Here is a 144,179-nt window from a genome sequence, read left to right as displayed (position 1 = left end):
CTGACTGCATGGTGCATGCACTAGCCCACCAGGTGCCCCTGCAGACTGTATGGTGCATTTACTAGCCCACCAGGTGCATGCACTAGCCCACCAGGTGCCCCTGCTGACTGCATGGTGCATGCGCTAGCCCACCAGGTGCCCCTGCAGACTGTATGGTGCATTTACTAGCCCACCAGGTGCATGTACTAGCCCACCAGGTGCCCCTGCTGACTGCATGGTGCATGCGCTAGCCCGCCAGGTGCCCCTGCTGACTGCATGGTGCATGCGCTAGCCCGCCAGGTGCCCCTGCAGACTGCATGGGCTAGCCCGCGAGGTGCCCCTGCAGACTGCATGGTGCATGCACCAGCCCACCAGGTGCCCCTGCTGACTGCATGGTGCATGCACCAGCCCACATGCAGCAGTCTGGTGCATGCACCAGCCCACCAGGTGCCCCTGCTGACTGCATGGTGCATGCGCTAGCCCACCCACCAGGTGCCCCTGCAGACTGCATGGTGCATGCGCTAGCCCACCCACCAGGTGCCCCTGCAGACTGCATGTTGCATGCGCTAGCCCACCTGCATGGTGCATGCACTAGCCCACCAGGTTCCCCTGCAGACTGTATGGTGCATTTACTAGCCCACCAGGTGCATGTACTAGCCCGCCAGGTGCCCCTGTAGACTGCATGGTGCATGCACTAGCCTGCCAGGTGCCCCTGCTGACTGCATGGTGCATGCACCAGCCCACCAGGTGCCCCTGCTGATTGCATGGTGCATGCACCAGCCCACCAGGTGCCCCTGCTGACTGCATGCTGCATGCACCAGCCCACATGCAGCAGTCTGGTGCATGCACCAGCCCACCAGGTGCCCCTGCTGACTGCATGGTGCATGCGCTAGCCCACCCACCAGGTGCCCCTGCAGACTGCATGGTGCATGCGCTAGCCCACCTGCATGGTGCATGCACTAGCCCACCAGGTGCCCCTGCTGACTGCATGGTGCATGCACTAGCCCACCAGGTGCCCCTGCAGACTGTATGGTGCATGCACTAGCCCACCAGGTGCATGCACTAGCCCACCAGGTGCATGCACTAGCCCTCCAGGTGCCCCTGCTGACTGCATGGTGCATGTACTAGCCCACCAGGTGCCCCTGCAGACTGTATGGTGCATTTACTAGCCCACCAGGTGCATGTACTAGACCACCAGGTGCCCCTGCAGACTGCATGGTGCATGCACTATCCCACCAGGTGCCCCTGCAGACTGCATGGTGCATGCACTAGCCCACCAGGTGCCCCTGCAGACTGCATGGTGCATGCACTAGCCCACCAGGTGCCCCTGCAGACTGCATGGTGCATGCACTAGCCCACCAGGTGCCCCTGCAGACTGCATGGTGCATGCACTAGCCCACCAGGTGCTCCAGCAGACTGTATGGTGCATGTACTAGCCCACCAGGTGCCCCTGCTGACTGCATGGTGCATGCGCTAGCCCGCCAGGTGCACCTGCTGTGTCTGCATGGTGCATGCGCTAGCCCAACTGGTGCCCCTGCCGACTGCATAGTGCATGCACTAGCCCGCCAGGTGCCCCTGCCGACTGCTTGGTGCATGCGCTAGCCCGCCAGGTGCCCCAGCAGACTGCATGGTGCATGCGCTAGCCTGCCAGGTGCCCCTGCCGACTGCATGGTGCATGCGCTAGCCCGCCAAGTGCCCCTGCTGACTGCTTGGTGCATGCACCAGCCCACCAGGTGCCCCTGCAGACTGTATGGTGCATTTACTAGCCCACCAGGTGCCCCTGCTGACTGCTTGGTGCATGCACCAGCCCACCAGGTGCCACTGAAGACTGTATGGTGCATGTACTAGCCCACCAGGTGCATGCACTAGCCCACCAGGTGCCCCTGCAGACTGCATGGTGCATGCACTAGCCCAACAGGTACCCTGCAGACTGTATGGTTAATTTACTAGCCCACCAGGTGCATGTACTAGCCTGCCAGGTGCCCCTGCCGACTGCATGGTGCATGCGCTAGCCCGCCAGGTGCCCCTGCCGACTGCTTGGTACATGCACCAGCCCGCCAGGTGCCCCTGCCGACTGTATGGTGCATGCACCAGCCCACCAGGTGCCCCTGCTGACTGCATGGTGCATGCGCTAGCCCACCCACCAGGTGCCCCTGCTGACTGCATGGTGCATGCACTAGCCCACCAGGTGCCCCTGCTGACTGCATGGTGCATCCACTAGCCCACCTGCATGGTGCATGCACTAGCCCACCAGGTGCCCCTGCTGACTGCATGGTGCATCCACTAGCCCACCTGCATGGTGCATGCACTAGCCCACCAGGTGCCCCTGCTGACTGCATGGTGCATGCACTAGCCCACCAGGTGCCCCTGCAGACTGCATGGTGCATGCACTAGCCTACCAGGTGCCCCTGCTGACTGCATGGTGCATCCACTAGCCCACCTGCATGGTGCATGCACTAGCCCACCAGGTGCCCCTGCTGACTGCATGGTGCATGCACTAGCCCACCAGGTGCCCCTGCAGACTGCATGGTGCATGCACTAGCCCACCAGGTGCCCCTGCAGACTGTATGGTGCATGTACTAGCCAACCAGGTGCATGTACTAGCCCACCAGGTGCCCCTGCAGACTGTATGGTGCATGTACTAGCCCACCAGGTGCCCCTGCCGACTGCATGGTGCATGCGCTAGCCCGCCAGGTGCCCCTGCCGACTGCTTGGTACATGCACCAGCCCGCCAGGTGCCCCTGCCGACTGTATGGTGCATGCACCAGCCCACCAGGTGCCCCTGCTGACTGCATGGTGCATGCGCTAGCCCGCCAGGTGCCCCTGCTGACTGCATGGTCTATGCACCAGCCCACCAGGTGCCCCTGCTGACTGCATGGTCTATGCACCAGCCCACCAGGTGCCCCTGCTGACTGCATGGTCTATGCACCAGCCCACCAGGTGCCCCTGCTGACTGCATGGTGCATGCACTAGCCCACCTGGTCCCCCTGCTGAATGCATGGTGCATGCACTAGCCCACCAGGTGCCCCTGCTGACTGCATGGTGCATGCACTAGCCCACCAGGTCCCCCTGCTGACTGCATGGTGCATGCACTAGCCCACCAGGTGCCCCTGCTCACTGCATGGTGCATGTTCTAGCCCACCTGGTGCCTCTGCAGACTGCATGGTGCATGCACCAGCCCACCTGGTGCCTCTGCAGACTGCACGGTCTATGCACCAGCCCACCAGGTGCCCCTGCTGACTGCATGGTGCATGCACTAGCCCACCAGGTGCCCCTGCTGACTGCATGGTGCATGCGCTAGCCCACCAGGTGCCCCTGCAGACTGCATGGTGCATGCGCTAGCCCACCAGGTGCATGTGCTAGCCCACCAAGTGCCCCTGCTGACTGCATGGTGCATGTGCTAGCCCACCTGGTGCCCTTGCAGACTGCATGGTGCATGCGCTAGCCCACCTGGTGCCCTTGCAGACTGCATGGTGCATGCACTAGCCCACCAGGTGCCCCTGCAGACTGCATGGTGCATGTACTAGCCCACCTGCATGGTGCATGTACTAGCCCAACAGGTGCCCCTGCAGACTGTATGGTGCACTACTAGCCCACCAGGTGCATGTACTAGCCCACCAGGTGCCCCTGCTGACTGCATGGTGCATGTACTAGCCCACTGCTGACTTTATGGTGCATGTTCTAGCCCACCAGGAGGCCCACCAGGTGCCCCTGCAGACTGCATGTACTAGCCCACCTGCATGGTGCATGTACTAGCCCACCAGGTGCCCCTGCTGACTGCATGGTGCATGCACTAGCCCACCAGGTCCCCCTGCAGACTGCATGGTGCATGTACTAGCCCACCTGCATGGTGCATGTACTAGCCCACCAGGTGCCCCTGCAGACTGCATGGTGCATGCACTAGCTCACCAGGCCCCCTGCAGACTGCATGGTGCATGTACTAGCCCACCTGCATGGTGCATGTACTAGCCCACCAGGTGCCCCTGCAGACTGCATGGTGCCTCATAACCAGGTATTGCTTTTTGTTACTTCTCATCCTGCTTTATTTAAATTCCTGGGCTGCAGTGACTGATTAGTAAAGTTGGGAAGATTTCGAGAGAACTGCATCTGCACGCCAATGCAATACAGCATTACAGTTTGCGGTGGGCAAAGTAAAACCTCTTTAGTTGACTTGTATTGTTAACAGGATAAGGATTGCCATGCACTGTATCATTACAGCTTCTCTGCCCCTTTGGAACTGGCTCTTCTCTGTTTCCACACACCGTCTCTCATTTGCTCACCGTCTCTCATTTGCTCACAGTTTTGATCTCTCACATTTTGTTTTTTACTATGTGGGTCATTTTTAAGAAAATGCAAATTGCATGTTATTTGAAACATTTAAAAAGCGTTGTGCTAATATGAATCGTAAAACCAGGTGAAATGTCCATTCCTCTTCAGTTTTACTCTCTGCTTTGTGAGAATGTAAACACTGCCTGCAAATTCTACTTTGCACGCAATGTTTAATGTTGGATTCTTATGCTCGTTACCAGGTGCTAATCGGAGGCAGAATCCTTTGGTTTTATGCATGTATCGAAATCTTATGCAGGCGTAAAATACTATTCTCTTCCAAGAGGTGAGGGGTAGGCACAGTGAAGCCTCCTGTGCTTTGGAAGAGCACACATATGAGCTGGAGAACAAAATCAAAACATAAAAGCATCCGGTCTTGCAAAAGGAGCCCAACTCTCCTTGTCCATGGCATTCCCCATCTCCTTTTATTTCTCTTTCAATCCAGCTCTGTCGTTAGATCTCATCTCTGACATGAGTACCATTGTGCAACAAACAATTGATATGTCAGTCCATAAAATCACATACGTTCAAGTGTTGTTGCCTTTTATTGGACTTACTGGAAATACGCAGATATGAAATAATCCTTCTTCTTCACCCGGTGATAAAAAGCAAAATGAGGAGAAACCAGTAATGCGTGTTTTACAGCCACTGTTTGCATGCAACGGTATGATGGACTAGTCTAACAGCTGTACATTTCCACAGCAGGATACTTGCAGCGTGGACCTAGGCTGGAAGCCAGAAGCGAAAGCCACTTGGAATGATCTCCCCCTGGAGTGCGTGCAAGCACCCAGCATGCCTAGCGCTGCCCTGCCAAGAAGGATGCTCTTTTTATTGTATGGTATGGTAAAAGATGGTTATAAGGCATAGACCATCGCCTTGAAAAGACAAAAAAAAAAGCAACAAACCAATTTGGAGAGGAAATTGATATTAAAGTCGTAACAAGGATTTTTTTAGTTTCCGCCTGATCTCCAGATGGTTTCCCATGAGGCGGGGGATGGAGAGGCAAAGCGCTCCAGAGTCTGACACCAAGAAATTGAATGTTTTTCATAACGAGCTGAAGTGCAACGGAGGGTGCATTCATTCACCAAGTGAGATGCTATGGCATATACAAACCCATCCCTGAGAAATTGATCTTTTTTTCAATCGGCAACCAGTGTAGTGACCAAAAAGCGGCAGGAATGTGCCCTCCATCCCAAACGGAAAACCAGTCTGACCTCAACATTCTGCACCACCTGCAGCTTCGGTACCAGATGAGCTGCACTGCAGAAATCAAGGCGACTGGCTGTGGATGCGTTTTCCTGGTGCATTTTATGTGGTAAGAGAAGTGGTCTGAAAACAAGTACTAGAAATGGGATCAAGGGAAAGGGAGCTCCATGAAATGTTAAGAGATGCAAACCCTGCCAACAGATCTACAGTGGATCTACTGTAACCAAGCAGTACAGATTCAGGCGACTTGCATTGTGTACCTCTGACCTTGCAAGACACTCCTGGAAAACCAGGGGGGGGCTGACGAAACAGCAAATCCACCCATGCAGCAGGAAAGCCACGGGGGCGCCACCTCATGCAGTGTGGGCACACACAAAAGGACCGCTTGATTTTGGTATTGAAAACAGAGCTCCCATATACAAGCCACAGACTATCGTGGGACACTCGACCTGAAGAACAGTGGTTTCAACAGATGTGGCTTCCTGGCTCACTATGTTGGCCTTTCGAGTCTAGCCCATCAAGCAACATACCATATGAACCCCGGTAAAGCGCCCCCGGGCTCATGCATGCGTTGGGACAGATTCCTCTTTACTGCACCATTCCCTTTTTTTGTAACTGACCTTTTCTTTTTATAGTGCAGTGTCAATATACTTTTTTCTCCTATATTGTGCATTTGGTTGTGCAACTTTTACACATAAACAAATTCCAGACATAATAAGACCTTAAAAACATTGTCGAAGTTAAAAACACTACCTGAAGTAGACCCATACTGGTGGATCCAATGTCTGTCGATCGAGCGCCAAGTACATTAAAGGATTTAATCAGTCTCTTGATTCAGTACAACCTATCTTTGATCATGTTTCATAAGTAGAAGGCTGCAGCTGTGATCACCAGGGATTCTGCACAATAGTTAGCACTGCAAGATTGGTCCGAACCATGGTCCTGAAATTCAGCATATGCTTTCTGTTGGGGAGAATTTTCATTTCTGTGCTAAAATCCTCCCACCTAAGAGACCAACTGCTCTTTTGCTGAACTTGGGACTTTTTTCATTTTAACTCCTGAGTGAGCGGGACCTTTTTCTCACACTTTCACGTGTTTTTCCCTGATTTGGATTTTGTTTTCACTGTTTTTGGAGTCTTGACAAACTCCATAAGCATCACCTTTGGGTGTAGTGACGCGCAGCACCTTCAGTGCAGTGTCCCCATTCCTAAGAATAGTAAGGTGGATTTGATCTTTCTTACCTTTTTCCTTGTGTAGGTCCAGCACACACCATCTTATGTGGAGTGCTGGGGGGAGGGCGTGGGGCGGTTACTTTCTCATGTAACATTTTCTGTTACCCTCACTACTTTAAATGGCTGGTGGTAGTGGTTTAATTTTTACTACCATTGTGCTTTTCTACTGCAGGCTGAACCCTTAGCTGCAGTACAGCACCCATGGGTGTCCATTTTGTCAGAATGGCCCCATCTTAATTTTTCACCAATTTTCTATTTTTGAGGTCTATCTTGGCTTTTACTCTGCGCGTTGAGATGGGTTTGAGCCCTTTGTGAGTACTTGGTAGACTGGAAAGGGTATGGTCCAGAAGAAACATCTTGGGTAGCAAAGAAAGACGTACATCCGCCAATATTGGTTAGAAGATTTAATCTACGCAGACCAGAAAAACCAGGCCCTGGGACAGGGCGTTACGGGGGGGGGGGGTAATGTCAGCTCCCCAGGTAGCAGGAGGTTATGCTTGGGTACTCCTTGGTGGTAATGGCTGCCAGTGGGGGTGGGTTGGCAGTCAATGCATTTTTCCTTAACAATACTATCGGCCAACTACAATTGTCCCAGTTCAAGATGGAGAGTTTCCTGTACAGCAGTGATTGGTCCAGAGACTATTGTGATGCAGTTTGGAACCTCAGGAGAGGTTCTAAACAGCCTTTCGTTCAAGATAGAACCAGAGAAAATACCCATTTTCAAGACAACCTTTAGGAACTGCCAGAGAACCTCAATTCAGATAAATGACAGAAGCTTAAAAATGAAGTAATTTTCAAGGAAATGTACTTTAAAGCAAATAATGAAATGGAAGTTTCATGTGAAGTATGTAAACAGTTTTAGTTAATGATCGGACTGAAGAAACGTTTAGTCGCACTAGTAAAAATGTACTTGTTATTGAAAGTGATTTTGAACTGTGAGCAGTCTCAAGGTAAAGTGTAGGGAATGAACCTGCGCGTGGTCCGGCATCAGTGTATGCGCCTACTTCAATGAGGCCTTGCGTGTGAAGTTACCTGAAACGTTTTCATTTTGTTCGTTGCAAGCTTGCCGGGCTCGTTTCATGTCGCGTTTGAGGAAAGGACCTTGCTACGTGAGCCAGCGTGAGGGAGTGCTAGTGAAGGGAAGCTGTGTCGTGTTCCTATCAATGCTGTGTTTCTCAGGAGAGAAAGATAAATGTGCTGGTCAGCTGTTAATGCGGTGCAGTTAACAGCGGTCCATGAAGTCGGCGTTATCCTGGCGCGGAGAAATTTAAAGTGAGTTTTCTCGCACGAGTCTCTTGTAAAACTGTTAAGGCTGAGCGTGGCAGTGTGGTTTCTTTTCAGATTCCTGTCGGAGGATACCGGATACAACGCTAGTAATAATGCTAGCGTTTGGACAAAAAGCATTGAGGGCACATTTTGAAATGTTTTAGGAACTCCTCACAGAGTGAATAAAGACTGTTAGTTTGTTAAATTATATTGTATATAGTTACGTTACCACAAGCAAGCTAAAGCACAAGTGTTGAAGCTGTGTGATTGACAGCCTAGGCTGTGCATGAATGGGAAATCTTGCTTAAAAGGTGAGGGTTTTGGGACTAGAGGCAGAGTCGACCACTGGAAGAAACATCCAAAGCAGAAATCGTGAAGAGAAGCCTAGCCTGCTGAAACCTCCTGTACCTCGAAGTACTGGTGAAGCCCTGCTGCTGTGCTGACCGCCTTTTTCGTATTGACAGAGAAGCTACGGAAGGGACGACTTCTTCCCTTGGGTTACTGGGACCAACTAACTCCGAGACAAACTCCAATTTGGCGCAATCCCTGACTTGCTGTGCCTCTCTGTTGCTGCAGAAGTCCAATGCCAGGGGTTGAGCGTCCATAACCGATTTGAACATCTGCCGCGGAACAAACCAATCTGGCTAAAAGCTCCAGGAGCCTCCTTAGGATACTCCAGAAGCAGGACATCCTGGACCAGAGTCCAGGACCGAGGGAGCAAGGAAAGTGAAACCAGAGTTAACCGTTCTACATCAGTGGAGTCTGCGAAGGGATGAAACTGCAAAGTGCTGCTGAATCGAAGGGGGCCCATAGCTGCCGACGACCTTCCTGAATACCGGAGCCCTGCAGACGTCTACTCTCTTGTCCCCATGACTGAGGCTCAGGAACCAGGCCTGCTTGGCTGTAGCAAGACTACAGCCAGCTGGATCACTTTTCTTCTAACCAGAGGTACTGTGTGTGCTAGGGGTACTTCCCTTCTTGCCTTAAGTCGTGCTGTCTCACTTGAGATTTGCTCTTGTTTAACTTTCTTAGTTGATTTCAACTCCCCTTTGGCTTCAGTGATTTTCTCTGAACTATCTGACTTTGTGAAAGACTTTTATCCAAGAAGTGCATCAGAACTCTTGCCTTTGTCCAAGTGACCTTAGCTGTCCTGGCTCCCTAAAGGCACCCGTCTGAATCCATTGACTTTGGCATTGCTTGTCCCTCACAGGTTGTAATTTGTTGAACGCTTTTCCTGCTGGGAAAGGCTTACCTAGATTTCATTGGAGGATCCCCACTGTTTACTTTTATAAGAAAGTGAATGTTCTCACCTTTCTGTTTTTCCTTAACCCTTCCTTTCTGAAACTCAGAGTCTACAAAGTATGTTGGTGTTATATATAAATGCAATACTATCCTTGTTATTGAAGTCACTTCAGTGTGTAGGAGAAATGTATTAGCATATCCCAAGAGTATTCACCAACTTTATTGACTTTCAAAAGTTTGCTTGACACAAACAATTGCTTTTTTAACCCTTTAAGTGCCAAGGACGAGGTATCTCGTCCTTGACAGTGCACACGCAGTGCCGAGGACGAGATGGCTCGTCCTTTTCGGCACCTTGTTTTGAGCGATCCCTGCAAAGCAGGGATCGCTCAAAACTGTAATCCAACCCCCGGGCTATGTGAGGGGGAGGACCTCCTCACTGCCAGGGGGCTGGATTACCTTCAGTTTCACGTCGGCGTGCGTAACACACGTCGGCGTGAAACTGAAAGTAAATTCCCCGCAGCAGCCATTTTCGGCTGCTGCGGGGAAGAGAGAAGGTAAGAGACCTTCTTTGTCCGCCTCGATCTCCGGCTGTATTTCAAGCCGGAGATCGAGGCGGGTATCGTTGGAAAGGGGAGATTCTCCCCTTTCCAACGATACCCATTGTGTGGCATTGCTGCCCGCGGATCGGGCGCAGGGCGCGCGATCCACGGGCAGCAATGCCACCGGATCAATACAGATCTGTTTGTGACGCAGGGGGGGGAGGGGGCTGCTTACTAGGTAAGCCCCCCCCTCCCCCATAGCCCCAAGGCATGGGGCCACAGCGGCAGAGACCCCTGGGGGCAGATGATCACTGCCCCCAAGGGTGAAATAAAAAAATAAATAAATAAATAAAAAATCGATGGAGGGAGGTGGGAGGGGTTTTGGGGCCCTGGGGCCCACTGGACCACCAGGGATGGAACAAAAGTGGTGTCCCTGGAAAGGGGACTTTCTCCCCTTTCCAAGGACACCACATATGAGGCATTGCTGCCCGCGGATCGGGCGCAGGACGCGCGATCCGCGGGCAGCAATGCCAGTGGATCAATGAAGATCCATTTGTGACGCAGGGGGAGGGTGGGCTGCTTACTAGGTAAGCGGCCCCCCTCCCCCTGTGTCCCCAAGGCATGGGGCCACAGCGCCAGAGACCCCTGGGGGCAGATAATCACTGCCCCCAGGGGTGAAAATAAAAATAAATAAAAGCAAAAAATAATCGAGGGGAGGTGGGAGGGGGTTTGGGGCCCTGGGGCCCACTGGACCACCAGGGATTGATCAAAAAGTGGTGTCCCTGGAAAGGGGACTTTCTCCCCTTTCCAAGGACACCATATATGAGGCATTGCTGGTCACGGATCGGGCGCAGGGCGCGCAATCCTAGGAAGGGGCATCTGACCCCAGGGAGGGATCCAAGAGGGGGGGCACCCAGGCAGGGTTGCATGAGGTGGCGCCCTCCATTTGGGGTGGGGGGAGGGCCCTCCCCCCCCCCACCCCAAATGGAGGTGGGGTGTACCTCACGCAGCCGTTTGGAGGAGGCCCAGGGAGGCCTGCATGAGGTGTGTCCCACAGCCATTGGGGGTGGGGGGGCACCCCAAAAGGTGGGGCAGGACCCCCAATAGATGGGGCAGTAGGGTTTGGGCACCCTGGGGGCAGATAGCCACACTAATGTGGCCATCTGCACCAAGCGAAGTTGGGTAAACAAAAAAAATATACAAAATCACAGGCTGCTTTTTAGGGGGGCTGAGGGCCACCCTAAATTCGCAGCGACTGATGTACCGCAACGGGGGGTGGCCCTCAACCCTCCCCCCCACCCCAAATGGAGGGCCCCACCTCATGCAACCCTCCCTGGGGGCAGATATCTGCTCCTAGGAAGGGGCATCTGACCCAGGGAGGGATGCATGAGGTGGGGCCCCCCTATCTGCCCCCAGGGTGGGTTGCATGAGGTGGGGCCCCCAGCCATTGGGGGTGGGAGGGAGGCACCCCAAAAGGTGGGGCAGGACCCCCAATAGATGGGGCAGTAGGGTTTGGGCACCCTGGGGGCAGATTGCCACACTAATGTTGCTATCTGCACCAAGCGAAGTTGGGTAAACAAAAAACAAAATACAAATTCATAGGCTGCTTTTTAGGGGGGGCTGAGGGGCACCCTAAATTGGCAGCGGATGATGTACTGCAACGGGGGGTGGCCCTCAGCCCCCCCACCCCAAATGGAGGGCCCCACCTCATGCAACCCTTCCTGGCAGCAGGTAGGAGGGGGCCACCTCTTGCATCCCTCCCTGGGGTCAGATGCCCCTTCCTAGGAGCAGATATCAGCCCCCAGTGAGGGTGGGGGGGGGCTTGAGGGCCACCCCCCGTTGCGGTACATCATTTGCTGCCAATTTAGGGTAGCCCTCAGCCCCCCCTAAAAAGCAGCCTATGAATTTGTATTTTGTTTTTTTGTTTACCCAACTTCGCTTGGTGCAGATGGCCACATTAGTGTGGCTATCTGCCCCCAGGGTGCCCAAACCCTACTGCCCCATCTATTGGGGGTCCTGCCCCACCTTTTGTGGTGGCCCTCTTCCCCCCCCCCACCCCAAATGGAGGTCGGGTGTTCCTCACGCAGCTGTTTGTAGGAGGCCCGGGGAGGCCTTCATGAGGTGCCTCCGCCAGCCATTTGGGGTGAGGGGGGAGAGGGCCCCCAAAAATGGTGGGACAGGCCCCCCCAGTGGGTGGGGCAGTAAGGTTTGAGCACCCCGGCGCCAGATTGGCACACCAATGTGACCCTCTGCACCAAGGGGAGTTGGGTTACCAAAGGAAAAAAATGAAAATGGTGGAACGCTTTTTAGGGGGGGGGCGGTGGGGCACCCCATGGGTCAGGGAATTTTCTAATGGAATGGGGCGTTGACCCCCTTTCCCCCCCACCCGCAATGGAGTGCAGCCCTTTCTGGGACCAGATATCTGCTCCTAGGAACGGACGCCTGAGCCCAGGGAGGAGTGCTGGACAGCCCCCCCCCCCCCCTTATCTGCCACCGGGGAGGGCTACATTTTGCTGGTGTGACCGTAGGTAACACATGTTCTTTGTTTTGTTTACAGCTTTTTCTACCCAAGCAGCTGCAACGTTATGTGAGTACTGTTTTTTATTATTCTATGGTTAGGGCCCACTGTCGGTGGGGTGGGTGAGACTGGGGCTGGATTGTTGGTGGTGTGGGTGGGAATGGCCCGTCTGGGAGATCACCTCCAACTGTCCTGGAGTTGCGGCTGGGCTGCATTACAGCTTTTCCCTTCGGGGAGGTATTGGCACACTGCCGAGACTCCTTGGTGGGGAGAAGCTGTAACGCAGGGCAGCCAGGGCTCCAGCAAAGTCGGCGGTAATATCCCTGGCCTTGCGCACCCTTCTCCCATGTGGGTCTTTGCTGGTGGTTCTGGGTATTACATTCTGGGCCGATTTGCGTAAGTCAGACCTCTGCAGATTCCCACGGGTGTCCTCTTTTCGGAAATGCATGGGGTTTCCTGTTTTCCTTGGTGGCTTGGACACCCGAGGCCCATATCTGTATGTTGTGCCGGTCGGCAGAATGGCTGAGATTCCCCTCTGCAAACAGACTGGGGGTTGCTTGCGTTTTCGGCTTGCCCCTTGCCAGCCAGGTAGGTGCACCCACACATGTGAGGTACTGTTTTCATCGGGACACCTGTGGGAACGCGTGACGGTAGGCCATGTGTTGTTGGGGGCGTGTTTCGATGGGTGCGTCGAGCGAAATGTGCGTCGAGCGAAATGTGCGGAAAAAGTGTTTTTTCCCCACATTTCGGACTTTGCAGGGGTGTCTGGGTAAAAAATTCTGGGGTGATGTGCGCAAATCATACCTCTGCGGATTCCCACAGGTGTCCTCTTTTCGGAAATGCATGGGGTTCCCTGTTTTCCTCGGTGGCTTGGACACCCGAGGCCCATATCTGTATGTTGTGCCGGGTCGGCAGAATGGCTGAGATTCCCCTCTGCAAACAGACTGGGGGTTGCTTGCGTTTTCGGCTTTCCCCTTGCCAGCCAGGTAGGTGCACCCACACATGTGAGGTACCGTTTTCATCGGGACACCTGTGGGAAGGTGTGACGGTAGGCCATGTGTTGTTGGGGGCGTGTTTCGATGGGTGCGTCGAGCGAAATGTGCAGAAAAAGCGTTTTTTTCCCCACATTTCGGACTTTGCAGGGGTGTCTGGGTAAAAAATTCTGGGGCGATGTGCGCAAATCATACCTCTGCGGATTCCCACGGGTGTCCTCTTTTCGGAAATGCATGGGGTTCCCTGTTTTCCTCGGTGGCTTGGACACCCGAGGCCCATATATGTACGTTGTGCCGGTCGGCAGAATGTCTGAGATTTCCCTCTGAAAACAGACTTGGGGTTACTTGTGTTTTAGGTTTTCCCCTTGGCGGCCAGGTAGGTGCACCCACACATGTGGGGTACCGTTTTCATCGGGACACCTGTGGGAACGCGGGACGGTAGGCCATGTGTTGTGTTTGTGTGGTTTTCATAACGTTTTGACCCATTTGCTGGTGCCCTTTGTCTCACAACCCTTTCATTTCCCAATTGTGACCTACATTTAGTCGCTGCTTTTGCCACCATACACTTTTGTAACCTGCACAAGTCACCTACCCTTGAAAAGGTCTGCCTGTGCTCTTTCAAAAAATGTATGGCTGCCGTTCCTCCCCACATTGGTTTTCCCAATTTACACATGCTAAGTGTGTCTGGTCAGGCCGTGAGCGTAAAACTCCTGTTTACCATGGCTCAGTGTTTGGCTTGTGGTATTGCTTGTTTTGTAAAAACACTACAAAAATGGTATGCTCTCCTAACTGCAAGAGTCGGGGGAATGTAGCGGAGCATTGCTTTTCTCAAAATTCATAGAAGCCATTGCCGTACCAAGCCAACCATGTCCAACACATACCTTTTTTTTCAGTCATTTTCCCGCTTTTCCCCCATTCGATGGCAGTTTCCCCTACCTAGTTGTTGCCTGACCTATGCATATGGAATTTTGTCTACCTTTCAGAAATATATGCCTTTCTGTCCTCCAATTTGGCTTTCCTGCCCTTTTCTTCCATTCCGTCCATGCACGTCCAATTGGCAAAAATGGCAAAAATCGCCTACCTCTCTCAAAACGGTTGATAACCACATCAAAATAATTTGTTTCCATTTCCACTCAACCTGTTCCTGAAATCCAACACATTGGGGAACTCAGCACAGCAAACCATTTTTTCCTAGCTCTTACAAGGAAAAAACCACAGGCTTCTTTGTACATCATTTTATTGGCATTTTTTGAAAAAAACCAACATTTTCACACTTTTTCCTTATTTTCTCTCACCCCCCTACATCAACCTGGGATTCCTGGGTGGCGTTACGACCGCCTACGTGTGGGGAAAAAAAGGAGCCAAATTTGGCCGTGATATCTCATGTAACAAAAAAGTTACAAGCCATTGAATGGCCACATACCAAAATCACCAAAAAAGGCCCTGGCACTGTGGAGAAATACCCATGGCACTTAAAGGGTTAAAGAAGCTTAACTAAAACGTGATGTATAAATATATATTTATAACTGAAACCTTGAGAGTATAAGTCTTGTATTGACTGATTTCATTTGTACAGCTCACGTTTACCCCTCTTGAGATGGGCCTGGTTGCTCGGTCACGCTCCCAACTTATGTAGTACAGACCTATACCAAAAGTGAAAGTGAGTTACTTAATACCAAGCAGATAGGTCTTGTTCAGTGTGACTGCACCAATTCTTACCTACTTTCTTCTATAGGGGAGCCAGAGACCACAATTGTCAAGAATGTGCCTGGCTGTTTCAATGTCCCTTTTACACAATCTGCATAGGCGATATTCTCTTAAAATCCCAGTCCGACCCCAATGTTGGCAAATACAGGTAGTTCAAGTCTCAAATATGCAATGAATCGTATTAACACATCAGTCACTACAAGGTTTGTCTGTAAAGCCACCTTTTTTGTGCATAGCTCCGGTACTTGGATTAACCTGAGAGGCTTTTGGGACTCTATTCTGTCCATTTCCCAAGTCTTTTTAACATGACCAGACAAATAAAAATCGCTAAGAGTTTCAGGAAGTTTGCCCACTCCAATTGCATGAAAGGGGTTTCTAACCATGCACTCTAGATCTGCAAACCAGGTGCTTCGGAGGCGCCTGGTCACGTGGGCCGTGTCTGCCTTCAGTAATGGGTTGAGTCCTTCGATAAAGATGATGTTCGCCCAAAGTCTACAGGCTGCAATTTTCCAGCTAGAGATTATTGAGGGCAGGCCCAACTCCAATCTGGTAACCTGGAAACCCTCTCAACCTTGGCTCACTCCTCAACTCCTCTCTCTGCGGCACTTTCTCCAACGTCTGTAGAGACTCTGGCTCAAATCTCCCTCGCTTTCCAACCAAACCTCATATTTCTCTTACCACGCTCTCTTCGACTCTTGTCTTGTCTCGTCTAAACGCTCCTACTACTCTAACCTTCTCCACTCCCAAGCCTCCCACCCTCGCCGTATCTTCCAAACTCTCTCTCGACTTCTCTCCCCTCCTACCCCTGATCCCTCCTCTTCTACACTTTCTCCCTCGCTAGTTTCTTCTCCTCCAAGATTGTTACCCTTTGGCAAAAAAATCAACTGCTCTTCTTCGCCTCCCCCTCATCCTGCATGTCCTACTTCTCACCTATCTCCCCCTCTGAAGTCCCACCCTCCTCTCCAAAGCCCATCCCACATCCGCCCCAACCAACCCTCTCCCATCCCTTCTTATCCCTCAGATCTATCCTCTTCTTATTCCCTACCTCACTTCCTTCTTCAGTACTTGTCTCTCCGCAGCCACCTTTCCCTCTGCTTTTAAGCACGCCACGATCATCCCTATTTTGAAGAAACCTTCTGCTGATCCCCTTCTCACCTCTAACTTCTGCCCTATCTCTCTTCTTCCATTCCTCTCTAAGCTTCTCGAGCGCCTCACCTACTCTCAGCTCTCATCCTTTGTCACCAATTTCTCTCTCCTACCCCCTCCCAATCTGGCTTCTGTCCTAAACACTCTCCTAAACTGCTCTCATCTACATCCTTAACTCCCTCCTCTCTGCTCAACACTCTAAGCAATCCTCTATCCTTGGTCTCCTCGATCTCTCCGCTGCCTTCGACACTGTCGATCATCCCCTTCTTCTCCACACTTTCTTCCTTTGGGTTCAAAGGCTCTGTTCTTAACTGGCTACCCTCTTACCTCTCTTCCCGCTCTTTTACTGTTTCCTGGGGTGGCCGGTCCTCTCCAACCCAACCTCTAGAATACGGCGTACATCAAGGATCAGTGCTTGGACCTTTCCTCTTCTCTCTATACACCTCCCTCCTAGCCCCTGTTATCTCCTCGTTTGGCATCTCCCACCATTTCTATGCTGACGACACTCAACTCTTCCTTTCTTTCTCTTCCTTCTCAACTGACCTCCACCTAAAACTTTCTTCCTGCCTTACTGCCATAAAGAACTGGATGTCTTCCCGCTTTCTCTCCCTTAACACTGACAAGACTGAAGTCGTATTCTTCCCCTCCAACTCTCTTCCCCCTCCCTGTCCTCCGCCTTTCATTCACTTTCCTCCCACTAATCTCCCTATCTCTCTCTATGCTTGTAACCTAGGCGTTCACTTTGACTCCTCTCTCGCTTTCTCCCACCAGGAGGGAGTCTGGATAGTGCCAAGTACCTGAAATGAGGGTCTGTATAACCCAAATCTGATGAGTGCTGTAACTTTTTCTGAAACCATTTTGATAATAATGGAGCAGGCCCTTCCTGTTGGCCCAGTTTGTCAACATTTCCATTAATCCGCTCGAGGAACATTTTTGATAAACTGTCCAGCACAGCAAGCAAGCGGAAATTCTTTGAAATATAGCGCGGGACAGATTCATGGACTGGCACTAAAACCGATTGGAGCCATAACCCAGGTATTGTGCCGGTTTCACAGACGTGTGAGAAGAGAAGGTGTAATATCTCTGCCCAGAGAGCAGGGTCGTCCTCTATGATCATATTGCTCATCTGTCAGGCCCAACCGCCCAGGAAGATTTCCTTTTACGCATAAGTGCCTTGTAGTCTAGGGGCCTCATTACGACCCTGGCGGAATGGGTTTAACGGCGCCGGCGCCGTTAAACCCATTCCGCCCTATTAAGAGGCTCCCTCGCGGGACCCGCTCTGGACATCTGGTTAGACCAGACGTCCTTTGCGGGTCCCGCGAGGGGACCAGCATGCTAACAACGGGCCCGTTACTAACGGGCCCGTTGTTGGCATCATCCCCATTCTCATTGAGCCCTATGGGGGCTCGAATGGGGATGGTCCGGATTCCCTGAATGGGGAAATACCGGGCCCTCCAAGGTCAGAATGGCCCGGTAATTCCCCATTCAGGGACCCCGGACCCGAGCTTGGAGGCAGCCATGCCCTTGTTAAGGGCATGGCTGCCTCCAAACTCTTAATGAGGCCCTAGATCTTTAAATTGGTGCCATACCTGTGTATCTTCCATTGGGGTGGTTTGGATAATGTCGGGGGCCTCTTTGGGGTCCCAATAGATGCTTTGTATATGGGAGGCCCAAACTCCCTCAGATATACACATGATTTCTTTCGTGGGGGCACCAGCCATAGCAAAATGAATTACATGCCAGAACTTCTTATAATCATTTGTCAGAATGAATCTGTTGATGAAGTTCCAGTTCGCATTTGTGCTGGCACGACAACGACTCCCCAGCCACAATTCAAATTGCATTCTGATGTTGCGAATTTTTTTCGTTCCTCTCAGTCGCCTCCAAACAATCTTTTCTATGACTCTGTCTCAAGGCTTTGTTTTTTTTTCCCTCCTTTTTTTGGACAATTTCCACATTGTAGATAAGACCAGGAATGTGGCCAAATCTACATTTTAAGCGACGTCTTGCGGAATCCTGCCCAAACGTTCTCCCCATACCATACCATTCAGTTGCCAGTCATTAGCCACTAGAATTTCCCTTTGGGATTTATTGGAGTTGGCCACATTGCTATTACATTTCCTGATGTTACAGTTCATCCAGTGTAGGTGATTGCCCTTTAGGTTTACCTCCGAGTTGACCCTTAGTTTGTCCTTCGGCTTAGTGCTTGAGGGCAGCCTCATGGACAAGATTGCATGGTCACTTAAATGTGTGGGAAATGCCTCCAGAGCTGGGTTGCACTGCCAGAGAATATCATTTATGAATAGGAAATCAACTCTGCTAGTGTGCAAACCGTTAGACCAGGTAGGTCTATAGCCTCCACTTACAGACCCTCCCCAAACAAGACTTTGCCAGTCTGCCTGTATCAAAGTCCCCAGCTAGAATGATTATGCATTTATTGGCATGCCACTCATACAAAAGGTCCTTCCCCAGCCTCATTAATGGGTAACTGCTATCCGGGGATCATATAGAGTTGCCAGTAATGATGTACGTTTGTCGAAAGGCGGGTTAAACTTTACCCCACAGACCAGGTGGCCGGGAAGGGCTTTAACCCATACGCTGCATTAGCACCTATGCAGAGACCACCTTTAGGGCGCCCCACAATCGGAATCTTGGATAAACTCAAAAGCAAGGTGTAGCCATCTAGCTAAAACCTGCTGGTCAGCCACGTTTCCTGCAAGAAAAATATGTTGGCATTCTTCAATATTGCCAGACCATCGCAATTTCTGAGCAAGGAGCTGTGACCACGTGCATTCCAGGATATCAGACATGTAGATCCAGATGAAGTACTCTTATGTTATCACGAGCTAGGCGAGATGTTTAGCCAAGTGCCCGCAACTCGGGCAGCATTCCTGGACAAGTCCTCTTTAGCATTGGGGACGTGGAGACCTCTCCGAGGACCATTCGGCCTCATTTCGTAGTCATAGTCCAACACTTTAAAGGGTCTGAAAGTTCCTACCTCAAAACCTAGCTCAATGAATTTGGTGGTTTGTTGGAAAATCATCTCTACTGCTTCTGCAGAGACCATTGTCATCAAGACCCAGTTAGTTAAGCTCCCGGCATGAGGCAAGTCGAGTGATATCATGTCAGTTTGGATAAGGACGGAATACGGCCAAACAATTGAAATAGCTATGATCGATTTTAAAGAGGGGCTGAAGTCCGTCAAGCCTCTTTCCACGATTTTAATGAACTAGTCCAGAGACTGTTAACCATGTGGTTGTCCTTGTCCAGTCACTTCTTTTCGATGTTGTAGCTGCTCCACAAAGTTGAGCCAGGATGGCCGGCTGTTGTTATCACTCTTTATAAAGTGGTCCGATGTTGGTGGCTGCAAGAGATGTTCTTGAGGGCGGGTCCGGTCCATCCACTCTAAGGCATGTGCTGGCTTAGTCTCTGCTCGGCGTAATCCCAATAGCCGATGTTTTTGCGCTTCCTGAATGGACTGCCCCGGACTCGATCCTTTATCTATGTACGGAACGTTGGGACCAGTGGCCGCCTTATTAGACTTCACTGGTATGATGGGTACACTGATGGTAGAATGTGGTCTGCCATTGCTGTCAATAGCCGCCTTCAATCAATGAGCGTGATTCTTTTGGGGATCTTGCTGCCTGGGACGTTCACCTAACCCATTTGCTTTGGTCCCTGCGATCCATCCGTCTAGCGGTCCATGGAGGCGCACCTGCCTCATTGTTCCTTTGCCTAGTTCATTAGTAATGGTGTATTAGCCTGAAACAGGGGAGAGATTGTGTGGTTTTGGGGTGGGGATGCTGATTGCTAACTATCTGGACGCCAGAATTTAATATTCTGTTGGATAGTTGTTGGCTGCAATCGACTTTAACTAGGGTTTTTGTTAAAGGGCTAATCAACATCAACATCTCTGCGCACATGGCCTAGCAATGGGCCATATTGTTTACAATGCCTTGTTTTTTCAGGCTATTCTGGGAGTTTTCTTAGATCAGTGGTCATTGCCACCACTGTTGGACCGTTTGCTATCTCCCTCCTGTTTCTATGCGGTTTGGCCAATGCATTCAACATTCTACTCGTTTGATTGGAGGCAGAAGTCTTTTTTTTTTTTCTTTGGTTGAGATTGCTCACCAGCAACTAATCTCTGCATTTGTTTCCAGGAGGGCGTGTGGTGTTCGATTGATTTTCAGCCAACTTAGTGACCAAAAGCAGGCGAGCCTCCAGTTTAGATTCAATGGACTGAATAGCTTGAATGGTTCCACCTTCAATTCCCCTGGGCATGGGCAGTTCATGTCTTCGCTGTAGGTAGCCACTGTTTCCGCTTCACTGGGCCTCATTACAAGTCTGGCGGTAACTGTGCCAGTAAAACTGGCAGGTTGCCGCCAGACTTGCAATATTTATCAGCGCCTGACTTCCCGGTAACACCGGGGTATTACGACCTCCGGTGTTCCGAAAAGTTAGACGCCGGTAAATGTAAATCCCCATTCCCATTTCAGTCAGAATGGCGACCACTGAAGCACATGCACTGTTAACAGCGGTGCAGGTCGTCCATGAATCTCTGCCATCGGGTGCTGTCCCGCCGCCAGGTCTGACACTGTGTCCGGTCCTGCATTCTTCGGTCCGCGGAAGCTGCTGAACCCCACAGTCTCCCAAGAAAATGTGAGCAACAACCGATCAAACTTACAGCTGAAGTCCCAACTCTCCTAAGGGAAAGGGGAAGTGGAGAAAATAACAAATGGCACAGATCACAATCTTCAAACTAGCTTCAATCTGCAGGAAAAAATAAAGAATTATTTCTCAACCCTGCTTCTTTCATCAGTGACATGTATTCAAATTCCCCACTAAGACTTCTCATACCTGTGCATCCTCTGATTCTTGTTTAGAGGATCACTGATTTCAGTTCTGAAACTCTTCAGACTTTATTTTTCTTAACTTTCAAAGGATAACTTTCATAGTTCCAAAAAGAAGAAAACTTTAGAATATCATCCGGGAAAATATTTGCATATCCTTTAATTGATCAGACTGTTCAGAATTCTCTTTTTCACCAGATTGAAATGTTCCCACGTGTCTCTAAAACTTAGTGTTCATTTTACTCCGCAGTCTTGGGAAAAATAGGAAAGTTTTTTTTTAAACACTTTAGCATGTCTCTATTTGTTCCATTCAGAATTGTAGTTCAGACATTAAATGTGTGGGTCTAATTGGTACTTCTGCAATCAGTTTAATACAGTTCCTTTAATAAGAAGACTCTGACCTTTAACTTCACTGAATTAGTGCAATTTCCTTTAACCATTGAACGTTGCAATTTATTTCATTACAGCTCCACTTTAACTCCTAAAGAATGATAATGTTCCTACGCGGTCTGAACCTAGCACCCTAGCACCCTAGCACCCTAGCACCCTAGCATCAATGATTGACATGCAACCTATCGCGCATGTGTTGCGATCTTAAACCAAGAATGCATTCTAACAACTATGAGCACGCACATGGGAATTTGAATGATGCCTGAGCCTTTGGGACTCTCTCCCATCGCGCATGCGTCTCTGATTTTCCAAAAGATGTATTCAAACTACTACGCGCACACGCGTTACTTCAATTTACCAATGTTATGTTATAGCGCAACGGTCTAAAACCTCTGCTACCTTGTGCAAGTGTGATGGCTAGAAACACGCAACTGCTCTCTCCTAGAAACACAAAAACACTATTCATCAGGCGAGTGCACTGATCATGTTAATACGGATAGTGCCACTACGCCACCACAGCTACATGTTAGAAGAGCGAAACTCGGTACATACTATAAATTAACATTCATGAATACGAATTTCATTCCCTGAAGGAGCCAGAATTCTATTTTGTCACACAGTTTAAATCTTCGTCAAAGGGATTTCTTCTAGCTAAATAACTAAACTAAATTACAGTTCCAAAAGTATTGTGTTTTGAGAGCTGACTCTGTCAATTCGAATTCCTGAAGTATTTCTCCGTAACAAATTCTGAGTAAACTGAACGCTCCCACCGGGTACAGCTGGTTGTCTTGTCCCACGCAGGAGTTGCTCAGTTTTTTTAATAACTTCTATTGGGGAAGCTTAATAAACAGGACCGTCCTGATTCAGACCGGGCGATGAAAGGCAGTTTAGAATGTTGCCAAGTCCACCAGGTGACTACCTGGACCAATCGGCTCTGTCCCTCTCCTCCATGTTGGATTGGGTTACTTTCACTCTGAACATTCTAGGTAAGGCTGAATAAAAACTCCTCCAAATAAACAGTCTCAATCATTCCAAAAGCAATCTTCCAAACGCTCTCTCACACATCACAAAGCCAGACCTAACACACTGGCTGGCGGGACGGCACCCGCCCGCAGACTCGTAGTGTGCCGGTCCGGTAATAACGGTGCTGATAGGCTTACCAGGGCTTACCAGCACTGTTACCGCAGCAGCACACTTTTAATGAGACCCACTGTCTTCATAAACGGAAACAGACATGGAAGCAAATGTATCCAGATAGCCCAGAAAGTTCCTCCTAAGGTTTTCGCATAGGTTAAGTAGGGACCCATTTTTGTCTATGGTAAATGAATTAGCTCGAAGGAGCCAGAGCCACAGGGTCCAGAAGATCCCATTCACCACTCTTTGGTACCCTAGGAGGGACAGCAACCTCTTTGTTCTTATGAGGGGAGGCTGATGCTTTATTAAAAAATCCTATGATATTTGTTTACCGAGCCATCCCCATTCCTTCCTTTTTTTTCCCCTCTTTTTGCACATGGTAAGCCAGATCTTTTGCATGCCTGAAGTGCCGGGCTACGCCCCAACTTCCCTTGCAGGGCCACCAAGCTGTGTTTTTTTTTTTCTCCTTAATTTCATTAAAATAGAATAATCAAGGTTGTGGGTCAAGAGCGCTTAAACAGATCAAATCAAAACAGAGCCTGCTATTAGTCACTAAGATGAATAGGTGCTGCTCTTGTAGAACGCTGCGCGTTCCGCCACTAGGAACCTGCACAATGATTTTAAAAGCCGCCTAGATGTATTGCGGCTCTTTCATGGGGGTGCCTCACCAGTGGTTGAGGCATCTAATCCGCACCGTTACTGACTAACATCAAATAGAACATAGGGCCCGCTATGAACCCCTTTACCACCTGCTCACCTCTGTTTCAATGCTCCTCTAAGCCTTCAATGGCCAAGCGGTTCTCTGGATCGGCCGTCCACTGTGCCCCAGGCACTCCTCCAGTCCGGTACACCAGCCCACTCACAGGAGAAACCACAGAAGGACACGCAGGATCCTGCCCACGGCGAACGCCCGCTGTCACCTGCAGCTCGCAAAGGAGACCCCCCTCCCCCAAGTATCCACTCCAAACGGCAGTTCCCGACAATGGCTACAGACGGTAGCCCCACTCCACAACAGTGGGTGCTTCCCCGCTCGTCAGTGCGAAAAAAGGGAGAGGAAAGGACCTCTCAATGCCTGCCACGTGACAAGCTGCACCCCCCCCCCCCATCCTTCCCTCCCTTACAAACACAATCACAGACACCACAGAGGGCGTTTCTGACACTGGCTTTTGCTCATCTGTAATGGGGAAACTGACTTGTCCTTCAGGCTGTCAGTACTGGGAAACATTGTTTCCCTTAGTCTTGTTACTGTGTTAATACTTTTAGTGATTTGTTATTAGTTGTAACTTTTTTTCATTGTACCCTCTTACAATGGGGTACACCTTTTATTTTACCCTAGACTAACACTCTGAGGATTTTATTGGTTACTCTAGGTATGCTAAATGGACAAACTGGTGGCAGCAGTGACTTTTTACTATTTGGTACATTTTTGTTTTTAGCTTTATTGCGTTTGGCTATTAAGGGTGGCTAGTGGTCAAACATGGTCAGGCCACAAGACTTTTCACCAGTCCTTTGGCCATCTTGTCTTTTAGCCTTCTTCCTGGCATGTGAAACCAGAAAAATCCTTATATGGACTTCCAGTGATCGGGAAAGCAGAGGCTTTTTTGTGGACTACTTAAGGGCTATGCTGCTCTTCCCTGGCTTTTAGGATAAGAGGGCCCCTGCACTCACTCTGGAGAGATCCTGGAAGAAACTGAAGGAGCCAAGACTCCTGTCCAGCTACAAGACTTGCGAGGAGACCGTGAAGCCGTCTGAAGAAGGCTTGCCAACCAACTTATTCTGCTGCTGCCCTGGTTGAGCCCTGTCCTCTGGAAGATCTCCAGCAGTCCTGCGAAGGAGCTGCGACCCTTGCAGTGTAAGGAACATCCATTCTCGACGTCGGCTCTGAGCCCTACGAAGAAGATCCTTCAGAAGTGCCCCAGGACCGCCCTGTGGCTGACCAGCTCTGAGTTTGGGATACCTTGCTGCAGATGTCGGAGTTCCGAGTTGAGGCCTGGAACTTGGGGGACCTTCAGCCTGTTCAACAAGACTTAGCTCTGTGAAATTGCGTGGTCCTAGAATTAAGGGGACCCGAGATAGGAGGGTAAGTCTGACCACAGCAAGTGCATCCCTTTGCGTCATTGTGCCTCAGTGGCCGTCATCTGAAATTGCTTACCTCTGTCCATTCCTGTCCTGAGAGGCCCTGCATCAAGTTCTTTTGCATTTCTTCACTGGAAGACCTTGCTCCAGCAATACTCCATGACCGGAGAACTGCTCAAGGCTGACGGTGGGAAAAGTGACCTTGGACCTTCTTCAACCGACCTGCCAAGTCTCATTAAAGATCGGAGTATGGGGTCGGGGGGTGAGTCATAGCGATACTGTATGGAAGGCATGGTATCAACAGTAAGAAAGACACGTGGCCACAGTTCAAGGGTGTTTATTGAACTTGAAAAAGGGGTTTGAAAAAAACCTATCTAATCTTAAATCTACAGATGGGAGCAAGCCATGACCATCAAAAAATAACGCAGTCCTAGGGGTGTCTTGTCAAAATAAAAGGGCCCATACTAATGAACCTATTGCCAATCCTTCCCTCTAAATACAGATAGTGTTGGAAACCATGGTGTGCAAAAGAAAGAAGTGTCCAAGAAATTATATGGCAAGATATTTAGGCCTTGGCCTCCCTTGCCCATTTTTTCAGCTCTGGCAAGATGGTACACTCGAGCTTAGCACAGTCTCTAGCTTCTCTAGCATGAGGGTGCAGTTCAAAACCTCAACATTAGGCCTTCTGTGCCCAAATCTCTTTGCCTTTCAAAGTCTCTTCTTTCAGAGGGCCTGATGCGACAAACAAAGTTATTTTCCTCTTTCAGATTTTCCCAAGTACTCAATTTCTCAGGCGATTCACTATTCACCTCGGAACCCCCTCATCCAGGCTCACGTTCTCTTAAAACAATGTTTGTAGAATATTGTCATGCATCCCAATTTCTCGTAGGATATACTTTCTCAGGTGACTTCCGGTTCACCCCGGATACCCCTCAGTCGGGCTCGGATCCCGTATCCCACTCATTGTCATGATGCCTACCTCCAAGGAGCCAGGTCCGACCCAGCAACCCCAGAGGCAGGCATCATTCCCCCCAGGGAAGTGCCAGCGGGCCCAAGCTGGGGCCCTTTGGACACAGTCCTGGCGCATTAGGCGCCAGGCTCATGTTGGACCCCTGTCCTGGCGCCCTAGGTGCCAGGCTCATAAAGCTAGACATGTGTTCAAGTGTTTTAATGTGCACTTACCTGATGCAGACCATGCTGCTACATCCAGGCCCTCTTGAGGCCTGAATGGAACTACTTTACCTGTGGGACTACTTTCCACCTGGGTGTGGTCAGGGAAGGATACATACCTGATCGGTGGAAGGATACATGCCTGGAACTTCTTCCAAAGCTATTTAAACCACGCCCGATCAGCAACTCACGCTTCACGTTGTTCTGCTCCTCGCAGCTGGACGCTCACCGTATCAGCTCCTGCATCTGGGCTTCAGCCACGCCTGTCAGCATCCTGGGTCGCCTGCAAAGGGAGATAAGAGAGAATTGGAGAGAAAAAAGACCTTACCTGCTAAAGCTCACGGGGACATCACACCGACGATCCTGAAAGGGAAGACATCATTTTAAAAGCATTTCGCTTCCATCGCTGCAGCGCTGCATTTCACCCACCTTTCCTGGGCGCCTCCATCTTCAGCAGCGATCATCCGGATCCGCACCCACTTCCCAGAGCCTAGAGAGAAAAGACAAGAAAACAAGGTGAGAGAAGGAAGGGAAAAAGGAAAAGCTCAGTTTCCTTCTAAGACTTACCTGTTGGGTCATTCCCATTTCATTTCGGGTCCTGCCGCTTCCTGGCATTCCGTACCCCGGCCCCAATGGGGAAAAAAGACAAAGACATCGAATGAGCGAATGCAAAGACACTACCTGAACGCTCATCCAGAACTTACACTTCCGGTCGGCACCATATCTCCGGCATTCCGAACCCCGGCCCCTAAGGGGTAAAAGACATAAGCATTAGCGCTTGCTGCAAAAAGACAATGAACATTATTATTAAGCTTGAACTTGCAACAGAACTCTTACAGCGCCTCACCTGAATAGTCCAGCTTATTTTGAACTCCCATCAAACCTCAATCCAGTGAAGTAACTGGGTTTCAACGCGCCCCTGCATCAGAAGCAGGATGGAGAACTCATCCTTCCAGACCCTAAGGTGAGACTTCACGAGGAATCGAGGAAGGGTATCGTGGAGGGTTGCAAGGGAGTGGGAGGCTTGAGCATTATTCTGTCAGTAGGTAATACTCCCTTTTCACGCACAGGGGAATATTCCTGCGAGCCAGAAAAGCCAGAGTAGAGGGGCCCTTCCTGTCCATCATCAGAGTCCTGCTCTTCACCATTGAAGAAGCATCAGCACTCGAAGCCAGACCTGCGCCTCTGTGGGAATCAGGTGAGCGTGACACTCATTCACACTCAGACCCCTTTTCACACAATGTTCAATTTGTCTCCCTCTGCCGGGCTCGGACCAACCTCATTTACTTTGTCATCAACTATCGAAGACTTTCAAATGTGCACAGGGTTCACTCTTCACATTTGCAACCTTTCAGCTGGATACCTAACAGACTTTCGAATGAGCACCCACCTGGTGCCAGACCACCCTGTCTAAGGTATCATATCTTGACTTCAGTTCAGTCACTCATCTGCTGTTTAATTCTGTTTGTGTTGCTTTCAAGATACACTTCATACACTGTTCTCTTAAGTTTTCACTATACAATGTTGCTGCTTGCAACCTTGGTTTCAACACAGACCGGTCTGGTATCAGTCTCCCCAACTCACCGGCTGTGCTGACCTCACTGATGCTGCTTTGTTGTAGGAGCCAAGGACAGTACCACCACGGAAAACTATTCTCCCTGCCTTGACTATCAACGCGGGAGAGCTCCGGGTACCTCTGGCACACAATGCAGGATTCTTCAGCCTTGATTCCTGGTCTTATGTTTCCTATTCCCGAAGGTTCATGAAAGTAAAGCCTTCCGTTGAAAAGGTCACGGGCGCTTCCCTCCTTGCAATCCTCTTCGGTATTGCTGTCTTTTGCCTTGTATTAAACTGCCATCTTGGAACTGCTGCTTCCTCGTATGCTTTGCCTTGCTCAGAGTGTTCTCTCGTGCTCCGCCTTTTATCCGTGTGGGGATGTGCAATGGAAGTCAGGTGTGTGTAATTGTCAGTAATTGCCTGACCCTTTTATTGGGACATGTCGGGTATATGGCTCGGGTATTAGTTCGTTTTCTCTTGTAGTGAGCTTTCCGTGAGGAAGTATTTGTATTGGTAAAGGAGGGGTCTGGAGGGGAGTTTGAGATCCTTAGTATCCTACCTATTAGGATGGGGGTGAAGGTGTTCCAGGGAAGGGTAAACGGCCTCTTGCCAACCAGTGTCCCTCTCCCCAAAGACCCCTCACCCAGGTGATTCTCCGCCCTGGTCCACCCCAGGAACTGGATCCAAAAGCGAAGCCGTGTCCTGGCCACCTGGATGACAGATTGCTGGGGACTAGCGGGTGAGACACCTTCTGGTTTCTGACATTACCTGCTCCCCCAACTCCATTGGCGTTGCCATTGTTTGTTCACACAAGCACTCCGAAAGTTGGATACACGGTTTTTGGATAATTTAACTCGTCCCCTGATGCTTGGAACTGTTCACTGGACCCCAGACATCCTACCTTCCTTTTTTTCCAGCTTCAAAAACTGTGAAACTTTGCTGAACTTTGGGGCACATGGCCCCATAAATCTCAGGAATGGACTTCTGAAGTTAGGATTGAATCTCTGTGGACTAGTAGTGCCAATACATGTATTGAGTTATATTACCTGTTAGAAGTCATTTCTCAATGTGTTATTTGGCCATAAGTAAAGAAGTATTTTTATACCTGTTTGTCTAAGTGTGCTCCTTGACTGCTTCACTGTATGCGCTCATTGTGGAGCCCTTACAAGCTGACCGCCTCTTGAGACTTTGCTTAGACCACTTGCCTTTCGACCTAGAACTGGTTTGGCTAGAGCTCCCAGAGTTGTCCCTGTCACAATATAGGTTGGCCGTCTACACCTGTCCACCAGGCCAGAGAGTAGAAAGTCAGTCCTAACAGCAGGTGCTAGTATAGTAATTATCCCTTGCCAATACATAGAAATCACAGTGCTTGCCCATACCTAACAAGCCGACAGCTCAATATGCTTTGTAGTGCCTTTTGCAAAGTATTGTTAAGTGTTAAAACACTGCAGTCAGTCAGTATTTGGCCCTTGAATAAGCATCTAGGATTTGAACATGTTCGTCTTTGGGGTAGATGCTTTCGCTGAGGAAATTGTGCCTGAAACAAATTCACTATCACGTGCTTCTGCCTCGTCTGCCTTTTTAAACCCTGCGCTCCAAGACATGATACCATGAACAGAAATCCATATATTGCCATTTACTAAGCCGTGCTCTAGGGGGCCTTTCCCGCAAAGACTAGACTATTTTGACTATTTAAATGCAAGTCATTTTGAAAGAGTGCAGCGTTCTTCTGTCTGCAGGCTAATGGTGCTGTTGTGTAGATGTCTAGCTGTTTGATACAGCTCTGCATTCTTTGAATGGCAGTCTTGGAGTACAATTCTAACAGTAATATATAGCAACATTTCCCTGCTTGTAATTACAGGCTATCAGATTCTGAATCCTGATACTCTTCTCCGTATTTACAAAGGGAATGCAGCGTACACACAAGATTGCAAGGATGTGGACCGAACCATCCTGGAGGATCCCATTGTGCGTAAGTTCACCTCCATAGTTTCTCTGTGGCTAGGAGGCTACATGTCCTGTTTATTTTACTGAATTTTACATACACCATACTTCCAGACATAGGCCACCATAAACTATACCTTGATTACATGGTTTGGCATCACTGCACTCTTCACATTATTGTCTTTTTTATTTATTTTATTTGCATTTGTGAAGCGCACACACTGCCGGCGGGCATCGTGGTGCTGTTATGAATACTTGCTTGGTTACATAAGTGCATAAGGTCAAAATCGGTGGCATAGAACATGAGAGCCAACCCCATCTTGAAGGGAGGCAACAACAGGTAATACATGTGGTCAGAATCGGTGGCATAAAACATGAGCACCAACCCCTTCTTGTAGGGTGGCAACAACATGTAATGCAAGGGACAGAGTCAGTAGAATAAAAACATGAAAACCAAACCCATTTTAAGGGTGGCAACAGGTAGTGCAAAACGGCGGAGTAGAGGATAAGATGTGTGTCAACCCCTGGCTATGGGCAGCAGTAGCATACAATATTTTTTAGTCTGAGGTAGGTGGCATGGGCAAGAGGGCAGCCGACTCTAAGGCGATTAATGGGGGCTGGAGGGGGGCACACATACAGCGGGCAACCGGGGGAGATGAGATGGCGGAGCACACATACAGCAGGCGGGGGGGGCACACATACAGCGTGAGACCTGGGGAAGGGGCATACATAAAGTGGGTGACCTGGGGGGGCACACATACAGTGGGTGACCTGGGGGGGCAGACATACAGCGGGAGACCAGGTGGAGCTAGGGGGGGCACACAGCAGGTGACCAGGAGGTGCTGGGGGGCACACACACAGCAGGCGACCAGGAGGTGCTGGGGGGCACACATACAGCAGGCGACCAGGGTGGGCTGGGAATGAGCACACATATAGCGGGCGGGGCTGGAGGGGCACACGTGCAGTGGGTGACCCAGGGGTGATGGGCGGCACACATACAGCAGGTGACCAGGGGGACTGGGGGATCCACATACAGTGGGTGACCAGGGGGGGATGTGGGGAGGCACACATGCAGCGGGCAACCAGGAGGGGCTGGGGGGTACACATGCAACGGGAGACCAGGGAGGCTGGGGGGGGGGGCACACAGGTAAGGGGCGACAAGGTGGGGGCTGGGGGGGACACACATCCAGCGGGTGACGGGGGGGGGGCACACATGCAGTGGGCAACTAGGGGGGCTGGGGGTGCACAAATACAGCGGGTGACTGGGGGGCAGGAAGGGGCACATACCGCAGGCGACCGGGGGGCACACATACCGCAGGAGACCCGGGGGGGCTGGGTGAGCACACATACAGCAGGCGACCCGGAGGGACTGGGGGAGCACACATAAAGCAGGCGACCAGTGCGGTGCTGGTGGAGGGTGCAGACACACAGCGGGTGACCAGGGGGGGGGCGAGGGAGCAGCATACCGTGGTGGACAGGGGTAGACAAGGCCTTAGGAACAGGGGCCTTTGGGGGAGGGCCGACCAAGCCTGCTGGCTCTGTGAGTGGCCAGTAAAACCAGGACATCATTCAATCGGGGGCCGTTATGACAACAAAGGCACCGTGCACTCCGGTGCATGTGGAAAAGAGTAAGGTGTGGGTGTCATGATGCCTACCACCAAGGAGCCAGGTCCGACCCAGCAACCCCAGAGGCAGGCATCATTTCCCCCAGGGAAGTGCCAGCGGGCCCAAGCTGGGGCCCTTTGGACACAGTCCTGGCGCCTTAGGCGCCAGGCTCATGTTAGACCCCTGTCCTGGCGCCTTAGGTGCCAGGCTCATAAAGCTAGACATGTGTTCAAGTGTTTTAAAGTGCACTTACCTGATGCAGACCATGCTGCTACATCCAGGCCCTCTTGAGGCCTGAATGGGACTACTTTACCTGTGGAACTACTTTCCACCTGGGTGTGGTCGGGGAAGGATACAAACCTGATCGGTGGAAGGATACATACCTGGAACTTCTTCCAAAGCTATTTAAACCACGCCCGATCAGCAACTCACGCTTCGCGTTGTTCTGCTCCTCGCAGCTGGACTCTCACCGTGTCAGCTCCTGCATCTGGACTTCAGCCACGCCTGTCAGCATCCTGGGTCTCCTGCTAAGAGAGAATTGGAGAGAAAGAAGACCTTACCTGCTAAAGCTGAATCACAGAGACTTCACACCGACGATCCTGAAAGGGAAGACATAATTTTAAAAGCATTTCGCTCCGATCGCTGCAGCGCTGCATTTCACTCACCTTTCCTGGGCGCCTCCATCTTCAGCAGCAATCATCCAGATCCGCAGCCACTTCCCAGAGCCTAGAGAGAAAAAGACAAGAACACAAGGTGAGAGAAGGAAGGGAATAGGAAAAGCTCAGTTTCCTTCTAAGACTTACCTGTTGGGTCATTCCCATTTCATTTCGGGTCCTGCCGCTTCCTGGCATTCCGTACCCCGGCCCCTAAGGGGTAAAAGACATAATCATTAGCGTTTGCTGCAATAAGACAATGAACATTATTATTAAGCTTGAACTTTTGAACTTGCAACAGAACTCTTACAGCGCCTCACCTGAATAGTCAAGCTTATTTTGAACTCCCATCAAACCTCAATCCAGTGAAGTAACTGGGTTTCAACGCGCCCCTGCATCAGAAGCAGGATGGAGAACTCGTCCTTCCAGACCCTAAGGTGAGATTTCACAGGGAATCGTGGAAGGGTATCGTGGAGGGTTGGAAGGGAGTGGGAGGCTTGAGCATTATTCCGTCAGTAGGTAATACTCCCCTTTCACGCACAGGGGAATATTCCAGCAAGCCAGAAAAGCCAGAGTAGAGGGGCCCTTCCTGTCCATCATCAGAGTCCTGCGCTTCACCATTGAAGAAGCATCAGCACTCGAAGCCAGACCTGTGCCTCTGTGGGAATCAGGTGAGCGTGACAGTGGGCTGCCTCCAGGCAGTACAACCTAAGAGGAGCATTATTTTAAAAAACAAATTAACGCTGTTTGGAGCGTGATGCCAGCAGCAATGAAAGTTGCACTTAGGTGTAAAAATTCAAATTTTCTTGCTCGACGGTGCCATGAGTCAAAAAGCCCCGATGGGCTTACCTTTCTCCCAGATGATGTTGGGGATCTGCATCAGTGTCTCCCGATGGGAGAGGGAGAGGGGCAGGGCCTAGGGCACCCGGCCTCTTCTTCAGAGTGCTGTCATCGCGGAGAGGTTTGTTTTATTTTGTCTCATGTGCAAGTGGTTACATGGCCTCATCCACTCTACCCTGTGGCTGGCAGCCCTAAAGCAAACTGCGCTGTCTTACTTCCACCAAAGGTAAATCCCCGACACCATGACAACAGACCGATGTAAAACCTAACCGCTGAGGATTAGAGTGTAAAAGAAGATGATTCCAGCTGCTGGGAACCAATCTAACCTAGGACTAGACCTTCTCCCACGTCTTGTGTCCTGTAAACTGTGTGTGTGCGCCATGCCCACAAACCACATATGCACATGTGATTGCGGATGTCAGTGGGTGGTGTACGCATCATATGCACGTTTGTCTCATGTGTCTGTTTACTTTTAATGAAGATATGTGGGTTTACAACTTGTAAATGTGTTCTATTTTCTGCAGGCCAAGCCATATGTGAAGAAAGGAGTGTGCTTAAATTGCATCCATGAATCCACAACATACAGTTGTAACATAGTCTCTTTCTTTGTGCAGCTTCTCATACAGCAGTCAATCCTGACATATTATTAAGGATGTCACACAGAGAAGCACCAATCTACAGAAATGAGCAAGGATCCTATGAAATGGGAGGCAGTCACCGTTCCACTGCACGTGAGTTTGTTTTCACAGTGTATGGAATGTTTGTTTGTTTTTTTTATTTTATTTGTATGGCGCTCCAAACCCGGAGGTAGAAGGGCGCTTAAGAATATGGTTACAGTGTGCATACTTCGTACAGGTTTATAATATATACATATATATATATACAGTGGTTAATAAACAGAACATATGCAGTGCGTACAATATACAATTTTCAGAATAAATGCAGTGTCTAAGCCAGTATCCGCACGGGTCTAGAGTTAGTGGTGTTATTCTTTGTTTAGCAGCCATCTGATGACCTGCTTCCTAAAGATCTGGAAGGATTCAACAGTTTTGATGTTAAGCGGTAGGGAGTTCCAGAGTTGGGGGGCCAGCACTGTGAAGCTTACCCCTCCCGCTCTTTTTAGGTGGAACCTGGGCACTAGTAGGCAAAGAGTGTTGGAGGATCTGGTGAGTCTGGTGGCAGGTTTCAGGGTGAGTTTATTAGCTAGATAAGGTGGTGCTAGGTGATTGAGGGCTTTGTACGTGAGGCAGATGATTTTTAGATCAATTTTTTGGCGTATGGAAAGCCATTTGCAGGCTTTCCTAGTGGCAGAGATATGCTCTTGTCTGGGAATGTTGAGGGCTGCGCGTAAGGCGTTATTTTGTATTACCTGCAATTCATTGAGTACGGATTGATTAGCGCCTAGGTACAGGCTGTTACAGTAATCCAGTTTGGATTGTATTAGGGCCCTGGCAAGGGTGAGGCAGCTGTTGGGTGATAGGAAGGGTCTGCTGGCCCTAATGAGCTTGCCGGTATAGGCAGTGGCTGAGGCGATCATATTGGTGTGTTTGCTGAGGTTGGAGTTTGCATCTAGATAGAAACCCAGGGTTTTTACGCTTTTGGCTATGGGAATGGGATGACCATCGATGGTGATGTTATCAAGGGTCAAGTTTAGTTAGAGTGTTGGGGGAGCTGACAATTAGGAGCTCTGTTTTCTCATCATTCAGGCAGAGACCATGGGAGGCCATCCATGCCTGAATGATGGAGAATATTTTGTTGATCCGTGCGGAGTCTTCTTGGTAATTACCAGAGATGGTGAGGAGTATCTGGGTGTCATCTGCGTAGTTTGTGTAGGTGACACCCAGATCATCCAGTTGGTCAAATAGAGGCTTTGTAAATATGTTATACACAGTGGGGGATACACAGGAACCTTGTGGGACCCCACATGTGATGGGAGTGGGGTCTGCTGCAGCTGTGGTGGAAAAGACTCGTATGGTTCTGTTAGCCAGGAAGGATTGTATCCATGTGATGGCAGAGGAGGAGAAGTGGGCTGCGGTGGCAAGATGATTACAGAGGACCTCATGGCTGACCAGGTCAAAGGCCGCTGTGAGGTCTAGGAGGAGTAGGATAGCGGCATTGCCTTTGTCTTTAATTTCATCAATCTGGCTTTTGAGATCAACAAGGGCGGTTTCAGTTCCGTGTTGAGGTCTGAAGCCAGATTGACGTATTCCTAGCAGTTGGTTGGATTCTAGGTATTCCTGAATTTGGATGTAGGCGACTCTGTCCAGGATTTTCAGTAGGAAGGGGACTGTGGTGATGGGCCTATAGTTCGTGGGTGTGGCCGGGTCGAGGGATTGTTTTTTCAGGAGGGGGAGAACCCATGATTGTTTTAAGTTGCTGGGGATGGAGCTACTGGTGAAGGATAGGTTGATGAGTTTGGTGATGAAGGGGGAGAGCTCTCTGGCTGCATCTTTTATGATTTGAGCCGGGCAGCTGTCTCCTTTACAGTTAGAGGGTTTCAGGGATGTGATGATTTTTTGAACTTCCGGTATGGTGACTTTTTTGAACGAGAAGCCTGCGCTAGTGTAGTTAGGTGTGGGTGGGCTAAGGTTGGTGACATTGTTGTTGAGTTGTTGCCGTTTGTTTTTGATTTTAGTTTGGAGTCCTAAAATTTTATTGATGAGTGCGTTCTGGATGTTGGTGCACTAGGGTTTGTCTTTCGGGCAGGTTTCCGGGGCGAAATAGGGTTTTCTAGTTCCTTCAGAATTTTGAATAATTCTTTAGTGGAGGATCCTGCCTGAGTGATCCTGGTGTTGCAATTATCTTTTTTGGTCCGGATTATCTCGCTTTTGTAAAGTGAGGATAAGTTAGTGAGGTTGGATTTGTTTACTGCAGTGGGGTTAGTCTTCCAGATGAGGTGAGCCTTAGCTTTCTTTTTTCTAAGTAGTTTGAGCTCAGGGGTGTACCATGATTTCAGATGAGCTTTGGGTTTAGCTTTGCGTATTTTCAAGGGGGCAACGGTGTCCATTGCTTTGGCCATGGAATCATTGAAGGTGTCAATCAGCAGGTTTAAGTCAGCGTTAGCTGGGAGGGCATTGAGGGTAGGTAAGACCAGTGGTAGTAGGGCTTCAGCAGTGATGTTGCGTTTATTCCTGGTGGGGTATGCTGGTGCCATGGGGTGCTTAGTGGGCAGTACCTGATTGGTGTTAACCTCAAGGGGGATCATGTGGTGATCGGTCCATGCCAGAGGTTGGGGGTCTTTGCAGGTTGTGTTGCAATTGTGGGTTGCTACCCAATCAAGGGTTCTGCCTTTTTGGCAGGTAGAGAGTACAATGAGTTGAGTGAGACCGTGATCGGTTAGGGCATTGGCCAGGGATGCAGCAGGTGCGTCGTTTGGGTCTTGGTAGCCGAGGTTGAAGTCTCCGAGGATCAGGAATTGTGCTGTTGGTTTGGAAATTTTGGTGATGAGGGATGTGGTGTCTTCTTCGAAGGTCCCAGGGGGATCTGGGGGTCTGTATATGAGGTGGATAGTTATTGTAGCTGTGGGGGAGGTTTGTAGTTTGGTTGTGAGTAACTCGCAGGAAGTGAATGCGACTGTGTCGGTTAGTCTGAGGCCTAGAGCGGTTTTGGAAATGATTGCTACGCCTTCACCTCTGGCGTTAGGTCTGTCCGCTCTGAGGATAGTGTATTTGTCTGGGATGGCAAGTGATAAATAGGGTCCGGACGCCTCATGAAGCCAAGTTTCTGTTAGGGCTAAGAAGTCAAGGTCATTGGTAAGGATGATGTCTGCAATTTCTGTGGGGTGGGCAGCCAGGGATCTGACGTTGAGAAGGGCGCCTTTTAGTGGGGGAGGAGTGGGTTTGCTTGGTGCAATGTGCTTTGTATTAGTTTTGGTGTAAGGTCTGGAGTAAGGTTTAGAGTTTGTGGTGGGGAGCCTGGAGCCTAATCTTTCGTTGCGGGTTGTGATGTTGGGAATAAGGGAGAGTGGGGTTGGTCCGGGTGGCTTAAAGCGGGTGAGAGGTTTGGTGGTCGATTTGGTTTTGTTAGACTTAGCAGTGGGACTGTGGTGGCTGTTGGTGGGTAGGCCATGGATGGCGATGGATGTGGAGGTGAGGGGGTGGTGGTAAGTGGAGGGGAAAGGGGGTGTGGAGGGTAGGAACGGAGTGGGGCAGGGAAGGGGTGGTGTCTGGGGCACCCTAGTTTAGCCAGGTGTCCTGATGGGCTATGTAGCTATTGTTGCTACAGGGTACATTGTCCTGTATTAAGCAGAAAGGGAACATGGTTAGGGCGAGCCAGAAGATCATGGTCTGTGGATAGCGGTGGAGGCTGGTGGCGCTGGAGGGGAGCAGGTCAGACTAAGATAGATGGTGGCTGGTTGGAAACGTGTAGAATCGGTCAGGTACAGCCTGTGCACTATAGTATCTAGGTTGGATACAACTAGTTGTAAGGTTGGAGCATACAACATGGCACCTAGATGTGACAATTCCTGACATTGACTAAAATGCATATATCAGAGGGTCTGTTAGCGACCATAGGGCACAACTCAGTTCTGGTGGTCTGTGTATATCTGCATTGCATCACAGTATGGTTTGAGAGAGGTGTGCAGTTGTGAGCAGTGTGTGCGGAGGATTAGTTCTGAGTACAATTGTCATAGTGGTTGGGCAGCTGCAGTGACTAAGGCAATGACCATAAGGCACAACACAGTCTGAGTGTGGTCTGCTATTGACCATAAGGCACAACACAGTCTAAAAGTTGTCTGCTATTGACCATAAGGCACAACACAGTCTAAAAGTGGTCTGCTATTGACCATAAGGCACAACACAGTCTGAATGTGGTCTGCTATTGACCATAAGGCACAACACAGTCTGAATGCGGTCTGCTAGTGACCATAAGGCACAACACAGTCTAAAAGTGGTCTGCTATTGACCATAAGGCACAACACAGTCTAAAAGTGGTCAGTTATTGACCATAAGGCACAACACAGTCTAAAAGTGGTCAGATATTGACCGTAAGGCACAACACAGTCTAAAAGTGGTCTGCTAGTGACCATAAAGCACAGCACAGACAGTGAGGTCAGTTAGTATTCATTAGCCAAGCAGGTATTAGGCTCTATAGTAAGACCAACACTTGCCACCGGAGTAAGCGGGCGAGTGCAGAGCGAGGCAGCAAAAGGAAACAGAGTAGAAGATTGAGTGATATATTGTGCGTCTTAGCAACCAAGGCCAGGTAGGCTGCAATCTATGGCTAGAACGTCTGCTAGATTCAGGGTCCCCGTGGGCCGCTATAGCACTTAAGATTACTTTACTCACATGGCCAGGTGGGTATAAGGAGGCTTGAGAACATTGGTACATCAGTGACGCCACCTTGGTCGAAAAAGCAATTAATGGAGTCCCAGGATAGTTCTGCAGACGGGGTGGCGAGTGTTCCAGAGCCTTTACTTGCCAGAACTAAGGGGCAGCATCTGTGGCCCAGGCTCACAGTGCTACGAACAGGCGCAGGAACAGGCCTTTGTATGGCCTTCGGACTGGCCGCCGGCGATTCCGCCTGCCGGCGGATCCAGCTGATGGAATCGAGGTTCAGCCTCGGTTTCGCGCAGCGCCCGGCATGGGAGAGTCAGGCGTCGTATGGGGACAGGGTCAGGCAGGCCCTGTTCCGTGTTGCTCGCTCGGAGCCTGGATCCTCTGCTGGGCTGGGGGGGCTCCTGCCCTCACCCCTCAATGAAGAAGGATGGAATGGAGGGACCTGGGGCGCAGGAACAGGCCTTTGTATGGCCTTCGGACTGGCCGCCGGCGATTCCGCCTGCCGGCAGATCCAGCTGATGGAATCGAGGTTCAGCCTCGGTTTCGCGCCGCGCAGCGCCCGGCATGGGCGAGTCAGGCGCCGTATGGGGACAGGGTCAGGCAGGCCCTGTTCCGTGTTGCTCGCTCGGAGCCTGGATCCTCTGCTGGGCTGGGGGGGCTCCTGCCCTCACCCCTCAATGAAGAAGGATGGATAAAGTCTCCACCATGCTCAGCCAGCTTACTATGCCACGCACTCTTCGCCTTTACCATCCATGAGTATGTTGGGGCATGGGCTGCATGCTGCAAGTTGCCCTCATGCCCATGTGCTGGGTTAAGGATCTGTTCCCTGCCCCAGATTGTATCGTCGTGTTTACTATGGATTATTGAAATACCCTCTATATGCCCTACAGGTTTCCCAGTCGTCACGGCAGCCTTCTCGTTAGCCACTGAAGTAGAAACCGCGCTGCATTCCAGGGCTCATCTGGACTCTCAGAGACGAGAAAGTAACCATTGCACCTCAAGTGAGTAGAAAGTGAAGTGGCGAAGCACATGGAGGCACAATTATGGGAGACTTGATCTAGGTTTTTCCCCTGTAGGCACCATACACTTGCCGGTTCCCGCCACAGGTGAGACGTGTTCATGAAGGTTTGAATACTGCGCACTCGCTCGAACAGGAATATACCTTCGTAGCCTAAGAAGAAACCTGTTGCTCCCAATAAGCTGGTAGACCATTAACCGACTACAAAAGGGTTAACATTCAGTCATTCAAATCCCAGTTTGCAGTGTAATGCAAAATGGCTGAAGTCTTATTTAGTTGGCTTCTCTTTAGTGACCCTCCCATCTTATGAGCGCTTTCCACCTATCGCTGCAATATTACATATCTGAGTTTTACACGAGTAACATTGAAGTATACACTTTATTTTGTACTATTAATTGACTAAAAGGATGATTTTTCTTGCTTTAGTGATGGGCTTGGAATAAGAATAAGGAATTGGTTATTTTTGTAGGTTTTAAATATTCATGTTTTAGATAAATAATTGCAACCTTAATGTCTAATAGTCCATGAATTAAAAGTTGGTTTCAGAAATCTTTTCCTATGCGTAAAATCTTCCAACAGTGATCCATCACTGATGTTTGCACAATGTTATGCCAAGGCCAGTGAGGGTGCTCGCTCTCATCCAAGGCCAGTAAGCACGCTCTCATGTTAAACGGGGATCCTTGTTGTAATTTATGACACTTTATATATGGCTTGGTAGTGAGAATTCTTAGAAATGTGCTAATTCCTCTCTACCGTAGAGCCCCCCAGCACTTTTGCTAGATTTTGAGGACCTGAATTTTTAACATGGAGAGAGGGAGACACTTTTTCCCACTCTCTCATGTATTTTAATGTGATTTTAATCTGTTTCTTCTGGTTGTGGAGTCTGACAAACTCCACAGGCGGCATCTTTTCATGTGTGTCACACAGCACCTTCAGTGCAGTGACATAGGGAAGTCTCTCGGATTTCCCAAAGGTTTAAATACCTTCTCTGGGATAAACTACTGTTTCCAAGAGCAGTGAATTGAAATTGACTTTGCTTACCAATTGTAACTTTCTAGACCCAGGACACACTGGGCCTCATTACGAGTTTGGAGGCAGCCATGGTGCTATTAGTGCCATGGCTGCCTCCAAAATCGTGTCCGGGACCGGGTTCTGTGAATGAGGAATTACCGGGTCATTCCAACCTTGGAGGACCCGGTAATTCCTCATAGGGCTCAATGGGAATGGGGGGATGAAGATAATAACGGGCCCGTTATTAGCTCCTTTGTCCCCTTGCGGGACCCGCTAAGGACGTCTGGTCTGACCAGATGTTCTGAGCAGGTCCCGCAAGTGAACCTCGTAATAGGGAGGAATGGGTTTACCGCCACCATTACCAGTGCCGGTAAACCCATTCCTCCAACCTCGTAATGAGGCACACTATCTTATAATAGGGTGCCGGAGGGGTTGCTTAGTATCGCCTTTATCTAGCTTCTCGTGTAACATCTTATGTTACCCTTTCCTCGATGAATGGCCGGTGGCAGTGGTTTACTTTTTACTACCATTGTGTGTTTTTACCGCGGGCTACGTTCGCACCCACGGTTAAGCACCGATGGGTGCCATTTTTGTCAAAATGGCCCCGGTCTTCTTTTGTCACCATTTCTTTGTGGAAAGGTCGTTCTTGAGATTTACTCTGCGCGCCAAACCAGGTTTGGTCCCTTTGTTCATTTTGCCTTTAGCAGGATTCACGAGTGATTGGCCGGCTGGCTGTCCGGCAAGGACAGCCACTCTGCTGGGTGACTGACAGCTGGGCTGGAATGAACCCGGAGAAACATGCAGAAAAGGCAAGGTTTTTTTGGCTTGGAAGGTAAAGTCGACCACTGGACGAAGGAATCCGAAGAAGAACTTGAAGAGGACGCCTGCTCCAAACTCCTGGACCACAGGTTTGCCTGGTGAATCCCTGCTACCGTGCTGAAACTCCAAATTCGTATCGACAGAGAAGCCCCTGCAAGGACGACTTCTCCCTTTTGAGTTGTTGGGACCAATCACTTCAAAGTAAGCCACATGGACATGCTCTCGGAGCTGGTTGAAATTCCACTGCAGTTGCTGCTAGAACTGAATAGCCAGGCAGAGGAACACCAGATCGTTTGCGTTGCTTTTAATCTGGCCAAGAGCTCCAGGAAGATCCTCCCAGGAAGCAGGACCGACCGAGCCTGAGCCCCCTCAACAGAGTGCGGGACCCCAGATGCAAGGAAAGCCTAGTTTCGGGAGGATAGCTCGGTGGCAACGTGATTGTCTTGGAAGCAAGACAACATGGAGCAACACAGGTTTGATCCCCGGGTCTGCACTTAGAAACCTCTGGGTATTAAGCACGTTATAAATAACCTATCATGTATCTCGACAGCCAGGAACCACGGTGGCGCTATTTGCGGTAGACGTGAGGAGCTGAAACACTGAAGTGCCACTTGTTTGAAGGTTGCGGTTGGTGACCGTTCCATTACAGTCCAGGAGTCCCTGACGTCCTCCGTCTTGTCACCACGACTGAAGCCCAGGAACACCAGGGTCTGCAGAGCTGTACAGGAACAGAAGACACCTGCTGCACTTTTCTTCAACCTAAAGGTACTGTAAAGTCTGAGAGAACTTGCCCCTTGTTGTCCTGCCTTGCTTGTCCTCATTGGAGACTTGTCTTGGTTGCTCTTGTAGAGTTGATTGCAGCTTCTCTACCTCTCAAGCCTAATCAGCTTGTGGCCCTACTTTTAAACTTTGTGAAAGAATTTCTACTTACCTGCAAGAAGTGCACCTTGACTTTTGCTAACTTAACATTGGCTGGCCTGGCTCCCTGAATTACTCTGATCTTACTTGCTAATGTGTTTTGCCTTCTTCCAGGAAATGGTTAACTGACTTTGCATTGGAGGGTTATTTTGAAAGTATTTACCTGATTAAGGATAACTGTGTGAATACTTGTTGTATTCTGAACTCTTTTTTTTTTCTTGAACAACCCTCTTGGATATTCTAAATGTAGCCGTGATATATTAATGTCCCCAGCACCCTAGCTATTGAAGTCGCCTGAGGGTGTAGGTTGTGACTGTGGGCCATTCCAAATGGGTATTTGCTGATTTAGAGAAACTAAGAGTGTGTATTTTTGTGTTGCTTTTATATTGCTCCTTTGCCTGAAGAATGCTTATACTAACTGACTGGTAAATAAATGAATAAGTGTTTAATCAACAAACCTTGTGTGTAAGGGTTTATTTGAATACCTGTCACTGTGAATCTCTGTGTAACTCCCCTACAGCTCACACTGACCCCTCTTGAGGTAAGCCTGGCTGCTCGGCCACACTACCAACCTGTGTAGTACAGACTTATACCAAAGGTTGAGTTCCTATTGCCAGGAGGTCAGGGTTGTTGTAGTGCACCCAAAGGGTACGGCATACAGTCTTGCCTAACATGACTCATGGGATACGTATCGGGCAGCCGCCTGGTTACCTATTTCAGTATCCTGGATTCCTGGCCCTTAATCCTGGAAACATTGCAAGTCCTGTGGCATGGATATGTGGCTTGCCATGTAATGCGAGATGTCCTAATGTTGCCCAGACACTTCATTGTGCTTGCAACACTCGCTCACCAATCCTTTGTATATAAGGTGCTTCAAGCTATGATTGTTAAGTCTCTAGATTTAAATTCCTAAGAATGGGGGCACGTTCACGTTGTCCCTGTTATGGAGCAAGTCTGCGTTTCTTTAGGAATATAAAGGTTGAAATCTATTTGGCAGCTCCCACTAGGAAATGTAAATAATTTTGAGCAATTTGCCTGAATTGTACTGACAATAATGGGACAATATCTGTAATTTCCCCCACATTGACTCACTCGCTCCTGCCCTGGCTGACTTCTGCAAGCACTCCTTCGCCACTGGGGTCTTCACATCCCCCCTGAAGCACTCCCTTGTGCACCCTCTTCTTAAAAAAAAAAACCTCTGCTGACCCTTCCTGCCCGGCCAACTATCATCCAATCTCCATCACTCCCTTCCTGGGCAAGCTCCTGGAGAAACTTGCCATCTCCCAGCTTAATCTCCACACTGAATCTGTTGGTTGTCTTCATGACCATCCGTCTGGCTTCAGATCTGCCAGAAGCCCGGAAACTGCTCTCCTGAACAACCGTGAAGACCTGCTCTTCAACCTTGACGCTAACACCCCGTGTCCTCATCCTGCTTGATCTCTCTCTTCTGCCTTCGACACTGTCAACCATGCCATCCTGCACAATAATCCTGTGGAATGTCTTGCTCCATTAACATAGTGCTGCCTTGTATTTATTGGTGGACCAGTAACTTTGTATAGTTTAGTACATTCTTGTTAAAGTAAAACTTACTTGTATATACTTATTTTTGTAAACTGCTATAACTTGTATATATGCCCTGCTAAGAACTAATATTATTTATCTTATGTAACCATGTTATCTGCTTTATGCGCCCAGTTGCCTTCGAGCTCGGATGCGCATTATAAATATAATAAACTAATCTGGGTAGCACTGGTTAGGCCCTGGCGTGGCTGACTTCTTTCCTTTCTGACTGACCCTCCCAGGTACAACTTGGGTCCTTCATCTCTGCTATCTTTTTCTCTACCTGTGGTGTTCCCCAGGGGTCTAACCTCTCTCCCTGGCTGTTCAACCAATACCCGGCACTCCTTGCCCACTGCATTGCCGCTCTCTGCTCTAACTCCCAGTGCTATGCGGATGACACCCAGCTCATTTTCAGGCTTCCTTCGGCCACCTCTTCTCCTTCTCTCATTTCTGACTGTCTGTCTGCTATTCAGGAATGGTGTGCCGCCAATGACCTCTGCCTTAACGCCAGTAAGACTGAGATTCTCCTCATTGGCACACCCGCTCCCTCCTTTCCTGTAGCTCTCTGGCCGGCCTCTCTTGGCCCCCTTCCTGCTCCCACCTGCAAGGCTAAAAATATTGGGGTCATCTTCGACTCCACACTCTCCTTCTCTCCTCACATCTCGAAGAAGTCACACTACCAGCTGCACCTCCTCAGAGGTATTCTTCCTTTCTGTCTCCAGAGATCTGGTTCTCTCTAGGCTGGATTACTGCAACAGCCTCTTTCTAAATCTGCCTCCCTCTACTCTCCGCCCTTTGCAGCTCATCCAGAACAGGACTGCGAGACTTGTCCTTGGCCTCAAGCCCAGGGATCGTATCTCTCCAGGTCTGAAATCTCTGCACTGGCTCCCAGTGGCTGCGAGGATTACGTTCAAAACCCTATGCATTGTCCACATGGCCTTCTAGGGCACAGGGCCTCAATACCTTCAACTCTCTCTTCCTAAATATCTTCCTTTGCAAGCTCTTCACTCATCCGCCTCCAACTCCCTCAGGCTTCTCCATGCAACGAGTTGGTGGTAGATCTTTCTTCGGCTGGGGCCTCCCTCTGGAACAGCCTCCCTGCCTCCCTTAAACTTGAGAAGAACCATCCCCGGTTCCGGAAACACCTCAAACCCTTTCTCTTGGCTTCTGCTTTCTCTCCTCCTCTCTCCTGCTGACCTGGCTGTAAACGGATTTGCACTGGATTACCTGGACACCATCTGATCCCGGGCCCAGATCCTTCCCCCGCCAGTCTCTCACACCTGCCTGGCAACCCCCGCACTTGGGGACTGTTTTCTGTATCCCTACGGTCCCCCTGCCAGCACTTGAAACCTGCTGTCTGCACTTCCTTGCACTTGCCACTTGCTGGCCTATACTTCCCATGTACTCCTCTGTCCCTTCCCTCCGTCCCACGCACTTGCGCGATCTAAATGACACCTGGCCTTGTAGGATCGCTGTTTGTCCTCCCTCTGTTCCTCCTCCCTTGCCCCATCGCACCTTGAAACACTTGGTATAGGCGTGTTATAAATGCCTATCATATCAACCCCTCCCCCTACAGTGCCACTGATTTTATTTTCGAGTTAGGGATTTCATCTGTGGTTTCCATACGGAGGACACCAATTTTGTTGCTTTAACACATTAATAACATGTGTTTCTTAGAGCGGACAGTCACCCCAGTGGGGTATTGTGGCACTATTGCCAGATGTTTGTTACCCAGTACTCATTTTATCAATCTCAGAAGGATGAAAGGCTGAGTTGGCCGTGCCTGGATTCAGACCTATGACACTGAGGTCCACCCCAGACGCCTGTAGTGGATGCCACCGCGCCAGATCATTAGCTTATGTGTGATGAACGCGCCGCTTGGGATTTTAGATCTGGGGCCCATTATATTACTGTGGGGTTTACAAGAGAATGTCGATGCTAGGGCTTACACGACAATAGGGGTCTTTGCCAGTAACGCCACATTGTCAGCACAAAACATGCGCATTTTCCTCTGCCAGATCTTAGGCAAGTCCCTGGACGCTGTAACGGAGAAAGGTTCAGTGTATTAATGTAAAGGTGAACGTGAAGAAGAGCCAGAATGTAACCTCTGTATACTCTTCTATTTACACTAAATGGATCCGTTCAGTGACCTGCCTGTCAATATCTATCGCAAGCTGTTAGGCAGATTTTCCTTCTTGAGTGAAATTCTCCCCACTTAGAGTCCCCCTGCATTTTTGCTGGACCATTGTATTTTTGGACTGCTTCTCCTGAGTGAGTGGGAACTTCTTTCCACACTCGCGCATTCTTTTACTCTGACTTTGGAAACCCTTGTTGCCTCTTTTTGATACTTTTTAATAGAGTTATGCTTTCCTTCTTGGGCGCTCCTTGCTTTTTATTTTTCGTGTGTTGTCACATGTTACCAGGGTATGGGAACACTTTTTGTCTCGCCTGTATTTTTTTTGTTTTGTTTTTTGTGTGGGATCAGCACACCCCACCTTGAGTGGAGTGCTGAGGGTAAACATTGTATCCCATTCCTCACTTTCCCAGTAACTTTTAGTTACTGATCCAAGTTCATCTGACAGTCTGGTGGCTCTGCAAGCCCTGTAAGCTTTTGAGAACATGTGCAGAGGTAGTCCTTAAACAGTTTCTTTATGTGCAAGGACGACTGTTGGGTACGATTTTCATATTTATGATAGATCTTCCTGACCTGTGTCAACCCCAGAACCTTTTGCTTGGATTTGGTTGATGTCTGTCCTTGTCCCTAGGTGAGTGGAAATCTTTTTCCTTTCTCGCCTAGTCTTTTACTCTTTGTATGGGTGACCTTTATATGTCTCCCCATAGTGTATGTGTAAGAGTGGAGGGGTCGGTGGGGGCACCAACGCGATGGCCTTAGAATGGCAGGACCTGGAACCTTGGGAGCGGGGTTCAGCGGTCGTAGCCCTGACGCCCTGCTACGACGGCACGGGATACTGACTCGGCACACCCGCCACATACAGCTGAGGAAGGGCCGCGCTCGCAAGCCGATGGAGTCCGGCGGCTTGTAGGACAAACCAGTGCCCCCTACACGGCCAGTCGGACTGACATCGGTGGGAGGGCGGTCATTCATGCCACAGTAAACGCTGAACCCTTACAGCCCCGACACTCGCCTGCACCGCGGACAGGCACAGTTTCAATGGCCGCCGCGGCTCCATGGGAGCAACGTCCACACGGGGCGTGGCCAGAGACGCTTCTGGTGGAGAGAGAGGGAGACTCTCGGAGACCCGCAGCGCTCTGGCGGACGAGTCTGGCGGGAGGAGGTGCAGCAGGGGCGTCATGGTGCTAGTGGCCACCAGAGGGAGGGGGAAGATACTGGCCATAGAACGGATGTAGCTGGGGAGGGGGTGGAGACGGCAGCTCCTCTTATAGGGATAGGGTCCTCATGTAAGAATCCTATTGTGAGGGGGAGTCAAGTGCGGTTTCTGATTGGTGGGGGCCCAATACATGGGATAAAAGGAGTAACCCAGACTCTCCTTTGGTTGTTACACTCAGACGACTGGAGAGGAGAGAGGAGAGAGAAAGTGACTGGTGGGCCTACCCGGCTCAAGTGAATAGGAGAAAACTCAGAAGGTGCAACCGGACCCCAAGACTTTGAGAGCAGTGAAGCAACTGCTTCCAAGAGTCAATAGTGACAGAGTCCCTGAAAATTAAGGAAATAAAGTATAATTTCAGCATAAAGACTGCCTCGTGTCATATTTTCTACAGTATGATTGGAGTTATAGTTTCCTATAACTTTGGACTGATTGTAATTTACTATGGAAGCACACAGCATTTTAAATGCAGTGTTTTCCTTCTAATTTCTCTTTAATGTACTTGGGTGAACTACTGTTCCTAAGGTCTAAAGTGGGATTTTCATCCCCTTTACATTTTATATAGTGAGCCAGCACACCCCACCTTATGTGCAGTGCTGGGGAGATACAATGTATCCCCTTTGTTACTTACCCGGTAACATTTGTGTTACAACTGCAAGTTTCCTTGAATGGCTGGTGGCAGTGAAACTACTTTTATGACTTTTAGCCATGATTACTCGCAGGCTGTCAAATCAGGCACGGTAATCTAGAGGATGGTCACCATTCTGTTAGAATGGTGGGCTCCTTCTTTTTTTTGTCATTTCTCATTTGCTTGTTGTTTCTGAGTTCTTCTTCTGTCCTTCTAGGTATGAACGACTGACAGGTCCCTGGGTAACAGAAGGTATTTGGTTAGACTTTGTCAAGTTGCCTATAGTGGCTAGGTTAGGTTAATTGTATAAAAGATATTCCTTAATCTAATCATTATATCAGCCAGCAACTATTGTCCCAGCTCAAGATGGAGGAGTACTTCCTGACCACCAGTGATTGGTTAATGACTACTGTGATGCAGTTTGGAACCTAAGGAAAGGTTCTAAACTGCCTTTCATTCAGGATCTGGTTATGGATGGTCACAGCTCATTAGAGCTCCAGAGAAATCAGAAGAAAAGACAAAGAAATCAGAGTATCAGTCATCAATTCATCAGAGGTAGCCTGAGAAGAAGAATCTCAGATAAATGACTGAAGTTATACAAAAGACAACTTGAGAGAAATTGTTTTCAAATCAAAATTTAGTTAAAGCAAGTTCAGCTTTGGAAAGTTATTTATTTACATAATAGAAGAAAAGTCAAAAGAAACTGTTAGTTAATAACAAATGTAAATAAGTTCAGAAACAGAAAAGCATTGCAATGTACTTTTAAACATTTGTTTTGATTGTGCGTGCGCCAGCATATAAGTAATTGAATTGCTACCTGCGCGCGACTCTTGAAGGCGCATCATTGTATATAGAAATGTACGTATATCATCGCGTGCCAGTCGCTTAGAGGAAAGGACCCAGATGCGTAAGGTGACGTGTCCAGGAAGTGCTAGTAGGCGTCGCGTAATTCACTTCGTCGGCTTTGAGGAGTTATTCGTTTGATTTGAGGAGACGCGTAGTTCAGATCGCGTGTGCACGCAATCGTAAGCAGCTGAAAAAGAAGAAAAACGCGATTAGCAATCATTATTAGCGCGATCCAGTGGCAGCGCGGAAAAGTGAAGATACAAGTAAGCAGCATTTGATTTTCATCTGTTAAAAGAAAAAAGCCGCGATAAGCGATCACTTAAGTAACGCATTCCAGTGGCAGTGTGAAAATGCAATTAAAGTGTGCTCACACATAAGAGACGTTCAGCTGAGAACAGCATTTAAACTATGCTAGTATTTAGAAGTTAACAATTTAACCTTTATTCAGAAATATTGTAAGGGAATAACTCGACTAATACAAGTAATGAAGTTTTAAAGAGATTCAGTAATTTATCATAAGTCAGAGGGCCTCATTACGACCCTGGCGGAACGGGTTAACGGGTGCCGCAAAAGGATGCAGACCCGTTAAACCCGTTCCGCCACATTACGAGGTCCCCTCGCGGGACCCGGTAAGCACGCCTGATTGGCTCCGCACACCCATTTCACCCAGCCAGCAGCACCGGAAGGCGAGAGCGGCCCGTCCACCCCAAGGCCCGCCATGACAAGGCTGGAGCCTGTCTCTGCCTGTCTCGCCGCGTGAGGCGCCAACCCCTGCCCATCTCCACCTCTATCGTTGAGACCATTCACCTCTCAAATGCACGCGGACCAGCCCCCACCTGGTGTTGAACACTGACATTGACCACTTCTGCTACCCTTCGCTATACCTCTTACATTGTACCCCGCCCTCCCCCTGTTCCCATAACTTGCCCATCCAATTGTGAGTTTACTACATGATAGCCAGTCCCAATATGCGTGTGCACACTCCCCACCACCCATGTGCGCTGCCCACATCTGCCACACAACCGTGCACAGCCACTGAGCTCCACATCAACGTGTACCTACTAGCATGCACACCTAGCCTTAAGTCGAATCTCCATATTTGTCACGCCACTTCTGGGGAGACCGGGGTCCAGTGCGATCGCTCTCCCTTCTCCTTCCTGGCGGATCTACCCGCGCTTTCGCGTCTGGGGAGCCGCCAGGAGGAAAGCTTCAGGAACCGCTGTTGGTGGGCTGCGGCGCATGCGCGGGAGACCGCTGTCTCTGTTCCGCGCATGCGCCGTAAATTGGGCCTGTACACTGGGAAGGGCTTGCCTTCCAAGCCTCGTTTTGGGTCCGCCGGCGCTCGGAGATGAAACGGCTTGCGTTTCAGGCCTCGCGGGTGCCGGCGGCCCATAAAAGGAAACCGCAACAGAAGCTAATCGCGTCTCAACGCGGAAGCTTCGTTCGTGTTGCTCGCTCCTGGTTTCCTGAGATTCCAGCTTCCTATTACCCTGCCTTGTCCTCTGCCTGCCTGGGCTCCCTTCCCTACCTTGGGTCCCTTGTCCTTCTTGCCCTGCCTTCAGCCTGCCTGGGTATCCTGTCCTACTTGCCCTGCATTCAGCCTGCCTGGGTATCCTGTTCTACTTACCCTGCCTTCAGTCTACCGGGGTACCCTGTTCTACCTAGGGTCCTGTTGCCTGCTTACCCTTTTGTCTGCTTGGGAGTCTAGTTAGCTTAGGGTCTTTTGGGTCCCTCTTGTTCTGATTTCAGTCTCCTTGGTTCCTTGTTCTTGCCCTGTGTTTCCCTGGTTCAAGGGTTCCCCGCTGTTTCCCCTGGGACCTATTGGGCCCTTTCCAGTCTGTTCCCTTCCAATCTGGTTCCCCTTTTTTCAGTCTGATTCCGCCTGGTGCCTGGTGTCCCATCTTCAACCAGCTATCCGAAGTTCGCCTGCAGCTTGGTGCATCGTCCTTCACCTTGGACTTCGCCTTGTTTCAACTCTTCAAACTGACTGTTGCCTCTCCTGTCTGTGCTTGCACAGTCCCACCGTCACGTTAATCAGGAGAGTGCCTTCCGTGACGCTGGGAGTCTGTCCATCCTCCACCCTGTACCATTTGGGTGGTGGAGAGGCGGGTTCCCCAAATCACACACTCATCATTCAGCTGACTGCAGTCTGGCGGCCCCAACAAGATCCACATCAAGGAAAACAGGTACGCAGTCTTCACGAACATCTCAGCTTGACAAAATTTTATGTTCTTAGCCTAAAGTCGAATCTGCATATTTTCTTGTTCTTAGCCTAAAGTCGAATCTGCATATTTTTATGTTCTTAGCCTAAAGTCGAATCTGCATATTCTTTTATTCTTAGCCTAAAGTCGATTCTGCCCACCTTGTATACACCCAGACCCAGGCAACACCCACTATAGCTAACATGGCCCCCGCCAAACCCGATAAGCTTCCATGCTCTGACTCTATCCGCCCTACTCCGTTCCTACCAGCTCTACGCTCACATGAGCGCCACACCCACCAATCTCCATCCACTAACTCTATCCCCAACCCCAAATCCACGGCCAAAAGCACACCTCACACGTTACCAGTGCACATAAGAAACGCCAGACTAGGAGCACGCACCTCCACAGCTCACACCAATACTCGGACTCATACTGCAGCCACACTCCACTCCCTCTACTATCACTCCTTTTTCTACACCCCAACACCCCACCACTAAACTCCACACCACCAAACACAACCCCAATTCTGTCAAACTGAGCATAGACAAACCTTCCCAAATCCAGCTAGCACTCATCAACGCTAGATCTCTACAAGCGCACGCCACAGAAATACACGATCTAATCTCTGACCTCAAGCTAGACGCTCTAGCCATCACAGAAACTTGGCTACATGAAGCCTCTGAACCTGCCATATGCCAGGTCCTCCCCCCTGGATACATCATCCTCCGGCAAGATAGACCAACAAACAAAGGTGGAGGTGTGGCTCTAATAGTCAAAGAACACTGAAGGCTAGACAAATTAAACCCATCACATCCGAGAACAACTTCGATGCCCTATCAGTAAAAATCTCCCTCTCTGTAACACTCACCTGGTTCCCTCGGAGGCGCAGGCCTTGATCTGGTGGGGATACCGTCTTCAGTGTTAGGCGCAGGGTTTGTTTTGCTCCCGGACAGGGCCACCTTCTCACCGAAAGTTTAAGCTGAAGAGTGAGGTGTCTGCAAGGGTAAACCAAGGTATTAGTGATTGGAAGGTTGGGAAAGTTCCTAGCCCCTCTCGCCCTTTCTTTCCCCGTGGAACTGGGTTGATAATTGCGCTTACCTTAGATAGGTAAATGCCGGGCTCTCCATCCTGCGTCTTGTGCAGGGGCGCTGGGTCCAGTTGCTTCACTGGATGCGAGCTCTGCCTCTTGATAGCAGAGGGTTAGCTGAGAGCGAAGACGCCGTTAGTGCACAAGCGTGCCTTGTAAGTATTTAAGTTCCTTTTAGATTGTTCTCTTCTCTTTCAAAAGTCTTAAGTCTTTAAAGTCTATGTCTTTTCCTTTTCAGATGCTGTGGCGGTGAAGATTATCCTTCCAATGGCACGTAAGTAGAAAGACTGCACTAGCGCTGTAGAATGCACCGTAATGTCTCTTTTGTCTTTGCAGGTGCCGAGGTGCAGCGCGAACAGATTGGAAACGAACGTAACACAGGTAAGCAGTCTTGTAACTAAGCATTACTAACCGATGTATCTTGTCTTGCAGGTGCCGGAATGCAGCGCGAGCTGAGTTGGAACGGGCGTAACACAGGTAAGCAGACTTTGTAGTTAAATATTACTGACCGATGTTCTTTCTCTTTGCAGATGTCGGATGCCGGAAGAGAAAGGCTGAAAAAGGCGCCTTGGATGCTGCCGTTGGATTAGGTAAGTAGATGCGCTGCCTTTTCTTTAGCCTAACCTGTGCCTTTGTTTTGCAGGAGCTGCTGAAGACTGAAGAAGACTGAAGGTTGGATCCCAGCAGGTGATTTCGTGTTCACAGGATCTGGAGGTGGAGGTTTCCTGGAGCTGACACGGTGAGCGTCCTGCTGCAGATGCAGAATAACGCGAAGCACGTGAAACCAATCGGGTGTGGTTTAAATAGCCTTCTGTAGTGCTTAGGCGTCTTCTTCCACGGCCTCACCCTGGTAAGAAAAAGAGTTCCAGATTTCTAGAAGAGTTCCTGTGTTCTGCTTCCAGGGAGTGGCTCCTGCTCCATCCAGACAGAAAGTAGTCCCAGGCAGAGAAGGATCAGGAGACCAGCTAGCTGGTAAATAAGCAGCATGGTCTGCTACAGGTAGGTCCACCAAGCACTCTTATCCAATATGAGCCCGGCGCTTCCTGTGCCGGGACCAGTCACCTTCATGAGCCTGGCGCTACTGGCGCCAGGACAAGATCCAAAAGGTCCCAATAGGGACTGGCTGGTTCCTGGGATCAGAGTTATGGGCCTGCTTCCAAGGTCGTGGGGCAAGTCCTGACCCCTTGGAAGCAGGGATCATGACAGCACCCCCCCTTAAGGCCCCTCCCAAGGTTGACTTCTCCGGAGGTCTTGGTTTGTTAGGAAATGTCAGATGAAATTTCTTGATTAGTCGAGGTGCGTGTACATGTTCTGCAGGTTCCCAAGATCTTTCTTGGGGGCCGTAGCCTTTCCAGTCAATCAGGTAGTGTAGTTTTGATTTGGAGATCTTGGAATCCAGGATATTTTTGATTTCAAACTCGAGTTCTCCGTCAACTAGGATAGGTTCAGGAGATTTAGTCAATCGGGTTTCTGGTTGAACAGGTTTTAGTAGTGAAACATGAAAGACTGGGTGCATTTTCATACGAGGGGGTAAATCCAACTTGACCGCTACTGGATTTATTATGGCAGTGATAGAGTAGGGTCCCAGGTATCTTGGGTTAAAGGTGCGTGATCCCTTTAAGGGTAAATGTTTGGTGGATAACCAGACTTGATCTCCTATTTGGTATTGAGGGGCTTCCTTCCGATGTTGATCTGCTCCTTTCTTGTATTGTTCCTTGGCCCTTTGAAGGTGGGTAGTAGCTTCCTCAAAGGCTTGGGTGATGGTTGAATGTAGGTGGTCAACTGCTGGTGTTCCAAGATCCTGAGGTGGATCCAGGTTAGAGCTTCGAGGATGGTTACCATACAAAAGAAAAAACGGGGTCTTTCCGGTTCCAGAGTGGACTGAGTTATTGTAAGCGTACTCGGCTATCCAAAGGATGTCCTTCCAAGTTCCTTCTGTCTGTTGCAGCATGCAGCGTAGGTACTGTTCCAAAGTCTGATTGGTCCTTTCGGTCTGACCGTTGGTTTGTGGGTGGTGACTGGTTGAAAGTCTCACATCAATTTGAGCCAACCGACAGCAACTCCGCCAGAAGTGGGAGATGAATTGACTTCCTCTGTCCGAGATTAAAATTGAAGGAAAGCCGTGCAACCGAATGATGTTTTCAAGAAATTCTCGAGCCAGGATTGCTGCTGACGGTAAACCCTTTAGTGGGATGAAATGTGCCATTTTTGAGAATAAGTCTACGATTACCAGGATTGTATTGTATCCGGAACAGGGAGGTATGTCGGTGATAAAGTCCATGGAGAGGGTATGCCAGGGACGAGGTGGGATGTCAATTGGTTGTAAGAGGCCTGCTGGTTTCTCCTTAGGACTCTTGTTTTGGGCGCACACTCCACAGGACATGACAAAGTTTCTGATGTCCTTTCTCCAAGATGGCCACCAGAAGTGACGCTTGACCTTTTCCGAGGTCTTGGCCATACCCGGGTGTCCTTCCATTAAGGAGTTGTGATAACAAGAGATGACTTGATTTTGTAAGCTAGTACAGGGTAGATAAAGTCGTTCCTTGAAGTACAATAAGTCGTTCTTTACTGTGAAGTTTTCCCCCTGAAGATGCAATTTTTGTATGTCTGCTGGAGTTACAAGTTGTTTAATCTGGGCTTCAATTTCTTTAATGGATTGCATGCCGATCAGACCCAGGATTCTTTGTTCAGGAATAATAGGTACGGGCTCAGGGTTAACCATGTGTTCATCTACTCCAATTCGAGAGAGGGCATCCGCTTTACCATTCTTATTGCCTGGTCGGTAGGTGATTATAAAATCAAATTCGGCAAAAAATAATGCCCAGCGAAGTTGTCTGGAGGATTGGGCTTTGGCTGATTTAAGATACTGTAGGTTACGATGGTCAGTAATGACGGTGACAGTGTGTCGGGCTCCTAGGAGATAATGCCGCCAAGCCTTAAAGGCGGACTTAATAGCCAAAAGTTCCTTATCAGTAATGGTGTAGTTGATTTCTGGGGCCGAGAATTTGCGAGACCAAAACGCCACGGGGTGTAACTGGTTGGATTCTGGATCTCTTTGTGAAAGCACTGCTCCCATAGCGAGGCTGGAGGCATCGGTCTCGACGATGTAAGGTAGTTCCGGGCGGGGATGTTTTAAAATCGGGGCTGAGGTAAATTTAGTCTTTAGCTCCTGAAAGGCTTGTTCTGCCTCGGTAGACCATTCAAAACGTTTGTTTTTTCTGAAGAGAGCTGTAATGGGTTGGACTACCCGAGAGAAGTCTGGAATAAACCTACGATAGAAGTTGGCAAAGCCCAACATACTTTGAACCCCTTTTACAGACGTTGGTGAGGGCCACTTGATGATTGCGTCTACTTTCCTCGAGTCCATGTGAACTCCGTCAGGCGGCAAAATAAATCCCAAAAATTCGACCTCAGTGACATGAAAGACGCACTTCTCTAATTTTGCAAAAAGTTTGTGTTTTCGGAGCCTCTCCAGTACCGCGGTGACGTGTTTTCGGTGTTCTGCCTCAGAGGACGAATAAACCAGAATATCGTCAATATAAACAACTACACACACATCAATGAGTTCACGGAGCACGTCATTCATAAAGAACTGGAACGCGGCCGGTGCGTTACACAACCCGACGGGCATCACTTGATACTCGAACAGTCCATACTTGGTATGAAAGGCCGTCTTCCATTCATCGCCCTCCTTTATTCGCACCAAATGGTAGGCTCCCCTGAGGTCCAACTTAGTGTATATACAGGCGTTTTTGGCTTGGTCAAGTAGTTCTGGGATCAATGGCAATGGATACCTGTTCTTAATTGTAATCTGGTTCAGGGCACGGTAGTCTATACACGTTCTTAAGTCTCCCTCCTTTTTTGGCACGAAGAACAGAGCTGAGGAGGTCGGGGACTTCGAAGGACGGATGAATCCATTAGCCAGGTACTGGTCCAAATATTGCCTTAGGTGGAGATTTTCAGGTTCAGTGAGGGCATAAATCCGACTGCACGGAGGAGTGGATCCGGGAATCAGGTCGATCTGACAGTCGTATGATCTGTGGGGAGGCAAATAATTAGCTTGGCCTTTCCGAAAGACATCTTGGAATTCCTGGTATTCAGGAGGCAGTTGTGGACTCTCAGAAACAGTTGCAGCTAGTTTGGTGGAGGGCTGAGGGTAACAGGTAGAAGCGCATTCTGGAAACCGGATTGTCTTTGCTCGCCAATCAATTTGAGGATTGTGTTTCTCCAACCAAGGAACTCCCAAGATGACTTGAAACTGCGGGGCCTTGATCACATCAAACACGATCTTCTCTTGATGCCCATCTTGGCTTACTAACGTTACTTCCATGGTGGTGTGAGTTACGGGTCCGGAAGCTATTTCCGTCCCATCCACGGTGGTGTTGACGTCTTTCACCGTCTTTGGACAAAGAGATAGATTCATCCTGGCGGCCAGTTCACAGTCCAAGTAATTCCCGATTGCGCCACTATCAATGTATGCTTTAATGGCATGCATACGATTAGGTTGCTCTGGACTCACGAGGACCATGGGCATGATGAAATGCGAGGTCAAAGAACTGGTTTTAACGCTCGGCAAGCGGACCTCTACACTTGCCGGGTGAGGTTGTTTCCCGGCTCAGAATTCTCGGTACCTTTATCAGACGCCCCTACTATCTTCTTCTTGGGCTTCACTGGACAATCTCGAAGAAAGTGCCCTGAGTTTCCGCAATAGAGGCATAATTGCAGTTGTCTCCTCCTTTCCCTCTCCTTTTGGGTTAAAGGTCCTTTAACAACCCCTATTTGCATGGGTTCCACAGAATCAGTTCCTTTCGTGGAACTTTGTGGCCTTGGAAAAAGTCGGGTTTCAAATCTGGATCGATCGGCTTTCCGATCCTGTAGTCGATGATCCAATTGCACTACCAGATCGATATATTCGGAACAGTCTTGTGGAGGATTTACCACTTGAGCCAGAACGTCTTTTAATTCCCCACGCAGACCTCTGTAAAACAGTGTGATCCTCTTATCCTCCGGCCATCCGGTTTCCACCACTAGTCTGTTAAATGATGCAATATAAGTCAGAAGATCTTGATTGCCCTGTCGTAGTGAAAGAAGTTCATTGTCCAAGGCCTGTCCCTGATAGTGCCTTGCGAACAGTTTCTCCATACTGGCTTGGAAGTCCTGGAAGTTATGGAGAATGGGGTCATCTTGAGACACTAAAGGAACAGACCAATCTGCGGCACTGCCACTGAGATAAGAGAGCATGAAGGCCACTTTAGCCTGGTCCGTTGGAAAAGCGGCGGGTCTGCATAAAAAGTGCAAGCGACATTGATGAACACAGCAAACCTTTTCGGATCACCTGAAAAGTGTTCGGGCGGAGCCAAAGGTATATTTCCTGGTAGATTGATTTGCACCGGATTTGAGGAAGCTGTAGGAGCGTGGCCCCCACTAGGGGTGGGTAGAGGAGTTTGTCCAGCTTGGGCTTGCAGCAATTGCCTAGCCAAATCGTCTGTTCGCTCCTTGGAGACCACTAACTCCCTCCTTAGGGCATTTGTTTCCTGACGTGCGGCGTGTACTTCCGCCCTCAACTCCCCGAGTAAATGGGCCAATTGGTCTGTGTCTGAGGTTTCCATTGCGCCTGGGTGGAAATTATGTGGTAAGGCTTCGCGTTCTGTAACGCTCACCTGGTTCCCTCGGAGGCACAGGCCTTGATCTGGTGGGGATACCGTCTTCAGTGTTAGGCGCAGGGTTTGTTTTGCTCCCGGACAGGGCCACCTTCTCACCGAAAGTTTAAGCTGAAGAGTGAGGTGTCTGCAAGGGTAAACCAAGGTATTAGTGATTGGAAGGTTGGGAAAGTTCCTAGCCCCTCTCGCCCTTTCTTTCCCCGTGGAACTGGGTTGATAATTGCGCTTACCTTAGATGGGTAAATGCCGGGCTCTCCATCCTGCGTCTTGTGCAGGGGCGCTGGGTCCAGTTGCTTCACTGGATGCGAGCTCTGCCTCTTGATAGCGGAGGGTTAGCTGAGAGCGAAGACGCCGTTAGTGCACAAGCATGCCTTGTAAGCATTTAAGTTCCTTTTAGATTGTTCTCTTCTCTTTCAAAAGTCTTAAGTCTTTAAAGTCTATGTCTTTTCCTTTTCAGATGCTGTGGCGGTGAAGATTATCCTTCCAGTGGCACGTATGTAGAAAGACTGCACTAGCGCTGTAGAATGCACCGTAATGTCTCTTTTGTCTTTGCAGGTGCCGAGGTGCAGCGCGAACAGATTGGAAGCGAACGTAACACAGGTAAGCAGTCTTGTAACTAAGCGTTACTAACCGATGTATCTTGTCTTGCAGGTGCCGGAATGCAGCGCGAGCTGAGTTGGAACGGGCGTAACACAGGTAAGCAGACTTTGTAGTTAAATATTACTGACCGATGTTCTTTCTCTTTGCAGATGTCGGATGCCGGAAGAGAGAGGCTGAAAAAGGCGCCTTGGATGCTGCCGTTGGATTAGGTAAGTAGATGCGCTGCCTTTGCTTTAGCCTAACCTGTGCCTTTGTTTTGCAGGAGCTGCTGAAGACTGAAGAAGACTGAAGGTTGGATCCCAGCAGGTGATTTTGTGTTCACAGGATCTGGAGGTGGAGGTTTCCTGGAGCTGACACGGTGAGCGTCCTGCTGCAGATGCAGAATAACGCAAAGCACGTGAAACCAATCGGGTGTGGTTTAAATAGCCTTCTGTAGTGCTTAGGCGTCTTCTTCCACGGCCTCACCCTGGTAAGAAAAAGAGTTCCAGATTTCTAGAAGAGTTCCTGTGTTCTGCTTCCAGGGAGTGGCTCCTGCTCCATCCAGACAGAAAAAGTAGTCCCAGGCAGAGAAGGATCAGGAGACCAGCTAGCTGGTAAATAAGCAGCATGGTCGGCTACAGGTAGGTCCACCAAGCACTCTTATCCAATATGAGCCCGGCGCATCCTGTGTCGGGACCAGTGACTTTCATGAGCCTGGCGCCACTGGCGCCAGGACAAGGTCCAAAAGGTCCCAATCGGGACTGGCTGGTTCCTGGGATCAGAGTTATGGGCTTGCTTCCAAGGTCGTGGGGCAAGTCCTGACCCCTTGGAAGCAGGGATCATGACAGCTTCTCCTAATTGCACCATGACAATGCACCTTATCTACCGACCGCCAGGCGCACTCTCGAACTTCCAAGCCGACATCCTACACCTTAGGGAACAACCTCAAACCTAACACTAAAGTCATACTCCTAGGAGACCTAAATCTCGGTCTCAACGACACAAAAGACAAACACAGCAAACCTCTGCCTAAAGCCCTTCTAGCCCTACAATTCACCCAGAATTTTGACTTATGATTGCAAAATCGATTTGGAAGATGGGGCTCTGATTCCTGTGGCAGAATCTTTGCATTAACTGAGAGAGAGAATGAACATTTGAAGACTTATTTACAAGAAAATCTAGAGAAAGGATTTATTCATCATTCTCAATCACCTGCGGCATCACCATTATTTTTTGTGCCAAAGAAGGATAAGAGTTTGAGAACTTGCATAGATTATAGGGCACTCAATAATATCACAATTAAGAATCGTTATCCGCTTCCATTGATCTCAGTCATGTTAGATGCCATTCAAGGGGCTAAGGTGTTCAATAAGTTAGATCTTCGTGTGGCTTATCACTTAGTAAGGATCAGAGAAGGAGATGAGTGGAAGACGGCGTTTCAGACTCTATTCGGTTTGTTTGAGTATCAAGTGATGCCGTTTGGACTTTGCAATGCACCTGCAGCGTTACAATATTTTATCAATGAGGTCTTGCATTATTATCTTGATGATTTTGTAGTTGTCTACATCGTCGATATTCTTATTCTTTCTCGGAAAGAGGATCAACGTCAGGAACATGTACAAAAAGTATTGTTGCGGGAGAATCATCTAGAGCCAATTTCACACGACCAGAGTGGCATGTTTGGGTTTTGTAAATTTACTGGCTGGATTGGAGATGGATTCCAGTAAGATTAAGGCAGTTCTAGATTGGCCAGCACCCACTTGTGTGAAGAATGTACAGAGCTTCATTGGATTTGCTAACTTCTACCGGCGGTTCATTCAAGATTTTTCATCAGTAGTGTCGCCTTTGGCTCGATTGTTAAAGAAAGGAGTACAATTTCTTTGGGATAAAGAAGCTCCGGAAGCATTCCGTTTTTTAAAGGATAAGTTTACCTCGGGCCGATATTATTGCATCCCGATGTAGAACAGCCATTTTTTGTTGAAGCTTATGCTTCTGATTCGGCCATAGGAGCAGTGCCTTCGCAGAGACATCCTAGTACAGGTCAGTGAAATCCTGTAGCATTCTTTTCTAAAAAGTTTTCAAGTGGCGAAAGAAATTACACTATCTTGACAGAGAACTCTTGGCAATAAAAGCAGCATTCGGAGAATGGAGACTTTTGCTTGGAGCTCGACATAAAGTTACTGTTCTTACAGATCGGAATTTAACTTTCTTGCATTCAGCCAAGACATTAACGCCGCGTCAATTAAGATGGTCTCTTTTCTTTGCAGATTTTGATTTTGTGACTACCTTTAAGCCCGGATGACAAAATGGTAAAGTGGATGCTTTATCCAGATGTAATCCTGGAAGTTCTAAAGAAGATTCTTTGTCTCCAGTATCATTGCTTCGAGATAATAATTTTTTGATTGCTGAGATACAAAAGGTTCTGAGTTTGGGTGAACAAGTGGCTAAGGAAATGACTGAAGAGCAAATGATTGAGTGGGCAAGGAAGGATCCGGCACGAGTGATTAACAATGGTTTACCCTTTGTGGATGCTAGGTTGTATTTGTCTGTTGAAAAGATTCAGGAGGAACCTCTTCGACAGTGTCATGATTCTGTGCTTGCTGGACATCCAGGTTTTAGAAAAAACTTTGGAGTTATTACGTAGGGAATATTGGTAGGAAGAAATGCGTAAAGACACTTCAAATTTTGTTAGAACGTGTGAAACCTGTGCACGAGTGAAGTCAGGGAATCAGAGACCAGTGGGATTGTTGAATCCTTTACCCATTCCTCCTCGTCCATGGCGCACTATCTCACTAGATTATATTGTAGAGTTACCTCTCGATCAAGGTTGTACCACAATTTTAGTAGTTGTAGATGTACTTTCTAAGGCTAGTCATTTTATCCCAATTAAGGGTTCAGCTACAGCTACTAATTTAGCACAAGCGTTCTTAGAAAATGTAGTAAGATTACATGGACTTCCCACACAAGTGATTTATGACAGGGGTTCTCAATTTGTGTCAAGATTCTGGCAGGCATTTTGCAAAGAATTGAATATAGAGATTTGTCTAACTACTAGTTTTCATCCAGAGGCAAATGGTCAAACCGAAAGGGTGAATCAAGAGTTAGAAAAATACTTGCGTTGTTACCTTAAGACAGATAAACGTTGGGTGGAGTTAATTTGGTTGGCAGAGTTTTGTTATAATAATACTGCTAAAGATTAAACGACTGTCACCATTTTATTTAAATCAGGGATTTCATCCAAGGTTTCTGAGATGTGAATTTTGATGAAGTGGAAGTTCCAGATGTTGAAGGGAGATTGAGAGCCATGGTAGAGAATGTAAAAAAGGCTATTGAGGCTTTACAAAAGAGGAAGTCTGATTATAAAAGATTTGCTGATCGTAAGCGTAGGACAGCTCCAAGTTATAAACCAGGAGATATGGTTTGGCTTTCAAGTAAGAACATAGCTCTTTAAGGTAAAGACCAGTTTAGTCCACGCTTTTTGGGGCCATTTAAAATTGATAAAGATCTTTTTCCAGTCACTATCAAACTAAAATTACAATCTAGTCTAAAGATTCACCCCACTATCCATGTTAATCTCTTGAAACCATGTATTAAAGGAACTAGATTAACTCAGGCACCAGGTCCAGTTTGTGTGGAAGATTCAGGAGAGGAGTATGAGGTTCAGGACATTCTGGATTCTAGAGTGGTTCGAGGTAGGCTACCGTATTTGATAGATTGGAAGGGGTATGGTCCCGAAGAAAGATCATGGGTGGCCAAGCAAGATGTACATTCACCAATGTTGGTTAAGAAATTTCATTTACGAAGACCAGAGAAACCAGGCCCTGTGGCAGGGCTATTTTGGGGGCGGGGGGAGGTGGGGAGGTGGGGAAGGGGGTGCATACTGTCAGGTCCCTGGGTAACAGAAGGCATTAGGTCAGACTTTGTCAAGTTGCCTATAGTGGCTAGGTTAGGTTAATTGTATGAAAGATATTGCCTTAATCTAATCATTTTATCAACCAGCAACTATTGTCCCAGCTCAAGAGGAGGTCCCCACCAGCAGTGATTGGTTAATGACTACTGTGATGCAGTTTGGAACCTAAGGAAAGGTTCTAAACTGCCTTGCATTCAAGATCTGGTTATGGATGGTCACAGCGCATTAGAGCTCCAGGGAAATCAGAAGAAAAGACAAACAAAATAGAGTATCAGTCATCAATTCATCAGAGGGAGCCTGAGAAGAAGAATCTCAGATATGTGACTGAAGTCATACAAAAACTTGAGAGAAATTGTATTCATATCACAATATAGTTAAAGCAAGTTCAGCTTTGGAAAGTTATTTATTTTCATAATATAGAAGAAAAGTCAAAAGAAACTGTTAGTTACTAACAAATGTAAATAAGTTCAGAAACAGAAAAGCGTTGCAATGTACTTTTAAACATTTGTTTTGATTGTGCGTGCGCCAGCATATAAGTTATTTGAATTGCTGCCTGCGCGCGACTCTTGAAGGCGTATCATTGTAAATGGAAAGAAATGTTCGTGTATCACCGCATGCCAGTCGCTTAGACAAAAGGCCCCAGAAGCGTAAGGCGACTTGTCCAGGAAGGGGTAGCAGACGTTGCGTAATTCGCTTCGTCGTGTTTGAGGAGTTATTTGTTTGATCTGAGGAGACGCGTAGTTCAGATCGTGTGTGCACGCAAATGAAAACACAAGTATTCGGCAATCGTAAGCAGCTGAAAAAGAAGAAAACAGTGATTAGTGATCATTATTAGCGCGATCCAGTGGCAGCGCGGAAAAGTGAAGATACAAGAAAGCGGCATTCGATTTTCATCTGTTAAAAGAAAAAAGCAGCGATCAGCGATCACTTAAATAGCGCATTCCAGTGGCAGCGCGAAAATGCAATTAATGTGTGCTCACACATGAGACGTTCAGCTGAGAACAGCATTTAAACTACAATAGTATTTAGAAGTTAACAATTTGACCTTTATTCAGAAATATTATAAGGGCGTAACTCAACTAATACAAGTAATGAAGAAGTTTTAAAGAGATTCAGTAATTTTCATGAAGCTTTGAGATATCTACAATTAAATCTGCAAAACAAGAGAAAGTTTTCATTGTTACAGAATTCAATACAAGTTTTGTGCTCAATGACTGAAAGTATTACACAATACAAAAGAAATCCAGATTAAACAGAAGAGATTGAAATCTAACTCGGAAAAGAAAAGTTAATTAAAGATAAATTCTTTCAAGAGTCTCTCTGAAAAATAACAGACACTGTCGGGTAACTAAGGGGTTGTGGAAAGGTATATTTTGGAAAAAATTAGTGAAGATTAGCAGCCTAGAGTTTAACTGTTATATCATTTGCAGCTATCCAGAGTTCCGAGGTGTAAGCAGTTAAGGACTCTAGTGTTATCCTAACCATTTGTTATTTTCTCCAATTCCCCTTTTCCCCCACTCTGGTCAATCCAATAATTGTTCAGTTGATTGTTGGGTATACTGGTTTGAGGGACTAGGTGGGTTATTCATCTGCTCCTGCAGGAGATCAGCGCTGGGACCTGAAAACGACCTTGGTTGAAGTTTATTCTTCGGGGGGAATCCTTTGTACTCCCCACCGATGCTCCAAAGTGTCTGACAAGGCGGGAAGTGAGGGAGAAGTCTAAAACTCTTCAGTCCTTTGTCTTTCACCTTGCCTGAAAGGAACTAGTTCCTACTGGGGGGGTGGCTGTCCTGATTGGATAGCCAGACCGCCCCTTTCTGTAAACTGCAGGGAGAGTTTGCAGAAGTTGTGCTGTAGTTCCTGCTAAATACTCTGATCGTGGAAGCTGCTGACAGGTCGACCGCTGGAACCAAATCCAAAGAGGAAGATGAAGAAAATATGGATGTAAGCTTTTCCGGCGACCTAAGAGCTTGCTGTGTAACCGAAGGCTGATGTAACCCTTCCTTCCAATCGACCCTGGGGTCCCGAAATGCAACGACTCCTACCCAGAGGCTGGTGAGATCCACTAGTCTTGAGGACCTGCAAAACAAGCCATTCCTCGATGCCCTTTGACCTTGCTGGGCTGTAAACTGCCACATACCCAGGGACTTCGAGCCAGTGTGCAGTGCATGGTCTTCTAAAGTCCGATTTCATCCGAAACTTTGTGGACTCCTGTTGGACCGCCAGAGACGGGTTTCGAATCCCCGAAGTCCCCTCTTCAGAGTGCAGGACCAAGAGACTGAAGAGAATCCAACCTGCGATATTCGTTCTTCACCTGTGAAAGGGTTCCAAATCCACAGAGTTACGAGAATCCGAGAAGAATCCTTTGCTGGAAGCCTCCTTCATTGATGACTGCTGCCTGTTTACCTTCAGTGTCCATTTCCTCAGTCTCCAGACCAATAACTGAGTCTTGTGCTGCTGCATCCTGAAGGTACCCACCCAGAAGATCTTCTTTTCTCCTAAGGCACTGTGTTGGCTTGGGTAATACTTGCCTTAAGTCTGGTGTTTATCCTGTGAGGCTGAGTGGGTGATTCATGTGGTTCTGAATTTGCTTATACCGTTTACCCAGGTCTAATTCTGGAACAAATACAGGAAGTCTTCTCTGAAGTCCCTAAGCACTTTTCAACTAACTCGACAGTGATACTTAATTGTCTGAAGAGAAATCCTCTGGACATCTGACTTTCCTGCAACCAAACCCTATCCTGCCTACAGCTGGCACCTAGACCGCTGAGCACTAGCGAAGGCCTTTAAAAGATGAGGCTTCTGTCTGGAAAACTATAACATGTGTGACAAGTACTTACTTACAGTTACCACAGTGACCTCTTTAGTATCTCTGTAAAAGAAGTTACAAAGTGTAATAAATTTTATACTTACGTTTGAGTTGCATTCTGCCCCTCCAAAATGTATGTTATTTTACTTGCTTTGAATGGCATTTTCTCAACTTCTAAAAAATAAGTGTTAGCACTTTTTTATCCTTTCTAAAGTGAATGAGTGTAAAACCTTATCAATAGGGTTTACCTACCTTGAATAACAGATTGATATTCTTAAAGCGTATTATTGGTTTTGCTTTCCCTGATCTGCTTCGGACATTTCCAAAATAGCCTTGGAGTTAATACTTTCCTTTGAGTTGCTTGTAGTCCCTCTAAAAGGTATGAGTTCTTACTTGCCTGTGAATTGCTGAAGGCTATTCTGAAAAGTATAGTAGGTTCCCTACGTGCCTTGAAATACATTGCGCCTTTCTTAAAGTGTATAATTGGGTTATGCTTTCCCTGAACAGCGTTAGAACACTTCTAAAATAGTCAGATAGTTCTTACTTACCGTAGAAACTGTATTCTACACTTCTGAAAAGTACACAGGCTATAACTATTAGGTAGCGAATACTCCTGTACCAATAGGTTGATTACTTACCTGGAAATACATTATGGGCCTCATTACAAGTTTGGCGGTAGCCTTTCCGGTAAAACCGGCAGGCTGCCGCCAAACTTGCAAATTTATTCCGGCCCCTGGCAATGGGGAAATGCAGGGCCATTACAACCCTGGTGGACCCTGTATTACCCCATTGCCAGGGGCAGTGTCTGCTTGCGGGTGCCGCTATGCCCGCCAGGTCAGTCCCAGCGGGCGGGAAGGCACATTCGAGCAGAACTCGTAGTTTGCCGGTCCGGTAACAACGGTACCAGCAAGCTTACCGGTACTGTTGTTACCGGAGCAGCAAACTTGTGTCTTAAACAGCAATTGGGTTTTGCTTCTCCTTTATTGCTTAGTGCATTCAAAAATAGTTTGAGTGTGCATACTTATCATTGAGTAGGTTAAGGCCCCTCCAGAAAGTATTTTAGTTACTTCACTAGCTCTGGACCGTTTTCTTAAAATTAATACTGGTGATGTAACTGTATCCATTCTGGAAAGAAGAACGTTACACATGTTGCAAGATTGACTTGTTACTGGGTTGGTTTATTAAATGGACTGACCACCACCTGATTACCTTCACTATGGTAATAGACAAACAGACACAAACAAACATGACTATAACCCCTCCTCAACCTACCAGGAATAAAAAAGATATCACAATGGACAGGCTCTTACCACACATCCTGCCTTCATTGAGCCTTCTATCATCATCTACAGACCCTAATATATTAGTTGACACTTAAAATACAACTATGTCTAAATCATCTGACTCTATCGCACCTCTCAAACTGCGTAAAAGCAAACCACAAGCACACCTAAACAGTTGGTTCACCCCACATTTAAAAGAACTTGGGCATAAAAAAAAAAAAGAAAATTGGAAGCCTTATGGCGTCACGTCCCATCAGCAGAAAATAAAACAAACCTGACTAAATTTGCCGACCATTACAAAAAAGAAATATTTAACCCTAAGAAAGACCTTTACAACAACAGGAAAGCTAAAGCCAGTTCTAACACAAAAGAGCTCTTTACCATACTACGAGAAATGGAGGCACCTATCCCTCCAGCTGATACTATAACTAAAGACAAAGCCTGGTGCACCAACATTCAGAATGCTTTAGCCAACAAAATTGTACTCCTTTAAGGAAAGATTGCGCACAAGAAATCCTCTTACCAAACACGATGCTCACTCTCAAACCACCAAAACACCAACCAATAAACCAGACCAATTTAAATTCTCAACAGCTTCCATCCTTGAAGTGGAGAAAATTATCTCTTCCCTGAAGCCATCTCGATGCCAGGGCAACAACTGCCCAGCACAATTAATCAAATATGCAGCTAGAGACTTGTCACCATTTATCACCAAACCCATCAATGCATCTTTTTCATCTAATTTTGTAGCAAGTAACTTGAAAGAATCCTGGGTCCTACCTTTGCTGAAAAAACAAACCTTGGATCCAGCCATTCCAACTAATTACAGACCTATCACAACGGTTCTCTTCCTTTTGAAGATACTTGACAGAGTAGCCTACATTCAGATACAACAATACCTGGAAACAAATCACCTCCCCGGCACCCGCCAATCAGGTTTCAGGCCGCAGCACAACACTGAAACTGCACTGATTGACTTAAAAATACAAATTGAGGCACTCGCAGACAAAGGGAAAACTGCCATGCCGCTCCTCCTTGACTTGTCAGCTGCTTTTGACTTGGTGGACCACGTAGTCCTTTGCAAACACCTTGCCTTAGCGTCTCACTTTTCTAAGGACGCAGTAGCATGGGTTCAATCATTCCTCAACAATATAGCTATGCTAGTCTTCTCCCCCTTAGACTCAGCAGATCCTATCTCCATAACCTGTGCTGTTCCACAAGGTTCATGTGTCTCACCCACTATGTAAAATATCTCCACAAAGCCATTGTTTGACAAATTGGACAATCTGGGTGTCACCTACACAAACTATGCAGAAGACACCCAGATCCTCATACCCCTTTTGGGCAATTACATCACTGAAACGGCTCTAGTGAACAAAATCGACCTCCTCATTCAGGCATGGATAGCCACACATGGCCTCTGCCTGAATGACGACAAGACCGAAACTTCTAATACTAGGTACCCCAGCCAACTTTAAACTCAATAACGAATATTCCTCCTTCAACATTAATGGCAACTCTATCAAGGTTTTAAAGGAAGTAAAAACGCTTGGATTCTACCTTGACTCCACTCTAACCATGAGCAAACAAGTCAACGCCTTAGCGTCCACATCAGCATACACATGCAAACAAATTGGCGCCTGCAGACCCTACCTATCCCCAACTAGCTGCATTACCCTCGCAAAATGCCCTTATACTTTCAAGATTGGACTATTGTAATGCTCTCTACATGGGGACTAACAAGTACATCTTAAACAAAATCCAAACGTTAAAAAATAACGAACTAAGAACGGCACTAAATATCCCAAACAAAGATCACATATCTGTGGTTAGAAGAAAAAACCACTAGCTGTCCATTAAAGACAGAATTATGCTAAAAACGACTTCCTTGACCCACAAATGCCTCAACCATGCCGCACCACGGTACCTCTCCGACCGGATAGCCAAGAAAACTATCAATCGCCTGACTAGGTCCTCTAACTCATGCTACCTTAGTGTACCGCGCTTCACCCTAGCAAAATCTGGCGGCAGAAGCTTGCCAGTCCTGGCAGCCCAAACATGGAACTCTATATCTCTTTAACTGTGCTCACCTGTAACCCGTGAACCACAACTTGGGAAATGTAAGCATCGTCACCGTTGTACCGGTAATACTAGGACTGTAATTCTATGTATCATCATCAAGCCTAAAGTTCCCTTGTACTGCTTGCGCCCACTTACCTTCGGGTTTGGTGCGTCATATAAAAACAATAAACACAATGTCTGATCTGACCAGTAGGGTCTACTACCCTTGAATTATTTATTGTAATCTAAAAGTAACTAACCTGGTCTTATTCCCCAAGAATATCAGATCGCTATCCTGAATGTATAACCTTAGGTTTGACTCATCTTGACTTGCTTTATGCTCCTCTAAATAAGGTTATACCTTGGTTTGAATACCATAGGTATTGTGTTGGTTTTTATCTATATGTTTATGACTTCTAGGAATAGTACTTCCCCAAGATTTATCTGGGCCTACTATATGTACAATACTTAGTGTATCAGTGTTTCTTTGAACCATATGTATGCTACTATTTCTTTCTACCCATCTACATCCCTCCCCTCCCCCCCCCCTAAAATAAGCCTGGCTGCTCTGTCTACGCTACCAACATTCTCAGGTGGTAGAGCCTTATACTAGAGTGGAGTCTTGTACTGCCTCAGATGAATGGTTTTATGAAGCCTTTAGTTAGACTTTAGAAAAACTGTACTAACGACTACTTTTATCAATGTTGGGGAACGGCGATGGGCTGCAGTTTTGCCCCGAATTATGGCCATTTTACATATGGCTTCGGTTGAAGAGATTTTTCTGATTGACGATCGGTTTCTACAAGCCATTTCCATGTATCGTCGTTATATTGATGATCTTTGTTTTCATGTGGTCTGCTACTTCTGATTGACTGCTTGAGTTTGTGACATGGATCCATAATCTTGATCCAGATTTACATTTTACATATGCGTTTTTTATTTAATTTCTCAACCTTAAGATTGTCCATCAGAATGGTCACCTTGAGACTGAACTTTTCCATAAATCTACAGAACGCAACACAACACTTCATTTTTGCGGTCAGCACCCACAGTCCATTGCAAAACATTCTGTATGCTATGTTTCTGCACCTTTGGCGCAAAGTTACCACATTGATGAATTTCAACAAATATGCAGGGATTCTGCCGAGAAGCCTCATCCAGAGAGGGTATCCAAAATAAATGATACACCACTGTTTTATAAGAACGCATACCACCAATCGGGAGATCCTGTTGGCACCTAATACAAGAGAGAGACATGTGGACAAATTAATCTGTGCAACCATCAATTGAGAACATTCATTGGCGGTACTATTCTAAAAAGAAATGGGAGGATTCTCTTTACCATGGTCAAGAGTTTGGTAAAACCACTGCTTTCAAGAAAGGCAAAAGCCTCAAAGTTGAATAATAGCCAGTAGAAAGATATGCGCACTTGCACCCAAACACTTTGGATGTAGATATTGGGCCTCATTACAAGTTTGCCGGTCCTGGAAACTATGGTGCGGGTAAGCTTGCTGGTACCGTAAATCCCGGACCGGCAAACTACGAGTTGTGCTCGCAGGTGCCTTTCTGCCCGCCAGGTCTGACTTGGCGGGTGGAGCGGCACCCGCGAGCACAGCATGTGGGATGCACCGGCACCCAATGGGAATGGGGAGCATTCCATTCCGGCGCCCGCGAACTGGCAATTACAGGGTTCGGCAGGGCAGTAATGACCCGGTAATTGTCCATTCGCGGGTGCTGGAATTGTTTGGAAGTTTGGCGGCAGCCTGCCGGTTTTGCCGGCAAGGCTACCGTCAAACTTATAATGAAGCCCATTGTGTAGCTTGTAAATCATCCACTAAGATCAAGTCTTTTGGAAAAAAACATGGGAATAGCGCTCTTTTACCACTTTAAAATCCACACTGGCACTTTAAATGCACCTTTGGGCTCGCATTTTGTACAGTTTGGAGGTGAGCGAGTTAAGATGTTTTTTTTCATTGAGAATGTCCAGTTATAGTACAGCGAGGACGCTAGCCTACAAAGAAAAACGTGGACATTAGAATGTAAGCTCAATTCCCTGGAGGAGTGTGACTGGGCATGCAGTCAGGCCCTGCTACTGGCTGTGATAGAGGAGGTGTTGTACTAAATCCTATTGTAATTTTGTAATGGCTTCTCTCCCTCTAGACTGGGGCTGCCATGTCTAGCAATATAGGTCTTCATTATGTGTGGACCACGTTGGTAGGGCTGTGTTTTCACAAGATGTCCTCAGGAGCCGGTGAACCCCATGATCCCTCAAAGGTGTTGCATCCTCAACCAGATAATGATACATTGGGCCTCATTACGAGGCTTGCGCTCACGGAATGAAGGGAGCCGGTACGGACCGGCCCCCTTCATTCCGTCAGTGCTGATTACAGTGTTCTCATCGCGGGACCCGGATCAGACGCCTGGTAAACCAGGCGTGCTTTCCGAGTTCCGCGAGGTGAAGAAGGAGGTAACAGGACACTTATAATGTGCCCGTTGTTACCGCCATCTCCATTCCCATTGAGCCCTGTGGGGGCTGAAATGGGAATGGGGAATGTGACCTCCTATGACGGAATGACCCGGTAAGTCCCCATTGCAGGAACCCAGAAAAGGAGCCCGGTTTGGAGGCAGCCATGGAGCTAATAGCTCCATGGCTGCCTCCAAACTCGTAATGAGGCCCATTGAGCCTGAAACATCCACAAGGGAAAGGGGAAGTGGATAAAATAACAAACTGTTCAGATTCCAGGCCTTGACTCTGACGGATATCTGCATAGGAATGAAAAAGATTTACACATTAGATAATGCATTCTTAATTTACCCAATACCCAACCCCCTTTCTTCTTCTTCCCCTTGTTAATTCCCATTGTACCTGAATTCCCACAAACTGCTTATTATTTCATGAAAAAGGCCTCTTGATTGTTTGTCCTTTTTTTAGTGTTTTGCGAAACATATTTCGAAAAAGGAAGTCTTCTCTAAATTACCTTTTGAGATTTAAACATATGTGAGCTTTCAGTCTAAAAGCTTAACAATACTTCAGCCTTCACTGTGCCCCTGCTTTTCCTGAAGTTTTCTGGTTTACTGACCTCTTTAATTTGCTTCCTGAATTTCAATTCAACTTGAACAGTTCCTTTAACCGCTTTGGTAACCAGGGTTGCTAATGGCCTTTATCCCCCATTGCAGGGGCTTGGGCTGCCGGGCTATTTGTCCCCTGTTGCGGATGAAAAATTGTGTTAAAGTGGCCATGTCCACCTGGGACCGGCTGTGTGGTAAAGTTACTCGAGCTAAGTCCTGAGGACCAAAGGGCTGAGGATATTGCTGTTTGCTGTGGCGAGTGTTACTTTCAACCAGGTAGAGAGGAGAGGAAACAGAGGTGCGTGTGCCTGTACCTTTAATTCACCAACTGACCCGGTCATCTGACCCTGGTCAAACAGGTACTTAAGGCTGCCTCTTCCGCCCTTGTGGTGCTAAGCCCTGAGGACCAAAGGGCTGAGGATATCGTTGTTTGCTGTTTGGCGAGTGGCGCAAAGCGCAAGGCCAATAATCGGACGAAATTAGTCTGCAAGAAATGGATCCATCTAATCTCATTACATCTAATGTGCTGCTAAGAACTAGAGCTCAAGTAAGACAAACAGCAAACTTAGAAGTATTGTAGGCGAAAAAATTGAAAACCAAAAAAGGGAGTCAATACTTTTCCTGTGGGTCAGTAACTGACAATATTGACTTAGCTGAAGATGCATCTGTAACGCCGTTGGAAGATGTGTTTGAACCCCTGAAAACACTGGACGTTGGTCTATCACCTATTCGTGGCACCTCCACGCCATTTACCCTACATGTGCAGGCTAATTCCAGCCTTCCCTCCCCATTGCCTCCTCCCCTTCCTTTGCAAGTAAAACAAGTAGAGGGGGATGGGGGCATGATCTCAATGTTCTCAAACCAAGTTAAGAGGACCAACAAAAAAACTAATATGAATAATATGAAGAACGCAAAGTCAAGTGGTATCGAGATTGAAGCGAGCAGTAATGCTGACCTTGATTCGCGGATTGGCCGGGCCGATCTGTCGCCGAGTGGAGCGGAGACTGCTGGCTCGATGGGTGTTGTGCCGGTGTGCGAGGAGGCTGCAGAGGAGTGGAGAATGGAGGATGCCACAAGATCCCCTGCCGTGGCGTCTGTTGATGACGTTGGCGGGCTGGGCCAGGGGGCGTGGCCGGTGGTCGCGGGTGAGCCCGGCGCCGCTGTGGGGATCGCGAGTGAGGCGGGGATCGTGCAGCGCCTGGTGAATTTGGCGGATGCTGCAGCGGGCTCTGCCTCGCTTCCTCCCCCTGACTGTAATATGGGGCTAACCGCTTCGCCCAGCGGGTTAGGTGGCACGGGCGTTGGCCACGAAAATGCTGTAAGTACAATCTCTGATTCTATCACGTCGCTGAGCAATCCTGTAAATGCCTCGCTGTGTGATTCTTTTGCCGCCCCTCAAAATGCTAAGAGCCCCATTTATGCTTCACAGCCCACAGAGACTCTCCTTAAGGATTCTAGCTTGAATACAACATGGCATAGTGAAAATACACAGAATATTCGAAATGCTACAGGAAATGGTTTACTAAATGACAAAAGAAACTCGTTAGAGGTAGTCTCTGCAGTCCTACAGAACCTAATAAGTTTAAACAAATCCAGATCTTGTAACCGGTTGGATGTATCTAATCTACCTCATGAGTTATTATCCAAAGCCCCACAGAAAAGGAATTGTATGAGTGTTACTAACTCAAATCCAGATATATGGGGAATTGGTAATTATAAAAGAAGTAAACCATGTGTGACATGTCTTCTGATAGTTTTGAACCGTCACAAGAAGGAAATGTGGCCGATTCGCAGAAAAGAGTGCCCATTCCACCCAAGACTGGTCAGTCCAGCAACAAGAGACGTTACATCATTGGAAGCGAAAGCTCAGAGTGTGAAGAGACATCTGACGATTCTGATACATCGGACTCCTCGATTGGTGAACGTCCGTTTCCTAAGATTACGAGGGAATGGGCATGCTCTAGACGCATTCCACATAAGGCACAGGGGAGAGTGTAAGGTGAGCGGCCAGCTCCTTGTGTTCACGTGCCCTCTAATGATCTATTAATAGCTCTTACATCGGCAATGTCAATTTCTCTCACACCCTTCACTAAGTTATATGAAACCTTAAATGATAATGTGAAGGATGTCACACCTTTACTAGCTCTGATGAATTCAAAACTGGTTCACCTAGAATCAATGCAGGGGAGAGATAGACACAAACAAGAAGAGATGACTCATCAAATTATGGCGGGCATCCTAGCAACAAATGAGGCTAAAAAGAATGATATGATTGACAAAAAGCTGTTTGCAGAGGTTGCAAAAGAAGCCTTGTCCTTATTTCATAAATCACACACAGCCATAATAAAAATAAAAAAAAGATGAGCTGCGGGACGACGGTAACCTGAAAGACTGGGGAAGTAAAGCTTTAGCTGCCAATTCGAATGTCTGCGTAAACTCTTCAAAACTGGCCAAGATGCCTGATTCTCATTTACAGCCTGTAACCACACACGCAATCTCTCCTGCATAGTAAGTCACCAGGAAGTTCCATAACAGAAGTGATTGACATCTCGAATGAGGGGCCTAAAGAAAGCGCTGCTCTGTTGGAAATCGAGGTGCGCAAGCAAAAGCTCGTTGATGAATCACATCCCAAAAATGATTGCTTAGTAAAAGCTCTTGATATTTCGTTTAATACAGCTTTTATGCAAGCAAATAATGCATCTAGTCCAGCCTTAGTGGACCCTCAAATGGCCTCCGGTTCATCTCCACTTCAGAAAATTATAGAAGGGGTTTCTGACCCGCAGAACGTGGCAGTGATAACAGCGAAGTCCGCAGGTCTGTTTCCTATTTTTGCAAGCTTAGATCTAGAAGTGCAACCGACTTCAACTATGGGTTCAAAGAAAAATCATCCTCTAATGAAAAAGCTAAAGAACATGCCTGCTCGAAAAGAACCGCAACAAAAAGGAGCCCGAAAATTCTTACGGAATTTAAATATGTTTCAACTAGTTGACAAGGCTATTTCCACCAGTTTGAAATTAGCGGACACAATAAAGGAGACTCAGATTGTCCACCTTTAAATAGATGATCCAAAGTCTAACGCAATGGAGAGTCCGCCCAACGAAGAGGACTTGGCAATACAAGCGGAATTAATGGATCTTTCAGTTTATGAAGACAAGATTGAACTCGATGTTGAAACGGTTAAAACTGTTGCGGAAATACGCGTCACTCAAGAAGCTGCTGTATCTGCATTAGAAACAAAATCGAGCAGCGATTGTAAGATTACATCATTAGAGAAACAAAATTGCACCCTGAGTGAGTCACAGAAGGATGAAGCTCCATTAACCTGTCCAAGACGTGTAGTGAGAGACAGACTGTGAGAGATCATTCCGCTAGTTGCAGAGAAGGACGAGGGTAGAGTGCCAAGGAGTCCGGAATTCATTACACTACAAGCTAAAAGAGAAAGACAAAGGATACAAGGCCAGTTGAAAGTTCAAAATACTGACGACTCAAGCCAGTGTAACTTATATGAGGGGTATCTTGAGAAGGAATTGGGATCAGGCGCGAAAGCAACTCTTGATGCCAAAGTAGGTAAGTTCCAGAAATCGGACTTGTACAAGCTCAAAATGTTGGTGCAAAATCTGAAAAACAAGAACAGGATGCCTGCCGTACAAACGGCAGAGCCATCGTTGCTGATTAAGTTAATGTTAGAGCTAATGGAGGGCTTGGATCAACTTATTCTGAGTAGAACTAATGTGCTACGACTGCTTCATCATGTACCCCGTCTTCGCTCTTTGGAGTCGAAAGATCTGAAAATCATTGAATTCCCAGAGGAAATGTGCACCGATAAGGTGATTTTACATCTAAACTCTAATCTAATCGCAAATGTAATTTTGGATGCAAATGAAGAGCTGTTATCAATGGGTTTCGACACTTATAAAGTGAGGGACCCGGAACAACGCGAAAAAGAAGAGATGCCAAATCGGCCACGAGAAGCCTGGCCCTCTAATAAGTGCACCTCGAAACCTTTTGAAGTGGCGAGAAAGTTGGATCAAAGTGAGAAAACCTGCCGATTCTCATCCGACCGGAATGGACTAACTCGCAGTGCGCAATCAGCCGCTTCGCCTTTCCAAAGTTTTGCAGTGGTTGAAGAGGCCATGAGCTTCAGAAGAATTTCAATGGAGAAAATTAAGATTACTATAGATAACGAGAGACTAACTGAAAAATCCTCCTTGATAAAAATAAGCACTCCAAGAGAACATGTCCCCGTAGAAGACTGGAACTGGATGGCCACGACACTAAATGCAAATTTGAACAGCTAATGCCCGAAGTTTAATGTGGATCAAGAATGCTCTTTTGCCTCATGGAATACGCGTGGTTTTTCACATCTCTTAAATAATAATTGGGCACACGAGTTACAATTAATCTGTTTACAGGAAACCTGGATCTGTGAATTACCAACAATCACAGACTATGAATGTGCAATCAATCCAGCCATTAAGGCAGAAAAGGGCCGCCCAGTAGCAGGTCTCCTGACATTGATTAAAAGGTCATCGGGATACCGGTTGTCAATGAATTACACGCCCTACATCCAAGTCTGTGAGTTACGCAAAACCGCCGCTCCATTCAAACTTTCCGACGTGATCCATATTATCAACTTATATTGGAATCACCAACGGACTGGGTCACACCCATTTATTGATCAGGTCACCGCAATTCTTGATAGCTTGTTGGAATCAAACAGTGGAAGTGCTTTGATAGTTTGTGGCGACTTAAATATTGATTCTTTTCAATCCTCAGTGTCCCGCCAAAGGTCATTTGTCAAAATTATGGTTGGAAGAAATGGAAGTAAGAGGACTCTCAATGCTAAATGGTCGAACGCAAGGTGACATACCGGCTAAGCCCACGTGGCAGCGGGAAGGTCAAAGTTCCATCATTGATTATATGTTTGTTTCTGACACGCTGCATCGAAAAATTAAGACCATGAAAGTTCGTACCATGAAAAATAGCGATCATGAAATGCTAGAACTACGATTTTTAAGACACACAAAGTCCGCAAATCAAAAAGTGGAAAACTAAAATCACAGTGGAAGCAAATCGTCTTCGCCGAAAATTGGAAGAACAAGACGTGGCTAAGATATGCAAACAATTGAAGTCAAAGTCAGACGAGATTGACTGTGTGCCAATTTTATCTCAATTTAAAACCAAAAATATTGGTATGAAAACTGGTCTTTTGTGAACAAACATAGTTTTGATCTTATGGTAAAACAACGAAAAAGAACGATGCGAGCTGAAATTCGAAAAAATAATAAAGGCCCAAAGAGTGAAATAGCAGTAAAAAACAAAGTAGTCAAACAAGCCTATAAAAATTGGATCAAAAGCCATCGATTTATATTAAATCAAAACGATGCTGAAGCAATGATGAAGATCCTTATGAATAAAAACAGTGGTGAGTTTTGGCGAACTATCAACTGCATGGAAACCTCGCAAGTGGCCTTGCAAGCTTGCCCTATTCCTGAAATAGAGGGGGTAAACCACTTCACAGCCCTATACTTCAAAGATCTTGCTCCAAATACGTCAACTACCAACATAACATCATGGAATTTACATTTCATAAAGGACGATATTCAAGATGTAATCATTAGAGCAAAAAACTCGCGGGGCCCCGTCCCCGGCCCCGGCCCCGATGGGTTGTCTGACTATATGATCAAACAGTTTCCTGATCTATGGGCAGACTTGTGTTTTGATCTATTTATGAAAATCAACTTGCAAAAGCAAGTGCCAGCCTCATGGAAGACTGGGATAATCGTGCCAATATTTAAGAAGGGAAACAGAGCATCACCAGAAAATTATCATCCGGTGGCCCTCCTCGACGTTCAAGGCAAGATTTTTGCATCCCTGTTGCAAGTAAAATTGATCACTTGGGCTAAATCAGCGAAAAGAGTGGATGAAAGACAGGTGGGTTTTGTGAAACTTGTAGGGTGTTCACTAAACCTGCTTGTTCTAAATATGCTGAAAATGGAAGCTTTGAGAACTAACACGAGAGTGTATATTGCTTTTGTTGACTTTTCTATGGCATTTGACATGATTGACCGTGAACTGTTGTGGCAAAAACTGGAACTGTGGGGCTGTCCGGGTTTGGCTTACTTGCAGCAATTAAAGAGCTTCACTCTAATACTTCAATTGCCGTTCGGCTGGACACATCGAGGACGTTGTCGGCTCAAATCAAGTTGTGGAAAGGAGTCCAGCAAGGCTGTCCGTTAGCAGCTGCAATTTTCAGCCTGTTTATCTCTGATATTGGGGACGCAATTCAATCGGTGCGATCTTTTCCACCAGAACTCATCGAAGGTAAGCTGGCTGTTGTATGCTGACGACTTGGTAATTCTAGATTTAACACTGATTGGTCTTCAACGCAAACTTGAAGCTGTTCAAAAATATGTTTGCCAGAATAATTTGAAGATCAACACAACCAAGACAGAAATACTGGTGTTTTGAGAATTTAAAACAAGTCGTAACTGAAGAGACTTAAAATATGTGTGGTCTCTAAATCAAACGAAACTGCAGCTCTCAAAAAGCATAAAATACCTCGGCATGAATCTAAATTCCAGCATTTGTGACGACTCTTGGGTCGTCGATTCAAAGCGAAAATGTGGTCAGCTGGCCTGCCAGGGCTTGGTGATGCATAGAAAATATGGGCAATTTTCATTGCAACCGCTCCGTAATTTCTATGAACAAAAAGTTGTGCCGATTATGGCTTACGGTGCGGAAAATGCCTTTGGTTGCCCGGCGACACACTGGAACTCATTAGAACATATGTTCTGGACCAAAACCTTAAACTTACCACCTGGAATTGCAACAGCCCGCATACGATACGAATTAGCTTTAATTTCACTGCACGCTAGGATATGCTGGAACCAACTAGCACTGTTTCGAAAAACTAGAGTAGAGGAAGGAATATTCCAATTCCAGATATTCCACAATGCTCCATCGGGAGGCTCAGATATTCTCTCTCAATGGATAAAAAGATGTGAAGATATTTTAGCATTTAACAACATTAGCTTGAAAACTCTTCACACAAATCCTACGGCTGCCAAGGTGACCCTATAGCGCGCTGACTGGATAAATACATGTAACGAGCGTCTAGCCGCCAATGTGATGAAAAATTCCCCTGCTGAATCGAGGGGTTACAACATCTTTCAAAAATATCTGACTCGTGTCCCGAATTCGAAAGCCAGAAGACTATACATGCTATTTCGGCTGAATGCAACGAAAACTAAAGAGCGTACCGGCCACTGGGTGTGTAATGTGGGACTAAATTCTATCTGTCGCTTTTGTAATAAGGAGTTGGAGTCCCTTAAACACTTAGGGCCTCATTACACGGATGGCCGTAAGGATTTACCGGTACTGGTAAAATACCGGTACCGGTAAATCCTTACCGCCTTACTACGAGGTCCCTTTGCGGGTTGGGGGATTTAACGCCTGCTTTTTGCAGGCGTTAAAATCCAACCCGCTAAGGGATCTCGGAGCTAATTACGGCACCGCAAAATTGCGGTGCCGTAATTAGCGCCTTCCCCATTCCCATAGACCCCTATGGGGCAGAAATGGGAATGGGGAAGGGCAATGGCGGAAAGGGGATTTACCGCCCCTCCAACCTTGGAATGGGGTGGCAAATCCCCTTTCCGCCTAAGCGGTGCCAGTATTTTACCGGCATGAGCCATGGCACTAATAGCGCCATGGCTCACCGCCTACCGGGTAATGAGGCCCTAAGTCCTCTTTTGCTCAGCGTTGAAAGATGCAAGATCAATTCATCTGGGCCGGTGGCATTATGAAAATCAGTCTGCGTGTGCAGACGAGTGGTGGAGGAGAATGTGGAATGGATTGGATATGAAATTAATCATGCCCCTGACCTCCTTCCTGGCCGTCATAGATGATAAACTAAAAGATCAATCCGGACAATTGTGAGAAGGCCTGAACGAGTTTAAGTGCTTTCAAGGTTGATCATGGAAAATAAGATCTGGCAATGTGACTTTTCCGGTTTGGGCAGTGAGAAGGGAGGAGGTTTAATTGGGGGGGAAAAGATAAAGGTCACTGGATCTTGTGGTTTTTACTTCTGTTGATTTTGTTTGTGTAATATTTTAAAGGTTTGATTTTAAACCAATAAAATTAAAAAAAAAAAAAGTTACTCGAAAGTAGGATAGGTTTGAAAGGGAAAAAATGTGCTTGTGGTAATATGGTCATAGGGTTCTGCAGGCTGCCATAGAAAGGGAAGAGGGGCTCTGTACAAAGCCCCACCTTCTCTTTGCATGGTGGCCATCTTGGAAAAGGATTGTCCTTGGGCGTCACAAAAATCCTTCCTTCCTACAGGGGGATGCCGCAGAACATTTTTTAGCACCTCAGGTTCCCGCTTTGTGCATTTCACTTTGGTAGCTTAAGCATTTGGTACACTCCCAACAGCGGTAAAGAACTGCCACACCCATGATTCTCTCTGGGTGCTAGAGGGAGGCACTTCCTCTATCTCATCTTCTTGGTCCTCTTCATTGTCTGCGCATTTTCTTTTATGTAGGGCCTCCAGCTGGTGGTGGTGATTCTTGGGGAGGAGGGAGGGCAATATCTGTTGCCATTTTTAAGAGAAATAGCAGTTCTACTAATATTCTTCCAAGTATGTGCTTTGCACTAGATCGTTAATGGATAATGAGCAAGTACAGGTGTAGGAGCTGTGCAAGGGTACAGTTTGAGCTTGAAAGCTCCTAGATTAGTTGAAAAATGCAGTTTCAAACAGTCTTCCAAGCATGGACCCAATTCCGAAGTGTAGACGTAAGCATGCTGCGTGCGAGCACATGATCACGTGCTGTCCGGAAGGTCTGTGATGATATCAGACATTTGCGGACGTCGACAGATGCAAAAACAGTGGAGAAAGTTGCAAAAAATGTATATCAAGAGTTAAAAAAGGTGGGAAATGGCAGACTTGTAAGGTTACACATTGTAAATTGTACAAAAGTGTTGCTATATTGGGGTAAGTATGATATTAGTAAGTTGTTGGAAAATAGCATGCACTGGTAAAAACCCATGAAACTTCAGTGAAAATACTTTTTTCATTTGTGATGTCCTCTTTGATGTCCTGGGTGTTAGTTTTAACAGTGCACGATGGTGGCGTGAGTTATGGTAGCTTAGCTTACCATAACTCGCGAATTTCGGAGGTGTTTCGGTTTTACTTGTAACCATAACGTCCCTTTTAACAAAGTTTTTTTCATTTTATTTATATATATATAGCCACGGTTTGTTTTATTTTGTTTGTTTTATTCGTATTTATATAGCGCACAACAGTCCGAGGACATCGTGGCACTTGTTACAGTACAAAGCTTAGTTACATAGTCATTAGCAATATATATACAGGGTACAAAATAGTTATATGGTCGTTGGTAATATATGTACAGGTTGAAATATAGATCTACATTTGTATTATGTTTCAATCAAGGGTTCCCGGGCAAGGCTAGTTGAGGAAAGTGGCCTTGAGCTGGTTGTGGAAGACAGAGATGGAAGTTTCAGCTCTAAGGGTGGCCGGGCGAGAGGTCCAAAGTTTTGGTGCAATGTAGGAGAAGCCTAGACCTCCAGCTGTAGCTCTCTTTATGTGTGGTAAGTGTAGCTGGTTGGTGTACTGGGCTCTGGTGGGGCGAGTGCATGTGGTCCTGGATAATGCTTCAGATAGATATGTTGGGGCGGTTTTGTAGATATATCTGCGTGTAATGGTGAGGATTTTCAGAGTCATACGGTCTTTGACCTGGAGCCACCGTGCTTCACGTCTGGCGTGAGATATATGGTCTCTTCTAGGGATGCTCAGCGCGGCTCTGAGTGCATTGTTTTGTGTGATTTGTAGTCTTTGAATGTTCTTGGTGGAGGTGCCAGCTAAGAGGGCGTTACAGTAGTAGAGTCTGGCGCCTATAGTAGCTCTGGCTGTGGGTGGATAAGTAGAGTTCAATGGCATTGATGAGTTTGGTGCTGAATGCAGATGCAGAGGCTATGGCACTGACTTGTTTGTTCATCGACAGATTTGCATCAATATGAACACCTAGAGCCTTGATGGTAGATGATACAGGGATGGTAGTGTTGTCTATATTGAAGTTGGCGTATTGGGGGCTTAGCTTCGTTGTAGTGTTTGTTAGGCCAAGGATGAGGATTTCAGTCTTCTCCCCGTTAAGACACAGGCCATTGATTGCCATCCAGGTTTGGATAGTGGCATAGATGTTGTGAAGAGTCATGGTGTCTTGGTGATAGTCCAGATAGGGGAATAAGTACTTGGATATCGTCTGCATAGTTGGTATATGCTATACCCATAGAGTCCAGTAGGTCAAAGAGGGGTTTTGTAAAGAGGTTATAGAGGGTGGGGGCTATACAAGATCCTTGGGGGACACAGCAGTTGATGGTAGTGGGGTCTGCGTTTGCTGCGTCCGAGTAGACCTTCATGGCTCTACCTTCGAGGAAGTATGTGATCCAGGATGCTGCTTGTTTAGAGAAATGAGCTGCATGGGTGACGTGAGTGGTAAGAGTTTGGTGATCTACCAAGTCAAATGCAGCTGATAGATCGAGTAGGAGGAGCAGTGCAGGTTTGCCTTTATCCATGATCTGAGAAATTTGATTTTTTAGTTCCAATAAGTCGGATTCTGTCCCGTGCCCAACACGGAATCCGGATTGTCTTTTGCCTAGTATGGAGTTAGCTTATATGTATGATTGTATCTGGCTGTGAGCTGCTTTGTCTAGGATTTTTAAGAGGAACAGGACTGTCGTTATAGGTCTGTAGTTGTTGAGATTTGTTAGGTCAAGCGTGGCCTTTTTTAGGAGTGGCCGTACCCAGGCTTCCTTGAGATTGTCTGGGACGGTCCCTGTTTGGAAGGATGCGTTAATGAAGGCAGTAATCAGGGGTGCTAGGTCATTGGCGCATTCCTTGATGAGTTTGGGCGGGCAGATGTCAGCTTTGCAGAGGGATGGTTTGAGGTTTTCGATGAGATTGAGGACCTCCAGTTCAGTGACGTCTCTGAAAGTGAATTGAGCATGATTGGGATTACAACACTTGTCTTGAGAAGAACGGTTGTTTTTTTGATTAGGGAGGGCTTTGCAGTGGTTTTGGATTTTGTTCTGTAGGAGTTTTATTTTGTTGAGCATGGCGGACTGAATGCTAGCACACCAGGCTTTTTCTTTAGTTATCTCTTCAGTGCTAGCTGGGGGAGTGACTAGTTTGTTAAAGATTGCAAATAATTCTTTAGCTTGGGAGTTGGCCTTTGGGATCCTGTCATTGAAGGAGTTTGATTTGGCAGCTAAAATGTTTTTTTTTTATATTGGAGGGCTATTTGTTTGAAAAGGCCCTTATTTATGTCACTGGGATCCATTTGCCCGTTTTTTTAGCGCCCGACGCTTTTGAGTTCGGAGGGTTTGGAGTTCATCCGAGAACCATGAGTTGCAGTGGAATGATTGTTTTTCTTTCTTATTTTCAAGAGGGGCCATAGTTTATGGCATTGGTGAGAGTCTCATTAAAGATGGCTGATAGTATGTTTGGGTCCTGAGAGAAAGGTGGTGCTAGGCAGGGATGTTTGAGGTGCGGACGCAGGTTGTCTGCTTTGAGTTTTTTTTTAACTTGTTGTGGCAGGTGGTGCATAGGTGAGATTTTTAGGTTTGGGGTTGGTGGGGATAAGGAATTCTATACAAGTGTGGTCCGTCCAAGGGGGCTGGGGGGTATTAGCAGTAATGTGGGAGGCACAGTTATGGTCCATGACCCAGTCAAGGGTGCGGCCTTTGGAGTGTGTGGAGGTGAGGACTCCTTGAACAAATCCTAGATCTGCAAGTTCTTTCGCTAGGGTTGTGGCGGATTTATCTTTAGGATCATTATATCCTAAATTAAGGTCTCCTAGTAGGAGGCTTTTGGAGGATTTTTTGATGTTATTGCTAAGCCGGTGGTAGAGGTGTTCTTGGAAGTCTGCTGGGAGTCCGGGAGGTCTATATAGAATGTGTATATTGATTAGATTGTTGGGGGAGAGCGAGAGCTTGGCTGATCGGATATCAGCTTTTCCACCCCAAGTGGAAGGGTCTGCTAGTCTGATGGACAGAGAGTCTTTATGGATAAGGGCGACTCCCCCTCCAATCTTGTCACATCTATCTTGCTTGAGGATGGAGTAGCCTGTGGGTAGGGCTAGTGCGATGGCTGGGCAGGAGGCATCATGGAGCCAGGTTTCGGTGATGCATAGTAGGTCCAGATTGAGTGTGGATAGGAGGTCATTTATCTCTAGGGCATGTGCAGGTAGGGATCGGACGTTCAGTAGTGCACATTTGAGAGGTGGGTGTAGCATGCCTATGATATTTGTATCTTGGGTGGTAGTGGGGTGGCTTAGTGTGAGGTAGAGTAGAGGCAGGTTAGGGAGGAGGGGGAGAGGGGTAATGTATTTGCTTAACTTAGAGTGGGGTAATGGTGCAGTGCGGGAGCCTAGTCTGGTGTTTCTAGTTGTGATGGGTGTGGGTGAACCGGGTAAATACCTAGGACTTGATCGTATCCTGAGGTTACAGAGTCTGGTAGCTAGGCTGGGTGGCAGAGATTGTATACTGTTGGTGTCTGGTGCTACGGCAAGTGAATATGGTGCCGGGTGCTGGGTTTGGAGAGCTGGGTATGTATGGGGCGATGTAGCGGTCATTATAGTGAGGGCTATAAGGAATCCTATTAGGCTGGTTGAGTGGAGTGAGGCAGGGAGAGTGTGGGGTGGTGAGTCTGTGTTAAGATGGGGAGGTGAGCTCTTGGGTGGCATGGTAGGGGAAGGTCGCTGAGTGTGTGCAGCCAGTGAGTGGCAAGGCAGGTAGCACTAGATCAGAACCTCAATAGGATATAGTGCCTAGAGTCGATTTTCTATGTGGTGGCTTGCAGAAGCTGGAAGGTGGTGGGACACAGGGGCAGCAATACGCAAATCACAATGCTTAGATTCGAATTTCTAGGTGCAAGCAAACGGTAGTGGCCGTGTAGTTATGGTTAAGTTGCTGTTTCCATAGGAAGAGCACTTTTTGGGCGGCTTATAACTCTGCTCCCCCTGGACGAATCCTCACCAAACTTTGCAAATAGTATATGGGCCACTCTGAAATTTTCTGCAAAGTTTGGTGAGGTTTGGTCCAGGGGGGACAAATTTATTAGTGAGGGTCCCAAAATTTCTTTTTTTCCTTTAGACATAATGGGTAAAAAACTTTGCTCACGCCTACAGCCCAAACCGCTGGACGGATTTTCACCAAATGTGCGGCATGAGCAGCGGCTTGGTCCCGAAAGCGTGCTTTTGTTAATTTGGTGTAAATCCGTCCAGTAGTTATTTTTAAAATGACCACAACATGAAGCAAAACAATTAGTGATATCTATGTCCCGCTCCGCGGACACACTTCCCTGTTCCCTCCGCGGACAGGACACCGGTTGGCTAATGAACTTGTCATGTCCGCAGACACGCAACGTGTTAGCTGATTGGTTGGCGTGAAGCGTGAGGTGCGTCAGATTTTTGGAAACGCCCGCCATCTTGGGACACCGGTCGGTGTCCGCAGACATCGCGGTAAAAACATATTAAAAAAACACAAAATTGCACTAGTCAAACTTATCAAATAATCTCTGGGGAGGTGAGGGGTGATGAGGATGGGATGGAATATGGCTGCAAGAAGCAAAAAAAACGGGTGGTTTTTACAATGAAAGTCCGAACAGTTTGGATGTTCGCGAACAGTCCTGAAAAGTTTTTGAACACCTCAGCATTACAGGGTTGGTGAAATGCAGTTCTTGATTGGCTTATAACTTTGGCGCCTCTTAATGGAACTGCATGAGTATGCAAAGTTTGGTGGAATTCTGTCATGAGGGGGCAAAATTAGAGGGGGGGGTCCCAAAATAATGTAAAGGCTTATAAATGAGGTGCCATTTGACGAATCCTCACTTAATTTGGGAAACTGATAATACATTTAGACAGGAATGTTTTTCCGAAGTTTGGTAGGATTTTGTGAAGAGGGGGCAAAATTAGAGGGGGCGTCCCAAAATAATGTATTGAATTATAAATGAGGTGCCATTTGACGAATCTACACTTCATTTGGCAAACTGATAATAGAGCAAGATACACATGTCTTTGCGAAGTTTGGTGGGATTTTGTGAAGAGGGAGAGCAAAATTAGAGGGGGGGTCCCAAAATATTGCAAAGGCTTATAAATGTGGTGCCATTTGTCAAATCTACATAAAGGTTAGCAAAAAAATTATAGATCTAGATTTAGATGTTTTTGTAAAGTCTGAATGGATTTTGTCAAGTGGGGGCTAGGTTATATGACGATTTGTATGTGCATACATTTGACACTTTTGAAAAATAAAACCTGGGTGGATTTCCAGCAAACTTGCGTAAGGAGCATCGGCAAGGACCTACAAGCATGTTTTTGCAAATGTGCCAGTGTTTTATTATTTGACAAGTGTCATAATGTAGCTACAAAAAATAGCGGTATACCTTTAGTGACTGAGGGTTAGCCTGTGGCCATGGGCAGTGGCCAGATGGTCCGGGTCATGATCCAGACAATCTGGCTACTGGCCATGACCACAAGGGACAGAACATAGGATTAAAGTGGCCATGTCCATCTGCGTCTGGCTTTGTGGTAAAGTTATTCGAAAGTAGGATAGATTTGAAAGGGAAGAAAAATGTGCTTGTGGTAATATGGTCATAGGGTTCTCTTTTTGCCTTCTGCAGGCTGCTATGGAAAGCAAAGAGGGGCCCTGTATTGAACCTCCGCCTTCCTGTTCCATGGTGGCCATCCTGGAAAAGGATTTTCCTTCCTACACCGGGACGCCGCAGGCCACAGGTGTCCCGGTGTTGGAAGAAAAATCCTATTTTTTAGCACCCTGGGTTCCCGATTTGGGAACCTAGAGTGCTAATGGCCTTCATCCCCTATTTCAGGGGCTGGAATGGGGGGGATAATGGTCCAGAGACCTCGTTATCCACCCTCGCTTCGCTTGGGCATATAACTTGGGCTGCTGGTCCGGTATCCACCGTTCCAGTCCCTGGAACAGAAGATGAACGCCACAATATTCCCATTAGCAGAACACAAAATGCGAATGGAAATGTTGGAAAATCTTATTTAGTGAATGTACTTTACTGAGAAATATAAAGTAGATGGAGTCTATACATTTTCTTTTTTTTTTAGTTCTATTTTTTAACTGTGAAAGGTGGTTCCTAAAGGAATATGTCGTTTGTTGTTTTTGGATGTATTTATTTTGGCGGGAGAGCTGAGAACGAAAGGTGGGGAGGGATGTACTGTGTACTAGCTTGTTAATGGATAATGAGTAGGGATAGGTGTTGGAGCTGTGCAAGGGACATTTTGAAGTTGGAAGTTCCTAGATCAGTAGAATATACAGTTCCGAACTGTCCGCCAAGCAGAGATCTTAGACCTTATCGGGTTCTCAGACACGTCATCATGCCGCGCGACAGCGTATGGTCATGTGGCACTGTCCGGAAGGTCCGCTATGAAGTCAGATATTCGTAGATGTCTACGGATGCAAAACTAGTTGAAATAATTGCAAGAAGTGTATGGAAGTTTTACGGTGAAACTTTGGAAATTGGACACAAATATTGCTATATTGGGTAAGTATGATATTAGTAAGTTGTAGGAAAATAGCATGCACTGGTAAAAACCAATGAAAAAACTTTGTTAAAGGGACGTTATGGTTAAGTTGCACTAATAAAAACCCTTCAAATTCACTGAAAAAACTTTGTTAAACGGACGTTATGGTTCCAAGTAAAACCGAAAAACCCCTGTAATTCGCCAGTTAGGGATAAGCTAAGCAACCATAACTCGCGCCGCCACCGTGCACTGCGAGGACATCAAATATGACATCACAATTGTCATTGATGACATCACTGATGACATCACATATCTGGGCCACTTGTTTTTGTTCCTTGACATATATAGGCCAGGTGGTTTTGGTCACTGGCAGTCAGAATAATACATTTAAAAAGGTGCTATATATCTAGATGTTAACCTTGTCATATGTTCTTTAAGTACTTTGCTTAGGGTTTGGTCTCAGCTTATAGTGCACATACATGGGGAAATGAGCAGGCCTCAAACACACAATTCATTTGTATACAAGAAGATAAACTTTAATGTCATTAATATTTTCTGATGATGCAGTTTCTTTCTTCCTTACTTTAGCTTCCCTGTATGTGCCTCTAATGTGTATGTATTGTGGTTCTTGATATGTATTGTTTGTACCAGCACAAGTGCTGTAAGTCTTGAATTGTTAGCTAGTTATTACATGTTTAACATTACTCAAAACTCTGATAAGGGAGCATTCATTATTGTACTATCCAAAATTACAATATTATAAATAGTGTACTTCTACAGCCATTGCCTATGTTTGTATATGATTAGGTTTCTGTATTGACAACAACACTCCAATACAATGATATTAGATGAGTACATTCTTTAATAGATCAAGTAGTTTATGATAGGTCTCCCGATCACTCCTGACATCTTGTTATGAACAATATAAACACAACTCCTTGCAGAGACTTCATCAACATGTATTTCACGTGTGATGTCATCAGTGATGTCATCAATGACATTTCTGATGTAATCTTTGATGTACTGGGTGTTAGTCTTAGCAGTGCACGGTGGTGGCGCGAATTATGGTTGCTTAGCTTACCATAACTGGTGAATTTCAGGGGTTTTTCGGTTTTACTTGGAACCATGACGTCCCTTTTAACGTTTTTTCAGTGAATTTGAAAGGTTTTTATTAGTGCAACTTACAAGAGACCCATTAATAAGGCTATCCTCTGTTAAAATCAGTTCAGCAAAGGATTGATCCCTTGCTGGTAAACCTTAATCTCACTCGAGTGGTTAACCCGCGAGTCGAGAAATTGTTCTGGGCCTCACCCTCCGATTCCCTGTACATTAGGGGCCAATTAAAACTGGATTCCCTGGTAGTGACAATCACCAGAAAGCGGGCAGGTACACAGCTTCCTTCTTCGAAAGCACCTCCTGATAAGGAGAGTAAAAGACTGTATGCTCTGGGTAGAAAGTTTGCCTCCATGTCTGCCTATCAGGCACGGATTGCCAACAGTGTCACCCTTTTGGCAAGCTGCAATTGCCATCAGTGGGAAGATGTATCCGCTTTGGTATCCTCTGCACCCGAACCCTTAAAGAGCCAGTTGGCTCAACTGGCAGCAGACGGAAGATCTGTATCAGGCTGCATGCTAAAGACAAACTTTGATGCAGCAGATAATGCTGGAAGGTTAATCGCCGAAGGCACTGTGATTAAGCGTCATGCTTGGCTGAGACAGTCAGGGTTGAAACCTGAAACCCAAGCAACCCTCATAGATATGCCTGTGGAGCCGAACGTAATATTCGGCAAGGCAGTGGAGGAAGCTTTAAAGACAGCAAAGGATGAGTATGAGACCCTAATATCTCTTGGCCAACTCGCCAATAAACCCTCTGGACAGAGGGGAAATAACCATTTTTGCCGCTTTCGGGGCCAGGGTTCCCAAAGGGGTTCAAACTATTACTAGAATCAGGGAACCTCATGGGGTAACAATCAATTCCAAACCTCACAAGGCTTCCCCAGAGGGCAGCACAGGGGCCGCAGTAGGGGTAGAGGCAGTCCCGCCAGAGGTGGTACGCCACCCAGTAAACAGTGACATTCCGCTTCGGGTCCCCTCCCATGCATTCCCAGTAGGGGTGGCATTTCCACCTTCACCCACGCATGGGAGGGGATCACTTCGGACAGATGGGTGCTGTCCACAGTGTCTGGAGGATACTGCAGAGAGTTGCAACGGCGCCCCCAAGACCATCCTCCACGACAGAAGGTGTTTATTCAACTTACTTCCCTGTGCCAATAAAAGATCTGACAATGCGCCCAGTATTAGATTTGCGACCTATAAACCAGTATGTCAAGCCCCAAAAGTTCTGCATGGCTACTCTATAAGAAGTAATCCCTCTTCTAAAAAAGGGGGTTTACATGGCAACATTGGATATGAAAGATGCCTATTTTAATATTTCAATGTTCCCAGCGCACAGAAGATTCTTGCGTTTCAAAATAGACAACCATCACTACCAGTTCAAGGTGCTGCCCTTCGGAATAGCCTCGGCTCCAAGGGTATTCACCAAGGTACTGGCGGTGGTGGCGGTGCACTTACACAGGGAGTCATTCCCATTGTACCCTTATCTGGACGACTGGCTCTTTACAGGGGAGTATTCCCTGATTTGCAGACTAAACATCCAAAGAACAATCAACCTCCTCTTCCAGTTGGGCTTCTAAATCAACGACGAAAAAGTCAAGCCTGGTGCCAAACACCTCAAAACAGTTCTTGGGAGATGTCCTAAATACCCAAAAGGGGTTGGCCTTTCCATCAGAGGAAAGAATTCAAAATGTATTGATGCAAATTCCTCAATATCAGGCTGGTCGCCAAATAAGGTTGCGCAAAGCTATGCGTTTGCTAGGCATGATGGCATGTTGCATTTACCTGGTTCCCCTCGCCCACCTGCGCATGTGACCCATCCAGGAATGGTTGGCGAAACAGTGATCTCAAGGAAGTGGTCAGTGGGACGTGCTAGTGGTCATTTCGCCAACACTAGTACAAAGTCTTCGCTGGTGGACAAGAGAAAATCTGACAAAGGGGAAACCCTTCTACGATCCAGAGGTACAGGCCGTCGTCACAACAGACTCCTCCCTGGCAGGGTGGGGAGCCCACTACCTTCACCACACAGCTCAGGGTCTCTGGTCTCACAAAGTGGTTCAGAACCACATCAATCTGATAGAGCTTCTGGCAGTCTTCAGAGCGGTTCAGGAATTCGAACCCTTCCTTTCCAACCAGTCAGTGCAGATCCTAACAGACAGCACGACTGCAATGTTTTAATTAAACAAACAAGGGGGCACTCGTTCTCCCAATCTGTCCAAGCTTGCCCAGAAAACCTGGAAATGGGCACTCAGAGGATTTACCTGTCATCCCAACATGTTCCGGGGGAACTCAACTCGCTAGCAGATGCTCTGAGCAGAGATCCCCTCCCAGAGGAACACGAGTGGCATCTACACAAAGAGGTCGTAGAAGACCTCTTCTCTCAGTGGGGTTTCACCACTATAGACCTATGCGCCACAAGCGAAAACAGGCAATGCCCAGACTTCACATCCAGGTTCCCTCAGCCAGGCTCCAAGGGGATCGCCCTGTGAATGAATTGGTCAGGGATATTTGCCTACGCTTTTCCACCATCCCCTCTGATGAGGAAAGTAGTGAACAAGATCCACAGGGAACCGATGATGCTCATCCTGGTTGCTCCCATGTGGGCGAGACAACCATGGTATCCACACCTATTCAAACTGGCCATGTGCGACCCCATTAAACTCCCGTGCCGGTACAACCTACTCTCCCAGCACAAGGGGCTAACAGTGCTTCCTCAGCCCAACACAATGAACTTGGCAGCATGGCTCCTGAAGTCATAGAGTTCTGACATCTCAAATTACCTCAGAGATGTATGGATATCTTGAAAGAGTCAAGAAAACTGAACACGGGGCACTGTTACTATGATAAATGGAAACGATTTGTTATTTGGTGCCAGAATAAGCAAATCAACCCCATTGATTGTACTCCTTCTAATGTGTTCAACTATAGGCTCCAGCTACTGGATGCAGGGTTAGTGTTTAACTCACTTAAAGTGCACCTGGCAGCTTTATCAGCCTACACCACTTACCATAACAAAGTGTTGTGGTGGAAGGTGCCAGTTGTCAAAGCATTTATGGAAGGGGTAAAGAGTCCACCCTCCAATCTCTAACCTACCACCAGGTTGGGACCTTAATGTGGTACTTGATAAGCTCATGGGGCCCCCCTTTGAGCTCATGCACAAATCTAGTCTCAAACATTTGACTTATAAAACTGCATTCTTAGTAGCCATTGCCTCCATAAGACGGGTCAGTGAAATTCAAGCTCTGTCAGTGCAGGATCCTTTCTTTACCATACAGAAGGACAAACTGGTTTTACGAACTCACCCTAGGTTCTCACCTAAGTACATTTCCAAAATTCCATGTTAACCAGTCTCAATAAAGAAAAACGCTGCATTAACAGTCTCTGGAGGATTTTTTCCAAGTGGGGGAGTGCACCTCGTCGACTGCTGAAGAATCAGTCCAGCCAAAATATGGGATACATTACTCACCGTAATCGTATTTCTGATGCTTGTAGTGCTTAGATTCACATGCTGTGCATAGCCGGACATCTAGTGGAAGCTGCAGAGTATTACAGTTTTTGTTTTTGAAAAGGGACGTCAACAGGGCGTGCCAGTAATACCATCCCTAGTGTGACGTCCACTGTACCCATGATCCCTCACACTTCGAGGTCCCTCAGATTGTTATTTTTTCTGACATGAGGTAGCATGAGTTGTAGCTTGAGTACAGTTATATCCAAGCAGATACCTAACAGACAATCTCATAAGCATCCATGCACCTTCTCTCCGGAGGGGAGGAAGGATGGGTTACATGTGAATCCAAGCAGATAGAAGCATCAGAAATACGATTAAGGTGAGTAATGTATCCCTTCTGAGGCTTGTGTAATCTACTTAAATCACATGCTGTGCATAGATTAGCGAGTAGTGTTAGAAGAAGGAGGTGGGATGTGAGAAGGTTCATGAGCAAACAAGTGTCTTAGAACCGCTTTTATGCAGGAACACATTCATTCAGTCCTATGGACCTGCCAATCACCTGGGGGTGGCTGTCCTTGCAGGACCACCAGCCACCCAGTTTAAACTGGTTCCAGCCAGGCATACCTTCAAAGGCCAGAGAAGTTTCAGCCTCCTCCCCCATTTCCTGCCTCGGCGGGCTTCACAAGGGATTCCACCAAACGTCAAAACCCAAAGAGGACTGAAGGCAAGCGTCCCCAGCCAGCACGATCCTCCCCACAATGAGAGACAATGAAGGACTCTCCCAAATCGGGAATAAGGCCAAGACAGAGTGGGGGTGAGCTTAAATGGGAGTTTATCAATGAGAATATGGCATGCAAAGAACTCTGCAAACTCCGAGAGCGCTCTGTCTGACAATAGCAAAGACAGGCGTATATATTTACAAAAAATGTCATAAGAACCTACACACTATAGGGGGCACAAGTTCGATGGGATTGGGTGGCGATGACTAACTATAGGTGCTGCTCTGATGCGGTTGGCTTTGGCTGGAAGACGTCACTGGTCATCCTCGTGGGTTGGATTGGGCCTGGCAGGTTGGCAGAGTTCATCCGGGCGGTGGTGTTGTGCCATCGCGGCCAGTGTCAGAGATGAATGTCTTTTCCTGACTTATTTGCCCTAGGCCATGCACACCGCAGTCATTCAGTCATTGCAATATTATCTTCTTTAGTAAATCTTCCAATAGGTTATTCTACAGGTTAATGCAACACAGGAGGAATGTACCTTGTGAGGGGTCTGATGGTAATACGTCAGGACATGGTTACCAGTGTCCTGTTGACCGGGGCTATAGGTCGAGGGGCTAAGCTTCAGGGCCTGGGACGGGCGGTGCAGGTCTTTCTGTCTTGTTAGAAGTTGTTATGGATGTTCCGCTGTGTGTTGTCAAAGTGTTGGGTGTCCTGATTGCACAGGGCCATAAGTCTAAGATGATCCGGTGGGCTGTGGGGTTTACGAGGGGGCGCCGTTAGAAGTGTGTGTTCAGGCAGAGGTTTACTGCTGTGCTGTAAATAGTGCAGGTGGCGGGCCGTGGCCTTGGGTGCTGCAGAGGGGGCTACAAATCTTTGAAGCGGCTCCAGTCTGGTTGGGGGAGGCGGAGTAGCGCAGCGCGGGCCTCTGCTCTCATGTCTTGGCAGCCTTCGCAGGGTGGGAGGGGGAATGGCCTTGCATGCATTTCACAAAGGTATCTCCCTCGTGTGTTGCCGATTTTAGGTAAAAACATCACAAACATTTGAACACTCTATAATACTTATTCAAATCATTTTGAAACATGTATTTAAACTTTGCTGGATGTGTCTCGATTATACCCAGTCTGAGCACCTTATTCATACACTATGTTTTAACAACTACAGTATTTAGTTATATGCATATACATTTGCAGTACGTGAGGTAGTATTGGGGTTGGTGGAGTACATAGAAAGTAACTCGCCACTGTACGTGGCGGAGGTGGCACGTGAGGGGCTTAGACATACACGTGTGACGAGTGCATTCTCGCACACTCTTCACATGTGCCCGTGGTATGGTTACATTCGTTTTCTTGTGTACCCTAGCAGCATCAGTTCAGTTGTGGCGCGGGACCGCGGGGCGTGGGGCTTTCGATGATACTTATAAAGAATAATCCCCCGGAAATGCTTTTATCATTTGCACACCACTGCAGGGGTGTGGGTCCTTCACGGCTGGTGTCATGTACGATATTTACACAATTTCACAGGTTTCTTTAGTAAGAGTGGTTGTATGGAGAGGATACATGTGTTAAAAGTGGTTTCTTACATTCATATTTGGGTACCTGTCTGCTTTCAGCAGATGACCATTCTACAGATCTTCCCATCGCCCAGGCCTTGCTGACCGGGTCATTGTGGGAGCAGTGATACACTGCGGAAGGTGAACTGTTACAATGTTAATGTATTACGCTAGATCATGCCCGTCTTGTTCGTGGGAACGGGCTTGCAGCAGATCTACCATGGTGTTGTGGAGACAGGGAGGACTGAAACTTTCTGAAGGTGGGGGCCGCGCTACAGCGCACTGAGCTCACACCATCTTTAGCAGACAAAAAATTGTTTCTGAGGCCTAGCCAAATTTAATACGTGCGGGCAATGTCTTCAGCAGGTGAGCCATCCACCACCTGGGCCCTGGTGGTAAGGAGGGGACGCCCGATGAGCCATGGCCCTCACCTGGGGTGGAGATGCAGGTCAGGGGGGGGGTCCCTTGGACCACCCCTCCCCTACAGGACCTACCCCCATCTGGAATGGTAGAAGAAAGGGCCAAGAAGGAACACACAAACGGAAAGACTGGGGCCATTTTGGGTAAATGGTTACCCGTGGGTGCTGCACTGCAGCTCGGGAAACAGCCTGCGAGTTACAAACACAAAAAGGGTAAAAAGGTATCCACTGCCACTAGCCATATAGCTTGGTATGTGACTGTAACTAGAAGAGTTGCAGGAGAAGTGGGAAAGGAGCTACACTGCAGCTCCTCAGCACTCCACAAAAGGTGGGGTGTGCTCACCCTGCAAAAATAAAGGTGGGTAAGAACAGTAGTTCTAAGGGAACAGTAATAAGGAAGCAAGCCCACGGGACCCTCCAGCAACACTGCACAGAGGGTGCTTGCTGTGTGCTGAAACAATTTATTACAGATGCCATAAGTGGAACACATGGAGGAAAGCATGACTCCATTAAAAGTAAAAAGACTACAGTAGCAGAAAATAGGTTTCCCATCTCGGAAAAAACGAATGAGCAAGGGGTAAAACGTCCCACTTACTCAGAGCAAACAAACCAATCCCACAGTCCAGCAAGTGCCAGGGGTCTCAGGCTGAGGGAGGTTGGCACAAGAACTGCCTGTGGAACAAAGTCCACACCCTGTGTTCAAATTCATGTGCGTCCTGTTTGCTTCTTACCTTGTCCACGGATTATGCTGCCGGTACTATCCTGCTAAACTGTCTAATGCATATACCTATTTGCTACTACTGACTAGTATAGCGTGTGCCTATCCTTTCCTGAAGCATGCTGCACCCTTGCTCTCGTGCAGTTTTGAACTAGCTTATTCGCTTGTACTTTGTGCATACCGGTTCATATTATTACTATGTTCTCTAGTTTAACTAACACAGGCATTATCTAGACATAGGTTTACCTGGGACTTGTGTTGCGCTTTGCCTGCATTTGCTTATTGTGTTGAATCTGTGCTTATAGATCACTCACCTCATGATCAGTCATTTGCGCCATTTGGATTCAGTCCTCTTTTGGATGTTTGCGCACTCTGAGTTTTTTGCACTCTGTGACCTTGCTGGTATTGTATTATATTAGACTAGTCTACCTTGCCTTTACTGCTCACACGGCCACTTATGCCCTGTTCTACTCTTCCCAAATGATACTCACAAATTGATCTTTGACGGTACCCATTACGCAAAATACTATATGCAATACTTGAACAGTCCTAGTTCACTAGCACGCCCCACTATGTATAGGCAACACACACCTCATAATGCTAACAACCTCACTCAAGGCCTCTTCTTTAAGTTAGCAACCTTGGCGTGGTCACTTACCTCATACTTTGGTACCGGTACTTGCCTCTTAGCACCTACACCTACCAAAATACATATCCACCCTATGCCCCCCTGCCCCACTGAGCTTGAGTTCACCTGCCCTTCTAACGCAACTGAACAATTGCACATCTCTGCCTTGCCTAATAACATACAAACTCATCCCTACTTAACTATGGCTACATCCCCACCCACTGTCAACCCCTACCTTAACTCACCAGCCCTATGGACTGAACACTCTGCTACCAAACCGACTCCTAACCAGCCATGCTCGTACTCACAAGGAACCTAAGACTCGGCTCCAGATCCACGTGTGCCTCCTACCACCACACTTGTTCTACCAAGCATTCTAACCATGTAGCGCACTCTGCCAGCACCGTCACCACCCCAATACCAACCATAACCAAGAACACCATTCACAATACTAGTACCCCCTCTCCACAGAAAACTAATCAAGAGGGCATTGATTAATACCAGGTCTCTTACTGCCCATCCACTTGACATGGCCGACTTGATCACAACACATGACCTTGACTCCATCGCCATCACTGAAAGCTGGCTCTGTGCTGCCTCAGGTCCTCTCCTATCACTCGCCACCCAGCCCCCCCAGATTATACCATTGTCAGAAGTGATCGCAACACCAGCCAAACTAAAGGAGGTGGCATTGCCTTCATACACAAACATTCTTAGCCTTCGCATCTTTCCCACACAGCACATCTCTTCAGCAGAGCTACTTTCAATGAAACTAGCCACATCTCCAAACCAGACTATCGCACTTCACCTTATTTACAGGCCCCCCCGGCCCTTTATCTACTTTCGCAGAAGATATATCTTACATCCTTGCTAACAATACTAAAACTAAATCACAAATGATCTTACTAGGCGACTTCAACCTTGGTTTCCAAGATCCCAATGATACCACAGCACTTGATATGTTTAACATTCTACTGAACTTGGGATTCACACAACGCATCAGCGAACCGACACACATCAAGGGCAGAACTCGTGACTGGTTAGCAGACTTAAAACGGCAACGTCAACATTGAGTCCAACCAACCCCTGGCTTGGACTGACAACCACTTAATTACCTTCTGCATCCCTGTGAAAAACTGCAGAGTTACACAGGGCACTGCTCCTGCAATGTGTACAAGAAACAAGAGATATAACTTGCGAAAAACTGTTACCACTTCTCCTTCCTGCTCTCAAGGAATAATCCTCCTCTTGCACTGACCCCACTGTGCTGGTAGACGTGTTTAATCAGACAATGCTCAAAGCCCTTGACTTTATTGCACCCATCAAATCTAGGAAACCTAAACCACATGCTCACCTTAACTCTTGGTTTACACCGCAGTTGAGAGTCCTTTGCAAAGATAAACGCAACCTAGAAGCTCGTTGGAAAAGCAATCCCTCTTATATGAACAAAGCTAGTCTTGCAATAGCCACCCTGAATTACAAAGAGGCCATCCTCCAGGCAAAAAAAGACACCTGCAACAAACGTATCCTACAAGCCAAATCTAATACTAAAGAGTTGTTAAATATTTTAAAAGAATTGGAATCCTCCCAACCCCCCCCACCCCCCGAAATATCCTCTAAAGATAGCACTTGGTGTGACAATATTCAGAAGGCACTTCTTGGAAAAATAGCTACATTCCAAGCCAAAATTAACGATACAAAAATATCCCTCCAGATTTACTCGCAACATAAGCCCCAGCACGATACTCCCAAACACACTCTGAACCATCAGTTTCTCGCCCCTCCAAGTCCCAAGTTGAAAACATCATTAATAAACTAAAACCATCCAACTGCCAACCAAGGCGATCTATGTCCTGCCCCCACCATCAAGGAGGCTGCACATAACCTCATTAACTCTTCATTCGACACAGGTATTGTCCCAGACAACCTGAAGAATGTGTGGGTCATCCCTCTTCTTACAAAACCTACATTAGATGCTAGTATACCTACACATTACAGGCCTATCACCACTGTGCCTTTCCTGCTAAAAATCCTGGACCGAGCAGCATACTTGCAGATCTAAGACTATCCTGAAAATAACATTCTTTTTGGGCTCAGACAATCTGGCTTCCGTCACGGTACGGAACTGCCCAGACAGACCTCAAAACCCAGATTGAGGATTTAAAAGACAAGGGCAAACTAGCCCTTCTACTCCTTCTTGATTTATCTGCAGCGTTCGACTTGGTCAACCACCAAATCCTCTGCCGTCACTCAAATCAGCTGCCCATTTTTCAGATCAAGCCACTGCCTGGATTCCCTCGTTCTTGGACAACAGATCTACGAGGGTCTTTCCCCCATTGCTGCTGCTGATCCATCCCAAGTCCCCTGTGGAGTACCACAAGGATTGTGTGTTTCCCCTACACTTTACAATCTGTTTACGAAACCACTGGGGTATTATTTTAGATTATCTGGGTGTCCCCTACACGAATTATGCCGATGACCCAGATACTCATTCCCATCACCGGTGACCACACAGCGGACACTTTAGCCATAAACACCATCCACCAAGTCATACAAGCCTGGATGGCTCAACACAAACTATGCTTGAGTGATGATAAGACTGAGCTTCTTATCTTGGGTTCCCATCAGAGACTCAACAAACTAGATACCTCGTTCAAATCATTTGTCATTGATGGTAACACCATCAAAGCGACTAATGACACCAAAACACTAGGCATGTACCTCGATTCCACACTATCTCTCACCAGATAAACCAATGCAGTATCAGCCTCAGCCTATACCTGTAAGCTCATTACAGCCTGCCGACCCTTCCTCACACCAGCCAACTGTACTACATTAGCCAGAACCCTGGTTATGTGACAGAATCGATTATTGCAATGCCCTCTATCTTGGTACTAACCAATGCAATCTCAACAAATTGCAGATTGTGCTAAATAATGCCATCAGAGCCGCACTAAACATCCCCAAGAACCACCACATCTCTGACACCAGGCGGAGCCTTCATTGGCTGCCAGTATCACAGAGTCTTCCTTAAAACACTAGCCCTGACGCACAAATGTTTTGCAAACCAAGCACCCGAATACCTGGCCTGCAGATTTGCCTAACATAGTTCCAACAGACCTATTAGAACTGCCCAGGCCAGCTGCCTGTCCATACCTCGCTTCAAGCTACAAATAGCAGGCGGGATCAGCTTCCCAGTCCATGCAGCGAAATTATGGAACTCACTCCCAAATCCTCTAAGAGCTGAACCATCCTTCCCCGCCTTCAAGAGGAAGGCCAGAGCCTGGCTGTCTACCCAAGACCTGCCCCGGCACTAACACGCCTTCACTACCAGTGCTATATTGCATCAGTGCATGAAACTGCTTTTTCATCATCTGCAATCTTACTGTACCTCATGCATTACCAGTGCATACCTGATGCATACTACCTGATTGTTTACTACTGTTTTTGCTACCCTATTTGACAGTAAATGTCTGCTTTCGTCTCCGCCCTACTCCACATCACACTGTACCATCTGCTTTTGTCAATCCCCTATGTAACTTGTATTAGTGTATGTCCAATCCACCACATAACTCAAATGATGCTCCCGGATGCCGTTGTGCCAGGTGCGCTTTATAAATGACGAAAATACAAATACAAGAAAATAACATTTTCCCTAACAGCTATTGGGCCTCATTACGAGGTTGGAGGTAGCCATGGCACTATTAGCGCCATGGCTGCCTCCAAACTCGTTCCGCATCCGCCCTGGTGAATGGAGCAATTACCGGTCCATTCCAAGGTTGGCGGGACCGGTATTCCCCATTCACCAGGGCCCTTCCCCATTCCCATTTGAGCCCCCATAGGGCTCAATGGGAATGGGGAAGGCGCTAATAACGGTACCGCAAATTGCGGTAATCCCTTACCGCCCACCTCGTAATGAGGCCCATTGTAATGAGGTCTCCTTCCTTTTGGTTCTTGTTGTTTAACCGATCTTCCAATAGCCCTAATGCGTAACACTTAAATGAGGACTTGCTTCCATCCTGACATCCCATTGTAGTCGTTATGTGTGTGATAGGCACTGCCGCTCACCCCAACGTTTTAACAGATAAATGCAGCGCTATAGGGTATCTGAGTCCGCTGGAATTTTATATGTGGTGGCAGAGTATCTCTGTTTATATGTTTATAATAATGCTGCTTTTATTTTATTAACGCACAGGTAATGCGGTTATCCCCAGAGATATTTATGTGAGCAGAGAACGGGAGGTAGAGATGGACTCTACGGAACAGGATGACTGTGTGATCATAGAAAGCAGTGATGATTCATCAGGTAAACCATTGGGGGCCACTGGTTCATAATCAAATGGACTACGGGCTCCACTATTTATTTTAATTTTATTTGACTTATATAGCACACAAACCCCAGAGTTATCTAGGCGCATTTATTTTAAGAATACGGTTTCATTACGTGCTTCAGGTTACAGAAGAGGAAGCATAAGATGTGACTTAATACATCATACGCCAAGTGCAAAAGAGAAGTACATGGTGATCACATCCATTGAGCCTGACCTCATGTTGCAGTGTGGCAGGAGCACACAGATTCAAAGTCAAGATCAGTGGGCAAAAACATGGTGCCTACCCCGTGTTGCAGGGCGGCAGCAGCACACAGATGCTAAGACGAATCGAAGGGCAAACACATGGGGCCTACCCCATGTTGCAGGGCGGCAGCAGCATTTATATGCAGAAATTAGTTGGGGGACATAATCCAGCTTGGAGGAGTGGGGTGCAGGGAGGAAATGAAGGGCAAGAGGGGTGGGGGCATACCCAATATCACAGGTGACCGGGGGGTGGGTGGGTTGTGGGGGGCGGTGGAAAGGCAGTGTATAACAGGAGATGGCCTTAGTACGCACTCACCGTGCAGGGTTCAAATGCAGGCAGTCATTGCGCGGTGCAGTCGAGCACAAAGATATCACCAGTCGGCAGCGTGCTCCAAGTGGAGCTTGCCAGGATCCGAAAATGTTAGCAGCATCACAGCTTCAGCAGAATGGAGTTGCTGGCCCCCACGGGTGGGAGGAAGGTCAGGTCTGCAGCAGGGTGAAGCATGGCCAGGATGGCCGCCTGGGCTTCTGTCTTTCTTGCCTTTTGGTGCTGTGATGCTGACGGTGCAGGAAAGAGCTGGAGGTTTGGCACCAGATGAATGGGGCAAACCCGTTGCCATCTAGTGAGCTTTTCGTAAATGTGAATAATCTTCCTGACCTGTGTCAAACCCTGAACATTGTGCTTGGACTTGGTGAAGCGGAATCTTTTTCCCCTCTCACCTGGCCCTCATTACAAGGTTGGTGGAATGGGTTTACCGGCACCGGTAATGATGCCGGTAAACCCATTCCGCCCTATCACGAGGTCTCCTCGCGGGACCCGCAATGGGCACCTGGTAAAACCAGGCGTCCATACCGGGTCCCGCGAGGAGACCAGGGAGCTAACGGGACCGTTATTAACGGGCCCATTGTTAGCTCCATCCCCATTGAGCCCTATGGGGGCTCGAATGGGAATGGGGATGGACCGGGTCCGGGTTCCTCTGACGAGGAATTCCCGGGTCCGCCAAGGATGGGATGGTCCGGTAAGTCCTCATTTGAGGAACCCGGGCCCGGTATTCAGTAAGGAGGGAACCATGCAGCTAAAAGCGGCATGGTTACCCCCAACCTCCTAATGAGGGCCTTTTACTCTTTTTTTTTTATGTCTCTCAGTAGTATGTGATTGGAGTTATAGCTTCCTATAACATTTGGGCTTAGGCTGGGTTGCACCTTTTGGGCTTCCCTGTTAATTTCTCTTATGTGTACTTGGGTGAACTACTGTTCCCAAGGGCTAAAGTGGGATTTTCATCCCCTTGACATTGATTGTGGTGAGCCATCACACCCCAACTGACAGGTCCCAGCGCTGATCTCCTGCAGGAGCAGATGAATAGCCCTCCTAGTCCCTCAAACCAGTATACCCAACAATTAATTGAACAATTATTGGATTGACCAGAGTGGGGGAAAAGGGGAATTGGAGAAAATAACAAATGGTCAGGATAACACTGGAGTCCTTAACTGCTTATCACCTTGGAACTCTAGATACCTGCAAATGACATAGCAACAATTAATTTCTGGATAAACTTCACTAAACTTTTCCAATATAAACCTTTCCAAAACCCCTTAATTACCTGACAGTCTCTGTTAATATACTGAGAGACTTTTGAAAGAATTACTCCTTATAGTTGACTTAACTCTTCTCTGATGGATGTCTCAACTTTTCAATCTCTGCAGTAATATCTGGATTACTTCGGTATAGTGTCGAACTTTCTGTCTTTTAGCTCAAAACTTGTATAGAATTCTGTATTTTGAAAAACTCTTTTTTTAGCTGATGAAATATTAGATCTCTCAATGCTGAATGAAACTTATTGACTTGTGAGAAATATCTGAATCTCTTTATTATCCTTCTGTACTTGTAACAGTTTAGTTACTACTTTAATAATTTTTTGGAATTTTCATTAACTTCAATAGACACTTACATTATGAATTTTTTAATATAGCTGAATGTCTCTTATTGTGCACATACAAGCGTCCTCAATTGCCGCGCTGCCATAGGTTTGCGCTAGTTAGGAGAACGCTGAACGCTGCTTTATACATTTAACAGCTGATTAACTTGCTGCGCCGCCACATAATCGCGCTGGTTAGGAGAACACTGAACACTGCTCAATACATTTACAGCAGATTATTGAATGCTGTAAATTGTTGCGCCGCCACAGGATCGCGCCAGTTAGAACACTGAATGCTGGTTACCTGCTTTTTGACTACGCGCACACGCAATCTGATTTCGCGCCGCCACCACAGATCAAATGAATTTCCTCTCTAAACCGATGAAACGTATTATGCGACGCCTGTAAAAGAACTGCCTGGACACGCCGCCTTACGTTCTTGGGTCCTTTCCTCTGAAAAGGCCGGCACGCGACGCTTACACGAACGTTTCCTTTCTATTTACTCAGATAAGCCTTCACAAATCGCGCGCAAACAGGAATTAATTATTTATATGGCGGAACACGCACAATTAATACAAATGTTCAGAAGTACATAGTAATACTTTCGTTTTTTCCCAAAACATATTTACATTTGCTGTAACAACTCACAGTCCATGACTTATCTTCAATTAAATGAAAATTAAATGACATTCAAAAGCTGAATTTGAACTGACTTGAAATGTAACATGAAAACAATCTCTCGTTTCTTTTTGTATAACTTCAGTCACTTATCTTAGTTTTCTATTCTTTTGCTGCTTCTGATGAATTGTTAACTATACTCTATGATTTCTTTAGTTTTTTTTTCTTCTGATTTCTCTGGAGCTCTAGTGCGCTGTGACCATCCATAAACATATCCTGAATTAAAGGCAGTTTAGAACCTTTCTTTAGGTTCCTAACTGCATCACAGTAGTGATCCACCAATTACTGCTGACCGGGAAGTACTTTGCCATCTTGAGCTGGGACAATAGTTGCTGGCTGAAATGTCTTTTAAATTAACCTTAACTAGCCTCTATTAACACTTGACAAAGTCTAACCTAATGCCTTCTGTTACCCTGGGAACTGACACCACCTTATTGTTTTCTAATCAATGAGCATTTAATTAGCAAACTCTGCTAATCAGTTTTTGGAAACCAATGTATGCCTTGCTTTATGCTAAAAACAAACCAATGTAGATAATTCTGGTTTTTGCCCATTGACCTGTAAATTGCATCCCGAGTTCATACCAAAATGACCTTTGCAGTCAATAATTCATACATTACTCCTTTTAATGTTCATCACTTTCGAAACACCACGGATACGTTCATATCTAACAAAATAATTGAAAGTGTACATTCCACATAGTAGGCAGTACTCCCCTATACTGCCTACTATGTGCAATTTATATTGTACTGATTATATTGATATCCTCCCTTCGCAAACACCCCCACAAACTTCCATCTGCCCGCCAATCTTTGCTCACACCTCAATATCATCACCACTTCTTCCCTTTCGAATGGATTGTTTCCTCCCACACATCCCTCATCTTAGATATCTCCAATATCCAGCTTCAGCTGCTTTGGAAAAAATCTTCAGCAGAGGACGCTGTGCTGTGATGTCCCACGAGGGCCTCCGTCTTGAGGATTATGTCATCGAAGGCATAAATGGCACACGCAGCTCCCGTTGGCTTCAGTTCCATTTTTCTGAGTAAGCTTTTGCTTCGTGAACTATGGAGTGCTTCAGATATTTCTTCGAGAAATATCAGAAATGTCTTTGGCTCCGAAGACCGGGTTTGAAAAGTACCAAGACTGCGATACCAAGATGTCGCTGACTGATCTGCATCGAGTATGCTTGTGGCGTCTGTGTGGCGCACGAGACCTCGGCTGCAAAGTGTCAGTCGAAGACCGGAAAAGCTCTGAAGGAGCATAAAGGGAAATTGGCGGTAGGTAGAATACCCAAGAAATCCCCTTCGACTAGCTCATCAAAAGGCTTTCTTCCGATGAAGCGAGAGGCGACTCTCCTCGATGGAAAAAGACAACGGTCCCGGTCACGGAGTGGCTCCCACCACTCGTCGAGGAAATCGAAGTAAAGGCATCACAAATCTACTCTGACGTCCTCATCCAACTCCTCTCCAGAGAGGACTATATATTGTCCCACTAAGGCCTCTACTCTGGCTGAATGGGAATCCTTCAGGCAGGAAATGTGTTAGGCAGAATTGCATGCAGTACCCTCTGGGGCCACCACACACAATTAGGACCACAGGTGTAAGCAAAAACAACCTTTGGTATAAGTCTGTACTACAGTTTTGTGGTAGCGAGCTGAGCAGCTAGGCATATCTGAAGAGGGAACAAGAGGTCTTACAATCAGTGGTTCCAGTTTACACTTACACTCAAGGTTTCTTGGTAAACCACTTATTAATTTATTACACAATCATTTAGAAAACATTCACTAGAAGGAGGCAACTTAATATTATACACAAACACACTTCAATATCAAACCAATAAGTTTCTGAACAAATTAGGCTCCCCTGAAATAGGAGCAAAATGGCATTTCAGTTACTTTCAATGGGACAAAAAAGGCACAAGTTAGCAGAATAGATCACAAATACTTTCTTGGACAGTGCAAATAGTTTCAGTTCACAAGATAACTCGATTCAGCTCAATAGGCCTAGGCCAAAGTCAATGGATTAGTGTCTTGGATAGGAAAGAGCAGTTCTTGAAGTAAACGGTAAGGTCTTTGCCAAAGTTCTCAGAAGTAGTTTGAAGGAAAAAGAATCATATGTTGTGTCACAAGCTGGTTAGGCCTGCAAGTTGGGAAAGTTCCATGAACTTTCACCGCGAGAGAGGTGTTCTCTCAATCGGGTTGGCACAGTACCTTAATATGAATCAAAAGATGCAGCTGGAGACGTCGGTTCCTGGCAGTTCCTGCAGATTTTACTGTTCCTGAGCCTCAGTCGTGGGGACAAGAGGGAGGATGTCGGGGGACTCCTGCACTGCACTGGATCGTCGGAAAACACGGACAAAATTGAGTCACTTCGATTCGAGTAGCTGTCATCAAGCACAAATGCTGGTGTCCTTCCCCTGGTTAATCCTAACCAGCTCTGAGAATGGTATTCAGGTGGCCTATGAGTTGATTGGTCCCACCAACTCAAAGGAAGAAATCATCCTTGCTGGGGAGTATGGGGGGGAAGGCTTCTCTGTCGAGATGAACTTGGCAATTTGGACCTGCAGCAGGGCTTCACCGGGCAAACCAACGGTCCAGGAGTTGCAGCAGCCGCCCTCTTCCAGCTCTTCTTTGGTTCTTTCGTTTCAGTGGTCGACTCTGCTTTCCAGTCCAAGAAACTCGCCTTTTAAACAGTTTTCTCACCTTTAATTCCAGCCTAGCTATCACTCACCCAGCAGGGTGGCTGTCCTTGCTGGACAGTCAGCCAGCCAATCACGCCAGAGTGCATTTGGGTCTCCTAGGAGACTAAGCACAGGGAGTTCCGGGCACCTCCCTCACTTCCTGCCCACTCCAGACACTCGGACACCAGAGGCGGTTTCCAGGGATGAAGACCGCCAAAGGCATAGACACAAAGGGACCAAACTGGTTTGGCACGCAAAGACAAACACTAGAAGGACGTTTCCAAAAAGAAATGGAGAAAAAAGAAAACTGGGACCTGTTTAAACAAAGGGGCTTAAGGCGCCATCTTAAAAATGGCTCCCGTGATTTTTAGCTACCGGTTTTCGTGGTCGGGAAAAATCATAGTAGTTTGTTGTAAAACCACTGCCACCAGCCATTTTGATAAAAAGGGTGGGCATTTGACTACTATATGAGTTTTTAGACACAGGGAATACTAGGTTACCCCTCCAGCACTCTATAGGAAGATGGTGTGCGCTGGGTCTAGGAATTTAAAAAGTCTAGTAAAGTCAATTTAACCTTACATTCTCTGGGAAACAGTAGTTTATCCCAGAGAAGGTATTTTAAACCTTTGGGAAGTCTAAAAAGACATCCCAGTGTCACTGCACTGAGGGTGCTGTGTAACACACATGAAAAGATGCCTATGGAGTTATCTTAAAACTCCATAATCAAAGAACACAAGAGTAAAACGCACATCAAAATGTGTGAGTGGGAAAAAGGCTCACTCTCTTTCCAGGTAAGCAACTCAAGTCCTCAAAATCCAGCAAAGTTGCTGGGGTCTCTAAGGTGAAGGGAATTAGCAAATTTGTGAGAATTCTCCCTAACAAAATGCTCAATTTTCGAGATCCAGAAACCCTTGAAGCAAGTAGGCCATGCTCCTACCGCGCCTTCTGGAGCTGGAAAGGCAAGGCCTTGTGCCAAATCCTACGCGCCCTCGAGCCTGGGACGAAGGCTAGATTCCCATTGAGAACTGTTGAGGGCTCGACACGATTAATAGTCATCGATGAATCATTCGAGCCATAAGGCCATAGGTCCAAGGACAAGTCGATGACTAAGTCATTGAGGCCAGCGTAACCGTCGATGCCATCAAAGCCACCGGTGGCATCAACGTCAAATTTCTTCATCGAAGACATTGACTCCATGGGCATCTGGCTCGAAACCTTCAAAGCCATCAACGCCTCTACCTGAAATACAGAAAACCTTTACCAAGGAAGGATTTCTTTAAGTCTCTTATTTCTGTTTGAGGACAATGGGCCTCATTACAAGTATGGCGGTCCGGGAACTACGGTACCGGTAAGCATGCCGGTACCGTAGTTCCCGAACCGCCATACTACGTGCTCTGCTCGCGGGTGCCGTTTCACCCGCCAGGTTTTTCCTGGCGGGTGTAACGGCGCCCGGGAGCAGAGCACGTCGGCTTCACCGGCACAACTCTGTATGTGCCAGTGCATCCGACGTCCCCATCCCCATTCAGCCCTATGGGGCAGAATGGGGATCGGGAGGCCCTTGATTCCAGCACCCGCAAATGGGCAATTACTGGGTCCGCCAAGCTCGGCATGACTCAGTTCTTGCCCATTCGCGGGTGCCAGAAAAACTGCAACTCCGGCGGCAGCCGTGCCCTTACCACCAGAGTTGTAATGAGTGAGGCCCAATGAGTCATCTGATGATAATGATGCGCCCTTTGGTTTGCACTAAGGCACTCCAAATGTCCCCGACAGTTTCATATCAGAGGAACCCAGGTTGAGGGACGGGGTGTGCAGTCATAATGTCGACATCAATAATGTCGACAGTCAGAATGTCGACAAATTAATGTCGAAAAACAATAATGTCGACAAACAAAAATGTCGACATTTTTCGATATTTTTTCGAAATTTAACTTAGTGCATGCATAAATAAATAAATAAATATATATATGATGTGGTGAGTATGAGGGGTGGTTGGGGGGGTGTGGGGGGGTGGCAGGGGGGTGTTGGGTGAAGGGGGGGTTGGGGGGGACCCCCCCATAGTAAATACAATTTTTATTTATTTAATTATTGAATAAATAAATAAATAAATAAATAATTGGTATGTGTTGAGTATGAGGGGTGAAAGGGTGGTTGGGGGGGTGTTGGGGGGGTGGCAGGGGGGTGTTGGGTGAGGGGGGGTTGGGGGGGACCCCCCCCATAGTAAATGATCCTTTTTTTAGTTTATTTATTTATTGAATAAATAAATAAATAAATAATTGGTATGTGTTGAGTGTGAGGGGTGAAAGGGTGGTTGGGGGGTGTGGGGGGGGGTGGCATGGGGGTGTTGGGTGAGGGGGGGTTGGGGGGGGACCCCCCCCATAGTAAATGATCCTTTTTTAGTTTATTTATTTATTTAATAAATAAATAAATAAATAAATGGTATGTGTTGAGTGTGAGGGGTGAAAGGGTGGTTGGGGGGTGTGGGGGGGGGGGGTGGCAGGGGGGTGTTGGGTGAGGTGTTGATAGTTTTAAGGGTTTATAGTCATAATGTCAAAAAAAAAAATGTCGACATTTTTTTTTCGAAAAAATGACTTTTTACATTATAAGTATAGGATGTCGACATTATTATTTTCGACATTTTTTTTATATAATAAACCGAGGGACGGCATGAAAATGCCCAGACGCCCAGTGGGGTGGACACGTCACTGGAATTGGAATTTGGAAGCCTGAATCAGATGAGCAGGCAGATGCCTGGTGCAGGCAATTAATGACCGAGGTAGTGGATTATCTGGGATGGAGCAGACCTGCCCTCCTATTCCAGAAGGATGACCTCACTGATATCCTGGACAAGGGTCCTCAAACGATCCTTTCCCACACTTTCATGTCGCTCTTCAGAACAGATTAAGTGCTAATTGAGAAGCACCGGTCCGGCAGAAAGTAAAAACCTGACAAATAAATACCGACCGTCAAGCAGTGACCCCAGCTACTTGTCGAAACACCCTATCCCAGAAAGTCTGGTGGTGCAGGCAGCAACCGCTACCTCCAAGCAGGCTGCTTATCCGACCATCCCACCAGATCTGGGGCCTGATCACGAATTTGGCGGTATTACCGCCAGCGGTATTAGCCCTACCACCGAACTCCCTGGCGCTAATAGCGCCAGATCACGAGTTCGGCGGTAATGTTAATCCCCATCCCCCATTGAGCCCTTTCGGGAATGCCCCATTCCCCATTGGGCTCAATGGGGAATTTTCGCGGTCTTACTGTCGGCGGATTTCCCGCCGGCAGTAATAGCGCAAATTTTCAGCGGATTTCCCCCCAGCTCAGAGCTGGGGCGAAATCTGCCAAAGTCCTGATTTAGCGGACCCTTAAATCCAGCGGTAATAGCGCTACTGCCGGATTTAAGGGTTACCGCCAAAGCCGTGATGAGGCCCCTGGGATGATAACTGGTAGATGCCTGGTCAAGAAAAGTCTTTTCTGCTGGGAGCATGGCTCTCAAATCAGCAAACCCCACATGTGCCCTTACGATGGGACTGTATTTGCATGGCGACTGAGCATATTCCCGAAGGAGAGGAAAGAAACGTTTCCTGGCCATTGTAAAAGATGGCAAAGACGCCATGTGCGAGTATCGTCAGTCTGGTTTGAATTCAGCATAGCGGCAAGCACTGTAATACGCAGGTTTGTGTGGTTAAGGAAGTCTAGATTTGCACCGGACGTGCAGTCTATACTCGTTAAGTTTAGTTTATTTATTCATATTGCGCGCATGGCTCTGAGGCACCTGTGTGCATTTCTTACAAGGTAATGGGTTACATATACAATGAAGTTATTACATAATACACATGTTACAGATAATAAGTGGTACGAAGAATTACTTGCAGAATACCAATTGCAGGGAATAGATGATACAGTTGTTACAGCTAAGTGCATGTTCTCAAAGTACAGTGGGCAGTGGTGCAGATAAAAGCGGACTGGCATTATGAGTGGGATGCTGCTATGTCCTGCTCTGTGAGCCATATTTTTGTTTTGCGATTGAAGGCAGGGAAGGAGGGCTCCTCTTTTAGTAGGCTGGGGAGGGTGCTCCAGAGTTTGGCCGCGAGGACCGGGAAGCTGGCCCCTCCAGCTGTTTGTAGCTTAAATCTAGGAATGGACAGTGTGAGTGAGAGGATCTCGAAGGGGGGGGGGGGTGTGTGGGTGGGTGTGTGTTGGTGTGGGTGTGGGTGTGTGTAGCGGAGCGGAGCCTTGCGGGGCTGCGCATGTGACTGGGGAGCGCTCGGCAGTAGTGGATGGGGAGAAGACCCTCATCATTCTGTTCACCAGGAAAGATCTAATCCATGAGGTGGCATCCTCTGAGAAGTGGGCTGCAATTTTAAGGAGATGACAAAGAATTTGGTGATTGACCAAATCAAAAGCTGCTGACAGTTCAAGCAGGAGAAGGAGTGCCAGTTTGCCCTTGTCTTTTAAATCCTCAATTTGTGTTTTTAGATCAATCAGGGCGGTTTCCGTCCTGTGTCTCGGTCGGAAGCCTGATTGACGAAGACCCAAAAGTTTGTTATCTTCCAAGTAGGGTGAATTTGTACATAGGCAGCACGTTCAAGAATTTTCAGGAGAAATGGTGCCGTGGTGATGGGTCGGTAGTTTGAAGGGTGAAGGCGAGCGTCCCCAAATAGCACGACCCTCCCCGCAATGAGAGGCAATAATGGACTCTCCCAAAATGGGAATAAGGCTAGGACCAAGTGCGGGTTAGCTTAATGGAAGTTTTATCTAAGTCAAATAGGGCATGCAAAGAACTCTGCATACTCCAAGAGCGCTCTGCCTGACAATCGCAAAGACAGGCGTTTATATTTACAAAAAGTGTCATAAGAACCTATACACTATAGGGGGCACATGTTCATAGGGGATTGGGTGGCGTCGACTAACCATATGTGCAGCTGTGATGTGTCGCTTCGTGGTTGGTGGACGACGCCGGGTGCCACCATGGGGTGGGTAGGTCAGCTGGGCTCATCCGGGAGGTGCTGCCAGGCCAGGCGTGGTCAGTGTCATTGATGGATGTCTTTCTTGCTTTCTGCCCTAATGGCCATGCACACCCCATTCATTCAATGCTGCAATGTCCGTTGTCCTGTAAATCCTACAATAGGTTATTCTACAGGTTAATATAACACAGGAGGAATGCACATTTGGTGGAATACTTTGACGATACATCAATACATGGTTACTGTTTTCCTGTTGACTAGGTATCATGGGTCATGGGGTCGGGTCTCAGGGCACGGGGTGAGCTGTCCGAGTTTTAGGTCTCGTTAGAAGTAATGACAGATGCTTTTACACAATGTTGGCGCAATTTTACAAGCGCCATTAATCGGGGGTGAACTGGTGGGCCGTGGGACCTATGAGGGGGCACCTCTGGCCTTTGGTTATAGCCAGGTTTTACTGCTAGGTTGTAAATAATTCAGGTGGCTGGCCGTGGCCATGTGAGCTGCGGGGGAACATGAATGCTTGAAGCGGCTCCAGCCGAATTGGGGGAGGTGAGGCGGTGTAGCTCGGGCCTTTGCTTTCTCTGGCAGGCTTCAATGGGAAGGGAGGGGAAGTGACCTTGGATATGCCCACGATGATACTCTTCTCGTATGCTGCAAATTATATTGAAAACAAAGGGATTCGTATAATGCTTATTGATTTTCTAAAGGGTTACACGTCTACATCGTTTGCACCTTTACATAGTCATTTCAAATATGTTAACTATACCAATGTTTCTATTAATCACTACAGGGTGAGTATTTGCAAAAATAGCAGCTCTTGCATTATATGGTAAACACGATACGTGAGGTAGCATTAGGGTTGATGGAGCACGCAGGAACAACAGACCAATATGGTTGACAGCAGTAATACATGTTAAACTCATACATTCACATTTGATTGCATTCTATGTATCTCTTTAAGCAATTTACATGAGCTCACAATACTGTCGCGCTTGTGTTCCTTTGCACTCTAGCAGCATCAGGGTAGTCATGGCATAAGGACTTGGTATCACTCTCTTTACATTACCCCTAGAGAAGCACGTAGTAGGAGGCCAGGGGCACTGGGTGTTTGTACATAACTGACGAGGTTTGGGTATCCTGACCATTTTGTCAAATAACACATTCTTCTATTCTTAGTGTTTGTAGATTTTGACAAGGGGGTTGTGCAGAAGGGATATCATTGTGATGCATTATGTATATACATATATATAAACAGTTTCTTGGTATAGGATTGAGGCTTTTGTTTCGTAGGGGACGATTTACAGTTATTTTCCAAGCCGGCCCCGCTACCCGGGTCACGCTGAGGATAATGATGTGCTGCGGAAGGTGAATGATGCAGTGTTTGCTCTAGCACTTGCTCATGTCTACCTGTTCGTGGGAACGGGCTTTCAGCGGATCTGCCAGGCAGCGGAGGCAACGGGGGTAGGCGAGAACTCTCTAAAGGTGGGGGCCGTATAGCAGCACACAAGGAGTCCTGTATTAAGATGGCGTTCTGGTTTTCAAAATGGTTTCCAGGACCTAGCCTAATACAGTACGTTTGGTCAATGTGTCAGCCAGTGGTCCACCCACGACCTGGGCCCTGGTGGCAGGGGGGCCCCTGACGAATCATAGACGTCACAAGGAGGGGAGGGGAGGGGAGTGGGGTCCCTTGGACCTGCCCTCCCATACATTTCCCCCCTTTCATTACTTAGTTAACGAATACTGTAACTCCCCCAACCTCTGGCGTTCCTTTTCATCAGCCACTGCCTCGTCCCACGCCGGGGTGCCCTTTATGGGCATCCAAGCCCTACACACCCCCCTCAGGCTTTCCCCCCTTCTAGAATATTCATCCGGTGTACAAGTCAGATATATACAGTCCCTGTCCCCCTCCAAATCCACCCACACCTCCTCATACCATTCAAGTTCCCGGGGCTCTCTAATTGTTGTGTGCCATAATCGGTCCACTATATCCCCACTGTGGTATATTGGCACCATCTGGTATTTGGGCCCACCCGGTATTTGGGCCCACCCTCTTCACCTGTTTGCACCTGAGCTTCCTGCATAGCTTGTACTGCACCTTGAGCATTGCCCATTGTCACCATCATCAATGTACCATTTGGTACACGTTTGCACAACATCGAAGGCCCATCTGGCACACGCAAAAAATTAGAAGTAAAAAGACCACTGTGGGCATTAGTTTGACAGTCATCCCCAACCATGATGGGACCCAGGAGAAGAGGTTGTCGAACCACGTGCTTGCTTCTGCCCCACCTTCGGTTTTCATTCTTTCTTTCTCCTAGGTTGTGTACTGCTGCGATCACGTGGGACAATGTACCATTATCTGCGTCTTCAGAAGGTACAAAAGTGCAACAGGCACTTCCAATTTTTCTGCAAACACCTCCGTCCATCGGTCTAAGACATACCTATTTTGCATTGTCATTAGCCACAGGGCTCTCAGCTCTACCTTGATCATGTTGAAACCTTCTTCAGTGTCATTTGCTAACTGGATCAGCTCCCAGCGGGTTATTTGGAGCCACTTAGCATTTGCCCGTGCCTGGATACTTGGAATGAGTGAGGCAAAGAAAATCTCTGCAGAGCTAAACAATCGATATCTGTCTGGGAACTGTGCCAGTAGTTCTGAAGATGCTTTGGATATGTAATTGGACGGTTGTCTGTTTCGGGACAGCATTTCTTCCTTATTGCCAGAGAATAGGACATACATTTGCGGCTCTTCCGTCGGTTGGGCCTTGCTTTCATGAGGAGCATCTTGCACTTTCTTGCCTCCACCGATGTGGCTCTCTGGTATCACCATTGGAGCAGAATGGAGTGTGGCCAGTGAGCAAATGCTGCTCCGTGATTGTGGGAGATGCAAGTATGCCTGGCTGCCACACACCCAGTAAGTGTCCATGAGTACTGCTGTCCCCTTCCTCATGTCTGGGATGGTGAGAGTCCTGTTGCAGTTTTTGTTTACCCCATTACGGTTTTTCCTTCTCCCTGGAAACACGGTTCATATGTTATTTCTTTCTGCAGTTTGAACGGTTTTTCGATGGCAGTCACCCAGGTTAACTTTGCGATATGCTCCTTCCAGACTGGTGCACACGTTTGTTCGATCCACTGCAGCTTTTCACTCCTCGTAGCACCTCAGCTTTACATGTCACTTCTTCATCTTTCCATTTGTTGTCTGTAAATAATGTCCCTTTTATTATAAAAAACGGTTCTTTCAGGCATATTACTCCTTCCACTTTCGGGTAGCATGTTTTCTCGTTCTGTAGCATGTTAAAAGTTATTTTGTGTCCCTGGAAGGTGTTCTTAATCCTGCACAGCATAAATTGGAGACATTGGGCATTTATAAGAGGCAATTCTTTTGGTAGCAGCACCTTGGGTGTTCCTGAGGCATGGGGGATAAGGGAGCAGACATAGCAACTCTCATTTGTTGTTTGCTTGGCAGTTGCACTCATGTCCGCATACCACTTATTAGTCTGGTGAGGGTGTCTTGGGTCTTCCATTTTGTCTAACCCCAGACCGTAATACTCGTCATACTTCCTACTCCCCACCTCCCTTTTCCTTCTATTATTTCTAAGGTATCTCCCAGCTTCACGGGCGAGGTGTAATCTAGACCCCCCTTTTCCCACACCCCCCTCTTTCCATTCATTATACAGAGAATGTAAACTTTTCTGCCATCTTTTTGTTCTCTTTTATTCTATGATGTGATGTACTGTCTGCTGTAGGGGTGGTTACATGTGTGGGCAGGGTAGTGGGGGTATTGTAGAGCCATGAAATGACAGAAGGGTTGCGGTCATTTAAGCTGTGGGCATTGTAGTCAGAGACATTTGACAGGGGAGTTGTGCTAACATTCATTTCAACACTGCTTTCCTTGGAGGGGTTGATTGTTTTGGGTGGTTTCGTGTTATAGCCCCATACAAGCTGGAATCCGTTCCATACCAAAAAAATCACCTTCTTTTACCCTTTCAGTTGTTTTGGTTTCATTTGTCATATTACTTCCGTTCCCCACTCCCTCTCATTCATCTCGATAGAGATGAATGCTATGAACCAATAAGTACTTAGGCCAAACAGTATCTCAAAAAAATAATACGATGCACACAGACAGTCCACATTCATACGAATATCTACAACGTATTACTATAGCATCTCTACATATAGACACTCTATTGCTATCCGTTGCGGGCTGCCCGTTTGTTGCCATGGGGGGGGGGGGAGGAGGAGGAGGAGGAGGAGGAGGAGGAGGAGGATTTTTTTTCTCATTTATATTTGATCACTTTTTTCATATTCCATTTCAATCATTAATGTTACCTAGTTAACTTTTTCTTTTACCTGTAAGTTAATTGTTTCGTTAGCATATTAATATACCATTTACACTTCCTTTTACCTGTACCTTTTATTCAACATTTTCATTGTTATTGTTTGCTGTTGTCTGTGCCTCCTCATTCACTTCTTCCTGAACATTATTGTACGCCCTCCATACATCTGTTACATGTATCCAGTACCGGAGTTCTTTGACCTTGACAACGGTGGGCGTACAAAAACTACCTCGTATGGGCCATGGAACCTTGGGGCATCCCACCTACGCACAAAACTTCTAACATAAATGAAATCCCCTGGCATTATTTGTCCTTGGGGGTTCTGTTCCACAAATGACACAGCTGGGTTCCCTTCTTCCCTTGTAAACGGCAGTGAGAGTTGTCTTGAGATTGCGCGCGCTGCCCTAGTCAGTTTTTTCAGGTAATCAGTAAACTCATCTCCTCATATTGTGGCGCTTCTGTGTGCATCTGAGTGTCTGTGCAGCGGAGAATGTGCTGTGTGCATTCGTCTTCCCGTCACAATCTCGTGCGGGGACAAGTGGTGCTCCTTACTTGGCTGATTCCTCAGCTCGAATAGTGCAAGGGGTAAACAATACACCCAATTTTTTTTGAGTGAGAAACGTAGTTTGGACACTCTCCCTTTTTAACAGGCCGTTGATCTTCTCGACAACGCCGTTACTTTGAGGGTGATAAATCGAGCAAAGCTTATGTTTAATCCCCAACAATGCAGTTACTTCTTTGAATAGCTCGTTTACAAAATGAGTGCCGTTGTCTGAGCGAATCATGTCGAAAATTCCCCAGCGCGGGAACACCTCTCTCACTAGGAACTTTGCAGCGCATTTAGCATCAGGGCGTGCACATGGACCAGCTTCGACCCACCTGGAGAACGGACATACAACTACTATCATGTAGCGTGACCCATTACACCTTTCCCCCATGTCTGCATAATCAATATGCAGTTCTCGGAAGGGCCCTGTAGGTTTTGGAATTGTCCCTCTGAGTGTCCGTAAGGTCATCCCAGAGTTGTATATCTGGCAGGTTGTGCACTCCATTGCTAATCTTGATATATGTTCTTGGAGCCCAGGAACAAACCAATCTTCCTGTATCTCTGCTGCTATATGTTGTTTGGTATTGTGTGCTGGAAAGTGTAATTGCTGCAATGCTATCTCCACCAGTTTAATGGGCATCACTACTTTACCTGTGTTATTTTGGCGCCATAATAAGTCTGTTGCCGACTGGCTGCAACCCCTTTTTCCCCACAAGGCTTTTTCCTCATTACTCGCTCCTTCCTGCAACTCTAGTATTTGCGATATGGGCATGGCATTGTACCCTTCTGGTAGTTCCTCGCTTGCTTGTTGTTGCAATAGGTACTCACCTGCAGTTTCTTTTTCAAAATATGACGCATCCTTGGCAGCAGCGTCCGCTGCCGCGTTTCCCAAAGATACAATGTCTGTGTTAGATGTATGGGCTTGGCACTTGACGATTGCCACCATTGTAGGTTCTTTCAGTGCCTCAATTCATTCCTTTAACAGTTCGGCATGTTGTACTGGAGTTCCATCCGCCCTGCGAAACCCTCTCCGCCCCCACCGGGCCAGGCCACCGTGTACGGTGGTAGTCATATAGGCTGAATCTGTGTATATCGTTACTGTGCATCCCTTGGCTGCACGTAATGCTTCAATTAGGGCGATAAGTTCTGCTGCTTGAGCCGAAAAGTGCAGTGGCAGGCGATATTGTACTATCACCTCGTACCCACCTTCTTCTAATCTCACTACCGCCATTCCCACATGTTTTTCCCCTGTATACATGTCAATTGATGCTGATCCATCCACAAAGTCCACCTCTCCTTCGGTTAGGGCATTTTCACTTACCACCGGACCCTCTCCCTGGTCTCCTGTGTAAGTTGCACAATTGTGCTCTTGCATGTCTTCTAATGTACATGGTTCTGTGATGAATGTCGCTGGGTTTACTGTTCTGCACCTTACTATGTGGATGTTGGCTCTGGATAATATCTCATAGGCCGTTGCCCGCTGTGTTGTCAGTGTGCTTTTTGATCTCTCCAGTATTGCGAACAGGGAGTGTTCCACAAATAATGTAACGGAGCACCCCATTACTATAGTGGCGCTTTTCTCAATGGTGAACGCGGTGGCAGCGAGAGACTGCTCACACGCGAAGTGACCTTGCATTGCTGCATCTAGTGTGCCACTGTAGTAAGCCAATGGCTTGTGTCCCAGAGATGTCTTTTGGGTCAACACAGCTGTCATAAGAGTCCCTTTGCAGTGGAAGAACAGGTAAAATTTGCGCTCATAGTCCGGATTGGCGAGTACTGGAGCACTTGAAATTAACTGTTTCAGTGACGCAAAGGAGTCACTCATTTCTTTTGACCACTTTTATTTCTCTGTTCTCCCGCTGGGCCTCTTTGAGTGCCTGTAGTAAGGGCCTGGTGTATTCTGCGTAATTTAGTATCCATGCTCTGCAATAGTTGCACATTCCTAGAAATGTTTGCATCTCTTTTACCGTCTTTGGCTCTCTTACTGTTGTGATCGCTTCTACTCTGTCAGGTATTATCTTTTTGCAATCCTTTGATATCAGCTGTCCCAGGTATAATACTTCTGGTTGACAGTATTGTAGTTTCCCTCTGTCCACTTTGTAGCCTTTGTGGGCCAGCAGTGTTAAGAGGGTAACTGAGTCCTTCCTGCACTCATCCTCATTCTGTGCGCAAATGAGCAGGTCATCTACGTACTGAATGATTGTGTTTTCAACTGTCAGGTTTCCCAAGTCTTCGTGGAGGATGTGATTGAATATGCTGGGACTCTCACAGTAACTCTGTGGCAACCTGCAATGTTCATATCTCTTCCCCTCTAGTGTGAATGCTGTCAAGTAGCTGCTCTCTTCTGCCAGGGGAATAGAGAAAAATGCATTTTTCAAATCAACTACTGTGAAATGTGATGCGTTTTTTGGGATACTGCAAAGTATCGATGCAGGGTTCGGGACTAGAGGAAACTCTTTTTGTATGACGTCATTTAGTGGGTGTAGAACCTGGATCATCCTCCATGCCCCTCCCTTTGCTTTCTTGATCGGGTAAATGCAAGTATTACATGGGGAGTTTGAGGGTATTATTATTCCCTGGGCCAATAAGGCACTTATTGTTTCCTTTATCCCTTCCTCAGCTTCGCGGGACAATGGGTACTGTTTGACTCGGGGCAGGATTGCTTCCGGTTTAAGCTTTATTGTGACTGGGGTAACTCCGTGCAACAACCGTACATCATGGGGACCCGTAGTCCACAAGTTGCTTGGCACTAGTTTTATGTCAGCATCAAAAAAGGAAGGCGGTGCTCCTACCACTGCCATAAACTGTACGGACACTTGTCTCACTTGTATCAAGATATCACATGGTATTGCTATCTCCATTAATATTTCACCGTCACTTTCTGAGTCAGAAAAGAGGTCCTCATCTGATAGGTCACGTAAGGCAATGTCAGCATTGATGCACAACACAGTGCACCATTCACACCCGTCTATGTCCATACCAATTACTGCAATTCCTTTGGCTGATATCTGTACCGCATGCAAATCTAGAGATATCACTGAACCAGGTGCAATGTCTGGGCGTACTATTGGGCGGAAGATGAATTCTGTTGGCACCCGCCATGCTAGGTTTTTTAGCTCGGGTACTACTCGGGCTAGTGTTTTCAATCCTTCAATGAACACATTTGGATTTACCGGCATGCCACGTATCTCTGGTGCTGTTGCTCGCGCATGTACCACCAGCATTACACGCAACAGGCATATTCCTGGGGTGGAGCAAACTATTCCTCTTTCCGTGAATGATATAGTCATATTGAGCTTGCTGAGAAGGTCCCTTCCGAGCAAGTTTATCGGTGACTGTTTATAATAGAGTAGGGGCGTCCTCACTGTTTTACCCCCCACTGTCACATCCAAATCTTCTGTGTAAGGAACTTCAACGACAACCCCAGAGAACCCCTGCGTCTCCAACCTACGGTTAGATAACGGAAACCGACCCTCACGTATGCATGATTTTTCGGCTCCCGGATCCACCATAAATATGAATTGCTTGTCTCCTATCTGCACCCCTACTAATGGTTCCTCTGCTGCCTTGTAGGTGGTAGATAGAACGGGACACGCAAGTGTTCCCTGTGGGCTGTCCTATGCTGGTTGCCTCATGGCTCCCCCTTGACTAAAGACATTGCTTGACACTACTGCCACACCACTGTAGGGGGCTGGGGCAGGTGCCCCGTTCGCAACTGTTGCGAAAGGGTTTCCTGGTGTGTATTACATAGGTTCGTCGTTCTTTGGGTGGCCCTGTGCTCTATTGTATTGAGCTGGTGTTTGGTCTACATACCCTTGCTCTTGTTCCCTCTGCTGTCTTCCCATTGGAAGGCCGTATGGGCTCACTGGGTGGGGGTTACCGTATTGTTCCATCTCCTGAAATCCATTGTTTGGTCTGCTCCTGCATTCTCGGGAGAAGTGTCCCCACCGCCTGCAATTCCAGCAGCTCCCTTGTGCACCTCTGGGACCTTGCCCCCCATATCCTCCATTACAACCGTACCCCTGCCCACCCCCTCTGCGACCCCTGTACCCACCTCGTCCCCCTCGAGGGGCCCAATCTTGCCACTGCGGACCTCCGTACGGCTCCTGTCCGTTCCACTGTGGTTGTCCCGCTCCTGCCCAATTCGCTGCCATCCTCCCCTGTATTGCTACCAGCCCCTCCTCCTCCTCTTCTCCCTCCCTGTTATGTGGGAGTGTGGCTACTGCTGCAGCGACTTTCACGAGTTTTGTTTGTACTAACTTGGCCTCATCTGTCAATCTTTTTTGTGCTATTTCTTTCTCACGCTCTTTTATTCTTTTGCAGTGGTGGACTATTGTACTCTGTATTTCGGGCCACCCCTTCGCCCCAATTCCTGCAATTTTGTCAAGTGCTTTTTGTACCTCTTTAGGCAGCCCTCTCTTTATTATGAAATAAAATAATGATGTTGACTGATACCAGGGCGTGCCCGTTTCCACTCTCCACATCTCCTGTACCCGGAAAATGTAATCCATAGCAACTTCCCCCTCATTCATGGTACATTGCATAACCGACTGTAAGTCTGGGGTGTCTGGAAACGTTTCTCTTAATGCGTCCCACACTCGTGCACGCACTGCGTTGAAGGAGGCACCATCATGGCAGTCACAGTCTAGTGTTATCCCCGGGAAACCAGCTTTTGCCCACACTATCTGCTTGGTCCCCAACTGCTGATACTAGCAGACTTTTTACATCACCTACCGCAAAGGGTACTCCAGCTGTGTGCTTCTCAAATGCATATATCCACTTACTTGCCGCTCCCGACAGCGGTGGTAACAGCTTTAACAGATTGGCCTTATCCATCTGAGCCCAGGGTATGTAATTTGGTCTCCCTCCTCCCCTGTGTATCAATGGGAGTTGTAACTTCTACTTTGTTACTTTGCTTGTACTCACCTTCGTTCCTTTCTTTCCTAGTGGAGCCATTCTCCCCAATCTATTCCTTAATCGTCCTTTCCATTCCTCATCCATTGTTCTCCCTAAATGTGCACCATCCATCCTCCCGCTCTCCCCTCCCATTGCCGCACTTAATCTCCCTCCTTCTTCTTCGTCATCCTCCACATCACACCACAAGTCCTCTCTTCCCCCTGTAACCAAAAGCTCATCATCTGCATGTTCGCTCGCCCCGTCTATTTCTATTATTCGCGTGGGCTCTTGTATTCTGAACAATATTTCCCCCTTCTTCCACCCCTCCTCAATCGCCCTGTCATGGTTTTGTGCCCTTGGTGTTTGCTCTAATCGGGCAACATTAGTCCCACTCTGCTCACAAATGTTTTTAATTCTTGATAATTCTTCTCTTGCTAATGAGAGCCTGGAGTCTAAATCCTCTGTTAGCTTTTCTATATCTACTGTGGGTGTACTTATCTGTCCACGCTGTCTATGGCTCTCATATGGTGGGGGTGCAGTCGGGCCATGGGACGTTGTAGCTGTCGGTGGGGGCACATATGTGGGGTCACTATACCCCTTTGCGGGCACCGGTTTATTAAGTATAGGGTACAACCGTGTTACTTCACCTGGTTTTCCTTCCTCTATCATCTCTTTATCATCTTTGGGCATCAGTAATGGGTTATCGGTGGTGGATGGCAAATTGGTCCCTAATTCCTTCTTTTTGAAAGGGGGCACTTCTCCAGAGATCTAATATCTCCCTCCTATTGTGGAACTGCTTCCCCTTATATTTCATAAAAATGCAGGTAGCCACCATATCTAGAAAGTTTTTGTCGAACAATCCTCCTTCTGGCCATATCTGGGCCAGCCCTTCTCCCTTTAACTCTGTGACCCTCTGGTCGTGGTATTTTCTGATGCGTTCAGCATACCCAGGTAAACTCTTACAATACCCCCATGGTATGTGCTTGGCTTATATATCACTATATATACGTACGTTTAAAAACCTGTGCGTTTCCAACACCTGGGCAATATGGGAGTGGGTGTGTACAGCTTATACTTTAAACAACTTAGGGGGCACATACAAGAGCAAACCCCCTTTTGCACACTACCAATATCTTCAGCACAAATATTCAAAAGAAACAGCTTAATTCATTGGGCTTACCACCTTAGAATGTCTCCTGGTCACACTTACCATGACCACACCATACCATGACCACTTACCATGACCACACCATAATCATACACATTTTACCTTTCACTAAAATCATCATAACATGGCTACGTTTTGACACATATAATGCATATACAATTATAGTCAACACTCTATTGACAGTTAACCTTTAATCTTTTTCCTCCCTCCCTAGTTGGCCCTTTCTTTGTTTGATATGAGGTCCCCCTTTTGCTTGAATCTTTTTTATTTTTGCTCAGTATTAACCTATTTGTATTCATAGACCCAGAAAGAATGAAAGAATAGCAGTTGCTAGTATAGTCACTGTGTCTCCCTTTTTTACCAGACACCTTTATCTTATTTTCCACTTATTCATATATTCCCAGTACTAGTCAAGATAGCACTATGCGGCGCCGCCTTCTACCCCCTTGCAGAGCTAGGTTCCCGTCTCTTTATCTCTTTTCACCTTTTGATCCTAATGGCCATATGCAAAGAAAAAGGAAAGAAAATGTAGAATAGTTTTAGTGGTCCCAAAAGTGTCCCCTTTTAAATGACCTCGTTTTTTATCCTGCTCCCTTCCCCTACTCCCTTTACGATCACTCGCAATTAATACTCACGTGCCCGTCTTGAACCGAGAGTCTCTGAACCGGGTACGTCCAGGCGGCGCTGCCAGATGCTCAACGGCCAGCCCCAGCTCCGGCGAGCGGTACTCAAAGGGGATTTTTGAAACTGGATCCCGTACCCTTTCTCTATTCAGTGCGCACTTCTAAGCGTACCAGTTGCTGTAGGCGGGTAGCTTTCCGGAGCAGGCGTACCGTGCGTCTCCCTTTTGGACCGGAGATTTTCGTGCTAGAGGGGACGGAAGGGATATATTAATAGATGTAATCACGCATTCGGGGTCACCACTGAAGGCGAGCGTCCCCAAATAGCACGATCCTCCCCGCAATGAGAGGCAATAATGGACTCTCCCAAAATGGGAATAAGGCTAGGACCAAGTGTGGGTGAGCTTAATGGAAGTTTTATCTAAGTCAAATAGGGCATGCAAAGAACTCTGCAAACTCCAAGAGCGCTCTGCCTGACAATCGCAAAGGCAGGCGTTTATATTTACAAAAAGTGCCATAAGAACCTATACACTATAGGGGGCACATGTTCATGGGGATTGGGTGCCGTCAACTAACTATATGTGCAGCTGTGATGTGTCGCTTCGTGGTTGGTGGACAACGCCGGGTGCCACCGTGGGGTGGGTAGGTCAGCTGGGCTCATCGGGGAGGTGCTGCCAGGCCAGGCGTGGTCAGTGTCATTGATGGACGTCTTTCTTGGCTTTCTGCCCTAATGGCCATGCACAACCCATTCATTCAATACTGCAATGTCAGTTGTCCTGTAAATCCTACAATAGGTTATTCTACAGGTTAATACAACACAGGAGGAATACTTTGACGATACATCAATACATGGTTACTGTTTTCCTGTTGACTAGGTATCATGGGTCATGAGGTCGGGTCTCAGGGCACAGGGTGAGCTGTCCGAGTTTTAGGTCTCGTTAAAAGTAATGACAGATGCTTTTACACAATGTTGGGTGTCTTATTTTACAAGCGCCATTAATCTGGGGTGAGCTGGTGGGCCGTGGGACCTATGAGGGGGCACCTCTGGCCTTTGGTTATAGCCAGGTTTTACTAGTAGGTGTAAATAATTCAGGTGGCTGGCCATGGCCATGTGAGCTGCGGGGGAACATGAATGCTTGAAGCGCTCCAGCCGAATTGGGGGAGTTGAGGCGGTGTAGCTCGGGCCTTTGCTTTCTCTGGCAGGCTTCAATGGGAAGGGAGGTGAAGTGACCTTGGATATGCCCACGATGATACTCTTCTCGTATGCTGCAAATTATATTGAAAACAAAGGGATTCGTATAATGCTTATTGATTTTCTAAAGGGTTACACGTCTACATTGTTTGCACCTTTACATAGTCATTTCAAATATGTTAACTATACCAACGTTTCTATTAATCACTACAGGGTGAGTATTTGCAAAAATAGCAGCTCTTGCATTATAAGGTAAACGCGATACGTGAGGTAGCATTAGGGTTGATGGAGCACGCAGGAACAACAGACCAATATGGTTGACAGCAGTAATACATGTTAAACTCATACATTCACATTTGATTGCATTCTATGTATCTCTTTAACAAATTTACATGAGCTCACAATACTGTCGCGCTTGTGTTCCTTTGCACTCTAGCAGCATCAGAGTAGTCATGGCATAAGGACTTGGTATCACTCTCTTTACATTACCCCTAGAGAAGCACATAGTAGGAGGCCAGGGGCACTGTGTGTTTGTACATAACTGACGAGGTTTGCGTATCCTGACCATTTTGTCAAATAATAACACATTCTTCTATTCTTACAGTGTTTGTAGATTTTGACAAGGGGGTCGTGCAGAAGGGATATCATTGTGATCATTATATATATATATATATATATATATATATATATGTGTATATATACAGTTTCTTGGTATAGGATTGAGGCTTTTGTTTCGTCGGGGGCGATTTACAGTTATTTTCCAAGCCAGCCCCGCTACCCGGGTCACGCTGAGGATAATGATGTGCTGCGGAAGGTGAATGATGCAGTGTTCGCTCTAACACTAGCTCATGTCCGACTGGTCGTGGGAACGGGCTTTCAGCGGATCTGCCAGGCAGCGGAGGCAGCAGGCGAGAACTCTTAAAGGTGGGGGCCGTGCTGCAGCGCACAAGGAGTCATGTCTTAAGATGGCGTTCTGGTTTTCAAAATGGTTTCCTGGGCCTAGCCTAATACAGTATGTTTAGTCGATGTGTCGGCCAGTGGTCCACCCACCACCTGGGCCCTGGTGGCAGGGGGGCCCCTGATGAGTCATGGAATCACAAGGAGGGGACTGCAGGGAAGGGGGGGTCCCTTGGACCTGCCCTCTCATACAAGGGTTACTCGGATCAAGGTTAGGTTTTTTGATTAGTGGGATGACCCACGCGTCTTTCAGATTGTGATAATGAAAGGGGCAAGGTCATGGGCTGCCTCCATGGTGATGGGGGCGGGTCAGGAGTCGCCTTGACAGTTGGAAGGTTTAATCTTGTTAATAATGGTTTCCACTTCTTGGATGGATAAGGGAGAGAAACGGAAGGGTTTGAATGAATGATTAGGTGCTGGTAGTTTGTTGTTGTAGGAGTAAGCTGGTAGGTCAGGTGGCAGGTTACTTTTTTTGTTGTGGATTTTTATTTGCAAGGTAGAGATTTTATCAAGAAGCGCTTTTTGGATATTATTGCACCAAGTGCCGTCCGTGTTGCATTTGTTGGTGGGGCAATAGGTGATTTGAGCTTTTAGGGTTTTGAAAAGCTCTTTAGTATTGGATTGAGCTAGCGAAGGTGTGCTTGGGGCCTAAGTTTGCGTAATTTGAGCGGGTTGAAAGTGTCCAGGGCTTTTCATATAGAATGGTTGTAAGTGTCTACTAGAGCCGTGGGGTCAGAGCCCGATGATAGTGTATTGTTGAGCAGAGGGAGGATGAGAGGGAGTAGCTTTTCCTTATGTCCTTCTTGTTGCGGGTGTGTATAGCAGGTGCAATGTTAGGGTTGGGTCTGGGGGTGTTGGCTTGGATGGCAAAGATAATCTTATGGTGCTCAGACCAGATACAGGGTGACAGTCACCTGATTGATGGTGCAATTTAGATCGGCAAGTCAGTCAAGGGTTGTCCCTTTGTTGTGAGTGGGTTCTTGGATGTGGTGGGTGAAGACTAAGTCTGTTAAGGAGTTGGCTAAGTCAGTGGCTTTGTGGTCATTAGAGTCGAGGTATCCTAGATTGAGGTCTCCAAGTAATATAATTTGAGATTTAGGCTTAGTGTTGGCAGCTAGGAGAAATATGTCGTCTAAGAATGTGGACATATAGGTCCTGGTGGTCTATAGATAAGGTGTACCGTGGCCGTTTGGTTGGGTGATAGTGGCAATTTGGCTGAGAGTAGCCCAGCAGAGGGGATCAGTGAGTTAGAGGTAACTCTAAGTTCAAGGGATTTTTTAAAGATAAATGCGGCCCCCCCCTCCCCCCCTTGCATTGGTTAGCATCTCTATCACATCTGATAATGTCATAATTGTCAGGTATTGCCAGAGACAGTAAGGGACCTTCAGCTGCATGTAGCCAAATGTCTGTGATGGCTAGGATGTCCAGGTCTTCAGTTATGATAAAATCAGCTATGTCAAGGGCGTGTGCTGGTATAGATCTGGCATTAGCCGGGCGCCTTTAATCTGAGTGACTTTTGAGGTCTGGCAGCTGATAGCTTGGGTGCTAGGAGTGGAGAACAAGGTGTCTGTGTCACCCCTGGGTTTAGCAGGTCCGCATTTAGGGATGGAAGTAGATTACTGATAGGTAATGGTTTGATCTCAGGGAGAGAGTGGGTGTGTTGAGTTTTGTGGCTGGATCTGGAACATAGTCTAGAGTTCCTCATAGAGAATGTACAAGGTTGGTTGGGAGTAGGTTTAGTGGCAGTGTTTCATCCACAGGGCTGGGTGGTTAAGGTAAGGTTTAATGCAAGGCATAGTGGGTCCAAATTCAAAGGTGTAAGTGAACGATGTGTGGGATGGTAGGACAGTGTGGCACAAGGACAGAGGAGCTTGTAGAAGATAAGGTGGCGTCTGGGTTACGTGTACCGTGAGTATTTGACTACTAGCGATGCACGTGGTATAGCCAACGCATTGTGTGATGATGGTAGAAACAGTGCGCGAGTTGATGGTGGTCAGCCAGGTAAGTGAGGGTGGGTGAGGATGGACCCACTATACCTGCACTGGGGGAACCAGATGAAGTACTTGGTCAAGGGGCCATGTGAGTATACTAGAGTAATACAGATCGGAGCATTGGGTACTTGATTTTACACGGTAGGAAACCTCTGCAATTCGATAAGTCAGACATGCAAAGGCTAGCAATGGTTGACAATGGTAGCAATGTTAACACGGTGAAGAATGCAGTAGGGTCAATGCAAGAGCGGACGTAGAGTGCTTGCTCATAAGGCTGTGTTATCATAGTGTAAATGCACTGTCAAGAAGCAGGTCGGTGCCTGTGGTACTTAGTATCAAAAGAAAGCTGATCAATGCTAATAACAAGATGCTGAAATTGCTAAACGGTCTAAGCAAATTAGTGGTTTAAATGTATGTAGTGTTACCATGAATGATTCTGATAGCAAAGCAGTACAGTGAAAGTGCGAAACACGGTACGTGTTATTACATACTGGCAAATGACGACAGCAAGTACAAGAATACAATACATTGAGTAGCTTGATAGTTTGTCAAAAGTGTAGTCCAAGGTAAATGGTGTATAAGAGGGCAAGAGGGTTATGGAGAATAAAAGCACAGACAGTGCAAGTAGACGTGATTCGTCATATGGCAGATGGTGGGAATGACCCAAAGTTTAGTTCCGTTGTTGGTGGTTTGGTGTGGGTAGCTGGTAGCTGACTAGCAGTATATGCAAGCCAAGTTACGCATGCCAAATTATGCAAACTTCACGAATGAGCCGATCAGAGCTAATGATCAGTCAATCTGCGAGGGACTTGGCGTAATGCCCGTTGAGCGGGGTGCCAAAGCGTGAGGGCTGGGATATAATGTAGAATGGAGGTATGCTCATTGCATTGAATTGAGTATAAGCGCTGTATAAATAAACAATTACAATTAACATGCCTTTTGACGGAACTCTTCTTTTTGGCAGCAAGGCTGCCAAAAGCCTTGAGAAGCTGCAGACATCGAAGGCAGCAGTCAAGTCTCTAGGTGCCGCTATTGGGCAGCCTCAGCCTTTTCACCCCAGTGGACCATTTTGGAGGGGTAGATCCTAGCGCTTCTACTCAGTTGGAAGAGCGAGAGGAATGGCTGGTCAAAGAAGATTCCCCTCATGGTGGATGAGGGAGAGGTGCAATGCCCGTTCAAGCATGGGGATCTTTACGAACAGCCTCTGCTTCTGCTGTCTCAAAACCTCAGAGGCCATAAATCATGAAACCCCAGTGGGAGGCAGACTGTCTCAACATCTGAAAGAATGGCGAGACATTGCTTCGGATGCTTGGGCACTGGAAACCATAGCCCACGGTTACTGCCCTCCTTCGTTCAGAGCCCTCAGAACCATCTACTGTGGAGCCATTCTTTGAGGGTTTTATATCTGTTCCTTGTGCAGGAAATTTTAACCCTGCTAGAGAAAGGTGATATAGAGCCAGTACCTGTAATGGAGAGGAACAAAGGATGGTATTCTCCGACCTTCTTGGGGATCAGGAAATATGAAGGACTGAGACCCATCTTGGACTTGAGATACTTGAACAAGTTCTTCAAGTAGGACAAGTTCAAGATGGTCACACTTTCTCAGATCCTTCATGCCCTTCAGCGCCAAGATTGGATGGTATCATTGGACCTTCAGGATGCTTACTTTCATGTGCCAATCCATCACAAGCACAGGAAATACCCGAGGTTCGCAATTGGCGGTTCTCATTATCCATTTTGAGTACTGCCATTCGGCTGACCTCCACCCCAAGGGTTTTCACCAAACTGATGACTGTGGTGGCAGCGAGTCTCAGGAGAGTGGGGATTCAAGTCTACCCCTACCTGAACTATTTGATGATCATGGCCTGTTCTCCCTAACATGCCCTGGAACATCTCAGCGTAACCCGCCACTCCCTCCACAGACTGGACTTCTCCCTCAATTACAAGAAGTCCCACATGATACCATCTCAAAAGCTCCAGTTCATCTGGGCTGTACTGGATACATCCTTGGGAAAGAGCTCACCACCCGAGGTGAGGGCTCAAGACATTCGCAGTTGGTCACCAAATTTCAGAGTGCCCAGCGTCTCCCGGCCTTTGACTTATTGAGGTTGCTCGGCCTCATGGAATCCTGCATTATTCTGTTGCCAGAGGCTCGCCTGAGAATGAGATCCCTTCAATGTGCTCTCCGGCCACATTGGTCCCAGTTCTCAGGAAAGATGTCAGACTTACTTTAGGTTCCAAACAGGGTCGCACTGGATCTTTTGTGGTGGGCCTCCAATGGCAATATTCTGAAGGGGACAACCATGGGGGAGATAACAGTAGTGATGGACGCCTCACTCACGGGGTGGGGAGCTCAACGCCAACAATCTGACAATCAGCGGTCATTGTTCTCCATCGGAGTCCAAACTACACATCAACCTTTTGGAGCCGAGGGCAATCGGACTAGCACTGAAGGCCTCTCTGCCCTCGGTCAGGGGAAAGAATGTCCTGATAATGAGGGACAACACAGTGGCCATGTACTACCTCAACAAGAGAGGCGGTGTAGGGTCACTACCACTATGCAGAGAGGCAATGCAGCTCTGGTACTGGGAATTTAAAGATGGAATCTCTCTATAGGCAGCTCACCTAACTGGAGAGGAGAACACGGCGGTGGACGCTTTGAGCAGGCGGAGCACTGTCTCCCTTGAGTGGGAACTAGTTCAGGAAGACCTTCAAGAGATCTTCACTCTTTGTGGAACCCCTCAGGTGGATCTGTTTGCGACTTGTGCCAACCAGAAGTGTGAACTGTACTGTTCCAGGGAATGTCCCCCAAGATGAACTCTAGGAGACACGTTCGTAGTGGACTGGGAGTTTCCACTTCTGTACGTGTTTCTTCCAGTCCCTGTCATTCCTCACGTGATCAGGAGGTTGAGAATGTTCGGGACATCCATGATCTTAATTTCTCTGGATTGGGCCAGGAGGACATGGTACCCGGACCATCTGGACATGTCCAACTGCCCTCCAATATGTCTTCCACAAAGTGGACATTCTCTCGCGAGAGGAGGGTTGGGTTCTCCATCCAGAGGTCAAGACACTCGGCCTTCACGCATGGTTTCAGAGAGGCTGATGTACAAGGATTGGGACCTCCCAGATGATGTAATGGAGATTTTGCTTTCGGCCAGATGGCTGTCTAAACTGCGTCTGGGTGACGAACTATTCATAGGATACACTGGTCATGGGTTGGGACATGCTGTAACCAAACGGACCTTGTCCAGATGGATTATTTTAGCTATTTCAGAATTCTACAGGCTGGCCAGTAAAGATCCCCCAAAAGGCTTGAGCCTATTCCACTAGGGGCATGGCTACTTCTTCTGCTTTACAAAGAGGTGTTCCTATTAAGAACATTTGTGAAGCAGCCACTTGGTCTACAATTCACACTTTTACTAAGCATTACTGCCTTGATTACACCTAAGTCAGGATGGAGGCTTTGGGAAGGCAGTCCTTCATTCCGTTCATGGCAACCATTTATGAAATGAAATAAAACACTGCTTTGGAAGTCTACCTAAGATGAGGAATATGTGGGAGAACGCAATCCATTTGAAGTTACTTACCCCTGGTAACCTTCTTTCAACTGGATGTTCTCCCACATATTCCTCATCACTCCCAGCCTACCCCGCAGTAGAATTTCCATGTTATTGCAGTTTACGCTCCTTCAGAGTCTAGTATGGTCAAATGCGCTTTTTTGCGGGTAGTTCTACTTGAGATTGACACGAAAAAACAGAACTGAAGTCAACGTGTGCTGCGCATGCTATATATACCTTTGGTGACTTCATCCTTGAGATGGAAGCCCTCGAGGGATATCGAGTCAACTGCATCGACGCACAGCGCCCTCTGCCGAAAAAAAAGAAGAAAATTCCAAAGCAGTTGATGCTGGGGAGATATCTATCCAGTCGAAAGAACTTTACCAGGCGTAAGTAACTTGTTCTTCTGCTAATGATTTTGCTCAAGCCATTGCATCTTACCCCACCTCTCCTATTGAATTAGCACCCATCCCATGCAGTGCCACCTCATCTTGTGATCCTATCGACCCTTTCACTCCACAAATGGACCAAGACACGGGGGGCCAAGGCATCAGAAAGCAGACACAGACGAGTATAGCTTGGGCTACAAACTTTTATCCAAATCAATAGAAGGGTTGGAAAAGGCCTAACTTACCCTATGCTAAGGTGGGGTTTCCCTACCTCACTGAAGCTAAGGATAGTCTGTGTTCGGGAGTCCAAAGTAAAAGTATGTCTGTGTCCAAGACCTGCAGCTGCCCTCACATCTAGTTATTCATAAAGTATAGGGATGTCTGTGTCCAAGACCTGCAGCTGCCCTCACATCGAGTTATTCATAAAGTATAGGGATGTCTGTGTCCAAGACCTGCAGCTGCCCTCACATCTAGTTATTCATAAAGTATAGGGATGTCTGTGTCCAAGACCTGCAGCTGCCCTCACATCTAGTTATTCATAAAGTATAGGGATGTCTGTGTCCAAGACCTGCAGCTGCCCTCACATCTAGTTATTCATAAAGTATAGGGATGTCTGTGTCCAAGACCTGCAGCTGCCCTCACATCGAGTTATTCATAAAGTATAGGGATGTCTGTGTCCAAGACCTGCAGCTGCCCTCACATCTAGTTATTCATAAAGTATAGGGATGTCTGTGTCCAAGACCTGCCGCTGCCCTCACATCTAGTTATTCATAAAGTATAGGGATGTCTGTGTCCAAGACCTGCAGCTGCCCTCACATCTAGTTATTCATAAAGTATAGGGATGTCTGTGTCCAAGACCTGCAGCTGCCCTCACATCGAGTTATTCATAAAGTATAGGGATGTCTGTGTCCAAGACCTGCAGCTGCCCTCACATCTAGTTATTCATAAAGTATAGGGATGTCTGTGTCCAAGACCTGCAGCTGCCCTCACATCGAGTTATTCATAAAGTATAGGGATGTCTGTGTCCAAGACCTGCAGCTGCCCTCACATCTAGTTATTCATAAAGTATAGGGATGTCTGTGTCCAAGACCTGCAGCTGCCCTCACATCGAGTTATTCATAAAGTATAGGGATGTCTGTGTCCAAGACCTGCAGCTGCCCTCACATCTAGTTATTCATAAAGTATAGGGATGTCTGTGTCCAAGACCTGCAGCTGCCCTCACATCGAGTTATTCATAAAGTATAGGGATGTCTGTGTCCAAGACCTGCAGCTGCCCTCACATCTAGTTATTCATAAAGTATAGGGATGTCTGTGTCCAAGACCTGCAGCTGCCCTCACATCTAGTTATTCATAAAGTATAGGGATGTCTGTGTCCAAGACCTGCAGCTGCCCTCACATCTAGTTATTCATAAAGTATAGGGATGTCTGTGTCCAAGACCTGCAGCTGCCCTCACATCTAGTTATTCATAAAGTATAGGGATGTCTGTGTCCAAGACCTGCAGCTGCCCTCACATCGAGTTATTCATAAAGTATAGGGATGTCTGTGTCCAAGACCTGCAGCTGCCCTCACATCTAGTTATTCATAAAGTATAGGGATGTCTGTGTCCAAGACCTGCAGCTGCCCTCACATCTAGTTATTCATAAAGTATAGGGATGTCTGTGTCCAAGACCTGCAGCTGCCCTCACATCGAGTTATTCATAAAGTATAGGGATGTCTGTGTCCAAGACCTGCAGCTGCCCTCACATCGAGTTATTCATAAAGTATAGGGATGTCTGTGTCCAAGACCTGCAGCTGCCCTCACATCGAGTTATTCATAAAGTATAGGGATGTCTGTGTCCAAGACCTGCAGCTGCCCTCACATCGAGTTATTCATAAAGTATAGGGATGTCTGTGTCCAAGACCTGCAGCTGCCCTCACATCTAGTTATTCATAAAGTATAGGGATGTCTGTGTCCAAGACCTGCAGCTGCCCTCACATCGAGTTATTCATAAAGTATAGGGATGTCTGTGTCCAAGACCTGCAGCTGCCCTCACATCTAGTTATTCATAAAGTATAGGGATGTCTGTGTCCAAGACCTGCAGCTGCCCTCACATCTAGTTATTCATAAAGTATAGGGATGTCTGTGTCCAAGACCTGCAGCTGCCCTCACATCTAGTTATTCATAAAGTATAGGGATGTCTGTGTCCAAGACCTGCAGCTGCCCTCACATCTAGTTATTCATAAAGTATAGGGATGTCTGTGTCCAAGACCTGCAGCTGCCCTCACATCTAGTTATTCATAAAGTATAGGGATGTCTGTGTCCAAGACCTGCAGCTGCCCTCACATCTAGTTATTCATAAAGTATAGGGATGTCTGTGTCCAAGACCTGCAGCTGCCCTCACATCTAGTTATTCATAAAGTATAGGGATGTCTGTGTCCAAGACCTGCAGCTGCCCTCACATCTAGTTATTCATAAAGTATAGGGATGTCTGTGTCCAAGACCTGCAGCTGCCCTCACATCTAGTTATTCATAAAGTATAGGGATGTCTGTGTCCAAGACCTGCAGCTGCCCTCACATCTAGTTATTCATAAAGTATAGGGATGTCTGTGTCCAAGACCTGCAGCTGCCCTCACATCTAGTTATTCATAAAGTATAGGGATGTCTGTGTCCAAGACCTGCAGCTGCCCTCACATCTAGTTATTCATAAAGTATAGGGATGTCTGTGTCCAAGACCTGCAGCTGCCCTCACATCTAGTTATTCATAAAGTATAGGGATGTCTGTGTCCAAGACCTGCAGCTGCCCTCACATCTAGTTATTCATAAAGTATAGGGATGTCTGTGTCCAAGACCTGCAGCTGCCCTCACATCTAGTTATTCATAAAGTATAGGGATGTCGGGGTCAAAATCAAGTGTTCAAATACAAGTTCCGAGCTTCCTCTAGCTCAAAGTTAGAAAGGGGTTCTCCCTTCCCCAGGATTCAAGATAGTTCACTTTGATCAATAGGAGGGGTCCTTTCCCCAAGCTTTCAAGTCTCTCAATGTTCAAAACCAGGACAATTCCTTGGGTACCTTCACAGCTTTTCTGACTTGGATATCTTTCACCAATTTCACCAATATCGCAAAGTTCAGTTCAAAATACACAAGTTCTCCTTGACATTCTTTCATAACCTTATAAATGCATTATGGGGATTTTCCTTTTAGATGGATGTACTCGGTCTAGGCGCAAGTGTCGAACCACGTGGTCCACCCTTTACAGGTCACGCAGCCGTCTCACCTTACTTGCTTCTTCACAATTACACTGCCACTGTTTCAGCTTCACAGTGGAATTGGCCTCATCTTCTTGCAGCTTTCTCAATACTTGTTTTGCCACCATTCCCTTGTTAGATTATCAAATCTTCCCAAAGCTGTTGCCACTGCTTATTCGTTCATATTGCACGTTCCTTTTATTCTTGTGCCACCTGCCAATGCTTGTTCTTCTCATTTTGAACAGTTCACTGTTCCTTATCAGGGAACTTCAACAATTGTTTTCAATTCAGTCACAATTTCTTTCTTTTGGGTCGATATTCAAAAATAGCAAAGCAACTGCAAATTCCCAGTTTACTCTCTTGCTGGGAACTTGCACCCTGTTTCTGGCTTATTCACGCTTTCACGGTTTCTCTGGCCTTTACTTGGCCTTGTTAATCTCATTTTATTCACAGTTCATTATTCATCATCCTTTAATTCATCTCTTTCCGCATTTAGATTAGCGTATTTATCAATCATCTGTATTTTAAGTTGGACCGTCATTCCAACTACTTACACAGCCCCTCACTTGCAATCCAACATGCACAAACTGCGCAGTTTACACCACAGCATCCTGCAGTCATTCAGCCTGCTTTGACTCACCGGGTACGCTGCCTCCGGGTGCTGCTCTCCGTGTTGACAGGCTATCTGTGGCTGTCGCTGCTCCCTCCACGCCACACCTCTCTTCCAGGGTCTTTGCTGCCTCGGGTTACCGGAGAGCGAGTATCCCTGACTCCAGAAGAGAGGCAGGCCAGCCCTGCCACCAGAGACCTTCAAAAAGCTCTCGCCACAATCCCTAGGCTTTCTCCCACTCTCTAGGTCCCCTTCTACCGTTACTGTTGTACTGTGCACGATTGGCTTTTTCCCACGCTCTAGATCCCTAACCCACTGGGGTACCATTGTACTGCTGTGTCACCTGCACGCTTCTCCTGTTGTTCCCTTTTATGACCTCACTATGTACACCATGCGATGTGGGGTGCTGGACTGTGCGTCTCTCCTGCTACCTCCTTCTGCTTTCTCCTCGCAACCTCTAAAGTGCTCTTTGTCCCTCCCATCTTCTCTAACTGCTACTCTATCTCCTGTCCCTCTCACTAAGTCTGGAGCAAAGAAGTTCAAGAGGGACATCCTGGTCTCTAACCCAGGCCTACTTATCGCTGATACCTCCATCAGTGCTTCGTCCAGACAGACTCTTACCGACATCCTCTTCATCGTTCCCTCTCCAGACCTATGGAACCCTGGTTTCGGCTCTCTCTCTATCTCTTCCTCTCCCATTAATGGTGGCACTCAGTGGGAGGTCCTCTTGGCCTCTTTCTACTCCTCCAAGAACATCCTTAATGTCTATCTGAATGGGACCATCTCGGTCCAGGACCTCAATTGCCTCCTTTTCGAGTGGCGTCTCGTCTTCCACGTCTTATCAACATCCGTCCTTCTCCTGCTGCTACTACTACTACCACCACCTCTTTGGCTCCTCTGCCATCTCCTTCCTCTGGTGCCTGTCTGGCACCTTCCTCCTCCCCTCTTGCTCCTCTGCCACCTCTGCCCATTCTAAGGCCCCTTTACCACTTTTGCTGGATGTACCTCAAGCCTGTACCCCGCCCCGGGAGTCTTTCAAATGTGACAACCTGCCCCACATCGCTACTCAACTCTCGCTCTGCGGTCAAACACTCCTCTGACATCTGCCGCCTCCTCTAAGAACTTGACCTGGATATCCTCGCTCTCACTGAGACATGGTTCACTGCCAGCTCTGTCACAAGTTTTGATGCTCTCCTCCCTGATGGCTACAAGATCCTCTCCAAGCTCAGAACCAACCGACCCAGCATTGGAGTAGCTCTGATCTTTCCGGAGTGGGACCCGGCTTCTGTCATTCCTATGCAGGCCTACTCCTCTTTTGAATGCCTGGTCTGCAGGCTCTCTATCTCTCCTGTCATCTCTGTTACTGCCCACTTTCCGCTTTCCTCTCACCTGAAACTCTCTGTGCCTCAGGCATAGCCCACCGCAGCACTGCCACCTACCTTCTTGGCTATTCTGCCCATGAAGTGTGTGTCAGTGGATGCCTTTGCCTCTACGTTCTCTGCTCCTTGTACTTTTTTTCGGCTGACTCACACTCTGACACAGCTCTCTCTAACCTGCATCTTTATATCTCCAATACTCTGGACATCTTTGCCCCTCTCATGAGAATTCGTCTGAAGCCGACCTCCAAGTGCAACCTTTGGTATGACTCCGACCTCGTCGCCCTGAAACGCCAGTGCATGGTGGCCGAGAGGAAGTGGAGGGCTTTGGGCACATCCTCTGACAAACTGGCCTGCCACTTGCTCCATAGACAATACAGACTCTGTCCTGTCCAAGAAGAGAGTCCACATACTAGCCCACGCATCTGCCAATCCTACTGCAGTCTCCAGCTCTCCTGTTCCCTCCCAGGTCTTTTGTACGTTCTCCCTGGCTTCTCACTTCACCACTAAAACTCAGGACATCCTGTCCTCGCTCTCATCTTCCTTTTCCTCTACTGGTCCCCCTCTGGCCACCTCTCCCTCTCCTCCTACTTTCTCCTCTTTCTCTCTGACAACACCGGACAATGTTTTTAGACAAGTCTGGTTATATGAAAGTGCCGTCCAAACAAAGGACCACATTGCAGAAATCAGCCGCTGGATTGAAGGTGTCAATCACCATTTCGCCACTGGATCATTCCCCTGTCCCCTCAAGCACTCCCTTGTGCACCCCCTTCTTAAAAAGCCTTCTGCCAGTCCTACCTGTAAGGCAAACTATCGCCCGACCTCTATCCCTCCTTTCCTGGGCAAACTCTTGGAAAAGCTGGCTATTCCCCAGCGTACTCTCCACACTGAATTTGTTGGTTGTCTCCTCCATGGACATCAGTCTCGCTTCAGAGCAATCGGAGGCACAGAAACTGCTCTGCTGAACACCCATGAAGATCTGCTCTCTACTTAACTCAAGACTTCCTTCTGTCCTCATCCTCCTTGACCTTTCCTTTGCCTTGACATGGTCAATCATGCCATCCTGATCAGTCGACTCCGTGAGAACCTGGGTATCAGGGATCAGGCCTTTCAGTGGTTGACCTCCTTCCTCCTGGACCAACCCTCCCAGGTCCAACTTGGGTCCTTTCGTTCCACCACCTCTCTCTCCACATGAGGTGTTCCCCAGGGCTCTGTTCTCTCACCCTGGCTCTTCAATGTCAACTTGGCCCCTTTGGCCCAAGTGTTCCCTACCTTCTCCGCTAACTTTCAGTGTTATACAGATGACACTCGGCTCTCTTTCAGGCTCCCCTCAGCCTCCTCTTCTCTCTCGCTCATTCCTGACTGTCTATCCGCGATTCAGGATTGGGCGCCTCCAACAATCTCTGCCTTAATGCCAGTAAAACGGAAATCCTCTCATTGGGTGTTAGGTAAGAATTGGTGCAGCCACACTGTGAGACTACACAACACTTATCTGCTTGGTATTAGGTAACCCACCTTTTGGTATTGGTCTGTACTAGAGAAGTTGGTAGTGTGACCGATCAGCCAGGCCTATCTCAAGTGGGGTAAATGCGAGCTGTAGAGCTGTAGCATAGAAATTCTAAAATACAAGTAGCCAAGTAACACTTACACTCAAGGTTTCAGTTATAAATAATTATTTCTTTAACATCAATTTTTAAATAACCGTTCTTTTGAAAAGGGCAAGATATGTAACAAATATACTTTTCCAGAATCAGCACAAGTTAGTGGATACTCTTTGGATATGCTTTTTACACATTTCCTACACCCGGAGGTGACTTTATTCACAGGGACAGTAATGGCATTTAAATATCACTAGTTATACTTTGCAGATTCTGAGGTTGCAGAAAGGAAAGAAAAGGTTAAACAGGTTCTGAGGGCATGTGAGTATACTTAAATCTTCCAATGAAGTCTAGACAAGCCTTTCCCAGCAATAACAGTTTAAAACAAGTTACCACCTATGTGGGACAGAAATATCAAAGTCAATGGACTAGAAGAGTCTGCAGGGAGCCAGGACCTGGGAGGTCCCAGCACCGAAATCCTGCAAGAGTAGACGAATAGTACTCCAGACCCCCAAACCAGTTCTCCCAGCAGTCAGTTTACAACAACAGCTGAGGAAACCAGACCAGGGGAAAGGGGAAGTGGACAAAATAACAAATGGCCAGGATTCCTTTTTTTGATATTTTCAGACTTCGAAACGCCTCAGATGTTGGGAAAACCTGCAATAAATACATCACTAGTTCTACATCCATTATCTGACACCTCAACTTTCATTACAAAAGATACATTTTCCCTCTGCCCTCAGATTACCTGACTGCCTTCGCCCCAAGCCTGAAGGCAATTCAAAAGAATTGAAGGAAGTACTTGTAAACTGCTTTCTGCTTTCAACTGCTGCTGAAACACACTGCTGACTCCCTGTAGTGCTTTCAGTAACTTTGCTTTGGTTAGCTTAATGGTAATTACTTTAGCTGCTCAGCTTACAACTGCTGCTTCAAAATGTTTACTTTAGCTTCCTTGTAGTAACTATGTACAGTGTTATTAAAGAACTGAATGTCTTTTTTCATTCAGGAAGGAATTGTTCCTAAACGTATTTAAACATGCCCCCAATGCTTTTATCCATGCAGTAAGGGTTTTTCCTATACGCGTTATCTGATATTCACTGACTGGTGTCTGAAGTGTTTCTTCCTTTTTGCCTATGTGCACTGCAGCCAAGAGACTCGCGCAAGGAAACTAATTTATTTTCAATGCACCTCGCTTCCATTGACTTTGCAGACTGCTGTTCACAGCAACCATGAAACGACTGACCAGAACTGTTATCTTTACTCATGAGTGCAACGCGGCTCTGATAGTGCGCGACACGACTTCACTTCAGTAGCTCTGTTCTACGCTGGCTCACGTCACAAAGTCCTTTACTCTAAAGCGGCACGATCGAACCCAGCAAGCTAATAACGAATTAAACTTATTTCATTTCAGGTACTTCATGCGCAAGGCCCAATTGAAGTACATGGATACACTGCTGATCTGTAGCGCGCAGCTTTTGCTTCTTTTTTCATGCAACCAAGCGTATTTCAGTTTTATAATGAACAAACTCTTACAACACTACATGCAATTTCCTTTTCTGAAATGGCATTTAAGAACATTTTCTTGAATATCACTTAATTCAAAAGCTTCTGTCAATTATCTGTGGTTTGATTCTCTGGCACTTCCTCTGTCTTGACTTGTAAATGGATTTTTCTCTGGTTTCTGTATGTAAAACTGGAACTCATCTAAGCAGTGACCTCTTTTGAGCAGTTCTTGATGAAAGGCAGTTTAGAACATCTCCTAAAGTTCCAAACTACATTACAATAGTCTCTGGACCAAACACTGTTGTGCAGGTAACTCCATCTTGAACTGGGACAATTGTAGCTGGCTAATAGTGTTGTTAAGGAAAGGTTATTTTACAGACAAGCAACCCCCACTAGAAACTATTACACCTAGTGCCACCAAGGAGTACCTAGGATATTACCTCCTGTTAGCTGGGGACCTGATAGGACTCCCAAAGTCAATTGGAGCACAGTCTATGGAGCCGAGGCACTTGTTTTGTAGAAATCACTTGTAGGGTCAAAAGCTATTAAGCCTGTGAAAAGCGGAAGGACGTCTGGTGGGCTCCTGCGGCAGCAATTTGGAGGCCATTAGCCGCTACAAGCTCTTTTCGGATCGGCAGCACTTTATGGTTTTAGCGCTCGGTAAACAGCACCACCGCGGATCTTGGATACCGGTTGGGCTTCGAGCTCTAGTCGTTCTGCTTCTAGAGGGTCCATAGGAAACTCCTGGAGCTTCTGGACGGATTTCAGATCTTGCACTCGACTACGGATTTCTCGACTTCTGGCACTCGGTTCTTGCAGCAGCGAAGAAGTACAGCCAATCAGGGAAGATGGTGCAGTGGAGTTTGTCTTGGGGTTAGTTGGTCCCACTAACCCAAGGAAAGAAGTTGTCCCTTCCGGAGCTTTTTTTATCGATCAGAAAAAAGGAGTTTCAGCACAGCAGCAGGGCTTCACCAGGCAATTTAAAGGTCCAGGAGGATGCAGCAAACGTCGTTCACGGTTTCTTCGTCGGGTGTTTATCCCAGTGGTTGACTTTGCCTCTAGTCCCAAAACCCTCTCCTTTTAAGCAGGTTTTTCCCATTCATGCACAGCCTAGGCTGTCAATAACACAGCCGGCCAATCCGCACTGGTTGCATTCAGACATTCCTATAGACAAAAAGACAGGGGAGTTTCAGGAACCTCCCTCACATCCTGCCTTTCCAGACACTGGAGCCAGAGGCGGGCTTCAGGGTTCAAGCCCGCCAAAGGCAAGACAAAGGGTTTAATATGTTTCAACGCACAGAGTAAAATCCAAGAAAGACCGCACAAACAGAAAATGGCAAAACAGGAAGACCGGGGCCATTATGACACAATGGTCACCCACGGGTGCTGTACTGCAGCAGGGGTTTCAGCCTGCAGTAGAAAAGCACAATGGTAGGAAAAATTACTGCCACCAGCAATTTAAAGTAGTGAGGGTAACATAACATTGTTACATGAGAGGGTAGGATAAGGGGCTACTAGGTAACCCCACAGCACTCCACATAAAATGGTGTGTGCTGGACCTACAAAGAGAAAAGGTAAGTAAAGTCAATTTCACTGTACAATTCTTGGGAACTGTAGTTCACACAAGAAAATGTATTTAAACCTTATGAGAAATCTAAAGTATTTCTCTGTGACACTGCACTAAAGGCGCTGTGTGTCATCATACACAAAGTAGATGCCTATCGAGTTTGCCAGACTCCAAAAACAAAGGGAACATATAATCCAAATCAGGTCAAAACACGAGAGAGTGAGAAAAAGGTCTTGCTCACCCCAGGGTTACAATTTAAAAGTCCTAAAGTCCAGCAAAACATCTGGGGGGTCGCTACAGTTGAAGGGAATTAGTACATAAATGAGAATTATTGTTAAACCCCCCCCCTCCCCCCCCTCCCTGACTAAGGGACAGCCTTTTCCCCTCTAGACTAATGGACATGAGAATTTAATCCACCCCTGGTTGAATCTGCTTACTCCAGTCGGTCCTAAATTCTGGAGACCATCAGCATTTTGGTGATTACACCCTGACCTGGGTTCCATAGTAAAGTCAAACCCTTGGAGGCTGATTGACAATAGCAAACATTTTGGATTCTTCCCCTTCATCTGCATTAACCACCTCAGGGGTTGGTGGTCAGTCTGAATAATGACAGTAGAACCATAAAGGTATGGTCTAAACTTCTTCAGAGACCATACAGTGGCAAAACACTCACGTTCTATAGTTTCCCACCTTGTCTCAGGTTCCTTCAGCTTCCTGCTGATGAAGCAGATTGGGTGTACCCTGCCTTTCTCATCCAGTTGGCTCAAAACTGCACCTATCCCTTTGTTAGAAGCTTCTGCTTTTGCAATGAAGGATTGGTTGTAGTCAGGAGCTCTCAAGAGTGGAGCTTGACAAAGGTCTTTCTTCAGTCCTTCAAAAGCCTTAGTGCACTCCTCATTCCACCTGACCTTGGGGAATTAGGGTGAGGAGATCATATTTAAAGGAGAAGCTATGGACCCATAGTTCTCTGTGAAGTTCCTGTAATACCCAGTGAGACATAGGAAGGCTCTCAATTGGGTTTGAGTAGTAGGGGTGGCCCAGTCTTGTACAGTTTGTAGTTTGCTAGGCAATTGCCTTATTTCACCTCCTTGTACCTCATGTCCAAGGTAGACCACTTTACTCTGACCAATTTGACATTTACTAGCCTTTATGGTCAGGTGGGCCTGTTCCAGAGCCTGTAAAACATGTCCAAGGTGGTGACGATGCTCTTCTCAAGTTGGGCTGAACACTGCAATGTCATCCAAGTATGCCATGCAGAAGCCCTCCATCCCATTCAGAACATGATGTACCATCCTCTGCACCTGCTACATATCATTCTTTTATTTTTTTTAAAACAATTTTTATTATTTTCTTTTTTTAACTTTGTTTATTTTAAATCAAGGCAGAATGGTAAATACAGACATTATATGCAAAGGTTATCTCAGCAAGTTGACCCCCAGTCTTTAGACCCCCCCTGTGTCTTCTCTCTCTATCCTCCTCCCTGGGTTATAGGTCCCACAGGTTGTTCTGCGAGCGGGCTCCTCCCGCCCGGGCGGTCCGGCTGGAGCCTCAGCGGTCATGAGTCTTCCTCCGGGCTCTCCTGGTTCGTCAAGATCCAAAGGGCTCTGGCGGGCTTATAGGTCAGGGCGGGGAAGCGCTGGTCGAATTCCAGGACTGGGGCCCAGATGTTCCGAAAGCGATGTAGCATCCCCGCTCGTGCTGCCGTTACCTTCTCCGCTATCAGAATGTCCCATACTTTGGTCCACCATTGGGCAATGCGGGGGCCTTCCGGGGATTTCCAGGTTCGGGCCACCACCGTTTAACAATTTTTATTATTTTCATTAACAACACTTCAAACATTACAAACATTGAGGACATTCGCAAATGAGCTTTACATCATTATATTCACATGTTGTGCGTCACAGTCCTCCCCCCTCCCGCCCCCTTAACTCGAGCCCCTGCTTCAATGCCACAAGCTTGCGTATCTCTGGGCTTGTCTTCCTCATTAATCCCCCTTATATCGTCTTCACTAAGTTCAGCCTGGGAGGGTCCCACCATCGTGGCCACCAGTTGCCTCTACGCTATCAGGGGGTCCGGCTTCCTCTTCCCCTCCTCTACTGATTGCTTCATACCAAGCTGCCGTTTCTGCATCTGCCCACTTCAGGAGGTCAGCCCACCACGTCTCTATTCTGGGTCGTTGGGCTGCCTTCCAGCCCATTGCGATTCTCCGTTTGGCCAGGATGTAGGCCAGGTCTTTCAGTTTACGAATGTGCTTCAGGTTGCGTGGTCTGGCAAAACCCCCCCCACCCCACCCCCACAGCATGCATGCCCAGACTGACTCCACCTCCAGTGTGATCCCTTTTTCGGCTAGGCGTAGCTTAACCTCTGTCCAGAATCTACCCACCTCTGGACAAGCCCAAAACATATGTATCATCCCAGCTTCCACCTCCCCGCACCTTGGGTATTTCTGTGTCACTGAACTTCCAAACCTGGTAATTTTGCTAGGGGTCATATATGCCCTATGAGTAACATGTAAATGGATCTGCTGTAGCCTCGCGTTTTGGGACACCTTCTTGTGGTACCTTTGAGCCCTATCCCATTGTCCATCCAGCATAGGTTCTCCCACCTCCTCCTCCTTGCCCACCCTAGTCATCAATAGTTCGTATATGCGGGATATTTCGTGCCCACCCTCCGAGATATCGTACATGACCCAATAACCGTATCGGGTTGCTCCGCTAGCACTGCCTCAGGCCACCTTTCTCGCACCCGTTTAATAATTCTTGTATCTTTATGTACTCCGGTGTCCTCCATTAATCGCCGGAAGTCTAGTGCCTCCCACTCTTGCCATACATCTCCGAGGGTCACAAGGCCCATCGGTTCCCAGTATCTACGGATCCCTTTTATCATTTGCAAGTCCTCCCCACATAGCGCCACTAGCGGCACATGCAGGGAGCATGGGGTCGGGTGTCCCACTACCTGCCATGCTTTTCTCCATATTTCCCAGCCCAGTTCCAGCAGTCTCGCCCTTCCTTGCAACTTTGACTTAGGCAACCACACTACCTCTCTTAGAAAAAAGGGGGCGGTGTCCTTGTACAATAGCCTGGCTTCGGCTGTCTCTTCTTCGGACAACCACCTGGCCACATACTGGAGCTGTCCCGCCAGGTAGTATAGCTCAAAGTTTGGTAGGTTTATAACCCCCCTGTCACACGAGTTTTGTAACTTCCAAAGGGACACCCTATTCCTGGAGTTATGCCATATAAAACCCCGGCATAGGCTGTGGAGTTTCGCAAAAAAACATTAGGGGAGCATGTGCGGGATGTTTGTAAAAATTTTATTTTTTTATATAGCATACTCGGCAGGACCACCATCTTAATCAAAGCCGCCCTACCCACCATGGCCAGGGGTAGCCTGGACCAAAACCCCATGCTATTCTTAATGCCTTCCACTGCCCTTTCTGTATTGTATTTGTGTTCGTCCTCGGCTGTGTGATATATGTCGATTCCCAAGTATCGGAATGTCCTGGTCTGCCAGGGTATCGGCAAGACCGGTAGGTTCCTATGCGGGGCCCACCTGTATCTCCCCAAAGGGAACATGCTTGATTCCTTGGGGTTTACCGCGATGCCCGAGAGGGTGGCATAGTGTTCCATCACCTCCAGGACATATTGTAGGTTTTCTTCTGGGAAGCGCAAGTATAGCAGTATGTCATCAGCGTATAATGACATCGGGTGTGGTCCCCCCTTCGTGAGGATCCCTATCTCCCCATACTGTTGTCTGAGGCAGAGTGCCAGTGGTTCCAGAGTGAGGATGTACAGCATGGGCGACCAGGGGCAACCCTGTCATGTGCCCCTGCTAAATTGCCATTTGTCTGAGATTATTGCGATTAACCCTGGCGATATACCATTTTGACCCACCTCAGGTACTCCAGCTCATCCCATATTCTTTCAGAGCCGCTAGCAACCACGGCCACCTCACAGAGTCAAAGGCCTTAATGGCATTCAACGAGACTATTACAATTTCGCCGAGGTCCTACCCTGTCTGTTCAATAATGTGGTGGAGTCTCCTATGATTGTCGGTTATATTCCTGCCTGGAACGTAGCCTGTTTGATATGGTGTATCAGTTTGCCAATAACTCGTTTGAGCCTGTTTGCCAGCGTAGCTGTGCGGATTTTGCTGTCTTGGTTGAGCATCGATAGGGGTCTATATGACCCACAATCCGTGCTTGGCTTGTTTTAGGAGCAGAATGACCACCGCCTCCCTCAGGGACTCTGTCAGCCTCCCTCGTTCAAGCGCCTCATTTAGCATGGCAAGCAGCGGGGGGAGTACCCCCTGCTTGTATGTCTTGTAAAATTCACTTGGGAGCCCGTCCAACCCCGGAGGCTTACACGTGGGTAGGTGATGAATCACTGTCTCTAATTCTTCTAATGTGATTGGGGCATCCAGGTCCTCCCGTTCCTGATCGTTTAATTTGGGCAATCCTACATCTTCCAATGTTTACTGAATCTTCCGACCCATCTCCTGTCCCATCTCCTGTCCTCATAAAGGCGTTTATAGAATCTAAGGAACCCCTCGTTGACTCCCTCCTGGGTATCCCAGGTCTGGCCTTCTTCCCCCTTTATCTTCCTGACTACTGGCCATGGTGTTTCATTTTTGTATAACCATGCTAGCAGCCTTCCCGGTTTGTCTCCCCCTGCATGTTGCCTTTCGAAATATCTTTTATAGTTCAGTTTGCATAATCTGTCCCAGTGCTCCCTGCTAGTTTGTTGTAACAGATTTTCCCGTTCGGCATCCTCCTGTGAGGTGCTCCCCCTCTGCATTATTGCTTCCAGCTCCTTCTCTGTCTCCTGTAGCTTTCGGTCTATGCCCCCTTGGAGCCCTCTGGATTTGGATATGGCTGCACCCCGTACTACCACTTTAAACGCCTCCCATAAGGTTCCTTCTGACTGCACACTCCCTGTGTTAATGTCAAAGTACTCAATAATTGCCTCCCTTAAGTCCTTACGGAATCCCGAGTCCTGCAGGGCCTCGGCTCTGAGCTTCCAAGTCAGGATTCTCGCTCTAGGGGGTGATGCCTCCACTCCAAGACCAGGGGGGAGGGGTCCGAAAGTACTCTGGCCTTGTATTCCGAGCCTATCATTTCTCCTACCAACTCCGAGGCAACAAACATATAATCCAGTCTCGTGTGCAGGTTGTGTGGGGCCACGTAATGTGAGTACTGCCTGTCTTCCAGGTGTA

The sequence above is a fragment of the Ambystoma mexicanum genome, chromosome 1p (genome assembly GCF_040938575.1).
Source record: "Ambystoma mexicanum isolate Mex_15411 chromosome 1p, UKY_AmexF1_1, whole genome shotgun sequence".
In the NCBI taxonomy this organism is placed as follows: Eukaryota; Metazoa; Chordata; class Amphibia; order Caudata; family Ambystomatidae; genus Ambystoma; species Ambystoma mexicanum.
Note: the sequence above shows the minus strand (reverse complement) of the source record.